We start from the raw sequence: 103,883 nt of genomic DNA on the forward strand, positions 1-103,883 counted from the left end.
GATTCTTTCCTGTTATTTCCTAAATCTCCCTATGTTATCTGTCTAGGATGTATGGACAAATCACTCTCTCCATGTTAACTTTGCACTCCTTCTCAGTTGTTCTTAATATTGCATCGATCCTTAAGCCTGGGCCTGTGGTGTGGGCACTGGGGAAGAAAAGGCAGATGTATCTTTCACCAAAGTTCTCTGATTCAGTCTTGTTGAGGTCATTTGGAGACAAAGTTTGCCTTTAGACATGAAGTAGTAGGTGTGGAGGAAGTAGGAAAATAGTTTTATTGAAAATGGTTTTTATCATCTTTTCCAGCTTCTCAGTTACTCCAAAATCTTGGTTTCTGAAAACACTAAAGGCCCTGCACATTTTTTTTTTTGTGAAGAAGATCAGCCCTGAGCTAACATCTGTTGCCAATCCTCCTCTTTTTGCTGAGGAAGACTGGACCTGGGCTAACATCTGTGCCCATCTTCCTCTACTTTATATGGGACTCCGCCAGAGCATGGCTTTACAAGCAGTGCGTCAGTGTTCGCCCGGGATCCGACCCTGTGAACCCTTGGCCGCCGAAGCGGAGCACGTGCACTTAACCACTATGCCACTGGGCGGCCCCCTAAAGGCCCTGCACTTTGATATTCAACTTGTTTTCTCAAATTCTGAGAGTTAAAGGTATGAATCATCAACATTCCCATATCCTTGTGCCTGGTATCAACCTCCACAAAGTTTTTTGTTTCCAGGGGAGTATCTGCTGAATTAAACAGATCCAAGTCAGAAAATCATATATCTTATGTCTTATTCTCTCATGAAGTGTGAACATAAAAATATTCTGTAATAAAAATGCCTTTGTCTAGGGCAAATTAGTTACCTTCAGTTGTATAGAAATCCATGTAATGCACAATAGTTAGTGCAGAGTGTTTTCAGCTACCTATAATTACAGCTTAGAGATGACACTATTTACACTTAATTCTTATCAAAACCTTAGTTCTTGAAACAGAGCTCATAACAGAGGCCAATATCTTCTGATTCACTAAGGGAGAAACAAGACACTCACCACATGTTTATTATCTGGTATATTTTGCTTTGTATGCCCAATGGATCACTGTACATGCCACAGACAACTCCAACCATGTGAATAGGAGCAAATATTCTGAAAGCATTCTACCGCTTCTCTGTTTCCAAAAAGAAAATGTACATTCCTTATAGATCTTTATATGTTAACACTTTACAAATAATAAATGTATCAGAAAATTGCAGAAAGATGAAAAATGGAAGAGAAAAACTATCCAATACATCCCTCACCTTCAATAACTATGGTTAGTTATATATATTTTTCTTGATCATATTGATAACTGATAATTATTGAGGATGATTATAGACTGATAAATTTATGCCAAATGGATAATGAGAATCATTGATTGTGTTTTCCTGTTTGTTACTGTGGATAAGGTCAGCAAATTTTCATTGAGGTCAATGAAACTCTGGAGAAGATGGAATTGGGACGCTCTTGAGGTTCAGTGTTACAGAACTTATATAATAGAGAGACGTTTAAAATTAGGCCTGTTGTTAGGAAAGGGCCCTAAAGAAGAACTCACAGTGAAGGAAGAGGAGGTTTGGATTTGTGACCTAGGCTCAACACAAGGGCTTATGTGTCCTGGGGATAGGTGGTTTCCTCCTGAGACTGTGCCTCTGACTCTAAGCCCTGATAGACCCATATCCTTGCAGGATAGTTGAGTTGGGGACAAGAATACAGAATCTGTCACGTTGGAAATCCAAGACTGAAGGACCCAAAGCACTTTTGTGACAAGGCCACCATGGGCTATTGGGGTCAGTTTTCAATCTTGACACTGTTTCATAGTAACTGAAGCCATGGCAGTGGAAATTGTGAGCACGTTGGTGGGCTGCTGCGATGCTCTAGGATCCTATCAACTGGAGGTTTGGTGTCAATATTGAACCTTTGGTTCTCAGTGTTCTTGAATAATTTGAGAGCGTCAACATGAAAGGGGCCTCAAGAGGAAGATCTTGGATTTCTTGCTAATATGAACATTGGTGGTTCAAGAAAATGAATTGGAAAAATGAAAGTGTTCAGATTATCATTGCACTCCAATCCAGTACAATGAGACATTCTTGTTATGCAAATATAATCTTAAACAATATCTGGAGGTTTATATTTCTTTATTATTTCACTTTAAGGTATCCTTCAGGGTATGTGTCACAAAATATTAGTATCCCCTATGGCAATAAGATGGTCTTTTGGTGTGTCAATCAATTAAATCAACCAATTTAATTGATTTCTGTTAGGGCTTAATTTTATGTAGTGAAATAACTTGAAATTTAGACCATTCTCGATTAGAATAAATGTTCTGCAAGTGAATAGCCCTGTGACCCTGAGCAAGTAGTTTAACATTTCTAAGCTTGTTTCTTTAATTGAATCAGAGACATAAATCATTTCGTGAGGAAGTTTGCAATCCCACTTGCTGTAAAATCACTTTCAAAGCTATGTAGAAATAAGAAAAATTCAGCAAAACGCAAACCAACATATGATTTGGAACTAGCTAATTAACCTAGAGTTTGGGATGTTGAAGTAAGGAGATCTTCCTGAATTAGGCTAGGAATTTAAAAACAGGCAACATCCAATGGGGTCAATTCAGAAAAGTTGGTTTCTAGGTCTTGGTTAAAGTCCCAGCTAATTTGACCTCTGTCAAGCCCTGGGCAAATGGGATAGAGCAGAAGGACAGGAATCCATACAGAAGGCTTTGGAACCTATGACTTTCATTCTTACCCAACTTGCTCAGCCCTCTTATTTCCTTCTCCTCTCCACACCAACAAACCTATACAGATAAGTGCACATATGTCCACAGTCCCATGTACACTGAAACACAAATGCAGACACACACAGACTCACATAGACCTGGTGACAGGCAGACTGACAGACACAAAGCAGGCAGTGCAAAAATGTCCACACAGTCATGTGTATGTGGAACTGAGTACACATGCACTCTAAATTACATGCATGCACAGAGTTCAGCTTTATTCTGTCTGTAGACTACAGCCCTGACATTTAACATAAATCCCTGGGTATCTCTAGTACATAAGGACGCTATTTCCTTTTTTGAAGATCAAATGTGGCTATAATAAGCGTGATCTTTTCAGGCCTGGGAAAACTGGCCTCAGAGATGCAGGTACCTAGAAAGAACTGAGCTGCCTATCATAAAAATCTCTTGGCTACTAGGCGGGGCCAGAATTGAATATAATGCTAAATCACTCAAAATACATCTATTAATATAACAATATATTCCATTTGGTTACTTGAGGTTTTGAGTGATCCTAGGTTTAGGAATATAAGCTGTAGTTTGAACCACATTTGTAGTAGGTGCATGTGCCAAAGAGTAAACTAATGATGAAGGTCACTGTCATATCTTGCATAATACTTAAATACTTTGATCACTTACTAAAGAATTTAAAATGTAATTCTGAATTTGTGCTGAAATTCTCATAGAAACCTGGCACTTACCTGTGACCAAATAGGACTTCTTGATCTTGAACTAAATAGTAGTAACTCAATTGATATTAAAAGCACACCAATCACTGCAGCACAGGCACTTATGATGTTCATTACTATAGTGTAAGACACCTGGAATAGATAAAAAGAATCACCTGGTCATTGGAAGTTATCCATATGCATCACTGGCAAGTATATTCAAGCAGAAGATTTAAATAAATTCTCATCTTTCCAGAATAGTAACATCATTAGAAGGACCGTCAGAACTGTAGATTTGTCAGAATCCCAATAGGACCAAACAATTTTGGAGAAAATAAAACTTTTGATATAGCATGCATGATTTACTCTTTCAGTGACAAATAATTATTGAATATGTATTCTTTACCATGCAAACTATGCCCTGTGTTAGTAGATAAAGCGGCAGAAGAGAAGTGGTCTCTGAAGTCAAGGAGTTTTCGCACTATTGAGGAAGACAAACGAGTGCATATTAAATGTGAGTAGAATGTAAAAAAAAAAATGTTAACAGTATAGGCAAATTCATAGTGCCATACAGGGTCAGATTGCCAGAGCGTGAATATTCTAGGAGTTTGCTCTAGTTCATTTTAGAGTGCAAGAAGGGGAGTTGTAGGGAATTTTGTCCAACAAATTCCTGTCTCCCCAAGAGACAGGTGCTATATAGACATTGAGAATTTTATCTTGAAGATAGTGGGGAATTACACTGCTGGAGGTGCCTATTCTCTTTTCAGGCCACACTCTTGTCAGGTTTTGTAATCCAGACAATGCATATGTATAATGTTTCTGCATAATTACACTTTGTCTATATATGAGGTCAGAGAGGTGATAAGCCATGTGAGATCGCTGTTGGGGAAATCCTTATTTCCTTGTTCTCATTTGCACCAGTAGAATTCTTTCTATTTTATGTGAATTAGATAATAAATATGAAAACAAACTACTGGATTCTGAAATCTATTTCGCTGGATAAATCATATGTTTATCTAAATTGCCGTTCACTGTTGTACAGTAATCTCTATTCTTTTGGAACAAATCTCTCTTAAAGAAAGACAATCACTTTAAAATAAAATGTTCAGTAATTCACTTTTATAACCTAAACATCCAACATTATTGTTTAGTAAACTGTAGTACATAAATGTCATTAAATCTTTAAAATGAAGGATTTGATGAATTTTCAAATATATGAACAGATGATTATGCCACAATAAAAAGTTTTTATTTACAAAAAAAGCCACCTTTTTGAGGAAATGCATCGATAAGGCCATTTGGAGCAGATGTTCTGTGCGACATGGAGTCTTACTGGCAAAGGCATGTCTGAATCAGATAAGCAGAGCACTTGTTTTGGTTCCTGGTCTAGGTTGGGTGGTGGTGGAGTGCACGGTGAGAAGAGAGTAAAGGTGTGGAGGAACTGGACCAGTCATAGCCTATGGGTGGTGGGAATGTAATATGGTATAACCGCTTTGGAAAACAGTTTGGCAGGTTCTTAAAAAGTTAAACATACATATACCATATGATTCAGGTATTTACCCAAGAGAAATGAAAGCATATGTCTATACAAAGACTTGTATGTGAATGTTCATAGTAGCTTTATTTGTAAGAGCACAAAATGGAAACAATGCAAATACCATCAACAGGTGAATGGATAAACAAATTGTGGTGTGTCCATACCATGGTATATGACTCAGAATTAAGCAGGAATTAATTACTGGTATAGACGGATGAATCTCAGAATAATTATGCTATGTAAAATAAGCCAGACAAGAAAGAGAACATACTGTATGAAGACATTTATATAAAACTCTAGAAAATATATGATCACATTTATATAAAATTCTAGAAAATGCAAACTAATCCACAGTGACAAGAAGCAGATCGGTGGTTGCTTGGAGGGCAGGAAATGTGGGGAGGAACTGGAAGGAGAGATTACAAAGAGTACAAGGAAACTTTTGAGGGTGACACTTATGTTCACTATTGGTGATGGTTATGTTCACTTGATTGTATTAATGATTTATCAATTGTATACTTTAAATATGTGCAGTTTGTTGTTTATTGTATATCAATTATACCTCAATAAGGCTGTTAAAAAACAAAAAGAGAAAAGCGTGAAGGAGCACCATGTGAAAGCCAGAAATGGTGGTAAAAAAAGTGTAAGGCATGGGACCAGCTACTCCCTGTGACCCCGGCATCTATGACAAAGTTTTTTCTTTTCAGTAATATTTAAAAATAGAGAATGTATAAATAATATTTTAAGAAACGCTTTTATACTTTTATTCCATCTACTGAAAATTATTAACTATTAATCTTCATTAAAACATTCCAGCCTATTTTCTCAAAGAACTAAAACATTTCAGATAAGGTTTCCTAACATCTAGTCCAATTTCAGATTTTGGCTCTTATGAATAAAACTGCTGTAAACATTTGTGTGCAAGTGTTTGTTTTTGACACATGTTTTCCTTCCTCTGCAGTAATTACCTGGGAATGGATTGTTGGTTCACATGGCAGGTGTGTATTTAAATTTACAAGGAACGACTGCATATTGTTACAGGGTGGTTGTGTAATTTTACACTTCAAACAGCAATATGAAGGGCCTAGTTGCTCCACATACTTGTCCACATTTGGTGTGTACAGGCTTTTTCATTTTCCTACAGTTTTAGTTTTCGTTTCCTTGGTTACTAATGATGTCGAGCAAGTTTTATTTTGTTTATTGATTATTCTTATATCTTCTTTGTGAAGAGTCTGCTCAAACCTTTGCAATTGGGTTGTTCACCCTCTTGTTACTGAGCTATAAGGATTTCTTTGATATATTTTGGGTACAAGTCCTTTGTCAGTACATAAATTTCATATATTTCCTCCCAGTCTGCGGCATGTCTTTTAAACAGCAGAAGGTTTTAAATTTAATGTCCAATTTATCAACTTTTTCTTTCATGTGTTATGCTTTTTAGGTCCTTTCTAAGAATTTTTTGCCTATCCCAATGGATAAGGGGTCATATCCTCTGATCTCTACCCCAAGGTCACAGAGAATTTCTTCTAGAAATTTTATAATTTTAGTTTTAATGTTTAGATTTATGATCCATTTCAAATTAATTTTTGACGATGGTATGAGGTAGAAGTCAAAGGTCATCTTATTCCATATTTACATTCAGTTGTTCCAGTGCTATTTGTCTAAATGACCATTCGTTCCCTACTGAATTACATTGGTGCCTTTGTCAAATATCAGTTGACCAAATGTGTGTGACAAGATTAGGAATGAATATATACAGGATTAGATATATATATTTATATATATATATATATATACACATAAATTTATATATTACATATATTTGTATATCATATACACACACACAGGATTATACACACACACACTAATATTGTCTTGATTGTGGTAGTTATATAGTAAGTCTTGAAATCTAGTATTAGTACTATGGTTTTTTTCTTTTTGGGTATTTCCATGGAGATTTTGAAATCAACTTATCAATATCTAGAAAAATTTTTTTAACATTTTTATTGGGATTGCATTGAGTCTATAAAATGATTTGAGAGAAAACTGACATCTTAAAAATGTTTATGTCTTTCCATCTGTGAACGTATCTCTTAGATTTTGTTCACTTTTTCTTTGCAATGTTTTATAGTTTTCTATATAAAGGCCTTGAAAATATTTCATTACCACTTAGGGGAAATATTTTCTAAGTGTTTCATTTTTTGTGTATGATTGTAATTGGTGTTTCTAAAAATTTCATCTCCAATACATAGCAATACAATTGATTATTTTACATGGTGAACTTGTATTCTGCAATGTTGATAAATTCTTATTAGTTGAAGTGTTTTTTAGTAGATTTCTTAGGGTGTTTCAGGAAGTCTTTGGATGTCTGTGAATAAAGCAAGTATTATTTCTAACTTTTCAAACTTTATGCCTTTTATTTCCTCTTCTTGACTTATGTCACTGGACAAGAACTCCTGTACAATATTAAATAAATTTGGTGAAATGGTACTTACTTGCAATATTTCTGATCTTAGGAGAAAACATTCAGTCTTTCTCTGTTACGTATAATATTAGTTATAGGTTTTTGTAGGTGCCCTTTAGCAGGTTGAGAAAGTTCCCTTCTATTACTAGTTTAATGAGAGGTTTTTTAAAAAAATAATTTCAAGTGCTTTTTCTTCATCTGTTTATTTACCCTACTATATTGAATTGCACTGACTGATGTTTGAGCATTGAACCAAGCTTTACATTCCTGGAATAAATTCCATGTCATTATGATTTTTTAAATACATCACTGAACATGATTTATGATATTTTAAGCTTTTTGGCATCAGCATTCATTATGGATATTGGTCTCCTTTTTTTCTTTTCTTTTAAGGTTGTTGCCAAATTTTGGTGTCAGGAATTGGGAAATGTTCTTTCTCCTATGTTTCCTGAAATATTTTGTGTACCATGTGATATTATTTGTTCATTAAATCTTTGATGAATTTACCATTTAAATCATGTGTGCCTTGAGTTTTCTTCATGGAAGGATTTTTAATAATTAATACAATTCCTTTTACAGATACAGAGATATTCAGTTTTCTATTTCTTCCTGTTTCTGCTTTGGTAAATTGTGTTGTTCACAATTTATTGGCATAATGTTCTTCATAGCGTTTCCTTTTTATTCCTTTACTGTCTCTAATACCTGTAGTGATGTTTCTTCTTTCATTTCTGATAAAGGTAATTTGTGTTTTCTCTTATTGTTTTCTTGATCAGTCTTACCAGCGGTTTATCAATTTTATTAATATTTTCAAAGAACAGGTTTGCAGCTTTGCTAGTTTTCTTTATTGTTTATCTATATTTTTTGTTTTATTGACATCTGCTCTGAATCTTTATTATTTCTTACCTTCAATTTGTGTTAAATTTACTCATTTTTCTAGCATTTTAAGTTGGAAATTTATATAATTGGACTTCAAATCTTTCATTTTTTCTAATATATACATTTTTTCAATTATTTTATTGAGGTCATAATGGTTTATAATATTGTGAAATTTCAGGTTTACATTATTATCAGTTTCTATATAGACTGCATCGTGCTTACCACCAATAGTCTAGTTTTCATCCATCACCATACACATGTGCCCCTTTACTCCTTTCACACACCCCCTCACCCCCTTGCCTCTGGTAACCACTAATCTGTTCTCTCTATCCATGTGTTTGTTTATCTTCCACATATGAGTAAAATCATGCAGTGTTTGTCTTTCTCTGTCTGGCTTATTTCCCTTAACATAATACCCTCAAGGTCCATCCATGTTGTTGCAAATGGGATAATTTTGTCTTTTTTATGGCTGAGTAGTATTCCATTATATATATATGTATATACCACATCTTCTTTATCCATTCATCAGTTGATGGGCACTTTGCTTGCTTCCAAGTCTTGGCTATTGTGAATAATACTGCAATGAACATAGCAGTGCATACATCTCTTTGAATTGTTGATTTCAAGTTCTTTGGATAAATACCCAGTAATGGCATAGCTGGAGTATATGGTATTTCTGTTTTTAATTTTTTTATAAATTTCCATACTGTTTTCCAGGTGGCTGCACCAGTTTGCATTCCCACCAGCAGTGCATGAGGGTTCCCCTTCCTCCACATCATCTCTCACATTTGTTATTTTTTCTCTTGTTAATCATAGCCATTCTGACAGGTGTAAGGTGATATCTCATTATAGTTTTGACTTCCATTTCCCTAATAATTAGTGATGTCGAACATGTTTTCATGTGCCTGTTGGCTATCTGTATATGTTCTTTGGAAAAATGTCTGTTCATATCCTCTGCCCATTTTTTGATTGAGTTGTTTGTTTTTTTGTTGTTGAGTTGTATGAGATATTTATATATTTTGGAAATTAACCCCTTGTCAGATATATGATTTGCAAATATTTTCTTCCATTTGGTGGGTTGTCTTTTCGTTTTGTTCATGGTTTCCTTTGCCTTACAGAAGCTTTTTAGTCTGATGTAGTTCCATTTGTTTATTTTAATATATACTTTTAAAATCATAAATTTCCCTCAAATATTGTTTTATCTGTCTCAAAAATTGATATGTAGTGTTTTCATCATTCAGTTCAAAATGTTTTCTAATTTCTCTTGCGATTTCTTTTTTTCCATGGGTTATCTTATTAAGTATGCTGTGTAATTTCCAAATATTTCTTGGACATAATTAATATTTCTTTTTTTTTGAGGAAGATTAGCCCTGAACTAACATCTGTTGCCAATCCTCCTCTTTTTGCTGAGGAAGATTGGCCCTGGGCTAACCTCCATGCCCATCTTCCTCTACTTTATATGTGGGATGCCTGCCACAGCAGGGTTTGATAAGCAGTGTGTACGCCCATGCCTGGGATCTGAACCTGCGAACCCTGGGCTGCCAAAGCGGAGTGCACGAACCCAACCACTATGCCACCGGGCCGGCCCCTGGGCATAATCGGTTTTTAATTTAATTCTATTTCCTTCAGTAACCTATTCTGTAATATTTCAATCTTGTGAAATTTGTTGTTACTTTTTTCTGATTCAACATATGCTGTATCTTGCTGAATATTCTATGTGCAGTTTAAAAGACTATGTACTTTGTAGTTTTTGTGTGTAGTGTTCTATAAAGGTCAACTATGTCAAAATTTTCTACTCCTATTTTTTGTCTACTTGTTTTATCAATTACTTAGAGATGTCAAAATCTATTATGATTGTGGATTTTTCTATTTCTCCTTTTATTTCTTCAGTTTTTGTTTCATTTATCTTAAAGCTCTAATATTATATACATACACGTTATCGGCAGTTATGTATTCCTGATGAATGAACATTATTTACATTGAAATGTCTTTATTTCTAGTCACGTGTCATGTCTTGAAGTTTATGTCTGATATTAATATAACCACACCAGCTTCCTTGTGCTTATGCATATGCATTCTTTCATGTATATTTTTTGCTATTCTATTACTTACAATCTTTGTTTGTCTTTATATTGAAAATGAGCTTCTTAAAGGCAGCACATAGTTGGGCATTACTTTTTTATCCAGTCTGAGAATATTGGACTTTTAATAGGAGTGTTTGTTTACGTGTGATATGGTTATTGATATGTTTGGGTTGTCCCGTTTTTTTCTTGTTGTTGTTCTTCTTTTGTTCTTTCTTTTCTGCCTTTTTTTGGGTTAATGAATTATTTTTTAAACTTTTATTTTCTCTGTGGGCTAAGTGCATATATTCGTATTATTGTATAGGCTAGGGTCTACTATATGCATTTTTAATTTATCACATTCTACTCAGAATTAATATTGTACCATTTCATTTAAAATGTAACAAAGTTACAGTATTATAAGTCTATTTACCTTTGTGCTATTTTTGTAAAATATTTTACTTATATATGTTATAAAATTGAAAATATGATTTTAATTTTTTAAATTGAGGTAAAATTGACATATAATATTATATGGGTTTCTGGTGTACAACATAATGATATGATATTTGTATATATTGCAAAATGATCACCACAATAAGTCTAGTTAATATCTGTCTCCATACATAGTTACAAAATTTTTTCTTGTGATGAGAACTTTTAAGATTTACTCTCAGCAACTTTCAAATATGCAACATAGTATTAATAATTATAGTCACGCTGTATATTATAGCCTCATGAATTGTTTATTTTACAACTGGAAGTTGTACCTTTGGACTCCCTTCACCCATTTCACTCATCACCCCCCTGCCTCCAGCAACCGCCAATTTTTTCTCTGTATCTATGATTTTTTTTTTAATATTCCACATATAAGTAAGATCATACAGTATTTGTCTTTCTCTGTCTGACTTATTTCAATTAGCATAATGCCCTCAAGGTCCATCCATGTTGTTGCAAATGGCAATATTTAATTCTTTTTTAAGGCTGAATAATATTCCATTGAGTATATGTGTGTGTGTGTGTGCGCGCGCGCGCGCGCATGTGTATCACATTTTCTTAATCCATTCATCCCTCAATGGACATTTAGGTTATTTTAATATCTTGGCTATTGTAAATAATGCTGCAATGAACACGGGGGGGTGCATGTATATTTTCAAGTTAGTGTTTTCATTTTCTTTGCATAAATACCCAGAAATAGAATTGCTGGATCATATGGTAGTTCTATTTTTAATTTTTTGAGGAACTTCCATACTGTTTTCCATAGTAGTTGCACCAATTTACATTCCCACCAACAGTGCACAGGGCTTCCCTTTTATCCATTTCCTGGCCAACATTTGTTATTTCTTGTCTTTTTGATAACAGCCATTCTAACAGGTATGAGGTGATATCTCATTGTGGTTTTGATTTGCATTTCCCTGATGGTTAGTGATGTTGAGCACCTTTTCATGTACCAGTTGGCCCTCTGTATGTCTTCTTGGAAAAATGTCTATTCAGATCCTCTGCCCATTTTTAATTGGATTGTTTATTTTCTTGCTATTGAGTTGTATGAGTTCTTTATGTAATTTGAATATTACCCCTTCTCTGATGTATGAATTGCAAATATTTTCTCCCATTCACTAGATTGCCTTTTCTTTTGTGCCTTTCATTTTATTTTGCTGTGTAGAAGTTTTTTAGTTTGATATAGTCCCACTTGTTTATTTTTGCTTTTGCTGCCTTTGCTTTTGGTATCAAATCCAAAAAATCATCACCAAGACTGATGTCAAGGTGCTTACTGCCTTGTTTTCTTCTAGGAATTTTATGGTTTCAGGTCTCATGTTCAACTCTTTAATCCATTTTGAGTTAATTTTTGTGTATGGTGTAAGATAGTGGTCCAGTTTCATTGTTTTGCATGTGGCTACCCAATTTTCCCATTACCATTTATTGAAGAGACTGTCCTTTCCCCTTTGTATATGCCTGGCTCATTTGTTGTAAATTAATTGACCATATATGTGTGGGTTTATTTCTGGGCTCTCTGTTCTCTTCCATTGATCTATGTGTCTGTTTTTACACTGATACCATACTGTTTTGATTATTATGGCTTTGTAATATAGAGAGAGCATGATGCCTCCAGCTTTGTTCTTCCTTCTCAAGACTTTTAGACAGCTCTTCGGGGGTTAGTTTTTTGCTTTTAATAGTCAGTAAAGAAATTAAGAAAAGAAAAACACAATATTTTATCTTTACCCATATGTGGTGGGCTGAGTAATGGTTCTCTCAAAGATGTCCATGTCCTAATCCCCAGAAACTGTGAATATGTAAATATATGGCCAGAGGGACTTTGCAGATGTGATTAAGTTAAAGATCCTAAGATGGGGAGGTTATCCTATGTTATCTAGTTTGGCCTAATGTAATTGCAAGGGTCCTTGTAAGAGGGAGGAAGGAGGATAATGCGCTGATGGAAGCAGAGGGGAGGAGACTAGAGGGATGTGGCTCCAGCCAAGGCAGCCTGTAGAAGCTGAAAAGGGCAAGTAACAGGTTCTTTCCAGTAGCCTCCAGAAGGAAAGCAGTTTTGTCAACAACTTGATTTTGAGACTTCTGGTCTCCAGAACTGTAAGATAATAAATTCATATTGTTTTAAGCCAATAAGCTTGTGGTAATTTATTACAGCAGCAATAGTGAACTAACATACCACATATGTATCATTTCTGGTGTTCTTTATCTCTTCTTGTATGTCTAAGTTTTCATTTGTTATCATTTCCCTTCAGCCTGAAGAACCTTAACTTTTGTTTTCGGTAGTGCGGGTCTGATAGAAATTTTTCTCAGCTTTTATGTATATGAAAATGAACTTACTTCATCATTGATATTGAAGGATAGTTTCACTGGATATGGACTTCTAGTAGACAGTTTTTTCCCAGTGCTTTAAGGATGCCATTACATTGTTTTCTTGTGTCATTTTCAGAGTAGAAGTCTTGCACATATTTTGTTATATTTTTTCTAGGAGTCTTTCTAGGAGTCTAGGAGTAAATGGTATTTTAACCTTTATTTATCCATTGGTTTCTGTGAGCTTATAAATAGATAACTGATTTTTTTTTATATATTGATAACATTGCTAACTTTGCTTATTTCTTAAAGTTTATTATCTGAAAATGTTTTTTCTTCTTTTCCAAGCTAAATATCGTATACTTCCTTTTCTTTGACTTATTGCAATGGATAGGACACCTTAACTAAAATGCTGAAGAGAAGTGATGATAGCTAACATGCTTATCCTGTTCTTGACTTCAGGGGTAAGTGTCAAAATTTTCACCATGAAGCCTGGTGTTATTTCTCTCTCTCTCTTTTGATAGATACTTCTTATTGATTTTATCATTCCTTTTTTTTTTTTTTTTTTTTGCATTCGTTGAGTTGATCACTTGGTTTTTATGTTTTTAATGTGGTGGATCACATTGATTTATTTTCAAATGTTAATCTAATTTTGCATTTCTGGAATTAGTCATATTGTATCATCCTTTCTATTTCTATTTCTCACTATATTCTATATTTTATTTGATAATACTTTGTTTAGGATTTTTACATCTATAGTCATGAGAGATTTTTGTCTGTAATTTTCTTTTCTTGTAAGATCCTGGTAGAGTTTTAGAATCAATGATATACTATCCTCATAATAAGTTGGAAGGTATTACCTTCTTTTTCTATTCTCTAGTAGAGACTTGTGTAACTTCTCCAAATATATTGTAGATTTCTCTTTTTCTCCTTTTATTTTTGTCGATTTTTTTTTTTTTTTTTTTTTTTTTTTTTTTTTGTGAGGAGATCAGCCCTGAGCTAACATCCGCCAATTCTCCTCTTTTTTTGCTGAGGAAGACGGCCCTGGGCTAACATCTGTGCCTATCTTCCTCCACTTTATATGGGACGCCGCCACAGCATGGCTTACCAAGCAGTGCGTCGGTGCGCGCCCGGGATCCGAACCAGCGAACCCCGGGCCGCCGCAGCGGAGCGCGCGCACTTAACCGCTTGCGCCACCGGGCCGGCCCCTATTTTTGTCGATTTTTATTTGTATATTTTGAAGCTGTGTTAATAGGTGCATAGATATTTAGGATCATTATACATTCTGTTGAAGTAAACCTTTTATTATTATGAAGTGTTCATTTTTAATAAAAATCTCTGATAATTTTTGCTTTAAAGCCTACCTTGTATAATACTAATATAGCCTTCTTTTGGTTGGTGTTCACAATAAATATCTTTTTTCCAAATTCTAATTAGATCTATCTGTCCACATTAAAAGTGTGTTTTAAAAATAAATAATAGTGATGTAAGATAGGGGTCCAATTTTATTGTTCTGCGTATTGTTTATCCAGTTTTCCCAGCACCATTTATTGAAGAGACTATCCTTTCCCCACTGAGTGTTCTTGACTCCCTTGTCGAATATTAGTTGAACATATATGCAGGGGTTTAATTTTGGGCTCTCAATTCTGCTCCATTGGTCTATGTGTCTCTTTTTATGCCCGTGCTATACGGTTTTAATCACCATTGCTTTGTGGTATTGTTTGCAATCAGGAAGTGTGAGGCCTCCAGCTTTGTTTTTTCTCAAGATTGCTTTGGCTACTTGTGTTTTTTTGTTGTTCCGTTCAAATGTTAGGATTGTTTTTTCTATTTCTGTGAAGAATGCCATTGGAATTTTGATAGAGATTGCATTGAATGTATAGATGACTTTGGGTAATATGGAAATTTTAACAATATTAATTATTGCAATCAATGAATATGGGATATCTTTCCATTTATTTGTGTCTTCAATTTCTTTCATCAATGTCTGAAAGTTTTCAGTATACAGATCTTTCATCTCCTTGTTTAAATTTATTCCTAGGAATTTTATTCTTTTTGATGCTATTATAAATGAGATTCTTTTCTTTATTTCTTTTTCAGATAATGTGTTGTTAGTGGATAGAAATACAACTGATTTTTGTATGTTGATTTTGTATCCTGCAAATTTACTGTATATGTTTATTCATCTAACATTTTTGGTCGTCTTTAGGGTTTTCTATATGTAAGATCATATCACCTGCAAACAGACAATTTTATGTTTTCCTTTCTGAAGATGATCATTAATTCTATTAATGTGGTGTATCACATTTATTAATTCGTGTGTGTTGAACCACTTGCATTCCAGGGATAAATCCCACTTTATCATGATGTATGATCCGTTTAATGTGTTGTTAAATTTGGTTTGTTGAAAATTTTTACATCTATATTCATCAAGGATATTGGTCTATAGTTTTCTTTTCTTATAGTGTCCTTATCTGGTTTTGATTATCAGGGTAATGCTGGCCTCGTAAAATGAGTTTGGGAGTGTTCCCTCCTCTTCAATTTTGGAAGATTTTGAGAAGAATTGGTGTTAATTATTCTTTAAATGTTTGGTAGAATTAATCAGTAAATCTATCTGGGCCTGGGCTTTTCAGTGTTGGGAGGTTTTGGATTACTGATTCAATCTCCTTACTCATTATTGTTCTGTTCAGATTTTTATTTCTTCACGATTCAATCTTGGTAAGTTGTATGTTTCTAAGAATTTAACCATTTCTTCTAGGTTATCCAATGTTTTTGCATATAATTGTTCATAGCAGTCTGCTTTGATCTTATGTATTTCTCTGGTATCAGTTGTAATGTCACATATTTTGTTTCTGATTTATTTAACTGAGTCCTCTCTCTTTTTCTTAGTCTAGCTAAAGGTTTGTCAATTTTGTTTATCTTTTCAAAAAACCAGCTCTTAGTTTCATTGATCTTTTCTATTCTTTTTCTGGTCTCCATTTCATTTATTTCTGTCTTGATCTTTGTTGTTTCCTCCTTTCTGCTAACTTTGGGCTTAGTTTGTTCTTTTTTTTTTTTTTATAATTTTATTTATTTATTTACTTTTCCCCCCAAAAGCCCCAGTAGATAGTTGTATATCATAGCTGCACATCCTTCTAGTTGCTGTATGTGGGACGCGGCCTCAGCGTGGCAGGAGAAGCGGTGCCTCGGTGCACACCCAGGATCCGAACCCGGGCCGCCAGTAGCGGAGCGCACACACTTAACCGCTGAGCCACGGGGCCGGCCCATGTTCTTCTTTTTCTTGTAGTTCCTTGATGTGTAAAGTTAGGTTGTTTATTTGAGATCTTTCTTTTTCTTAACATAGACATTTATCACTATAAACTTCTAATAACTGCTTTGGTTGCAGTGCATAGATTTTGGTGTGTTGTTTTTCCATTTTCACTTCTTTGAGCTACATTTTGATTTCCCTTTTGATTTCTTCTTTGAACCATTGGTTGTTCAGGAATGTGTTGTTTAGTTTCCACACATTTGTGAATTTTCCAGCTTTCCTCTTGTTGTTGTTTTCCAGTTTCACATCATTGTTGTTGGAAAAGATACTTGGCATGATTTCAGTCTTCTCAAATTTGCTAAGACTTGTTTTGTGGCCTGTCATATGATCTGTCCTCAAGAATGTTCTTTGTGCACTTGAGAAGAAAGTGTATTCTGCTATTGGATGGAATATATTCTATATATGTCTGTTAGGTCCATTTGGTCTAAAGTATGGTTCAAGTCCAATGTTTTCTTGTTGATTTTTTTGCCTGGATTATCTATTCATTGCTGAAAGTGGGGTATTGAAGTCTCCTACTATTATGGTATTGTTGTCTATTTCTCCTGCCAAATCTGTTAGTATTTGCTTAATATGTTTTACTCTTCCTATGTTGGGTGCATGATATGATTGTTATATCTTGATGAGTTGACCCCTTGATCATTATATAATTACCTTTTTTTCTTTTGTTACCATTTTTGGCATGAAGTATATTTTGTCTGATGTAAGTACACTTACCCCCACTTTCCTTTGGTTTGCACTTGGAAAGTGAAAGATATGCACTTGGAATATCTTTTTCCATTCTTTTACTTTGAGCATAGGTGTGTTCTTAAAGCTGAATTCTCTTGCTGGCAGGATATAATTGGGTCTTTTTTTTGTTTTAATCTATCCAGCCACTCTGTGCCTTTTGATTGCAGAATTCAATCCATTTATATTTGGAGTAATTATTGATATGTAAGAACTTATTAATGCCATCTTATTAATGCTTTGTGGATGTTTTGTTTTGTTTTGTTTTTGTGAGGAAGATTAGCCCTGGGATAACATCTGTGCCCATCTCCCTCTACTTTATATGGGATGCCACCACAGCATGACTTGACAAGTAGTGTGTTGGTGCAAGCCTGGCATCTGAACCTGCAAACCCCGGGCCGCCGAAGTGGAGTGCACACACTTAACTGCTATGCCACTGGGCCGGACCCTCCTTTCTGGCTGTTTTGTAGTTCCATCATTCCTTTTTCCCTTTCTTTCTGCCTACCTTTGTGAATTGGTGATTTTTCTTGGTGCTATGCTCGGATTTCCTTCTCTTTTATCTTTTGTGAATCTACTATAGGTTTTTGCTTTGTGGTTACCATGAGGCTAACATAAAATATCTTATAGATAAAATAGTCCATTTTAAGCTGATAGCAACTTAACTTCAATCACATCCAAAAGCTCTACCTTTTTACTCTTCTTTTTTGTTTTGTTTTTTTAAATTTTTTGCTGAGGAAGACTCACTCTGCGCTAACATCTGTGCCAATCTTCCTCTATTTTGCATGCCGGTCGCCGCCAAAGCATGGCCGCCAACGAGTGGTGTAGGTCTGTGCCTGGGAACTGAGCCTGGGCTGCCAAAGCAGAGTGCACTGAACTTAACCACTAGGCCATGGGGCCAGCCCCCTTTTATGTTTTTGATGTCACAATTTACCTCTTTTTATATTGTGTATTTGTTAACAAATTATAGTAGCTATAGTTATTTTTAATATTCTTTTCCTTTAACCTTTATACTATAGTTAAGTGGTTAAACGCCATCATATCACAGAACTAGGGTTTTCCAAATCTGACTGCATATTTACCTTTACCAGCATGTTGTAATTTTTCATTAATTTCATGTTACTTATTAGGGTCTTTTCATTTCAGCCTGACGATCTTCTTTCAGCACTTCTTGCAAGGCAAGTCCATTGATGATGAACTCCCTCAGTTTTTGTTTGTCTGGGAAAGTCTTTATTTCTCCTTCATTTCTGAAGGATAACTTTGCTGGATAGAGTATTATGGCTGGCAATTTTTTCTTTCAATATTGTGAATATATCATACCATTCTCTCCTGGCCTGTAAGGTTGTTGCTGAGAAATCTGCTGAGAGTCTAAAGGGGCTTCCTTTGTAAGTTACAATTTTTTTTTCTTGCTGCTTGTAGGATTCTCACTTTGTCTTTGATTTTTGACAGTTTCATTATTATGTGTCTTGGAGCAGCTCATTTCAAAATGAGAAAATGTATTAGCTTTGTGAACTTGGATGTCCAAGTCCTTCTCCAAGTTTGGGAAGTTGTCAGCTATTATTTTTTTAAATAAACTTTCTGCATCTTTCTACCTCTGGAACTCCAGTAATTCTGATATTGTTCTTTTGATGGCGTCCCATTGATCATGTAGGCTTTCTTGCTTCTTTTTAATCCTTTTTTCTTTGTTCTCCTATGACTGGGGCATTTAAAAGTTCCTATCCTCTAACTGACTGGTTCTATTTTCTGTTTGGTCTATTCTGCTGTTGATGCTTTCTATTGCATTTTTCATTTCATTCATTGAATTCTTCTGCTTCAGATTTTCTTTTTGATTCTTTTTTATGATTTCTATCTCTTTGTTAAATTTATAATTTTGTTCATGTATTATTTTCCTGATTTTGTTGAATTGTCTTTCTGTATTTTCTTTTTTTTTTTAATTTTTTGTTTATTGCAGTAACATTGCTTTATGACATTGTAAAAATTTCAGGTGTACATCATTGTACTTCTATTTCTGCATAGATTACATCATGTTCACCACCAAAATACTAATTACAACCCATCACCACACACATGTACCAAATTATCCCTTTCACCCTCCTCCCTCCCCCCTTCCCCTCTGGTAACCACCAATCCAATCTCTGTCCCTATGTGTTTGTTTATTGTTGTTATTATCTACTACTTAATGAAGGAAATCATACGGTATTTGACCTTCTCCCTCTGACTTATTTCACTTTGCATTATACCCTCAATGTCCATCCATGTTGTCACAAATGGCTGGATTTCATCATTTCTTATGGCTGAGTAGTATTCCATTGTGTATATATACCACAGCTTCTTTATCCATTCGTCCCTTGATGGACAATTAGGTTGCTTCCAAGTCTTGGCTATTGTGAATAACGCTGCAATGAACACAGGGGTGCATGTACCTTTACAAATTGGTGTTTTCAAGTTCTTTGGATAAATACCCAACAGTGGAATAGCTGGATCATATGGTAGTTCTATCCTTGACTTTTTGAGGAATCTCCATACTGTTTTCCATAGTGGCTGCACCAGTTTGCACTCCCACCAGCAGTGTATGAGAGTTCCCTTCTCTCCACATCCTCTCCAACACGTTGTCTCCTGTCTTGTTAATTATGGCCATTCTGACAGGCGGGAGGTGATATCTCATTGTAGTTTTGATTTGCATTTCCCTGATAGTTAGTGATTTTGAACATCTTTTCATGTGTCTGTTGGCCATCTGTATATCTTCTTTGGAGAAATGTCTGTTCAGGTCTTTTGCCCATTTTTTAATTGGGTTGTTAGTTTTTTTGTTGTTGAGATGCATGAGTTCTTTATATATTTTGGAGATTAAGCCCTTATCAGATTATGGTTTGCAAATATCTTCTCCCAATTGTTAGGTTGTCTTTTCGTTTTGTTGATGGTTTCCTTTGCTGTGCAGAAGCTTTTTAGTTTGATGTAGTCCCATTTGTTTATTTTTTCTATTGTTTCTCTTGCCCGGTCAGACGTGGTGTTTGAAAAGATGTTGCTAAGACTGATGTCGAAGAGCGTACTGCCTATGTTTTCTTCTAGAAGTTTCACAGTTTCAGGTCTTACATTCAAGTCTTTAATCCATTTGGAGTTAATTTTTGTGTATAGTGTAAGGTAAGGGTCTACTTTCATTTTTTTGCATATGGCTATCCAGTTTTCCCAACACCATTTGTTGAAGAGACTTTCTTTTCCCCATTGTATGTTCTTGGCTCCTTTGTCAAAGATTAGCTGTCCATAGATGTGTGGGTTTATTTCTGGGCTTTCGATTCTATTCCATTGATCTGTGTGTCTGTTTTTGTGCCAGTACCATGCTGTTTGGGTTACTATAGCTTTGTAGTATATTTTGAAATCAGGGAGTGTGATACCTCCAGCTTTGTTCTTTTTTCTCAGGATTCCTTTAGCTATTCGGGGTCTTTTGTTGTTCCATATAAATTTTAGGATTCTTTGTTCTATTTCTGTGAAAAATGTTGTTGGAACTTTGATAGGGATTGCATTGACTCTATAGATGGCTTTAGGAAGTATGGACATCTTAATTATGTTAATTCTTCCAATCCAAGAGCATGGAATATCTTTCCATTTCTTTGTGTCTTCTTCACTTTCTTTCAGAAATGTTTTATAGTTTTCGGTGTACAGATCTTTCACCTCTTTGGTTAAGTTTATTCCTAGGTATTTTATTCTTTTTGTTGCAATTGTAAATGGGATGGTATTCTTAATTTCTCTTTCTGCTACTTCGTTGTTAGTGTACAGAAATACAACTGATTTTTGTATGTTGATTTTGTATCCTGCAACTTTACCATATTCGTTTATTACTTCTAAAAGTTTTCTGGTGGATTCTTTAGGGTTTTCTATATATAAAATCATGTCATCTGCAAATAGTGACAGTTTCACTTCTTCCTTTCCAATTTGGATCCCTTTTATTTCTTTCTCTTGCCTGATTGCTTGGGCTAGGACTTCCAGTACTATGTTAAATAGGAGTGGTGAGAGTGGGCATCCTTGTCTGGTTCCTGTTCTTAGAGGGATGGCTTTCAGTTTTTCACCATTGAGGATGATATTAGCTGTGGGTTTCTCATATATGGTCTTTATTATGTTGAGATACTTTCCTTCTATCCCCATTTTATTCAGAGTTTTTATCATAAATGGATGCTGTATCTTGTCAAATGCTTTCTCTGCATCTATTGAGATGATCATGTGATTTTTATTCTTCCTTTTATTAATGTGGTGTATTACGTTGATTGATTTGCAAATGTTAAACCATTCCTGCATACCTGGAATAAATCCCACTTGATCATGGTGTATAATCTTTTTAACATATTGTTGTATGCGATTTGCTAGTATTTTGTTGAGGATTTTTGCATCGATGTTCATCAGTGATATTGGCCTGTAATTTTCTTTTTTTTGTGTTGTCCTTGTCTGGTTTTGGTATCAGGGTAATGTCAGCTTCGTAGAATGAGTTAGGGAGCTTCCCCCCCTCCTCAATTTTTTGGAAGAGTTTGAGAAGGATAGGTATTAAGTCTTCTTTGAATGTTTGGTAGAATTCCCCAGGGAAGCCATCTGGTCCTGGACTTTTATTTTTGGGGAGGTTTGTGATTACTGTTTCGATCTCCTTACTGGTGATTGGTCTATTTAAATTCTCTACTTCTTGATCCAGTTTTGGAAGGTTGTATGATTCTAAGAATTTATCCATTTCTTCCAGATTGTCGAATTGGTTGGTATATAGCTTTTCATAGTATTCTCTTATAATCTTTTGTATTTCCGAAGTGTCTGTTGTAACCTCTCCTCTTTCATTTCTGATTTTACGTATTTGTGCCTTCTCTCTTTTTTTCTTGGTGAGTCTAGCTAAAGATTTGTCAATTTTGTTGGTCTTTTCAAAGAACCAGCTCTTGGTTTTATTAATTTTTTTCTATTGTCTTTTGTTCTCTATTTCATTTATTTCTGCTCTGATTTTTATTATTTCCCTTCTTCTGCTGATTTTGGGCTTGGTTTGTTCTTCTTTTTCCAGTTCCTTTAGGTGCATTGTTAGATTGTTTATTTGAGATTTTTCTTGTTTGTTGAGATAGGCCTGTATCGCTATAAACTTCCCTCTTAGAACTGCTTTTGCTGTATCCCATAAATTCTGGCATGTCGTATTTTCATTTTCATTTGTCTCCAGGTATTTTTTGATTTCTTCTTTGATTTCTTCGTTAACCCAGTCGTTGTTAAGTAGCATTTTGTTTAATCTCCATGTATTTGTGGCTTTTCTGATTTTCTTCCTATAGTTGATTTCTAGTTTCATACCGTTGTGGTCAGAAAAGATGCTTGGTATTATTTCAATCTTCTTAAATTTATGGAGACTTGTTTTGTGGCCTAATATGTGATCAATCCTGGAGAATGTTCCATGTGCATTTGAAAAGTACATGTATTCTTCGGTTTTTGGATGGAATGCTCTGTATATATCTACTAGGTCCATCTGTTCTAGTGTGTCGTTTAAGGCCAATGTTTCCTTATTGATCTTCTGTTTGGATGATCTATCCGTTGGTGTAAGTGGAGTGTTAAAGTCCCCTACTATTATTGTGTTACTGTCTATTTCTATGTCTGTTAATAATTGCTTTATATATTTAGGTGCACCTACATTGGGTGCGTAGATATTTACAAGTGTTATATCCTCTTGTTGGATTGTTCCCTTGATCATTATGTAATGCCCTTCTTTGTCTCTTTTTACAGTTTTTGTTTTAAAGTCTATTTTGTCTGATATGAGTACTGTTATCCCAGCTTTCTTTTCATTGCCATTTGCATGGAATATCTTTTTCCATCCTTTCACTTTCAGTTTGTGAGTGTCTTTAGGTCTGAAGTGTGTCTCTTGTATGCAGCATATATATGGGTCTTGTTTTTTTATCCAGTCAGCCACCCTATGCCTTTTAATTGGAGCATTTAGTCCATTGACGTTTAAAGTAGCTATTGATAAGCATGTACTTACTACCGTTTTTTAACTTTTTTTTTTTCTCAGTGTTTTAGTAGTCCTTCTCTGTTCCTTTCTTCTTCTATACAGAATTGATGGTCACTTTAGTTTGACCTCTGTCTGAAAGCTGTACTCTTAACTCCCCTCCTCCCTCCTTTTATGTTTTTGATATCATATCTAACCTCTTTTTTGTGTATTTGTATCCATTACGTTCTAATCATGGAAATAGATAATTTTTCCTATTTGTGGTCTTCTCTTTTCCCCTTAAATCAGTCCCTTTAACATTTCTTGTAGCACTGGTTTCTTGGTGACAAACTCCTTTAATTTTTGCTTATCTGGGAAAATTTTGATCTCTCCTTCCATTTTGAATGATAACCTTGCTGGGTAGAGTATTCTTGTCTGTAAGTTTTTTCCTTTTAGTACTTTAAATATATCATGCCATTCTCTTCTAGCCTGTAAGGTTTCTGCTGAGAAGTCAGCTGATAGCCTTATGGGGTTTCCTTTGTATGTAACTTGACATTCTCTTACGGCTTTTAGGATTCTCTCTTTATCTTTAATTCTGGACATTTTGATTATGATGTGTCTTGGTGTGGGCCTCTTTGGGTTTATCTTGTTTGGGGCTCTCTGTGATTCCTGTACCTGAATGTCTGTTTCCTTCCTTAGGTTAGGGAAGTTTCCATCTATTATTTCTTGAAATAGATTCGCTGCCCCCTTGTCTCGCTCTTCTTCCGGGACACCTATAACATGGATGTTAGTGCACTTGATGTTGTCCCAGAGGTCCCTTAGACTGTCCTCACTCTTTTTAATTCTTTTCTCTTTTACCTGTTCACCTTGGGTAATTTCTTCTAGTCTTTCGTCCAGCTCACATATCCATTCTTCTGTATCCTCTACTCTTCTTTTGAGTCCGTCTAATGAATTTTTCATTTGTAGTATTGTATTCTTCATTTCTGATTGGTTCTTTTTTATATCTTCCATTTCTTTGTTGACATTCTCACTGAGTTCATCTATTCTTCTGCCCAGATCAGTGAGCATCCTTAACACTCTTAGTTTGAACTCTCTGTCGGGTAGGTTGCTCATTTCTGTTTCACTTAGTTCCTTTTCTGGGGTTTTGTCCTGTTCCCTTACTTGGAATGTATTCTTTTGCCTCCTCATTTTGCCTCTTTCCCTGTGCTTGTGTCTACGTATTAGGTAGGTCAGCTACGTCTCCTGCTCTTGTATAGGTGACCTTATGTAAGTGATGCCTTACGAGGCTTCCAGTCTGCTTCCCTCAGTTCTCAATGTTCCAGGGGTGACCCCTATGTGTGCTACGTGTGTCCTTCTGTTGTGGCCTGTTTGCTCTCCCTGTAGGCGCCCAGGGAGGCTGAGTTATGCTCCTGGCCAGCTGTTGTAATGCTCAGTTGCTTGTAGTTGTTGTGGGCCCTTCAGTCTCTTTATCAGGTGTGGGGAGCCCCAGCACAGTTGGCTGCAAGTTCTAATACCACATTTGTGTTGCAGTATTTCTTTTAAGTGAGTAGGCCCCCAGCATGGCAGGTTGTTAGGCTCAGGGCCTTACAATTGCTGTAAGCCTCTAGCCTATTAGGTCTCTTGCCAGCTCTCTGAGGATTGCAGCTGGGTGGGGCTGGCCTCAGGCATAGGAGCACCCAATCGTTTCAGGCTTTGGAAGGTGGGGCAAACCTCCTATGTGGGTCTTTGAGAAGCACAAGTCTTCTGCAGCTGACAAACCCTGCCGCCCACAGGTCCAAACACACAGTCAACACAGTCCTGCCCCGTGTGAGCGCCCCGACCTCCCCAAGCGGACCCAGTCTCTCCACGGCGGGAGCCCCACACACTCCGCCACCGCCCCACACTCTCCACCCGCTCCTTGTGCACACCCTGCCCCGCTCAAGTCGGCTCAGTTGCCAGGCTGCAGAGAATCCAGTCACCAATCTATGCAGGCCCACAAGTTGCCTGAGGGCTTGTTGTTGGGTGGGGCCAGTCTCTAGGGTGGGCTGCCTGCCCTGGCTGAGCTGGATTAAATCGGTGCTCTAGTGGGTGGGGCAGACCCTGGGCTAGCAGGCCTCAGGGAGAACTCCAATGGCGTCTGTGTCAGCGTGCCCACACCGGGCCACAACAATGGCCGCCGCCAATCTCCCAGTCCCTGGAGAGGTCTCACCTCTCACTGAGATGCACTCAGGGCCTATTAGGTGAGTCTCTTTTCACCACAGCACTGTGCACCTTTCTTTCTGGTGATTTTAGGATGCTTTCTGAAATGGGTGAGTTTGTGCGTGGGCCCTTTAAGAGCCGGTTTTAATTTCTTTGTGAACCGGGTTTTCTGGGGGTACTCCCCAGTGTTTTAGTAGCAGGCAAAGTCAGATATTATGCCGCTGGTCTCGATTGTGCTGGGTCCACAAAATGCCCGCAGCGGGGGCGCTCCTGGCTCAGGACCCCACGCCTCCAGGGAGGCTGCGTACCTGTGAGCTGGTCCCGGTGGCCGTGAAGCTGGCGGCTTGTGAAGGCGGCGTTTTTCCTCTCCAGAATGGAGTCTCTGCCTCTTCTACCTCAGTTAGGATTGTCCGTTGTTGCAGGAGTTCCTCTTATGCAGTTTTCAGTTCTGTCTCAGGGGTAATTTTTCCACGAGTAGTTGTAAATTGGCTGTGTCCTCGGGAGGGGTTGAGTTCTGAGTCTGCCTATGCCGCCTTCTTGACCTGCCTCTGTATTTTCTTGTAGCTCATTGAGTTTCCTCAAAATAGCTATTTTGAATTCTTTATTGGGTAAATCACAGAATTCCATGTCTTTTGGTTTGGTTACCGGAGGATAATTGTGATCTTTTAGTGATGTCATGTTTCCTTGAGTCTTCATGTTCTTTAGAGTTTTGTGTTGATGTTTTCACATTTGAAATAACAGTCACCTCCTCCAATCTTCACTAGTTGTCTTCAGGTGGGAGATCCTTTTCATTGGTCCTGCTTATATCTGGGGTTTCTCCTACCTTGTGTGGGTACATCTGTTTCATGCTTCTTTCTCCCTCTTGTGGCACAATTCTTTAGCTTGTATGTTTTCTCTTGATCTTACAACTCACCAAGCCAGCTGCTGGAAACCCTTTTTGTTTTCCCAAAAGTGTTGCTACATCTCAAGTTTGTGGTTTCTCCTTTGCTGTAGATCCTGGTCTGTTTTCTGTTGACACTCCCTGTCTACTGGAGCTCAATTTCTCACCACCCTTGGGTGGACAATGAGCCAGCCTCAGGGTGGGGGGAGGTGTGGGTTTGGCACTTGGGGCATTGGAGGTGCCTGTGGGCCAGGTTGGGGGATCCTCAGGTGAAGTTTTCCCAGCAGCTCATGGCAGGCTTCTCACTGGAGTCCAGAGTGTGGTCAGCAGGAACCACATCCATTTAATGCCCCCTGATACTCTTCTCTGCCTCTTTATCAATCTCTTCCCTCTCCCAGTCACATAGGTCCAGCTTCAATACTTGGTGGTGAAGGAGAGAAACAAGTTTCTCAGAAGCATCCAGCACTGCTGAAGAAGCTGAACACTCACCAACTGTTCTCCCTTTCCCCCACAGGAGAAGTTGCCAGTGGCTAATTTGGCCTCATGCTGTACCACTCTGAGGAAGAGGTGTAGTTCCTCTTATCCCCTCCAGTGCAACCAAACTCATATTGCTTTTTCTCTAATGGAGTGCTCGGATCTCTCCTCAGGAAACTTGAACTTCTACAAAGACTCTCTTGTCCAGGGGTGTCTGCCCAAGTCAGTGCTCTACAGGTGTTACCCAACCACAGTGGAGAGGGGTCAAGGCCAGGTCACAGGTTCCTGCTGGTTCCACAGCCCACACTGAGGTCTATCTGCTTGTTACTAGATGCACGGGTGGATGAGACTGCTCCCAGGTCACTTAGTGTATCGGGTTGAATCCCACACCTCCCACAGAGGCACTTTTGTTCATGGAGGGATGCCAAATTTTAGTTGTTAAAGGGGACATGAAAAGGAGGGATGTCCAATCCTTTTATTTATTGAGACATGAGGCTTGTTTTATGGCCTATCATATGATTTATCCTAAAGAGTGTCCCATGTGCACTTGGAAAAACTGTATTTTTCTGTTATTGGGTGGAGTGTTATATTGATGTTTCTGAAGTCTAATTGGTTTATGGTGTTGTTTAATTCTTCTATATCCTTGTTGATCTTCTGCCTACTTTTTCTATCCATTATTGATAGCAGGTTATTTAAGTTTACAACTATTATTGATGAATTGTTCATTTCTCACTTAAATTCTGTCAGTTTTCTTCATTTATTTTAGGGCATTTTTGTCAGGTGCATATCCTCTTGATGGATTGACCCTCCTATTGTTATACAATGTTCTTTCCTTTAGTAACAATTTTTGTCTTATGGTGTATTTTTTCTAATATTAATATAGACAATCCAGCTGTCTTGGTTAGTTTACGTGGCATACTTTTCTATACTTCCACTTTAAACATATTTGCATCTTTGAATCTAAAATGTATCTCTTTTAGACAGCATATAGTTGGATAATATTTTTGTTTGTCAATTCTGCCAATCTGCTTTTTTATTGAAGTATTTAATCCATTTGCATTTAAAGTAATTACTGATAGGGTAGGATTTATGTCTGGCATTTTGCTCTTAGTGTCATATATGTCTTATATCTGTTTTTTTCCTCTATTCTTCCATTACTGCCTTCATTTTTTATTAAATATATATTTCCTAGTGTGCCGTACCAGTTCATTTGTTTCCTTTACTATATATTTTTAGTCATTTTTTAGTGGTCTCCTTGGGGATTCCAATTAGCATGTTAATTTAAAATGATCTATTTAGATTAATACTAACTTAATTTGTATAGTATATCAAATTTTGCTCAGATATAATTCTGCTTCCTCCCCCTATTTTCTACTATTATTGTTATGCAAATTACATCTTTATACATTATGAGCTCATCAACACAGCTTATAATTACTGCTTTATTCAATTTTTTCTTAAATCAGGTAAGAGAAGAAAAGAGTTATAAACAAAATGCATTTATACTGTCTTTTATATTTAATTATGTAGTTCCTTTTGCCAATATTCCTTATTTCTGCATGTAAATTCAAGAACTATCTAGGGTCCTATCATTTTAGCCTGAAGGACTCTCTTTAATTTTTTCTGTAGTGCAGGTATGCTAGTGACAAATTCTCTCAGTTTAAAAAAGAAATCTGGTAATGCCTTAATTTCTCCTTTAGTATTTCAAGAATAGTTTGGCTGTCTAAAGAATTTTTGAGGGGCTGGCCTGGTGGCGTAGTGGTTAAGTTCACATGCTCTGCTTTGGTGACCTGGGGTTCGCTGGTTTGGATTCTGGGCGTGGACCTACTCACTGCTCCTCAAGCCATGCTGAGGCGGCGTCCCACATAGAGCAACTAGAAGGACATACAACCATGACATGCAACTATCTACTGTGGCTTTGGGGAGAAAAAAGGAAAAAAGGAGGAAGATTGGCAACAGATGTTAGCTCAGGGCCAATCTTCCTCAAAAAAAAAAAATTCACCTCTAAAAAAAAAATGAATTTTTGAAATGTTTCTTCAAAACATTGAAAATGTCATCCCACTGCCTCAACCCTCTGATTTCTGATGAGAAGTCAGCTATTAATCTTATTGAGAATCCCTTGTGTGTTATAAATCATTTTTATTTTGCTCCTTTCAAGATTTTCTCTTTATTTTTGAATTTCATCAGTTCGACTATGATAAGTCTATGTGGATTTTCTTGAGTTTATTCCACTTGGAGTTTATTGAGCATCTTTAACATTTAGAATATTATTTTCCATCAAGTTGGAAAATTTTCTGCCAATACTTCTTCAATATTTCTGTTCCCCTTTTTTTCTCTTCTCTTTTGGGGACCTCCGTTATACGTACATTGGTATGCTTGGTGTCCCACACGTCTCTGAGCTCATGTTCATTTTTCTTTATTTTTTATCTTTCTGCCCCTCATATTAGATAATGTCTATTGACCTATCTTCAAGTTTTCTAATTCTTTCTTCTGTCAGCTCTAGTCTGTTGTTTATCTCCTCTAGTGAATTCTTCACTTAGTGTTTGTCCTTTTCAACTCCAGAATATTTAATTGGTTCTTTTAAAAATAATTTCTATCTCATTATTGATATTATCTATTTGGTGAGACATAATGCTTATACTTTCTTTTAATTCTTTAAATATTGTTTTCTTTAGTTCTTTGCATATATTTATAACAGAGGATTTAATGTCATTGACTATTAAGCCTAAAATCTGTGTCCCATTAGGGCCATTTGCTGTCAATTGCTTTTTTTCCTGCTTATTTGAAATATGTTTCAATGTCTTTGCATGTTTCCTTTTCTTAAATGGACATTTTTATATAATTTATTGTAACAAATTTGGTATTAGATTGTTCCCTTCCCTCCAGAATTCTTTAGTTTTGCTGTATTTTTTGTTGTTGTTTTTCTTGTTCCTGCTTATTTGTTTAGTGACTTTCCTGGATTCATTCTGTAAGTATTGTATTTCTTCATGTGGAGTCCCTGAGTTCTCTGCTATCTTTTTTAAAAGTTCTTTTTTTTAAAAAACCTGGCTTCCTAGGGGTTACCCCTGGGTCAGTATAATTTAATGCCAGTCAATAATCCTTTGCCAAGGGGAATTTGTGTGAGAATATACACCTTAAAACTTCAATCAGTTTACAAGACAGAATTAGCTTTCACTTCTTGTTTACTCACAGCCTCACAGTCAGCCAGAGGTGAATGAATGGGTCCCTCTCCTTTCCCAGGTCTATCCTGGGCATGCATACAGCCTTCCACATGTAAATAGCATTTTTGATCTCTAAGAATATGCTGGAGCTTCTCAATGCTCCCCATGGTTTTCTAGTTATCCAGAATTTTCTTTTAAATTTCTGGCCAGGCCTTTGTTCACCTCAACTGAAATCACAGCTTTATGCAGCTGCACTGTTGCCAGAAGATTGATATTGTTTCAGAATTCCCTGGTGGTAGTGACTTTCCTTTGTTTTCACTGAGATGAGGTCTGTCTCCAAAGAAATAGCCACACCACCCTGGGAATAGAGGTTTTTCAGGTTGCTGCAAGTTCAAACAAAATATTGACTGTGCTCAGAGGATGGTGATTTTAAGAGAGCATGAAAGGATGTCAATCCTCTCAATCGTCTCCAAGACTACAGGCTTTCCATGTTATCACACCAATGAGCAGGAGATTGAGGGGGAATGGGAATAGCTCCAAGTTGAAACATTATAGAACCCTCTATTTTTTGAGTATCTATAATAGTATCTATTGGATAGACAATTTTGAGTTTTTATTGTGACTCTGGTTAATTTCCAGTGTTCTGAAATCACTAATTTTAGTTGTTTTCCTTGTTTTTGTGGAAGAATGAGCTCATGGAGTTTCTTATTCTGCCATTCAAGAAGTTAGTCTACTAGCACTAACGTTCATAATTACTCTAATTTCTCATTCTTCCATTTAACTACCTGTCAACATAAAACTCAGCACTCTCTAAGAGAATCAACATAATCCAGACTCTTTACAATATCTCACACCATACAACCATTGTCCACCATATAATCAAAAGTTCCTAGACATGCGAAGAAGCAAAAAAAAAGTAAGCTAATAACAGATACTGGGTTATCTCACAGTATCCAAATTTACATGTCATAACCAACATTTTAATTTGCATTAAACGATTTATCACATAGAAATTTAACTCCATGATTAACTTCATACACCCTGAATTATTTTTATGGCTAATGAAATATAACAGTTTTTAATAATTAGAGTGTTTCCTTTTTTTTGTGATAAAAATGCCATAAAAATCTAACTGCTGCCTCCTTACTGACTCTCCTTCTTTTGGAAAATAGAACTGTTATCTCTAGAGTTGCTACAAACATTCTGACTTACCAAGAACATTGAACGCCTCATCTCTAACCACATTGTCAAGGTTCCTGAGAGGACAAACTGGAAACAAAACACACATTTATTGATACTCAGTCATATGTTTATATACAAGTAAGAGAATTCTGAAATGCTGTAACATGAAGAATATCATCTTAATTCTTTAGTAGGACCATTGAGAAAGTCATCCATGAAATAATTCAAGGTTTCTCTATTACAGAGAGGTGAGAGAGCATGAAGTCTCTTGTCACTAACGTAACACGTGTGTTGGATATGGGGCAATGGACTTTATGGGGCAAAAGGAGTGTCAAATTTTACTTAGTCTTTGTCAATCTTATGTATTGAGCCCACAAGGGAATTAAAAGAAAATATATCCAATTAATGAATTTACTACTAGACAATGTTATATCTTGGTGATTTCACATGCAAGTACTTTTAATATAATGTTAAAAATATTTCATTAATAGAAAAATCATTCAGAAAACATTTAAGCTTCATGTTATATATTTAAATATAAGAATCACATAATGTCTTCCATGAGTAGCTTGTTCTGAGACTTTTCATCATTTCCTAAAACTAGTTAGAAAGATGGCAGTTATGGTGTATCAGAAATTTATTTTTTTCATTGGTGCAACTTTTATGCATGCATGGAAACTTCCCACAGCGTTAAAAAATTACCTGTTCAGTTAGTAGTAGAGGAGAGGAATGTTCTTTCCCCAGGAAAATGGGGCCACTAATATGTCAATACTAAATAGCGTTTTTGGGTCAGAAGGATCTGAATTTGAATTCTTTTCACTTTCTTTCTATGTGACTCAAGAGAAATTACTTAAGCTAACAAGTTTTGCTTTTTTCCTTGGTAAAGTGGGGATTAATATTTTTTACCTTGTTGTGTTACTGTGTTGTTGTTGTAATAGTTACATATAAAGCAATTTGCTGAATTGTTTATAGTAAACTTGGTCCTACAGCTTCCACCTAAGGCTCAGGACTACATTTCAGAATTGCTTTCCTTGTACGGTTCCCAGTTACAGTTGGCCAAGAGAGAATATCAAGCAGTATTTGGAAGGGAAAAGGGAAGCAGAAACAATTACTCTCAGAACGTCAGAGTGATCAGACACGGCAACTGTCGCCTCCGTTTTTTCTCTCCTTTGTTATATTTCCATTTTGTCTTCTAGAAGCAGCAGTTCCCTGACTTCTCCATGACCTTCCCTTTGCAACCCTATTCTAGTGGCCAGGACCCTCTAGCTTCTTAGATTTAATTACAACTTCAATTTGTCTACTCATACTCCTTAGGCAGGAGTAATTAGTGACTCTCTTCATGATTCTCCAATTCTCCTTTTCACATCTCATCTCTAGGAACTCCTACATTTATGAAGGCTCCAATTATCATAGTAGTTTCTATATTCCCATAAATCTTGAAGTGGCCATGTTTTCTTTACAAAACCCTGCACTGAAATAAGCACTTTACTACAGGATCCCATGTTTGGGGCAAACAGCAAATATTATTGATTTTTATTACTTTCTATTTTCTACTTCCACATATCTTACTTGGGATTTTTCCTAGACCTTTGAAATGAGTGCTTCTTTTGTCTTCCAGCTACTTATCTTAGACATTTTACATAAAGCAAGAGAAGACTCTATTCCTCCTCAGCATCCTGGACTTCCTCCATTTGAGGTTCTCATTCTAGAAAAGCCTCCCAGAAAATCAAAACATAAAACAAAGTCATCAAAAAGAAAAATACCACAAGGACAATGTTTTCTCTTTTAATCTCAGGCAAAATCACAGTCATAAATAAAATTACTCTAGTTATTTATCACATGTTGCAGAGGCTTCTTTGCAAAGTACACAGGCTGAGGCTCATACGTTCATTCTTGCTTGTAGCTCTATTTCTGACTAATAATCCATTAAACACATCAAAGGGGTATATGAGCAACAGTGAATTCTAAGCGATTTACAGTTAGATCATCAACCTTTTCAAAGGTATTAATTCCCAATTTATGTAGGGCTTTGAAGGAGGGCTTTGGACATGGAGATTAGTCAATGGGATGTGGCATGGCAACAAGAAAACCTTGATTTTGTGGGTAAAACTGATTTAGGATATTTCCATTTTCTCAATTAGTGCATTCATATTTGTGATCCTAGGGCTGGTGATATAAAAGAGAATACTTGGGGGGCCACTTTAAATAGGTAAATCAAAGAAGGCCTCTTGAGAGAGTAATATGTAAGCTGAGATCATATGATAAAATTGACCTGAAGTCTTGAAGCCTGGAGGAAGGAGTTTTCCAGGGAGAGGAAATGTAAGCACTTACAGAGAAGAAATCTTTATTTTTTTTAAGGAATAGAACAAAGACCAATGTGCCTAGAACAGAATGAATGAGGGATCATCACCCCATATGAGATTGCCCTCGGATCAATTGCTTTCCTTTAGAAGAGTATGCGGTTTATTTTTTTCATAACACTTACAATTAGAAATTTTTAAATATTTGCTTGCTTGTTTACTCTCTACCTCCTCAACTAAGAAAGTGAGGTCTATGAAAGTAGAGGCATTACTTACTTAAACTTAATGTATGTCTTGTTCATTGTTTTATTCCAGTCCTTAGAGCAATTCTTGCAAATAGTGGCTGTCCAATATATTTCTTAACCGAATGAATGAAAATATAATTTAAACAACATAATTCACTTTAGAAATGAAGTTAAACAAATGTGTGAATAGCCCTTTCAATAGATTCCATGTTTTCTGATTTACTAGAGTTCATTTTCAACCAGGTCCCAGATGATAGAGACCATAAAAGAGAGCATCTCGTGAAATCCCAATCAAGACCCCTTCAGGTTTGTTTGGTATGTATGTGTGTATGCAAATTACAAACTGATTCCAAAATTTACATGGCAAGGTGATGCAAAAATAGCCAAGATAATCTTGAAGAAAAACAAAATGGTAGGAACTCACTATACCACATTAAAATTTACTTAAAGCCATAATAGTACCAGTACAATTGTAATACCAGTATAATTACAGAAAAACAGAGAGTTCAGAAGTGTATTCAAACCTATGTCGACACTTGATTTATAGAGGCAAAAAAATCTTCTTTCTAATAAATGGTGCTTTTGAAATATCCATATTATAAAAACATGAAATTTGACCCCTAATTCATATCATAAAAAAAATAAATTCCAAGTACATTGGAAAACTAAATGCAAAAGGTAAAACAATTCAGCTTCTAGAATATAATATAAAAATATCTTCTTGACCTTAAAGCAGGAAAAGATTCATTAAATTGGGTATAAAAATACTACCAATGCAGGAAAAAATTGCTATATTGGGCTATACCAAGATTAAGAACTTTTTAATCAAAAAACACCCTTAAGGGAGAGAAAAGGCAAGCCAGAGAGTAGAAAAGATGTCTAGGATACATATACTGACAAAAGGTTTGTATCCAGAATATATAAAGAACTATAGCAAATTAGTACTAAAAAGGAGAGACAATCCAATTAAAAAATGTGACGAAATTTGTATAAGTACTTTAAAAAATAGGATGTCAAAGTAGCCAATAAACAAATGAGAAGGTTCTCCACCTCGTTAATCATCAAGGCAATGCAACCTAAAACCACAAATTAAAAGCACTAACCAGAATGGTTAAAATTAAGAAAACTGACAACACAAAGTACTGCTGAGGATACAGAACAACAGTAATTCTCATAACCTGCTAATGGATGTGTATATTGGTAAAACTACTTGAGAAATTTTGGCATTATATACTAATGTTGACCATATGCATTACCAAAGAACTAGCAATTTTATTTTTGTATATAAACCTAAAAGATTTTTCCATACGTGTGCAACTAAAGGCATGTACATGAAAGTTACTAATAGCCCAAACTGGAAGTATTGTAATACTCAAAACTGGAAGCAACCCAAATGTCCTTCCATTAGATTAAATAAATAAACTATAGTAGATTAATACAATGGAATATTAATCAGCAATAATCTGAATGAACCACAGCTATATCAATAAGAAGGGTGGATCTCACAATTATAAGTTGAGCAAAGAAGCCAGATACAAAATAATACATACTGTATGATTCTAATTATATAAAGTTTAAAAACACATAAGAGTAATATATGATATTAGAAGTCAGGTTAATGGTTAGGATAGGAGGGAGAGGTTATCGATTAGAAGGGACCTGAGAGGGACTTCTGAGGTTCTAGATGTTTTTTTTTTTTTTTTTGATCTTGGTGTTGTTACACTGATATATTCACTTAGTGATAATTAATTGAGATGTAAAATTATAGTTTTTGGGCTTCTTTTTATTGAGGTCATAATAGTTTATAACATTGTGAAATTTCAGTTGTACATTATTATTTGTCAGTCAGCATGTAAATGTGCCCCTTCACCCCTTATGCCTAGCCCCCCACCCCCTTCCCCCTGGTAACCACCAAACTGTTCTGTCTGTGTGTTAGTTTATCTTCCAAATATGAGTGAAATCATATGGTGTTTTTCTCTGTCTGGCATATTTTGCTTAACATAATACCCTCAAGGTCCATCCATATTGTTGTGAATGGGATGATTTTGTCTTTTTTTATGGCTGAATAGTATTCCAGTGTATATATATACCACATGCTCTTTATCCATTCATCAGTCAATGGACATTTGGGTTGCATCCATGTCTTGGCTATAGTGAATAATGCTGCAATGAACATAGGGGTGCATAAGTCTCTTTGGATTGTTGATTTCAAGTTCTTTGGGTAAATACCCAGTAGTGGGATAGCTGGGTCATATGGTATTTCTATTTTTAATTTTTTGAGGAATCTCCATACTGTTTTCCATAGAGGCTGTACCAGTTTGCATTCCCACCAGCAGTGTATGAGGGTTCTCTTTTGTCCACAATCTCTCCAACATTTGTTATTTTTTGTGTTGGTGATTATAGCTATTCTAATGGGTGTAAGGTGATACCGTAGCGTAGTTTTGCATTTCCCTGATGATTAGTGATGTTGAACATGTTTTCATGTGCCTGTTGGCCATCTGTATATCTTCTTTGGAAAAATGTCTGTTCATATCCTCCACCCATTTTTTGATCAGGTTGTTTGCTTTTGTTGTTCAGTTGTGTGAGTTCCTTACATATAAGGGAGATTAACTTCATGTTGGATATATGATTTGCAAATATTTTCTCCCAGTTCGTGGGTTTTTTTTTCATTTTGATCCTGGTTTCCTTTGCCTTGCAGAAGCTCTTTAGTCTTACGAAGTCCCACTTGTTTATTTTTTCTTTTGTTTCTCTTGTCCAAGTAGACATGAAATTCGAAAGAGTCCTCTAAGACCAGTGTCAAAGAGCGTACTGCCTCTATTTTCTTCTAGGAGTTTTATGGTTTCAAGTCTTACCTTCAAGTCTTTGATCCATTTTGAGTTAATTTTTGTGTATGGTGTAAGATAATGGTCTACTTTCATTCTTTTGAATGTGGCTGTCCAGTTTTCCCAGCACCATTTATTGAAGAGAATTTCCTTTTTCCATTGTATGTTCTTAGCTCCTTTGTTGAAGAATAGCTGTCCATAGATGTGTGGTCTTATTTCTGGGCTTTCAATTCTGTTCCACTGATCTGTGTGTCTGTTTTTGTACAATACCATGCTGTTTTGATTACTACAGCTTTGTAGTATATTTTGAAGTCAGGGGTTGTGATGCCTCCAGCTTTGTTCTTTATTCTCAGGATTGCTTTAGCTATTCAGGGTCTTTTGTTGCCCCATATGAATTTTAGAATTCTTTGTTCTAGTTCCATGAAGAATGCCTTTGGGATTCTAATTGGGATTGCATTGAATCTGTAGATCGCTTTAGGTAGTATGGACCTTTTAACTATGTTTATTCTTCCAATCCATGTGCATAAGATATCTTTCCATTTCTTTATGTCATCATCAATTCCTTTCAATAATGTCTTATAGTTTTCATTGTATAGGTCTTTCATCTCCTTGGTTAAATTTATTCCTAGATATTTTATTTTATTTTTTTTTGTTGCACTTGTAAATGGGATTGTGTTCTTGAGTTCTCTTTCTGTTAGTTCATTATTAGAGTATAGAAATGCAACTGATTTTTGTAAGTTGATTTTGTACCCTGCAACTTAGCTGTAGTTTTTGATTATTTCTAATAGTTTTCCAATGGATTCTTTAGGGTTTTCTATATATAAAATCATGTCATCTGCAAACAGTGAGAGTTTCACTTCTTCATTGCCTATTTGGATTCCTTTTATTACTTTTCCTTGCCTAATTGCTGTATCCAAAATCTCCAGTACTATGTTGAATAAGAGTGATGAGAGTGGACACCCTTGTCTCGTTCCTGTTCTCAGAGGAATGGCTTTCAGTTTTTCCCCATTGAGTATGATGTTGGCTGTGGGTTTGTCATATATAGCCTTTATTATGTTGAGGTACTTTCCTTCTATATCCATTTTATTGAGAGATTTTATCATAAATGAATGTTGGATCTTGTCAACGCTTTCTCTGCATCTATTGAGAGGATCATGTGGTTTTTATTCCTCGTTTTGTTAATGTGGTGTATCACGCTCATTGATTTGCAGATGTTGAACCATACTTGTGTCCCTGTTATAAATCCCACTTGATCATGGTGTATGATATTTTTAATGTATTGCTGTATTGGGTTTGCCAATATTTTGTTTAGTATTTTTGCATCTATGTTATCAGTGATATTGGCCTGTAATTTTCTTTCTTTGTATTGTCTTTGTCTGCCTTTGGTATCAGGGTGATGTTGGCCTCGTAGAATGTGTTGGGAAGTGTTCTATCTTCCTCTAATTTTTCCAATAGTTTGAGAAGGATAGGTTAAATCTTCTTTGACTGTTTGGTAGAATTCTCCAGAGAAGCCATCTGGTCTTGGACTTTTTTTGGGGGAGGTTTTTGATTACTGTCTCAATCTCTTTACTAGTGATCAATCTATTCAGATTCTCTATTTATTCTTGATTCATTTTTGGGAGGTTGTAGGAGTCTAAGAATTTATCCATTTCTTCTAGATTGTCCAATTTGTTGGCATCTATTTTTCATAGTACTCTCTTATAATCCTTTGTATTTCTGTGGTATCTGTTGTAATTTCTCCTCTTTCATTTCTAATTTTATTTATTTGAGGCTTCTCTTTCTTCTTAGTGAGTCTGGCTAAGGGTTTGTCAATTTTGTTTATCTTCTCAAAGAACCAGCTCTTTGTTTCATTGATCCTTTCCACTGTTTTTTCATTTGTTTGTTTCAATTTCATTTATTTTTGCTCTAATTTTTATTATTTCCCTCCCTCTTCTGACTTTGGGCTTTGTTTGTTCTTCTTTTTCTAATTCTGTTAGGTGTAGTTTACGATTGTTTATTTGAGATTTTTCTTGTTTGTTAAGGTGGGACTGTATTGCTATGACTTTCCCTCTTAGCATTGCTTTTGCTGAATCCCATATGAGACGGTATGCTGTATTTTCATTTTCATTTGTCTCCAGATATTTTTTCATTTCTCCTTTAATTTCTTCAATGATCCATTCAGTAGCATGTTGTTTAGTCCACATCTTGGTCACTTTCCCAGTTTTTTCCTTGTAGTTGATTTCTAGTTTCACAGCATTATGGTCAGAAAAGATGCTTGTTATGATTTCAATCTTCTTAAATTTACTGAGGCTTGCCTTGTTTCCCAACATATGGTCTATCCTTGAGAATGTTCCATGTGCACTTGAGAAGAATTGTGTTATCTGCTTTGTTTGGATGGAGTGCTCTCTACATATCTGTTAAGTCCATCTGGTCTACTTTTTCATTTAAGCCCACTATTTCCTTGTTGATTTTCTGTGTGGATGATCTATCCATTGATGTAAGTGGGGGTGTTAAGATCCCCTACTATTATTGTGTTGTTGTTAATATCTCCTTTTAGGTTTGTTAATAGTTCCTTTAAGTACTTTGGTGCTCCTGTGTTGGGTGCATATATAAGTGTTGTGTCTTCTTGGTGGAGTGTGCCTTTTATCAATATATACTGCCCCTCTTTGTCTCTCATTACCTGTTTATCTTGAAGTCTACTTTGTCTGATATAAGTATGGCAACATCTGCTTTCTTTTGTTTGCCATTAGCTTGGAGTATCGTCTTACATCCCTTCACTCTGAGCCTGTGTTTGTCTTTAGAGCTGAGATGTGTTTCCTGGAGGCAGCATATTGTTGAATCTTGTTTTTTAATCCATACTGCCACTGTGTGTCTTTTGATTGGAGAACTCAATCCATTAACATTTAGAATGAATATTGATATATGAGGGCTTAATGCTGCCATTTTATTACTCATTTTCCAGTTCTTCCACATTTCCTTTTTTTCTTGTCCCATGTGTTTCGGACTACCAATTCAGTCTGGTAGTTCTCTCTGATGGTTTTCTTAGTTTTTTCTTTATTTATCATTTGTGTCTCTATTCTGATTATTTGTTTAGTGGTTACCAGGAGGTTTGTATAAAAAATCTCATAGATGAGATAGTCCATTTTCTGATAGCTTCTTATTTCCTTAGACTAAGTTGATTCCATCCCCTCCCTCTTCTTCTTCTAAGTTATTATTTTCACAACATATTCCATCTTGTATTGTGAGTTCGTGGTTAAAATGATGAAATTATATTTATTTTTGGGGTTTTCCTTCCCTTTATCTTTGATGTTATAATTAAGTGATTGCTAGCCTATTCTGATAGAGAGCTGCAATTTTTCTGATTTTGTGTACCTATTTTTCTCCTTGCTCAAGGCTTTGTATCCCCTTTCTTTTTCTTTTTTTTTTTTCAGGTATGAGGGTCTTCTTGAGCATTCCTTGTAGTTGTTATCTTGTGGTGATGAACTCCCTTAACTTTTCTTTATCTGGAAAAGTTTTTATTTCTCCATCATATCTGACGGATATTTTTACTGGACAGAGTATTCTTGGCTGAAAGTTTTTGTCTTCCAGAATTTTGAATATATCATTCCACTCTATCCAAGCCTGTAAGGTATCTGCTGAGAAATCCACTGAAAGTCAGATAGGGTATCCTTTGTTAAGTTATTTTCTTCTGCCTTCCTGCCCTTAATATGTTTTCTTTGCCATTTATTTTTTCCAGCTTTACTACTATATGCCTTGGAAATGATCTTTTCACATTAATATAGCTAGGAGATCTATTGGCTTCATTCACTTGTATTTCCAGCTCTTTCACCAGGTTTGCGAAGTTCTCAGCTATTATTTCTTTGAATAAGCTCTCTGCTCCTTTTCCCCTCTCTTCTCTTGCTGGAATACCCATAATCCTTATGTTGTGTTTCCTAATTGAGTCGGATATTTCTTGGAGAATTTCTTCATTTCTTCTTAGTCTTAGTTCTGTCTTCTCCTCCATCTGAAGCATTTCTGTATTCCTATCATCTAGATTGCTAATTCTGTCCTCCATATTGTCAGCTCTGTTATTTAAAGACTCCAGATTTTTCTTTATCTCCTCCATTGTGTTTTTCATCTCCAACATTTCTGATTGATTGGGTTTTTCTTTATAGTTTCAATCTCTTCTGTGAAGAAGTTCCTGATTTCATTGAACTGTCTATCTGTATTATCTTGTTACTTGTTGAGCTTTTTAATAATAGCTATTTTGAATTCTCTTTCATTTAGATTACAGATTTCTGTGCCTTCAGGATTGATTTCTGAGTGCTTGTCATTTTCCTTCTGGTCTGGAGATTTAATATATTTTTGCATACTGTTTAATGGCATGGATTTGTACCTCTGCATAGCAATATTATGTGGTTGCAGCTTCCACCTGCCACCACTGGGTGGGGGTCAAAAACTGTGTATTCTGGGCACGCCACAAGCCCTGGCCTCTAGCTGCTCCTTTTCTGTGGAGTGCATGGGCGCTCTTGCTGACTGGCTGAGCTGGAGCACAGGGCTAGGGTGGGGCACTTTTGCCTGCCCAATCCTGGGGGCTTCTTGCTCTTCCCTCGCTATCTGCTCTTCTGGGGTGCTAGCTTGATGAAGACACCCCTGCAACAGTTCAGTCACCTCCATGTGGGGGTTTCCCATGGGCTGTGAGGGAACTTGGAGAGTGACTGTTTTCCTGTGGAATGCCACCTCTCCCTTCTCCCCTCTCAGAGACACGTGGTCCCAGGGTCGCTGCCATTCGGGAGGGAGAGGAGCTCTCTTTACCATCTTCCACTTCCTCTGGGGGGGCCCAGTACCTCCACTTTCAGACGTAGGGCTGTGTGGGTCTCTCAGACATCTTTTGTGTTGTATGAATGTCCTCTCTTGGTATATGAATGTCCTTTTTGTTGTATCTTAGGGGGGAGAGTCTAAGGGGAGAGCTCATTCTGCCATGATGCTTGGACATTTTTAATGTATGTTTTATTTAAACATTAAAAAAATAAAAAATAGAATGACAATAGCACCTAACTCACAAAACTTCTCTCCAATAGACTTAGTTAATTCAGAGAATTAATATAGAAGCCAATGCATATCCAATTCACTGTCAGCAATTTTCTTCTGGAATTGTCTTATATTGAGTGGCTAAACTTAGAATTTTTCTCTCATTAAAATTTTGAATCAATGTTTTAATAACCCCATACAAGTATTAGTGGTTATAATGTCTTCCTGTTCATGTTGAAATAGGTACATGGAAAATGCTAGCAACATCCTATAAGAGCCAGAGCTAACATCCCCATGAAGATCTCATAAAAATAATTGAAAATAAAGAAGGTATTTTGAAGGGATGGGAGATGAACTCATAACAATCAAAACATTCTTGATTGTGAACAACATCCATGTTATTCCCTCAACCAGAAATACCTTCAAAGGCCCTTTCTCCCATTTCCCCACAATCAGTGTGGTACTTAATGGACTCAAAACAATTTTTTTAAATAATAAAAGAATGTCTCCTAGTCTGAAGTGTAAGTTTGTTGAGATTAAGTAACATATTATTTATTTTTCTTTTAATTCTCACATCTAGCAAAATGCCAAACACAAATTAAATGGTAAATAAATGTTTGAATAAACCCAAAATATTTATTAACAGAGGAAATAATAGTTTCAGAAAAATTGTTTGAGTTAAACAAATAAACAAAAAATCCCAAATAATTTTAAATACTTTTATATCATAAATATGGATATATGTGACAATTTTTACAATGGCAACCTGATTTTTAACCAGAATATTATTTGAAATATTAATACAATTGACTCATCTGTTCTTCACTTAGAACCTATATATTTGGCACCTCTAAATTGAATTAAGGCCCTCATTTTTCTTGTCCAAACTGTGGTGACCTCCTCGCTTTCTAAGATCTAATGTCTTACTACTCATAGAGTGACAGTGCTAAAACATTCTATTTATCGCACTGTCTTCAGTCAGAATACTATTGTCCAGGGCTGTCCAATAGAAATATATTACAAAGAATATATGTAATTTTAAGTTTTCCTGTACCACATTAGGAAAAGGAAAAAATATGTGTAATTGACTTTATTATATTTTATGTAACCCTATATATCCAAAATGCTATCATTTCAACATTGTTGTTAGGTACCATCAAGTTGGCTCTAACTCCTGGTGACCCTGTGAATGAGTGATGTCCACAACGTCCTGTCCTCAACAGCCCTACTCAGCTTCTATAGACTCATGCCTATGGTTTTTTTTATGGATTCAATCCATGTCCTATTTGGCCTTCCTCTTTTCCTGCTGCCTTCTACTTTTCCCAGCATTATTGTCTTTTCCAAAGAATCCTGCTCTCTCATGACGTACCCAAAGTAGGACAGCCTCAGTTTTATCATTTTTGCCTCCAGCAATAGTTCAAACTTAATTTGCTCTAGGACCCACTTTTGTTCATTTTTTTCAACATAGAATCAATATAAAATTATGACATATTTTACTTTTTTTTTTTTTTTTTTTTTTTTTTTTTTGTGAGGAGATCAGCCCTGAGCTAACATCCGCCAATCCTCCTCTTCTTTTGCTGAGGAAGACGGCCCTGGGCTAACATCGGTGCCTATCTTCCTCCACTTTATATGGGACGCCGCCACAGCATGGCTTACCAAGCAGTACTTCGGTGCGCGCCCGGGATCCGAACCAGCGAACCCCGGGCCGCCGCAGCGGAGCACGCGCACCCAACCGCTTGCGCCACCAGGCCGGCCCCTACATTTTTTATTACATATTTTTGTTTATTTACTTTACATTTTATACTTTTATATTAAGGTTTTGAAATCTGGTATGTATTTCACATTCACAACACTTCTCAATGTGGGTTAGCCACATTGTGAATGCTGAAAAGCTACATGTTAGTAGTGGCTAGTGTACTGGACAGTGCAGCTCTAGTACTTGGTCATCGTCTCTTTTTCTTCTTCTTCAATTCCTTGGTGATCTCATCCAGTCTCACGGTTTTCAAATATCTACCTGCTAGTGAATTCTAAACTTATATCTTAAGCCTAACTCTCTCATCTAAACTCTAGATTCCATATCCAACAGGCTGCTCAACATCTCCAGTTGAATATAAAATAGATATCTCAAACTCAATGTGTTCAAAATAAACTCATTATCTTCTCTGAAAACCAGCTCTACCCACAGTCTTCCCTGTATTAGTTGATGGCAATTCATTCCTTCTATTAGCCTAAACCAAAATCCTGGCATTATCCTTCACTTCTCTCTTTCTCTTACATTCCACACCCAATCCATTAAGATATTCAATTAGCTCTACCTCAACAATATATTTAAAATCACGTTACTTTTTACCCCCTTCACTACTACGAAATTTGTTTGGGTCTACCTGGATTTATTCAGTAGCTTTCTAAAAGATCTCCTTGGCCCCCTTCATTATATTTTCAACACAGCATCCAAAGTGATCTTTTTAAAACTTATGCCATATTATTTAACTCTATTCATGAAACACTATAATAACTCCAATTTCACTTACAATAAAAGCCAAAGTCCTTGCAATGACTTATAAAGTCCTATATTATCTTTTCCCTCATTATTTTTTCTGACGTCTTTTCTGATGCTTTTGCTCTTTCTCACTTTGCTTCAGCAATACTGGCCATATTTTTCTAGGAACACTGCAGTCATACTAGACATTGAAGACTTTGTTCTGGCTGTTTCCTATCTTAGAATGTTCTTCCTCCACATTTGGCCACAAGTCTCACTTTTTCAAGTCTTTGCTCAAATGCCACCATGATAGCTTGAATTATTGGTCACAATTATTTACTTCCAGGTAATAACATTATATTTCCATACTCTTGCCATGGTTTCATGGTGGTTGAACTATGCTTCTCTGTCCCTCAATTTAAGACTTGGCCATTTTATTTGCTTTGACTGGGATGTTAGCAGACATGAGCCAAGTCAAGGCTTGAAATGTTCTTGTGTGATTACGCCTGCCCTTTTGTGTTCCTGCCTTTCACTGTGAAAAGAACATGCTTTTAGTAGCCACTAGTCTAAGGAGGATAAGATCTGTACCTAACCTGTAGCTTGAAGCCAAGCCTGGTTAGTCCCGGCCTAGATCAGCTGAATCTCTGCCTATTTACAGATGCATGAGTAAGAAATAAATACTCACAGTTGTATGCCACTGGGTTTTGTGGTGGTTTGTTGTATAACAATAGATTACTAATAGTAACTTTTTCAAGTAGGCCTACCTTGAACATCCAATTTAAAACCATAACTCATACCCCTCTGCTACTTTCCCAGAAATTCCATTCCCCCTTACCCTACTCTACTTTTTCTTTTTTACTTCTATAGCCTTATCATCTTATAACATACTGCCCCCTGCTAGAATAAAGCTCCATAGGGCTGGGATTTTTGTTTTGTTTGTTGATATATTTTAGGCACCTAGAACAGGCACCTGACACATAGTGGGTACTCAATAAGTGTTGGTTGAATGACCAAATCTCAAATGTATTATTATTATTATTTCACTCAGGATTTTGTGTAGACAATGGCACATCACCTACCATACTGTCAGACACAAAAAAATTTACCTTAGAAATCTCTGTAAATTCTACCAAATTCTTCTTGGAGCAATAGAACAAAAAAGATTTCATTTTTTCTTTTCCTACACAAGTTCTGTATATCCCACTACTTCCGTAGTAATCATGTTTTCCCTTGCTTGCCCCACTGGCAAAATAAATGCCTGATGGATGGTAGAATGGTCACCAATCATTTTCTGTTTTCCCAAAATGCCCATTGTGCATCTTACTGTTGTTCCCCATATCCAAGAGCATGCAGAAAGTGACCCTTTAACAAAATAGACTCTTATTATGAAAGAATATTACTGACAAGAATAGAAGTTTTTTCATATTGATATATTCCTTTTCAACTAGATATAAGAATGAGTTCCTTGAGAGCAGGGATCGTGCATTTTTAGTGTTCTGTCTCTGGCACAATGCTAAGCTCAGAGACAGCCACTGCATGTAATGAAAAAATTAATGAATACCAATCAGGGAGTAGATAATTTACTCACAAACAGAGCTGACCAAAATGCGTATCCTGTTATTGCTACGAGAGGAAGATATGATTTTCCAAATGTATAAATTTGTGAGACTACCAAATAAGACCAGATCTCTCCCAGGCCGTGATGAATCACACCAGTCATTACTTGTATGGCCTATGAGAAAAGAACACCATTAATTACTTATTACTATTCCAGTCTAACCTTTGAAAAGAACACACATCAAGAAAAAGCCAAGATGGAGAAGGAAGGTGACAATCTAACAGAATTTCAGGATTCTCAACATTCAACTCAGATGAGGAGGGTTTTTTTTATTATTTCAGAGCAGTTTGCAGATACAAGTACTATTTAAATAAACAATGAAATTGTACTAGGAGCCTGTTTATATACTTGGTTCAAGAGGTTATATGATATGAGCCCTGGAGCCCTGAAAAAATTGATCTCCTTCAATACTCATCAGTCCCCATGTGTCAACAATCTGTAGCTGCAGCTATAGCACTTATGTTTTACAGAGTAATACCAAGTTTATAGACTTTTGTATTTAGGACTTTACCTGCACTTTTCTTATCCTCCTAAACCTGGGACTTGGACTTTAATTCCTTGTGTTCTGCCCACCCTCATGCCCATCTGTAACCATGGTTTGTATCAGAGTCCTGGGCCCTTTATAAACAAGAGTTAAAGAAAGATAGTGAACTCTTGAGTCCTGGTTTTCTATAACTCTTCCTAGGGACTGTTATCTGGTGTGGGGATTGTGAATTATTTCTGTCCACTGAAGCCAGGCCAGTTATGATAGTTTCTGAGCCAAAGGAGAAGGAAAATTCTAAGCTTGCTACATAGAGCCCTCTAACATCTCATTGTAGGGCTTTTCAGTTGGTTTTCAGATAGATGTTTCTCAGGTGTAACTCCTTCTGCCACAGCTGAATGAACTACTCTTCCCTGCTCTCCCTCCCCACCCCCAAACACAGGAGTTAAGCCTGAAAAAACTGAAGGAGTTATTTGGAGTTCAGAACCTAGCATCTCTTGCCTTGCTGCAACTTATATTTCCACAATGCCTGGGGACACTCACATTTCTTTCCTCACATATCCTCTTAAACAGGATACCTTCAATTTGAAGTTTGCAGTAGGATTCAGTTCTGATATGTTATCATGAAGAGACCCAAAGAGTGGCTAGTTGGTGGGGATGCTTCCCTCACTTGGAGAGTATTCTGACCTCTAGTCAACACAAAACCATGCACTTAGTGGCAGTTCTGCCAGGCTGCAGAGAGGGAGGAGGCAAGGGGACATTGGGATAAATAGGACTTTTCCCACTACTGCAATGGTGTAGAGTTTCAGCTCCTTGCTGGACTGGTAATATACTGACTTTCCGTGAAGTCTGAGTTTAGCGAAGGATGCAGGATTTTTAAAAACTTCTTATTTTTAAATAATTACAGATTCATAATAATTTACAAAAATAGTACAGAGAGGTCCTGTGTACCCTGAACCTGGATTCTCCCAATGGTTACATTTTACATAACTGTAGCACAATATCAGAATGAGGAAATCAACCTTGGTATAATGTGTGCTTGTAGTTCTGTGCCATTTTGTCACGTGTGTATTTGTGTACCCATCACCATGATCAAGATACAGAACTATTCCATCACCACAAAGATACACCTCATGTTATACCTTTATAGTCACTCTCCCTCCAACTTCCTTAACCCCTGGCAGTCACTAAAGTTTTCCATCTCTACACTTTTGTCATTTTGTGAATGTTATATAAATTAAATAATTCAGCATGTACCTTTTGAGATTGGCTTTTTTTCATTCTGCTTAATGCTCTTGCAATCCATCCATGTTGTTGTGTGTATCAATGTAGTTTGTTCCTTTTTATTTCTGAGCAGTATTCCATGGTATGGATGACCATAGTTTGTTTAACTATATACCTATTGAGGGACATTTTGAAAGCTTTCAGCTTTGGGGCTATTACAAATAAAGCTGCTATGAACACTCATGTATAAGTTGTGCAGACAGCAGCTTTCAGTTCTCCAGGATAGACACCTAGGAGTACACTTCCTGGGTTTAATGGAAAGTGTAAGTTTAGTATTTAAAGAAACTGTCAAACTATTTTCCAGAATGGCTGTACCATTTTATATTTCTACTAGCAGTGTAACAGAGATCCAATTTCTTTGCGTTTTCACCAGCATTTGGTATTGTCACTATTTATTTTAGTTCTTTCAATAGGTGTGTAGTGATTATCTCATTGTGGATTTAGTTTGCATTTCTCTAATGGCTAATATGTTGAATATCTTTCCATGTACTTATTGCCATCTGTATATCCTCTTCAGTGAGATGCGTCTTTATGTTTGCCCATTTCAAAACTGGATCATTTGGTTTTTTCACTGCTGCATTTTGAGAATTTTTTATATATTCTAGATAGAAATCTTTTGTCAGATATGTGGTTTGTAAGTGTTTTCTTCCTCTCTGTAGCTTGTCATTTCATCTTCTTAACAGGGTCTTTCACAGAACAAAGTTTTAAATTTTGATGAAGTCTAACATTGATTTTTTTTCTTTTATGGATCATGCTTTTGGTGTCATGTCTAAGAACTCCTCAATGAGTCCTAGGTACCAAAGATTTTCTCCTATGCTTTCTTCTAAAAGTGTTTATATTAAAATCTGTGATCCGTTTTGAATTAATTTTTGTATAAGGTGAGAGACTTAGGTTGAGGTTCTTTTATTTTTGTGTAGCATATGTCTATCCAATTGTTTCAGCAACAGTTGTTGAGGAGACTCTCCTTCCGCCACTGAATTACCTTTACCAAAAAATCAATTGGCTGTACTTGTGTGGATCTGTTTCTGAATTGTGTGTTCTAATCCAATGATCTATGTACCTGTTACTATGCCAATACCACACAGTCCTCATTAGTGTATCTATATAATGTCTTAGGGTCAGGTAGTGTGTTTCTTCCCACTTTATTCATCTTTTTCAAATTTTTTTTTGATCTATTCTAGTTCCTTTGCCTTTCCATATAAATTTTAAAATAATTTATCTGTATCTACAAAAAATATTGCTAAGATTTTGATTGAAATTGTGTTAAACCTGTAGGTCAATTTGGGGAGAATTAACATCTTTACTACATTGAGTTCTCCAATCCACATACACAGTATGTCTTTTCATTTATGTATCCTACTTTAAATTCTTTCATCAATACTTGGTAGTTTTCAAAATACAAGTCCTGTACATGTTAGATTTATATTTAAGTATTTAATTTTTTGAGCACTTGTAAATAGTACTGCATTTAGAATTTTGGTTTCAACATATTCATTGCTATTATATAGAAATACAATTCATTTTTGTGTATTGATCTTGTATTCTGTGACATTGCTGAACTCAACTTACTAGTTCTAGGAGTTCTTTTTTTTTTTTTTGATTGCTTGGGGATTTTCTACATAGATCATCATGTCATCTGTAAATAGGAACATTCTTATTTCTTCCTTTCCAATCTGTATGCTTCCATTTACTTTTCTGTCTTATTGTTCTGGCTAGGACTTCCAGTACTATGCTAGTAAGTGTAGTGAGAACAGACATTCTTGTATTGGTCCTGATCTTAGGGGGAAAGAATTCCATTTTTCATGATTCAGTGTGATGTTAGCCATAAATTTTTTGTAGGTTCTCTTTATCAAGTTGAGGACATTCCCTAAATTCCTATTTTTCTGAGAGTTTTTATTATGAATGGGTCTTGGGTTTTGTCAAATGCCTTTTTTTTTTTTTGCACCAATTAATAAGATCACGTGATTTTTCTTCTTTAGCCTATTAATATGATGGATTACATTGATTGATTCTTGACTATTGACCAGCCATGTGTCTCTGGAATAAATCACATTTGGAATGGTGTAAAATTATTTTTATATATTGATGAAGTATATTTGCTAATATTTTGTAAATAGTTTTTATGTATACAGTCATGAAAGATATTGATCTGTGTTTTTCTTCTTTTGTACTGTCTTTGTCTGAATAATATTGGCCTATTCAAACGAGTTGGGAAATGCTTCTTCCTCTTCATTTTCTGAAAAAGATTATGAAGAACTGGTGTTAAGTATTTTTAAAATACTAGGTAGAATCCTCCAGTGAAATCTTCCAGGCCTGGAGATGTCTTTTTTAGGAGTTTTAAAAGTACAAATTCAATTTCTTTAATAGTTATAGAGCTTTCAGAGGATAGAAGCAGAGGGAATACTTCTTAACTTATTCTATGAGGTCAGTATTACTCTAAAAAGTCAGACAAAGATATTACATGAAAACTACAGACCAATATCTCTCATGAACATAGATGTGAAAATCCTCAACAAAATATTATGGAATCAAATCCAACAATGCATTAAAAGAATTATATACCACAACCAAGTATGATTTATCCCAAGTATGCAATGCTGGTTCAACATTCAAAAATCATTTAATGTAATCCATCACATCAACAAGATAAAAAGAAAAATCACATGATCATATCAATAGATACAGAAAAAGAATTTGACAAAAATCCAACACGCATTCATGATAAAAACTCTCCGTTAACTAGCAATAGAGGCAACTTCTTCAACTTGATAAAGAATATCTACAAGAAAACATACAGATAATATTATACTTAATTGTGAGAAACTCAAAGCTTTCTCATTAAGATCAGGTACAAGGCAGGGATATTCCATCTACCACTCCATTTCAGTACTGTAATGGAAGTTATTGCTAATGCAATAAGACAAGAAAAGTAAATAAAAGATGTATATTGGGAAGGAAGAAATAAAACTGTCTTTCTTTGCTGATGACATGATCATTTATGTAGAAAATCCAAAAGAATCAACAAAAAAACTCCTGGAACTAATAAGTGATAATAGCAAGGTTGCAGAATACAAGGTTAATATACAACAATCACTTTTCTATATATGAGCAATGAAAAAGTGGAATTTGAAATTAAAAACACAATACCATTTACATTAGCACTCAAGAAAATGTAATACTTAGGTATAAACTTAACAAAATATATACAAGATCTATATGAGGAAAACTACACAACTCTGATGAAGGAAATAAAATAAGAACTAAATAGAGAGATATTCCATGACTCAATATTGTCAAGATGTCAGTTCTTCCCAACTTTATCTATAGATTCAAGGCAATTCCAATCAAAATCCCAGCAAGTTACATTGTGAGTATCAACAAATTCATTCTAACGTTTATAGGGAAAGGCTAATAACTCAGAATCCTCAATATGATATTGAAGAAGTAGAATAAATTCAGAGGACTGGCACTACTCAACTTCAAGACTCACTACAAAGCTACAGTAATAAAGACAGTGTGGTATTGTCAAAAGAATAGACAAATAAATCAATGAAACAGAATAGAGAGCCCAGAAATAGACCCGCACAAATAAGTCAACTGATCTTTGACAAAGGAGCAAAGGCAAGTCGATGGAGCAAAGACAGTCTTTTAACAAATGGTGCTGGAATAACTGGACATTCACATTCCAAAAAATGAATCTAAACACAGAACTTACGCCTTTCACAAAAATTAACTTAAAATGGATCACAGACCTAAACGCAAAACATAAAATTATAAAACTCCTAGAAGATAACATAGGCAAACCTAGATGATTTAGATATGGTGATGACTTTTTAGATACAACATCAAAGGTATGATCCATGAAGAAATAATTGATAAGCTGGACTTCATTAAAATTAAAAACTTCTTCTCTACAAAAGACAATGTCAAGAGAATGAGAAGACAAGCCAGAGACTGGGAGTAAATATTTGCAAAAGACACATTTGATAAATGACTGTTATCCAAAATATACAAAGAACTCTTAAAACTCAACAATAAAAAAACAAACAACCCAATTAAAAAATGGGCAAAAGATCTGAACAGACACCTCCCCAAAGAAGATAAACAGATGGCAAATAAACATATGAAAAGATGCTCCACATCATATGTCAAAAGGAAATGAAAATTAAAACAACTGTGAGATATAACTGCACACCTATTAGAATGGCCAAACTCCAGAACACTGACAACACCAAATGCTGGTGAGGATGTAAGGCAATAGGAACTCTCATTCATTGCTGGTGGGAATGCAAAATGGTACAGCCAGTTTGGAAGACAGTTTGGCAGTTTCTTTTAAAACTAAACATACTCTTACCTTAATGCCTAGCAATTGCACTCCTTGGTATTTACCCAAAGGAGTTCAAAACTTATGTCCATGCAAAAACCTGCACACAGATGTTTACAGCAGCTTTATTCATAACTGCCAAAACTTGGAAGCAACCAAGATGTCCTTCAGTAGGTGAATGGATAAATAAACTGAGGTACATTCAGATAATGGAATATTATTCAGCACTACAAAGAAATGAGCTGCCATGAAAAGACCTAGAGGAACCATAAATGCATATTACTAAGTGAAAGAAGCCAATGTGAAAAGGCTACATACTGTTTGATTCCAAGTATATGATATTCTGGAAAAGGCAAAACTATGGAGACCATAAAAAGATCAGTGGTGGGCCGGCCCCGTGGCTTAGCGGTTAAGTGTGCACACTCTGCTACTGGCGGCCCGGGTTCGGAGCCCGGACACGCACCAACACACCGCTTCTCCCACCATGCTGAGGCCGCGTCCCACATACAGCAACTAGAAGGATATGCAACTATGACGTACAACTATCTACTGGGGCTTTGGGGAAAAAAAAAATGAGGAGGATTGGCAATAGATGTTAGCTCAGAGCTGGTCTTCCTCAGCAAAAAGAGGAGGGTTATCATGGATGTTAGCTCAGGGCTGATCTTCCTCACAAAAAAAAAAAAAACATCAGTGGTTGCCAGCGGTTAGGCGGGGAGTGGAGAGGAGTGGGTGGGATGACTAGGTGATGCACAGAAGACTTTCAGATCAGTGAAAAATACTCTGTGTGATATCATAATGATGGATACATGTCCTTATACATTTGTCAAAACCTATAGAATGTACAACACCAAGAGTAAATCATAACATAAACTATGGACTTCAGGTGATTATAATGTCAATGTAGGTTCATCAGTTATAACAAATGTCCCACTCTGGTGAGGGAAGTTGATAACAGGGGAGACTATTCATGTGTGGGGGCAGGGGTATATGGGAAATATTTGTACCTTCTCCTCAATTTTGCTGTGCACCTAAAAATGCTCTAAAAAAATAAAATCTTGGGGCTGGCCTAGTGGTATAGTGGTTAACTTCGTGTGCTCCGCTTCCGCACCCTGGGGTTCACAGGTTTGGATCCCGGGTGCGGACCTATGCCCTGCTTATCAAGCCATGCTGTGGCAGGCATCCTACATATAAAGTAGAGGAAAATGGGCACGGATGTTAGCCCAGGATCAGTTTTCCTCAGCAAAAAGAGGAGGATTGGCAACAGATGTTAGCTCAGGGCTAATCTTCCTCAGAAAAAAAAAATCTTAATAACAAACAAACAAACAAACCAAAACAAACAAAAAAGCCCAGTGTGATACTGGCATAAAGACAGACCAATGGAACAGAATATAGAGACCAGAAATAAACTCTCACGTATATGGTCAAATGGTTTTTTGGTGAGTGTGCCAAGATCATTCAGCGGAGAAAGACAATAGTGTTGGGAAAGCTGTATATCCACATACGAAAGAATGAAGTCAGACCCTTACCCTACACCGTATACAAATTTAACTCAAAATGGATCCAAGACCTAAATGTAAGACCTAAAACTATAAAACTCTGCAGTGTCAGTGCCTGACATTAAGCTTTTTGAATGTAATGTGGGTGCTTGACATTAGGCTTTTGCTTGTTGAGGCATCCATTTCAAAGACATTCCTCTCGAATAAACATATTGCCAGCTGTACAACACAGCTACTAGCAAAACAACCAGACTAGAAACCAGGCCACCCCCACCCATGAATTTCTCCTCTAGAAAGCCCTGGGTAGCCTAGAAAACTAACAGTGAGTAACTCGTCTTCTTCTTTTCCATGCCCTAATTCCCACTGTAATGCTTCAAATTCACCAATAAAGAGTAAACCTGTGAAATCCTAGACACCTCACCCTTGGGCCTGAAATAAAGGCAGAGGCTCAGGTCCATAATCCTTCCTTCTCTCTCCATCTACATCCTTACTGTGTGGCCCTCAGGCATGCTATGTATCCTCCATCACCTGTGAGTAATAAATCTTGTTCTTAAAAGTTCTCTGATGGTTTCTTGCTGAAGTGCATTCTATGATCATAATAAGAGCCATAAGGGCTGGCCCAGCCACAAGATGGGCTCTGGTCGGGGTGGGGTGGGGTGGGGAATGTGTGGGGCTCACTATGAATAAATACAGGCTGGGCAAGTGCCTCAGGCATTCCTAGCTGAGAACATTACTATCAATAGGCTGGGACAACATAACAAACTCTTAGTAGAAAATACAGGAGAAAAGTTTCATGACATTGGATTTGGCAATGATTTTTTGGATATGAGACTAAAAGCACAGACAACAAAAGAAAAAATAGAGAAACCGAACTACTTCAAAATTTAAAACTTCTGTGCGTTAAAGGACACAATCAAGAGAGTGAAAAGGCAATCCACAGACTGGCAGAAAAAATTTGTGAATCATATATCTGATAAGGAGTAAATATGCAGAAAATATAAAGAACTCCTACCACTCAACAACAACAAAACATACTGTATAACCCAATTAAGAAATGGGTAAATGACTTGACATTTCTCTAAAGAAGATATACAAATGGCTAATAAGCACATGAAATGATGCTCAACACTGCTAATAATTAGGGAAATGCTAATAAAAACCACAATAAGAGACCTCTTTACATCCACTAAGATGGCTACCATCAAAAAACCAGAATACAACAAGTGTTGGAGAGGATGTGGAGAAATTGGACCCCTTGTGCACTAGTGGTGAGAGTGTAAAATGCTGCTGCTGCTATGGAAACAGTTTGGCAGTTTCTCAAAGGTTAAACATAGAACTACCATGTGACCCAGCAATTCCATTCCTAGGGCTGTGTGTGTGTAAGAATTGAAAGCAGGGACTCGAAGAGATATTTGTACACCTATGTTCATAGCAGCAGTATTTGCAATAGCCAAAAAGTGGAAGCAACCCAAAAGCCCATTGATGGATGAATGGATAAACAAAATGTGGTTATACATACAATGGAATATTATTCAGCTTGAAAAGGAAGGAAATTCTGACATATACTGTACCATGGATGAACCTTGAAGACATTATGCTAAGTGAAATAAGCTAATCACAAAAGGACATGTGCTGCATGATTCCACTTATCTGAGTACTAGAGTAGTCAAATTCATAAAGACAGAAAATTGGATGGTTATTGCTAGGGGCTGCGAGGAGGGAGGACGTGGGGGAGTTATTGTTTAATAGGTGTGGAGTCTTAGTTTTGCAAGATGCAAAGAGTTCTGTGGGTGGATGGTGGTGATGGTAGCACAACACTGTGGATATACTTAACGCCCTTGAGCTGTACACTTAAAAAGGGTTTTGATGTTAAATTTTATTTTGTGTATTTTAGTACAATTAAAAAAACATATTACTTAAATCTTCTGTTTTAGCACATCTTGTCTGATATGCTACTGGCAAGGGCATGGGGGCACAGCCTTGTTACTGCTAGGTGGGAATCAGATTCCCTAGTCAGCCTCCACTGACACTGGTGGGGAGAAGGGTACCTTAGGGCTCCCCACTAGGCCTCTGCTGACACCATTATGGCTGGTGGGAGTAGGGTCAACACATTACTGCTTCCCCATGTGGCCTCTATGGACACTAGGGAGGCTGGGGTAGGGGGCTCATTCTTGCTGAGAGATGATGAAGGTCTCAGCTTCCCATTTAGCTGCCTCTGACGCCACCGTGGAGAAGGGAAGGGGTACTTTGTTATAGCCAGTGATGGTGGGAGTCTAGGTTCCCACATGGCCTTTGTTTATGGAGTTGGGGGTGGAACCATAGGTTTTCCTAACGTGTTTGGCTACAGTAGGGCAGTTATTTTCTAAAAGTTTTCTGCCTTGCTAGGCTGTCCCTTACCCGGCTCTCTGGCTGGAGAAAATAGGTTTTTCTTGGTGTTTTTTTGTTTTGGTCTGTGCTTATTAGTGTTTTTGGGTCACAGGCTTCTTGAGCACCCAGTTTCGGATAATTGAAGCAAAAAGAAAACCAAGGAAACTCACTACCACATCATTCCTTGGGTTCCAAGGTCTCTAGCTCTTTTGCCTCCTCTGTACTTTTCAGAGTCTTCTTATATTTGTCCAAAGTTTTAGCTGTAATTAGTGGTAGGAATACAGAGAAGTGTATCCACTCCCTCTTGTCCAGAACTGGAAGTTGGGATGTTTTAATGAATGAAATGAGACCTGAAATGAGACCTTGGATTATGGTAGATCTCATTAGAAGGACAGAAATGTGGCCAGTAACAGACCAGTTTATTCTCAGACACCTTAACTATTCCTTCCCAATACCCAGACCAGATAAGTGGACAAGGGGGTTAGGAATCCAGATCTTTAACATCATAACATAGGGGATGAGAAGAGGAAACTTTGGATTCATTGCTTGCTTTATGTAACGTTATTAGCACAATTCTGGCAGAAGATCAGGTAGATCTTAAATAAGTGAAGGCAATAATAGACTTGAGAGGCTGGCCTCATGGCTTAGCGGTTAAGTGCGCGCGCTCCACTACTGGCGGCCTGGGTTTGGATCCCGGGCGCGCACCGACGCACCGCTTCTCCGGCCATGCTGAGGCCACATCCCACATACAGCAACTAGAAGGATGTCCATCTATGACATACAACTATCTACTAGGGCTTTCGGGGGGAAAAAAAAGGAGGAGGATTGGCAATAGATGTTAGCTCAGAGCCGGTCTTCCTCAGCAAAAAGAGGAGGATTAGCATGGCTGTTAGCTCAGGGCTGATCTTCCTCACAAAACAAAACAAAACAAAACAAAAAAACACAATAAAAAAAATAATAGACTTGAGATATTGGGAGTATTCCTGGACCAAGTTTTAATCTTGCTGGTTTGATTCCTAATCTGGCTCCATCATCCAACAATATGGTGGATACTGCAAAAGAATATAATCTGCTAGATTTGGTGGGAGTTGAGTGGGAAAACAGTGGCATTTGGGGGATGATATCAAGAGCATAGTGCCATTATGGCAACTGTCCACAAAGCTCCATGGTCTGCAGCTTCTCCTCAATATTGTTCCCGCAATCTGACCATCTCATATAGGACCATGTCATCATCAGCTTGGCTTGACATAATTTATAGATGCCAAAAAGGGATTTTATACCCTTTTCCAGTCTCAGAGTGTGTTTTCTGGGAGTATGACTAGGTTGTAATGGTTTGGGGTTATTTAAATGTAGTTGATAGATTCATAATTTCTGCTTTATTTAACTTGAGCCTGATATACAGCTTATATGTTCAGGCTGCATGTGGAAAAATGCAGATATTACATAGTCATTTCAGGACATTTTCACTAACTCTCCTCTATTTGGGGAATTTGTAATAGAGGTGGTTAAAATCTTTTTATATTTAGAAATTGCAACACTAGAGTCATTTATTTGCTCAAGCAGCATTCAGCTCTTACCCCCAACATTCTTGTTTCCTGTCTCACCCACACGTGACTTCGATTTCGATTTCTATTTCGTGGCATTTTTCACTAAGATACAATAGAGAAATGAGAGGATAATTGTGTTTCTTTTCTGTAGGAAAATATGGAGACAAATTAATATTAATTATTTTCTGGGATAAGATACTTAAAATTGAGAGGGAAATTTAATCCTAGAGCTGCTAATTTTTCACTGCTTTATAGTCCCCTTGCAGATATTTTTCATCAAACCACCAATATTACCAGCTTGAAAATATCACCAATAATTATTTCTCCAACTTTTGTTCATTTGCCAGCCTTAAATTGGACTGTATAAATAGTATGTGGCGGCTGCCCCAATCCATCAATCCCTCTAGAAATTATCCATATCCTCCCCCATTTACAGGGTCAGGAATCGGACTTTTGCTTGCTGTGGTTTATTCGCTTACTCTGTGTTGTTTCCTTCCACATTAAAGTCTGGCGCAGGGGCGCCTGACTGGTAGAACCCATATCACATGTCTACGTCAGCTGCACTGGAGGCTGAGAAATAAAGTGCTATAATTCTACTTTGGAAAGGTGAGCTTCATAAGGTAGGGACCTATGAAAATGTGGGGAAGGTGTTCAATAGATAAGACAATTAAAACTCACAGATAATGATCATTAAAATTAAGGATAACCTTTGGGATTTCTGTATAACATACCAGTTCTCCCTAGCCTCCATGTTTAATATGCATGAGAATTTTTTCTGATCCTAGCTGTTTGGGCCAAAGGTGAAAATCTAACTCAAGCTGGGTCCATAATATCCTCTTTCCCAGGTTCTTTGGGCTGGTCTCTTGATGGGAAGATGTAAAACCTTAGGAGCAGTGGCATTGCCATGTTCTACCCTAATGAACAGCTGTAGAGAAAGTGAGTTTTGAGAGTGAGAAGAATAGAGACATCCAGAGAAAAACAGCGATGGAGAAGGAGCAGAACTTCCTGAGTTAATGAGGCTTTCAATTTTCCAGTTCCAGTTTCTTTAGGAAACCTGGCTAACTTCCTGCCCTTACATTATGTAAATATATCTGTTCATATAGTACAATAAACATATCTTCATTTTGCTAAAACTAGTAAGAGTTTCTGTTTCTTGCAAGCAAAAAGTCTTTTTTTTTTTAATAACCTTGTCTTCTAACTTGTCTCACATGGCTTTGACAATCTACTCTCTTGAATCTCCACTGTCCGATGGCTCTTTTGTTCAACCTCTTATCTATGGCCTTACCTGAAGTCTAAGACCTTGTCTTCAAATTCTCCACTTATAAACTGTTCCTTCCATTTACATAAACCACAAACTCTTTGAGTTGCCCCAACGATGGCCTATTGACACTTGAAACAGAAAACGTAGGTTTAGTGGGAAAAGTCAAACGAGTTCAAATCCTGTCCTTACCAGTTATTATGTGACCTTGCCCATATCATTTATTCTTTCAGAGGCTGTTTCCTCAGCAGCAAACCCCTCTGGATTGTATTGTGGAGCAAATAAGAGAGAACTGGTACAAAATTGGAACTCAAAGAACTAGCGTTGGGAACGCCTGCCCTCGGCTTGTCTGCACTGACCGCAGATCCCTACATTCTCTTGATGACACCGCTAGAGGGCCGTGATATCTCTCCCAGGTGGCCCCCTTAGTCCAGGACCTTTCTGCTCCGGGGATCCGGGCGGCGCTCGCCGAGTGGGCGCTGCTTCCTCGGTGGTGCCCCCCATCCCCCCTCGCGCGCTTCCAACGCTGCGGTTGTGGTCAAGAGCGCGGCTTCGGGGCCGCTGCACGAGGAGCCTCTCGAGGACACTTGCGCGGTGGGAGCCTGGAAGCTGCTAAGATTGCAGGCTCCAAGGACACGGATGGGGAATGAGATGTGGGGGAGGGAGTGACACAGAGGAACCCTTTCCTGCCTGTGTTAGCATCACACTCTGCCGTCGGATCTGGGCCAAGCCTGATTCCCGGGCTGCCTCTGCAGAGACACTTCCATTGAACAAATGCCCTCCTCTCCACTTTTCTGCTAGATTAGGTTCAGCAAGTCTTTCTACCTTTAATCTCCACCAGGTGTAGAGGGAAGCGTACTGGTCAGCAAACCTGAACTCTAGTCCTTAACTCTCCTTTTTATTAGATACTTGAGTGCTTGAGCAAAATATCTATCTTGCCTGTTCTTTAGATTGTTTTCCTGTACAGTGATATATGTTCTGTGTACCTCCCACGTTCACACTAACGTACTCTGAAAACCGAAATCGAGTTATACAAGTTTAAAATCCGCTATAATCAGGTCCCAACAACTAATATATTAGAATCCTAACTTGAGGCCACCTCTCCATGAGGTGCTATATAAAACTTTTTTTTTTTTAAGCCACTGAACACTCAGTGTAAGGGCACTCTGTCTGGCACAAAGTAGAAAGAATAAACGGATCAAAGGTCATCTATTTGGTTCTAGATAGTTTCGCCCTAAGCATATTTGCCGCAGACATTTTCAACGCCAGCATTTTCCCAGCAGAACTAACTGGGCGCAAGGCCATTTTGCTGTTAAAGACACAATCACAAAAAATAAAAGAGGGACATTAAAAAGCTCAATGAAACATGAAAAATGAATAACAAAATTAAAAATTTATTGCAAAATATAAAATATTTGAATATATTTAAAATGTGTGTAGATTCATGGCAATACTGCGCCATCAATTTTCTAGTACAGTATGCAATCTGGCTGTTGAGAACAAGCTATTGTATCTACATTGGCTAAAGAATCAATAAGTAATGCTCTAGAAGACTGTTGTGAATTACTAGGCGCCTCTTTTATATTTGCCATAGCTTGGTAAACTTTTGGTTTTGATGAGTGGGAGGGACGACTGTGTTCCCCAAGGGATTTGCAAACTGATATGTTATCATTCTCTAGTATAGTATGGAATCTGGCTTTACACTTTCTCGTTTCACACTTCCAGTAAGTTTTATCACTGTATTTTCTATCAAGTCCACATATGTAGTTATCTTAGGCAGTTGATTCGTCAATGGAGAAATGAAACTAAACTGTCAACCAGTTCTTTTACCTTTTATGGCAAAATTGCCTTGCAGCCAATTCGTTTGGTGGCAAAAATGCTCGCAGCAAAAATGTCTACAGCAAAGATGCTTACAGGGAAACTACTTAGAAACATCTCTTCAAACTCCCTCAGTTTATACTGCATCCCTGCTTAAGAGTATAAATGATTTGTCTTGATTGCTAACTAGAGGCAACGCTGTTGTTGTTGAGGCTTTAGGTGTCAGGTGTTTTGCTTATTGTATAATTTATTGAAAAAATTATCTGTTAGGCATCAATATGTTTAGGTACTGTTCTACATTTTGGGGATAAAGCAGTGGAGAAAATACATATCATGGAGCTTACCTTGTGGAGAGGGTCGGGGTGAAGGGAAGTGATAAGTGTTAGTGTTAGGAGGCCAGGGAGATGAATAGTTTCCAGCATAGGAAGTGACGAGCAGCCAGAAAGTTACCTGAAGAGTCCTGGAATTTAAGGAAAGAAAACGTTAAATTATGGTAAAAGCCTCCCGGATGGTCAGTTAAGATGAGGACCAAGCATTGGTCATTAGATTTTGCAATATGGAAGTCACTGTTGTCATTTCAAGAATAGTTTTAGGGGAGAGGTGGAGGCCGAACCCTAATTGGAGTGGATTCAAGACAGAATGAGAGGAGATAATTAGGGGATAGTCAATACAGACAGTTCTTTTGAATTTTGTTTTTAAGGAAAGGAAAGAAATGGAGTCATAGGTAGAGGGAGAAGTCTTCAAGTTTTTTCTTTTTTTTTTAAACAGGAGAAATAATAACACATTTCTATGCTGATGGGACTAATCCAGAGGAGAGGGAAAAACTGCAGTCATCAGCTGGGATGAGGATAGGCTGGGAAGTCTTTTGTCTGTGTCCCCTGGAATCTACCTTCTACTGTGCACAGACCCCTGAACATCCTCAACCTCTTCATAGGAAACTTTCTGCACCTCCTTGGCCTAAAACCTAGCATTTAAAAAAATTTTTTTTTGTGAGGAAGATCAGCCCTGAGCTAACATCTGCCAATCCTCCTCTTTTTTTGCTGAGGAAGACTGGCCCTGGGCTAACATCCATGCCCATCTTCCTCTACTTTATATGGGACGCCGCCACTGCATGGCTTGACAAGCGGTGCATCGGTGCGCGCCCAGTCTCTGAACCGGCGAACCCGGGCCGCCCCAGCAGAGTGCTCACACTTAACCACTTGCGCCACCAGGCCGGCCCCAAACCTAGCTTCTTTTGATGCCGATACTTTTCTAAGTGCTTGCTTACTCTCTGGAACCACAAGTCCTTGGTTGAAGAGAATGAGGAATACGTTTTCTGTGAATTCTGCTAAAACTCTGAGACCCACACTGTCCAATACAGTAACCACTAGCCACATGTGGCAACTAAGCATTTGACATGTAATTAGTCTGAACTGACATGTGTTTTAAGTGTAAAATGCACACCAAATGTTGAAGACTTGATATGATAAAAAGAACATAAAGTATCTAAATATTTTTGACATATTGGGTCAATGAAATCTATTATTAAAATTAATTTCACCTGTTTGTGTGTACTTTCTTAGTGTAGCTACTAGAAAATTTAAAATTACACAAGTGGCTCATATTATATTTCCATTGGATAGTACTGTTCCAGATCTTTTCACTGTCTTATAAACCTCTTTCCTCTTTTAGCTCTTCTTCTCATCTTCCTAATGTCTTTTCTCTGCGTTTACATAAAATCCTAACAATTTAAGAAGGGCAAAAAGGCACTATGTGAGCTGGCTCTATCTTTCCAACTTGGTCCTTAATCACCTTCCTTTTTGCTCAATGAGTTCTAGCCACACCATCCTCTCAAACCAGCCAATCCTTTTCCCTTCTCAGGATTTTGTTCTTCTATTTCCTCTGCCTGGAGCACCTGTCTTATGACTTTGAAAATGGCCAGCTCCATTTCTTCCTGTTAGTTTCAACCTAAATGTCACCTTCTTAGCAAAGCATTTATTTCCTTTCTAAAATAGTGCAAACTATCTGCCCTACCTCTCTTTCCATCACTCTGTTTATTTCTTAAAAAGCATTTGCTAATTCCATATTTCCTAAAATTCTCTTGCTAACTCATTTTTTAAAAAACGTATGTATTATTTATCTTTTTCTTCAGCTCCCTTAGAGTAGGGGTCTTGTCTGTCTTGTTTACACCCATAGTCTAAAACAAGGGTAGATGCCTAAATATATGCTAAATGAGCACAAGCAATAAAGATTGATTATATATATGATAACATAGGAATATTTAATTTTTTAGTCAAATAGTACAAGTGTGGTTGGGTAGTATTAGAAACCATGTTTAAATGTTACTAAAAATTGTAGGAATTAGAAATAAATGAATAACAGTTAATGTAAGTAATTATGGTTAAAACAACTTTTTTTTCACCACTGTCTGTCTCTTCCTTTAGTTTCCAACATTTGCCTCTCTCCTAGTTCTCTGTGGACTCCTTTCCATGGCCTTATATTTTGGTCTTAAATGATATTATTCCCTCAGGTCCTTTCTGTTTTTCGTCTCTTCAGAAATCACAATTAGAAAGACCTTTGGGCTAAACTTAACAATTTAGTTTACAAACTTTAAGGGGTTTTTGTTTGTTTGACTAATTCTGTGATTTGGTTTTTTAACTGTGATTTTGAGGGCCTTTAGATGGGGCCTGGTTCTCTAAGACACCATCCAGCCACTACTCTGTAAAGTTTTATACCTGGTTTCTTGTGGACATTTGGATTCTTGGATCTGAGCTTTCTCGATGGGAATTGTTCCTTTGGCAAGTTTTTTCATATTTCAGTAACTATAATCTTTATTGATGAATATTCCCCATTATCTGACACATTTGTTATGAATAAACACCCAAAAGCCTTAGGCCTAATTTGGTAAATGAGTGTGTTTATTAATTTCTTATTCTCCCAGCCTAAAACTCATACCTAAAAGTCCCTGGTAATTCTATTTCCTCACAAAACTTGAACCTTTGCTTTTATCCCCTGTCTTCTATCAATCATTTGTACTTTAATATAAATGAATTGCAAAGTTGGAGTTGCTGTTAGTCTATTCCCATGAGAACCAAGGATTAGAAAAAAAGGATTATCTGGGCATCTCAGATTTTACCCAGACATAAATGCAGTATCTGAAAATAGGACCTGTTACCGTCTGGTTCCTAATCCCTTCCTGCCTCCCACAGTCCCAACCCTCAGAACTCCCCCTACCCCAAATCAGTTCCAATGCTCCTACATGCAAGAGTCTGTTCTCCAAATTCTTGATTCCCCATACTCTTTGGGAGCAAGAGTATAGACAAGGGCTATCCTTATTGGAACCTAGTATGGCTTTGGATTTTTCATTAAGTCTGGGCCTATGACATGAGTTTTAAAAATAGTTGGCATGGAAGTGGAAGAGGTAGATATGCCTTTGACAAGAGTTTTCTGAATCGGTGATGGATGAAATAAGTTAAAGATAAATTTTGCCTTCCAGATTTGGAATGGCAAATGCAGAGAGGGTAGAGCTATATATAGCTTTACTGAATACCTTCTGCAACAACTTTTCTTGGGATAATACCTAATGTTTCAACACTCTAGCTCTAAAACATTTGATTATTGAAGACATTAGAATATGCTGCATTTTTGTATACAGCAAATTATAAAACATAATGACCACAGATTTTAATGTGCCTTTAATCCTGTGCCTGGTGCCTGCCAAATGTCCTTGGTCCCAGGGATATATACATTGAATAAAACAGATCTGAGACAGAAAGTCATACCTATCGACCTCTATTGTCCTAGGAGGGTGGAGATATAGAAAACAAACTTCTAATTTATTCACAGTTTTGTATAAGAGGGTTTTTTTAACACTCAATTATAAGCCAAATAAGCAAAAAAAAAAACAACAAAAAAAACCCAAGTACACATTTACCCCAGAATTTTTCAGCTTCCCAGGAAAACTCTTTAGAGGGACCATATTCAATTTTCCAATTCTGTCAATATATTAGCCCTTCAAAGTGGGTTTATGTCCTGATTTACCAGACAGAAATGAAATACTGACTCTAGCAGTAATAAATTATTAAAATGTTACTTTTTATGTCCAGTGAGACTCTGTGCTCACTCCAAGATGCTGACTATGAATAAAATATCTTTCCACAGCCTGAAAAGAAAATGTAAAATATATATATATTATATATTTTAAGTATACAACAGTAGAAAATTACAATAAGTTTATAAAAGAGAAAAAGCACCCGTTAATAGCATGATGATGTTATGAATTATTCATATAACTATCTTTACTCAGTTAAAATTTATTATTAATAGGTACTATATATTATGTGAATTTTAAACTTAAAGATATGTCACAAGGTGTTTGGTGTATCAGAACTGAAAATACTTTTCAGCAGTGTGAGCTGTTTGCCATTTCTCTGTGTAAGTGGATATAAAACATTATTTTGGAGTGTAATCTTTTTGGATTCTTCTCTGACCACATATGTGGTTATACAGATTTAAGGAGATTGGCATCTAATGTACAAAGGGAAAACTGTAACAGAACTTTTTTGCGGGGTACATGGTGGGGACTTGACACAGGATGCCTTTCCTAGTACTTGTATATAGACGTGGTTGTTGAGGATAAGGTGAGAGACTTTGTATAGAGGGCAAGAAGCATCTGAGGACAAAGGAAATGAGATGGTGACACATTCTCTTTGAGTTACAGTTTTTAGAACTTCCTTGATGGACTGACATGGTCTCAAATTAGGTGTCCTTTCAGGAAAGGGCATTAGAGGGGAACTCATCAGGAAGGAAGAGATCTGGATGGTGTCTTTGGGCTCAACAGAAAAGTGTAAGGGTTCTTGGAGGCCTCCCTGTGCTGTGTGGGACTAGTTTTTCATATTTGCCAATTGATTCCATAGGTTAACATTTGCCATTTTCAATCAGAGAGACTGAAATAAAAAATTAACATTAAAAATGTATTATTAAAAACTCACAAAACTAAGTAAATGTAAAATAAATTTAAATAACTAAACTATAAAAGTGAGTTGTTTTGTGAGTTTGTACTTCTGAAGTTATCAAAGCGTAAAACTGCTCTAAGTGTTTTAGGACACTCTATAAGTTGAAATAACTTCTCCTAGTCTGTGGCTTGCCTTTCCACTTTTTAAATAGTGTCCTTTGATGAACAGATATTCCTAATTTTAATGTATACCATTTTATCAATATTTTTCCAATGGTAAGTGTTTTATGTATCTATTTAAGAAATCTTTATCTGCCCCAAGATCATGAAGGTATTCATCTATGTTAAAATCTAGAAGCTTATTGTGTTATCTTTTTTTAATTGTGGTAAAATATATACAACTTAATATTTATTATTTAAACTATTTGTAAATGTACAATTCACTAGCATTAAATACATTCACAATATTGTGTACCCATCACCACTACCTATAGCCAAAACTTTTCCATCATCCTCAACATAACTCTGTATCCGTTAACAATAAATTCCCCTCTCTCTTCCTTCTAGTACCTAGTAAACTCTAGTCTCTTTTCTGTCTTTATGAATTTGACTATTCTAGGTACCTTATGTAAGTGGAATCACACAATACTTATCCTTCTGTGTCGGCTTATCTAACTACGCATAATGTTCTCAATGTTCATTCATGTTTGTAGCATGCATCAGAATTTCATTCTTTTGTAAGACTAAATAATATTTAATTGTACGTATAAATCACATTTTGTTTATCCATTCATCTGTTGATGGACATTTGGGTTGTTTCCACCTTTTGCCTATTGTGAATAATGCTGCTATGAACATTGTATCTGAGTCCCTGCTTTCAATTCCTTGGGGTATACACCTAGAAGTAGAATTGCTGGAACATATTGTAATGCTATGTTTAACTTTTTGAGGAACTGCTTTACTGTTTTCTACAGAGGCTACAACATTTTACATTCCCACCAGCAATGCACAAGTGTTCCAATTTCTCTACATCCTCACCGACACTTGTTGTTTTCTGTACTTTTAAAAAAATAATAGCCATCCTAATGGGTGTAAAGTGGTATCTCATTGTGGTTTTGATTTGCATTTTCCTAATGATTAGCGATGTTAATCATATTTTCATACTCTTATTGGCCATTTGTACATCTTCTTTGGAGAAATGTTTATTCAAGTTCTTTGCCTACCTTTCTATTTTCTATGGTGGTTGTTATTGTTGAGTTGTAGGAGTTTTTGATACATTCTGGATATTAATCCCTGCCATATATACGATTTGCAAATCTTTTCTCTCATTTTGTAGGTTGTCGTTTAACTTTCTTGGTAGTGTTCTTTGGTGCACTCAAGTTCTTAATTTTGATGAAGTCCAATTTATCTACTTTTTCTTTTGTTGCCTGTGCTTTTGGTGCCATATCCATGAAATCATTGCAAAAGCCAATGTCATGAAGAGTTTCCCCAATGCTTTCATCTAAGAATTTTACAGTTTTAGCTCTTAAACTTAGGTCGTTGGTCTATCTTGACTTAATTTTTGTATATAGTGTAAGGTAAGAGTCCAACTTCATTCTTTTGCATGTGGATATCCAGTTTCCCCAGCCTCATTTGAAAAAACTCTTCTTTCCCCCATTGAATGGTCTTGGCACCCTTGTTAAAAAGCGATTGACCATATATATGAGCATTTATTCCTGATCTTTCTATTCTAGTCCATCAGTCTGTATGTCTGTCTTTATGCCTGTACCACACTGTTTTAATTACTGTAGCTTTGCAATAATTTTCAAAAAGTTGAGAAATGTGTGTCCTCCAACTTTATTTTTCTGTTTCAAGATTGTTTTGACCATTAAAGGCCACATTCCATATGGATTTGAGGATGAATTTCATATTCCATGGGAATTTGAAGATCTGCTTTTCCATTTCTGCCAAAACGGCTATTGGAATTTTGATAGAGATTGAGTTGAATCTGTAGATTACTTTGGGTCGTATCAACATCTTAACAACATTAAGTGTTCCCATCCATGAACACAAATGTTTTTATGTTTATTTAGTCCTTCTTTAACTTCTTTCAGTAATAGTTTTCAGTTTTTAGCATACAAGTCTTTCACCTCCTTCATTAGATTTATTCCTAAGTAATTCTTTTAGATGTTATTGTAAATAGAATTACTTTTTAAATTTCCTTTTCAGATTGTTCATTGGGTATATAGAAATATAACTGATTTTTGTGTGTTGATCTTGTATCTTGCAAATTTGCTGAATTCATTTATTAGCTTTGGTAGCTTTCTTGTGGATTTTTTGATCTTTTCTATTTAGAGGATCATGTTATCTGTGAACAGAGAGAGTTTTACCACTTTCTTTCCAATTTGGGTGTCTTTTATCTCTTTTCTTTTTTTTTTTTGGCTAATGGCTCCAGCTAGAACTTCCGGTACTATATGGAATAGCAGAGGTGAAAGTGGGAATCTTGCCTTCATCCTGATCTTAGGGGGAAAGTTTTCTGTCTTTCACCATTAAGTACGACGTTATCTGTGTTTTTTCATAAATACCCTTTATCATGTTAAAGAATTTTTCCTCTATTCCTAGTTTTCTGAAAGTTTTTTCCTTCACTTTATCGAGGAATAGTTGATAAATGTAATTGTATATATTTAAAGTGTACAACGTGATGATTTAATATGTGTATACATTGTGGAATAATTACCAAGATGAAGACAGTTAACACATCCATCACTTCACATAATTTTTTTGTGTGTGTGGTGAGAATGCTTAAGATTTACTCTTAGCAACTTTCAAGTATACAATGCTATATTATCAACATATATACATCAAGTCACCATGCTGTACATTAGATCCTCAGAACTGATTCTTCTTACAACGGAAAGTTTGTACACTTTGACCTACATCTCCCCATTTCCTACTCCTCTCAGTCCTCGGCAACCACCATTGTATTCTCTGTTTCTATGAAATTGACTTTTTTTTTTTAAGATTCTCTATATAAGTGAGATCATACAATATTTGTCTTTTTTTGTGTGGCTTATTTCACTTAGAATAATGCCCTCCACGTTTATCTATGTTGTCACAAATAGCAGGATTTCTTTCTTTTTTATGGCTAAATAATATTCCATTGTATACCTATACACCACATTTTCGTTATCCATTCATCTGTCAAAGGACGTTTAGGTTGTTTCCATATCTTGGCTGTTGTGAATAATACTGCAATGAACATGGGTGTACAGATAGCTCTTCGAGGTATTGATTTTGTTTCCTTTGGATATATACCCAGGAATGAGATTGCTAGCTCATATGGCAGTTCTATTTTTAAGTTTTTGAAGAACTATCATACTGTTTTCCACAATGGCTATACCAATTTACATTCCCACCAACCATGTACAAGGGTCCCTTTTCTCAACATCCTCACCAACTTTGTCATCTCGTCTTTTTGATAATAGTCATTCTAACAGGTGTGAGGTGACATATAATTGTGGTTTTGATTTGCATTTCTCTGATGATTAGTGATATAGAGCACCAGTTCATATGCATATTGGACATCTGAACGTATTCTTTGGAAAAATGTCTTTTCAGGTCCTTTGCCCATTTTTTAATCCAATTGTTTGTTTTTTTGCTTTGAGTTGTATGAGTTCTTTATATATTTTGGATATTAACCCCTAATCAGATATATGGTTTGCAAATATTTTCTCCCATTCTGTAGGTTGCCTTTTCATTTTATTGATGGTTTTCTTTCCTATGCAGAAGCTCTTTAGTTTGATGTAGTCCCACTTATTTTAGTTTTTGTTGCCTGTGCTTTTGGTGTCTTATTCGAGAAATCATTGCCAAGACCAATGTCAAGGATCTTTTCCCCTATGTTTTCTCCTAGGAGTTTTACAGTTTCATGTCTTTAAGTCTTTGATCCATTTTGAGTTAATTTTTGTGAGTGGTGTAAGAGAGAGATCCAGTTTCATTCTTTTGCATGCGGCTATCCAGTTTTCCCAACACCACTTTCTGAACAGACTGTCCTTTTTCCATTGTGTGTTCTTGGTGCCCTTGTCAAAAATTATTTGACCATATATACATAGGTTTATGTTTGGGCTCTCTATTCTAATCCATTGGTCTATGTGCATGTTTTAATGCCAATATCATATTGTTTTGATGACTATAGCTTCGTAATATAATTTAAAATCAGGAAGTGTGATGACTCCATCTTTGTTCTTTCTCAAGATTCCTTTGGCTATTTGGGGTCTTTTGTGATTCCATACAAAATTTTAGGATAGTTGTTTCTATTTCTTAGAAAAATCTCATCGGAATTTTGATAGATTGCATTGAATCTGTAGGTCACTTTGGGTAGTATGGATATCTTAACACTATTAATTCTTCCCATCCAGGAACATGGGGTATCCTTTCATTTATTTGTGTCTTCTTCAATTTCTTTCATCAGTGTGCTAAAGTTTTCAGTGTAGAGACCTTTCACCACCTTTGTTAAATTTAGTCCTAAGTATTTTATTGTTTTTGATGCTATTGTAAGCGAGATTCTTTTATTTCTCTTTCAGTTAGTTCATTGTTAATGTATAGAAGTGCAATGATTTTTGTATGTTGATTTTGTATCCTACAGCTTTAGTGAATTCATTTATTAGTTCTAACAGTTTTTGTGAATTCTTTAGGGTTTTTTATATATAAGATCACGTCATATGTAAGCAAATAATTTTACTTCTTTTCTCATTTGGATGCCTTTTATTTCTTTTTCTTGCCTAATAACTCAGGCTAGCACTTCCAGTACTATACTGACTAGAAACGGCAAGAGTGGGCATACTTGTCTTATTCCTGATTTTAGAGGAAAAGCTTTTCAGTTTTTCAACATTGAGTATGATGTTAACTGTGGGTTTGTCATATATGGCCTTTATTATGTTGAGGTACATTCTATTTTTAATTTTTGAGAGTTTTTATCATGAAACAATGTTAAATTTTGTCAAATGCTTTTTATGCATCTATTGAAATTATCATATGATTTTTAACCTTTCTTATGTCAATGTGGTGTATCACATTTATTTATTTGTGTACATTGACCCATCCTTGCATCCCCTGGATAATCTCACTTGATCATGGTATATTATCTGTTTTAATGTGCTGTTGAATTCAGTTGGATAACATTTGGTTGAGGATTTTTGCATCTATGTTCATCAGGCATATTGGCCTGTAATTTCTTTTCTTGTAGTGTACTTGTCTGGCTTTTGTATAGGGTAATGCTGGCCTTGTAAAATGAGTTTGGAATTGTTCCTTCCTCTTTAGTGTTTTGGAAGAGTTTGAGAAGGACTGGTGCTAATTATTCTTTAAATGTTTGGTAGAATTCACCAGTGAAGCCATCTAGTCCCAGGCATCTGTTTGTTGGGAGATTTTTGATTACTGATTCAATATCTTTGCTTGTTATTGGTGTGTTCAGATTTTTTATTATTTCCTGATTCAGTCTTAGTAAGTTGTAGGTTTCTAGGAATTTATCAATTTCTTTTAAGTTATCTGAATTTGTCGGCATATAATTGTTCATAGTAGTCTCTTATGATCCTTCATATTTGTTTGGTATCAGTTGTAATGCATCCTCTTTCTTTTATAATTTTGATTAGAGTCATCTCTTAGTTTCTTCGTCTAGCTAAAGGTTTGTTAATTTTGTTTATCTTTTCAAAAATCCAATTCTTAGTTTCGTTGATCTTTTCTATTGTCTTTCTGTCTCTATTTCATTTATTTCTGCTCTAATCTTTATTATAGCCTTCCTTATACTAACTTTGGGCTTAGTATGTTAATTCTTTTCTAGTTCCTTGAGGTGTAAGGTTAGGTTGTTTGAGATCTTTCTTGTTTCTTAATCTAGGCATTTATTGCTATAAACTTCTTTCTTAGAACTGCTTTTACTGCACCCCACAAGTTTTGGTATGTTGTGTTTCCATTTTTGTTTGTCTGAAGATATTTTTTTATTTCTTTTTTGAGTTCTTCTTTGGTCCATTGGTTGTTCAGAAATGTGTTGTTTAATTTTCACATTTTTGTGAATTTTTCAGCTTTCCTCATGTTAGTGATTTGTAGTTTCATACAATTGTGGTTGGAAAAGACACTTGGTATGATTTCAATCATCGTAAATTTGTGAAGATTTGTTTTGTGATCTAGTATATGATCTATCCTGGAAAATGTTCCATGTGCCCCTGAGAAGAATGTGTATTTTGCTGCTTTTAGATGGAATGTTCTGTATATGTCTGTGAGGTCCATTTTTTCTAAAGTACAATTCAAGTCCACTATTTCCTTATTGACTTTCTGTCTGGATGATCTATCCATTATTATTATCAATATTATTGCATTGCTATCTATTTTTGCCTTAATATCTGTTAATAATTGTTTAATATATTTAGGAACTTCAAAGTCACATTTCAAAAGAGCATGAGTATGGGGATGTAAAGAATTTGTGACCCTTTGTGCAATCTACCAGTTATCAATTCTCTATACCCTCTCCTTTCTCTTGGCTATATGCAAGCTCAAGTTTCTTCTAACCTTCTTGAAAGTATAAATAGTATAAATTAGTTTACCTCTTATTTCTAATTTTTCATATCCTGTTAAATCCTTTTCACTTCCTGCAATTTGGCCCAGATATAAGTACCAACAATTTTTTATTTGCCATTTCAAATACTTGATACACTTGAATCCCTACGTTGGAATTCACTTCTCCTTTGGCTTTCATGATACTATAACTCCCTAATTTTCTTTTCTTTCTATGACCGTTGCCTAGATTCTGTTGCATCTTCTTTCTTGTCATGAATCTCAAAATTAGTTTTCTTCAGTGTCCTCCCCTCAGTACTCTTTACTACTTATTCAATACTTTCATCCTGGCTGGTTCTCATATTAAAAATATCATTCTCATATTAAAAAAAAGATTGGGTTGAATTAAATGTACAGAAGGCTGAACACATCAAGTATACAGCTAGATGAATTAACCAAAGTGAAAAGCCACGTAACCCCCATCTGATTTAAGTAAGAAAACATTACCATCTGTTGAGAAGCTTCCCTCCAGCCTGTGATACCTTTTATTTAACTTTTTTTTGTAATAATTTTAGATTCACAAAGCTTACAAAGATAGTACAGAGAGATTCCCATGTTGCCTTCACCCAGTGTCCCCAATGGTTACACCTTACATAGTTATAGTACAATATCCAAACTGGGAATTTGATATTGGTATTATGTGTGTGTATAGTTCCATGTCATTTTACTATATGTAAAATGTAACCTCTACCACAATCAAGATACAAAACTATTCCAGTACCACAAAGATCTCCTTTAGGGTACCTCTTTGTAATCAAATTCATCCCCGTCCTCCTCACAATCCTTAAGGCCTGGAAATAAGTAATCTGTTTTCCATCTATATATGTTTGTCATTCAAGAATGTTTATATAAATAGAATTATACAGTATGTAACCTTTTTGAGATTAGCTTTTTTTCACTCTTGAGAAAGCTTTTTTTCACTCTTTCATTAAAGTTGTATTTGTTAATATTTTAAGAATTTTTGCATTTGTATTCATGAGGGATATGGTCTGTGGTTTTCTTTTTTGTACTGCCTTTGTATTGCGTTGCCATCAGAGTGATACTGGCATCCCAGAATGAGATGGGAAGTATTTCCTCCTCTTCTATTTTCAGAAAGAGATTGTGTAGAATTGGTGTTAATTTTTCTTAAAACATTTTATAGAATTCTCCAGTGAAACCACGTAGGCTTAGAAATTTCTTTTGCAGGAGGTTTTAAATTATCAATTCAATTTTTAAAGTAGTTATAGGGCTATTCAAATGATCTATTTCATATTAGGGAGTTGTGGTAGCTTGTACTTTTCAAGGAACCGGTCCATTTCATGTAACTTGACAAATTTATGCATATAGAGTTGTTTGTAGTATTCCCTTATTGTCCTTTTGATGTCTGCGGGATCTATAGTGATATCTCTTGTTTCATACTTTATGTTAGTAATGTGTTTCTTCTCTTTGTCAGTCTTGTCAAAGTTTTGTCAATCATTTCAAGAACCAGCTTTTTGTTTCATTTTTGCTATTTTTATGTTTTCAGTTTCGTTGATTTCTTTATATTTTTTCCTTCCTTCTGCTTGCTGTGGGTTCATTTTGCTGTTTTTCTAGTTTCTTGAGTTGAGAGCTTAGATTATTGATTTAAGGCTTTTTCTATTTTCTAATGTAAACATTAAATGCTAGGAATGTCACTGTTTTAGCTGTATCACACAAACTTTGATATGCTGCATTTTCATTAACATGTAGTTCACTCATTTTTAAAAATTCCCCCTGAGACTTCCTGTGGATTATTTAGAAATGTGTTGTTTAATTTCTACCTTTTCTTCTGAAAAGTTACCACTATGTTAGCTTCCAACAGGTATTTTACTTGTTTTTGATCTTTAGGCAAATTGAATCTAGAAGTATGTACTACTTTGTGTTTGACAACGTTTTGCTCAACATTAAATTTGTGAAATCCATTCTACTACTGATGAGCGTTTGGATTTGGAATTTTAGATTTTTCCTAGTTGGGGTTCGGAATACTGATTCTGTGATTATTCTATAAATATTCTTGTCTTTTGTTGAATATATGTACTAATTTTTAGGCTATAAACCTAGGAATGGTGTTTCCAGTATTAGATAGTCTTAAACTGTTATCCAAAGTGGTTTTAACAATTTATATATTTCTACCACCAGGATATGTAAGTTACAGGTTCTCCACATCATCCCAAAGAGTTGATATTATCACTCTTTTTCATTTTTTTGCCATTCACGTGGGTGAGTAGTGTTATATTTTATTCAGATCTTCTATCTCTTATTGATTTTTTGTGTGTCTGCCGGTTCCATCAATTATTGAGAAAAAGTTGCTAAAATTTTCCCTGTATAATCCTGGATGGTCTATTCCTCATTTTAGTTCTTTCAACTTTTGCTTTATGTATTTTAATGATATGTCATTATTTACATACAAACATAGAATTATATCTTCCTAGTGGATTGACACTTATTTGATGAAATTTACTCTTCATCCCAAGAATTTTTCCTGCTTTAATATTTACTCTAATATTAGCTTATCTACCTTTGTTCTCTTTCTTATCTTTCCTTTCTTGTCTTCTTTTGGATTTCTCATATATTTTTATTTCATTTTTAGGAACTATTAGGTTGCTATGCAGTCTTTTATTATTCTTTTAGAGATTACAACATGCAACCTCAATTTATTAAGGGCTGTTTTAAATTAGTTCTTTACTGCTTTCCAGATAAGGCAAGGATCCTAGAACACTTTAACACCATTTATCGCCTGCCTTGTGTTATTTCAGTTCTCTTTTAAATATATTTTAGTGTGCCTAGAAATTATTGTTTATATGGTCACTATTCATTTATATTTACTTAGATATTTATCCTTTTTTAATTTTACTTTTTTCTTTCTTGCTTCTTTAAGTTTCCATCTGGGATCATTTCCCTTTTGCCTAAAGAACACTTGCTAAAATTTCAATTCAATGCTGATGACTTTGGTTTTTATTGTTTTTGTTAACAAGTCAGCCGCCATTCTTTTTATTGCTGTTTTTTGAAGGTAAAATGTCTTTTCTCCTTGTCTACTTTTAAGACTTTTCTCTTTGTGGCTGGTTTTATGCAGTTTTACTATGATGTACTTAGATGTGGATTTCTTTGTATTTACTTAGTTTAGGATTGTAACCTTCCTTGAATCAATGATTTGTCATTTTTTTTAATTAACCTGGGAACATTTTCAGATGTAATATTTTCAGATATTACTTATTTGCTTTTATTTCTACTCTCTGAAATTCTGAATACAGGATATTGAAACTTTTTATCATTACCATCTGTCTCTTACTCTCTCCACATCCCGCATTGCATTTTCTATCATTTTGTCAATGCTTCAGTCTGATTTTTCCTTCTGCTCTTTCTTTCAGCTCATTGATTTTCTTGTCAGTTACGTCTAATCGCTGTTACACTCATATATTTAGATTTTAATTTAAATTATGATGTTATTCTCATTTCCACGTGATTCATTTTTATAATTTTCATTTTTCTGCTGAAATCTTGTCATTTAAGATTTTATAATTCTGTTATTTTAATCCATTGTGGGCCTGTGTTTTTTGTTGGATTTCAGTTAATTCTTGTTTTACTTTGATTGAATCCTAGACATTGTGTATGAAAAATTGAAGTGATGATTTGATGCTCTGGATAATGTTATCTTCCTCTTCAAATGATTTATCTTTGCTTTGGTAGAATGTTAGATGTGGGGAAGCTTACTTTGATGCAATCTGTAAGTGAGCTGATTTGGGTCTGAGCATCAGTCTTTGAGAGGGATGACCCATTTTTGCTCACCTTTACTGTTAAGATATAGCCCTTCTAGGGATCACAATAGAAAGCCCTGGGTGTTTATGAGCTTCTCACTTTGGTGAGCCTGAGCTCCAATTATTGTCTTCACAACCCTACAAGAATAACGGGAAGTTCTTCTCAGCTTCTTAACCTCTCACCTGCTGTCTGTGACTCAGAAAGTGCATCTGGGGGAAAAGCTATGCCAAAAGCCTGGATCGTCTCTTAGTTTCCACTCTGGAATCTTGGCTCTTTAAATCCAGCTCCCTTAAATCCTATATCTCCAATACCTTCAAACAGATGATGTTTTAAAATTGTGGCTTGGTTTTGTTGCATTTTTTGTAGGAAGCTTGGGCTGCAAGCATCTAGTCCTTAATTGCTGGCAATGGAAAACTCTCCATTTCCATATTTTTAATTACCATCAAAATCAACCTCTCTCTACATAGCTAAACTTTCTCCAACCTCCAGAGATGTATTTTCAACTGCTGATTAGACATCTCTACTTTATTTTTTTTTTTTTTGTGAAGAAGATCAGCCCTGAGCTAACATCTGCCAATCCTCCTCTTTTTGCTGAGGAAGACTGGCCCTGGGCTAACATCCATGCCCATCTTCCTCCACTTTATATGGGACGCAGCCACAGCATGGCTTGCCAAGTGGTGCATCAGTACACAACCAGGATCCGAACCGGTGAACCCCGGGCTGCTGCAGCAGAGCACGCGCACTTAACCGCTTGCGGCCAGGCCGTCCCCTAGACATCTCTACTTTAATGTCTCATAGTTATCTCAAACTCAACTTATCTAAAACAGAATTTGTCAATTTATCCAATCCTGCTGTCTTCTACATTCTGTATCACTGCAGGTGTCACCCAATCCAGAACAAAGGGTTATTTCAGGTTCTTTTTTCCCTTCATACCTTATGCTTAATCAGTCAACAAAGTTAAAAATTACCCTCTCTTTGTCATTGCTTGTCTGAATCATTGCACTACTTATCCATTACTCTCTCCCACATTCTAGTTGTTCTTATCAAATTTATCCTTTCTAAAGCATTTCTCCCTATTTAATGCTTTTTATCTAATTTATTTTTTATTTAATACCTATTTAATACCTTAATATCTATTTAATTAGATATTAGTACCTATTTAATATTTTTACCTAAGTAGGTAAACGTTCCCTACTTAAAAACTTTTCAATGGCTTCCCACTGTCTGCAAGTTCAATACTTTAGTCACCAATCTTTGATGATTTGACTTCTTTATCATCTGGCCTCTTTCTACTTCTCCAACTTTCACTCTTGACCTACTCCTCCCTGTCATTATGTTTTAGTGATATTTATTCATTTTAGCTACTGGAATATACTTTGATCTTTTTCACATTTCTGTTTTTGCATGAGGTAACCCTTCTATTTGAAATGTCTTTCCACCCTTCAATCTGCTTGGTAAACTATGATTAATCCCCTGCTCAGAGGCCATATCCTTCATAAAGCTTTATTCCCTCTTATTTCCCAACAGAAGGATCATCATCTTTTCTGCACTATTTCAATTTTTTCATACTTCTGTTAATACATTTGTAACACTGCATAGTCTTGATTTGTTACCTGTTTGTTTCCTCCTCTAAAATAAAAATTCTTTGTGGTAAGGTACCTTATTAATCTTTGATACTCCAGAGTTAAATATATTCATTAGCACACAGCAGACAATTAATATGTATTGAACTGACAGATATGAGCTAAGCACTGAAATTCTTAGAACCATGAAATCTTAATTTATAGTATTAGATAACAATTGATGAAACCTCTTGAGAGACAAGGCAGAAAATAAAAAACAGCAGCACATTTAAAAGAGAGCTCCATGTAATCACTGGCATGATTAATATTGCTGAGCAAGGCTTTCTGAAGGTCTGTTCCATATTAGAAGATAGGGTGAATCTGAATTCAGAACAGATCCATGGGAAATTCTCCTTATTGTGGAAAAGCAGCCTGCTGGCTCTAAAAAGCAACTGCTAGGATGACCCAAACAATGATAAGAAATAAGAAGCAAGGGGAATGAAAGGGAAGAAAAACAGCAGAGACTTTCAGGGCAGAGAGGAACTTTAATGAGGAGAGGAGCAGTCAAAGAAGAACAATGAAGGGACTATGAGTCAGATGCCTTTTGACTCATACTTTGTTCAGGTAGAATCCAGCTCAGGTAGAAGAACTCAGGCTGAAATGTATTCTTTACTTGTAGGGGCATAAATTATTTAACCTTTTCCTGAGAATTATACAATATTATGCTCCAAGTCTTTATAGCCTGAACTCTAGAGACAATCACAAATCTTTTTTATGGTCTCTTACAAAAGCTCCATTAGGGAGAATTGACAGCTATTCAGAGTACCCAGAACACAAATTCTTCCTTGTAGTAATGTTGTATTTAAGTAGGGAAAATCTTTCCACTTGGAGCCTACAAAACTATGTGCAGAGAAATTTCTTGAATACTGAGAAGGAAAAACCAATTTGTGTTTTCTTTTGCACAAAATCTGTGGGCTTTGTAGCAGCTTTGTTATACAGAAATATCATTAGTGCCCACATCAGGTATGAGCACCAGGAAAAATATCACATTTCTAAGGTTTTTAAAAAGTGGTCTCAGCTTCTTCTGTAACAGTTGAAAGAGTATCTTCATTACCACGACTCTGAAAAATAAATTGACCTCTTATAAATCATATCATGTTTCCTAAAATCATACATGTAATAAATACTTAGTTTTTAAAAATGTAAGCAATATTGATGTTTATAGAATAAAATGTTTAAGTGCCATTTTTTCCGCTTTCTGTCCCAACTCTACCTCAACCCACTCTCTTAATTCCTGTTAGACCACTTTTAACTTAAAGTATACTTCCAGACTTTTATAATAAAAATATCCATGGTCTCCTTGAACATGAACAGATGCCAGCCAGTACCCCAGGAGTCACTTTGTCATGACATTTTCCAATTCTTACCTATTCCTTCCCTCCAAAAGTAACTGTCATTTTGACTTTTAGGTAATCAATCCCTTCTTATCTTTCTAGTTTTACTAACTAGCTGGCATTCTTCCCTAAACACTATAGTTTAGCTTTAGTTTGACCTGGTTTCAAACTTCATATGAATGGAATCATAAAGTATGCATTATTTTGAGTCTGCCTTTCTATACTCAACCTTATATATATGAGATTCATCCATGTTGTTAAGTGTAGGTATAGTTCATTTTAATTACTAGGTAAAATTTTATTACAGTAATATACTTCAATATATTCACCATTCATCCATTTGCATTGTTTCCACTTTGGGACTATTATGAATAACACTGACATGTATATTTCCCTGGAAGTATATCTTGGTACATATGTGCACACCTTTCTGTTGGGTATATACTAAAGACTGAAATTACTGATAGGGTATGCATATCTTTACTTTCAATAAATAATTCCCAAAAGGTTTTCAAAGTTGCTGCAGTAATTTATATTCCAACTAGCAGCGTTAAAAGACTTCTTTTATCCGTAGTCATTACCATCACTTAGGATTGTCAGTATTTTGAATTTTAGTCATTTTATTAGGTATTCAATATCTTATTGTAGTTTTATTTTAATGTTATGATTGAAATGGTTGGATATATGTCTAACACCTTGCTATTTGTTTTCTATATGTCTCATGTCTTTTATGTTCCTCCTTTACCTGTTTTTTTTTAATTAAATACTTTCTGTGTATGATCTTAATTTCTTCATTGATTTTACTACATTTTTTTTAGTTTTCTTAGTCATTTGTCTAGGGATTACAATGTGCATCTCAATTTATCACAATCTGCTTTAGCTGAACGCTAATTTAATTACAGTAAAATGTGGAAACTTTGTTCTCATGTAGCTCTATTCCTTTCCCCTTCCTTTGTGCTATTAGTCATAAATATTACACATATATATGTTATATACACAAACATATAGTGTTATAATTATTGCTTTGTAATCTTATCTTTTAAAATTTCAGAGAAAAAAGGAGAAAATATATATCTATAGAATAGGAGTTGGCAAACTATGGTATATGGGCCAAATCTAGCCTACTCTCTGCTTTATAAAGTTTTATAGGAACAAAACCATATTCATTCATTTATGTATTGTCAATGACTGCGTTCATGAGTTGAGTAGTTTGACAGATGGAATTAAGGTTGATAATAACATGACCTTAAAATAAGGAGATTATCTTGGATTATCTGGGTGGGCCCAGTGTAATTTATGCAATTGTCTTTTAAATCCTTTCAGAGAAGAAAGCAGAAAAGATTTATTTATACTGCTTTTCATAGTCATCTACCTAATTACCTTTACCAATGCTCTTTATTTCTTCATGTGTATTTGAGTTTCATCTGATATCACTTTCTTTCAGTCTAAAGAATTTCCTTTAGTGTTTCTTGTACGGCAGTTCTGATAGACACACATTCTCTGTCTTTGTTCATCTGCGTAAGTCTTTATTTCACCTTCAATTTTGAAGGATAATTTTAAAAACTATAGAATTCATGCTTGACTGTTTTTTTCTTCAACACCTTAATATGTCATCTCACTACCTTCAGGCCTCCATTATTTCTGATGAGAAGTCAACTGTTAATCTTATTGTGGTTACACTGTACATGAAGAGTCATTTTTCCCTTGCTGCTTTCAAGATTTTCTTTTTTTTATTCATTTGGCCCTGAGGTGTCTAAGAGTGGATCTCTTTGTGTTTATGCTAATTGAAGATCATTGAGCTTCTTAGATGTATAGAATAATATTTTTCATCAAATTTGGGAAATTTTTGACCATTATTTCTTCAAGTCTTTTTTCCTGTTCTCTCATTTTCTGGGATTTTCATATGCATATATTGCTGCACTAGATCGTGCCTCAAAGATCTCTGAGACTCTGTTCATTTTCTTCTTTTTTTTTTCTGTTCTTTCAGACTGGATGGTTTATCTTGGTCTATCATATTTGCTGATTTTCTGCCACCATGTCTTCAGCTCCAATCTGCTTTTGAGTCCCTCTACTGAGTTTTTCATTTTAGTAACTGTATTTTTAAACTCCAGAATTTCCATTTGGTTCTTTTTAATAATTTCTATTTCTTTTATTGATATTATTATTTAAAAAAATTTAACAGCATTACTGAGGTATACTCGATATACAAAGAATTGCACATATTTAATGTGTACAATTTGATGAATTTAGACATATGCAAACACCATGATACCATAACCACAATGAAGGTATCAGACATTGATACTCTTATTTGATAAGTTATTATTAGCATCCATTAATTCTTTAAACTTATTTTCCTTTAGTACTTTGAAGTCTTTCTTTGTGAAGTCCAACATTTGTTTTCCCCTCCTTCCAGCAGACTATATCTATTGACTGCTTTTTTCAGATGTATGGGTCACTATTTCCTGTTCTTTGTATGTTATATTTTGTTGCTGTTGAAAAATGGATATTTCAGATAATATATTGTAGTGACTTTGGATTCTGATTGCCTCATCTTCTCCCAGGAGTGTCTGTTATTGCTGTCTTTTGTGACTTGCCTGTACTAATTTTGTGGAGTCTGTGTCCCTTGCAAGGTGTGGCATCTGATAGATCTACTTACTTTTTCCATTTTTTACTTTTAAGACTGGTTTCCTAGGGTTCTTCTCCCGGTCAGCATAAGTGGTCAGTCAATGATTGGTTAGCTTAAACATCTTGTTACGAGCTGAATTATGTCCCCCTAATGTTCATATGTTAAAGTCCTAACCCCTAGTGCCTCAGAATGTGACTGTATTTGGAGATAATGTCTTTAAAGCAGTAATGAAGTTATAATGAAGTCATTAGGGTGAGCCTTAATCCAGTACGATGGATGTCCTTATAAGAAGAGGAGATTATGACACAGACACACTCAGAGGGAAGACCATGTGAAGACATAGGGAGAAGACGGCCACCAGAAAGCCAAGGCAAGAGGCCTCAGAAGAAACCAACCCTGCCAACACCTTGATCTTGGACTTTTAGCTTCCAGAATTGTGAGAAAATAAATTTCTGCTATTTAAACCATCCAGTCTCTTGTAGGTTGTTATGGTAGCCCTAGCCAAGTAATATGCTATTGTTTTAATAACACCCCTGGTCATAGAACTTTCTGTGCTCTGCTCCAAATAAAATCAGCCCTCTCCAGCAGTGAGGCTACTAGTCCTCACAGTCAGACCTGCCCAGGTAAACTTCTGCAAAATGGCACCAGAGGAGAGGAGGGGATGGGAGGCACTGGAGCAGCCTCAAGCTAAAATGTCACAAGCATCCACTATTCTTACTGAAGTTCAGCAAATTTTCTAAAAGAAACACTTTTCAATTTGTTGTATGCTTTGGTAAATTTCCAGAATCTTTAAAAGGTTTATTGACAATTTTGTCCCGTTTTATCATTTCATTTTAGGGAGATTTGCCATATCCTCACTCAGCCATTCTGGAAGCCCCACCCATTCCCTATTCTTGGAAAACTCTTTTTCCATGCAGTCTAGTAGTTACTTCTGCACTTCAGTTAGTCCTTGCTCAGTGATCTTCCCTTACCATCCTATGTAAAATAATCTTTGCCTTATCTCCTTACTTTATTTTACTCCATAACCTTTTTCCACTTCTTGAAATTATATATATGTGTGTGTGTGCGTCTTTGTTTATTGTCTTTCTCTCCCACTAAAATGCAAGCTCCCCCATGGTAGGGATGTTGTCTTGTTAATCATTGCATCCTTAGTGCCTATTACAATGCCTAGTAAATAATAATCCCTCCATAAATATTTGTAAAAGAACAAATGAATGTTAGATATCTAGTTTTTTTAAGATTGTGAGAAAATGAACAGTCTCATAAACTTTTGTAGTATTGTGAATTATTATAGCATTTTGGGATGTTATTAAACTTGCAATTACACTTCTAAGAATCAACTACCTACAGGAATACTAGTCTTGTATGCAAAGATATATGTATTGGGATGTTCACTGCATCATTGTTTATAATTTTACAACAATTAGAAAAAAAACTAAATATGCAGCAATAAAGGACTGATAAATACTAAGGAAAAGTATGAAGCTATTTAAAGGCACTGTTTAGATATATTTTATAATGAGGAGATGTTTATAATGGTTGAGAAAAATACATGTGACACAACAGTATGATCACACAATTAGTAAAAAGGAAAACTGTGTGTGTGTGTGTGTTTGTGTCTTTTAGTGTAGATTTAGATGTGTGGGTATGATGAGGAATACATTAAGAGGACAGTAACTTTATAATTTTTTAACTTTTTACTATACGGTTTCATGTATTACCTTTGTAATTTTATTAAAAAAACAATAAAAATAAAGAAAAAATTAAAAAGTAAAGGAAATATGATCACATATTCCATTTTTATTAGTTCTAAACAAATTGTATCAGTGCACTTCAACTCCTTATAGTGTTCTTACTAGAAATCAACATCTCTTGATTTGCCAGATAGTAGATAAACACTTACCAAACCAATACAGCCATAGATGGAGTATGTAAGTGCAATAGCAAATTCCAAGGGGTAGGTGGACAGTAAGATACGTGAAACTTCCCTCCCGAGTTTCTGAAACCAGAAAATAGGCAGAAATCTTGCATTACTATCTCAATTAAGTGCAAATATGTTCATGGAAGGAGCTCCCAATATAACAGTCAAAGAAAAGAAGAAAAATAGGAAGGATAAGTAAGCCTCCTTCACCAGTTGATTTCCCCAGGCATTTCTACTCCTTTGCCTTCTGTTCAACTTTTCCTAGCTTTCATTCCCCCAATTCAGTGTCTACAACTTCCATTCTTGATCTTCATCACTCAGCATTCTTGCCTCACTTCTCACAACTCTTATTCTCATAATTCTCTTCAGCACAGAGTCCTTGGCACAGCTCGCTACCCAAACTCTTCAATCGATAAGATTTGACCCTTCCGTCTCCAATGATAAGAATGGCTACCAAGAGATTTTATCAAGCAATCGTCATGTATTAAAACAGCTATTATTAATTACAAACTTACTCAAATTTACATGTGTAGTGATGAAAATCTCACATAGAAATTGCTGTAATATCATATGGAAGGATGAGTAAATTCAAAAAGAGTTCAAAGAGCATTTCACTTGGGAGTATAAGGTGATTGTGATTTCTGGGATAAATAAAGCAGACCCCTTTTGTTACTATCAGAAAGATATTTTCAACTATATATCAGGATGAATGATACTGGTAATAATTCTGAAATAAATGTAGTTTTTGTGTAGGCTGTGGAAAGACAAGAATGATATTCAGACCTAGAAAGAATAACTATAATTCTCTCTCCTTCAATTTCTTCTCTTCCTCCTTCTCCTTTTTTGTTGGGTTATTTAATATTTTGTAAAAGCAAGACATTATTAGGTGGTAGAGATTAGATGGTAAGAATGAAATGACAAAAAAATTCCTGCTTTCTCAAAGTTTACAATCAAGTAGAAAAGACAGAAAGATAATATAAGGTAATGTACCATAAGGTTGAACATGTCAAAATGAATAAAAACTTGCTCAATAATTAAAGGGGACAGGAGGTTCACCCTAAGCCATTCATATCTAGGAAGGCTCCAAAAGAGGTAGGACTTTTGAAATAAGAGTAGGAGTGAGAAAAATGAAGGGGGTAAGCAACTTTATAGGCAGTTTTAAATTTTTATTTACTTTTTCTTTGTAATCTATCTTGTTCCAGAAAGAATTTAATAGCATAAATTAAAAGTATGACAAAATAATTAGGAAATAGTGAGGTAAAACAGAACAAATAATAAAGCTAAAAATACATATCACATGACCTATGGTTTGATAATGTGAGCAAAAAACTGAATGCAAGAATGAATATAACATGTTCTGAGAAGATGATAAACAAGTTTTACTCAGGTATAGTGTTTATTCATGTATGGTATTAACAGGAGGACAAAGAAAAGACTACAGGGTTGGAAATGGCAAGGTAAAGAATTCTGATTTGATTTTGTTGGCAGAAACACAATCATAGCATTTTGGCTGGAAAGTACTTGTGACCTCTTAGCTGGAAAGACTATAAAAAGTCATTTTGCCCACATTCCTTAATTTATATGTGTTAGTGTTATTCTCAGACAAACTCTCCCCCGAAAGTGGCAAGATGCCTGCCAGAGAAGTTCAAATAGGAAAACAACAGAGAGAGTGACTGAGTTCTCGACACATGACTTAAACCTCTGAATCCAGCTGAAGTCAGTAAGTGCCCTTTTTTGGTTTAAGTCAATTTGGGTTGTATTTCCTGTCACTTACAACCAAGAGAGCTGTAATTAATAAAAATCTAAGTAGGGTCTGGCCTGGTGGCATAGCAGTTAAGTGTGCGTGCTCCACTTCTGGAGGCCCGGGTTTGGATCCCGGGCACGCACTGAGGCACCGTTTGTCAAGCCGTGCTCTGGCGGTGTCCCAAATAAAGTGGAGGAAGATGGGCACAGATGTTAGCCCAAGGCCAGTCTTCCTCAGCAAAAAGAGGAGGATTGGCATGGATGTTAGCTCAGGGCTGATCTTCCTCACACACACACAAAAAATCTAAGTAAATAATAAACAATTTTTGGTAATTGGGAAGACAGTGGAAAGAGAAGGGGGAAAGATTACATCAAGGTTTTGAGCCTAGGAGATTGAAATAAGGGAGTCTTGCAGTACAGTACTTTTGAGGAGGTAAATATTTTCCGTTTTATATCTGTGGAGTTTGAGACGATGATAGAAGCATATCCAAGTAGAAAAGTCAAGCTGGCCATTAGAACAATAGGCTTGGAGTTTGGGAGCCAGACAAAGCAGTTAACTAATAGGTATGTGTTAGCATTTTCCCCATTTACACATGAAGAAACTAAGAAACAGGGAAGTTAAAGAATTGTCCAAGGGGTCACACACAGTTAGTGAGTACTGAAGATAGTGTTTGAATAAAGACAGTCTGGTTCTGGATTTATACTATTAACCATTTTGCTATATGAGGAGTACAGTTCAGAAGCAGACACTTTTGGGGATAGCTGAACCTGCCTGGGAACACTGATAATTTGATGAGTTTGTGGATTTAGCCAAGCCAATGGCATATGGAAAATCTTGTATTGTAGTAAATTAAATTAAATTAAATGTAGTAAATTAAATCTTGTAAATGTAGTAAATAGGTAAATATAGTAAATGTAGGTCTATAATTCTACAATGCCTCTAGGAAAAGACGGTCGGTTAGAGATGTGGGTCTAATAATACAGGTTCATTTTGTGTAACTAATCACAGCAAACAAAGCTGAAATTTGTGTGTTTGGAGACTGTGAAACTGATCATTAATACTGAGTTCAGGCCAAATAAATAGTCTACAATGGTTTGTAATATTGTTTGCAAAAGGTGGGTCTTGGAAATTATGTCATATTATCTTAAACTGATGATTATAAGCTTATGAATACAAGTGGTAAGCTAAAATAACCTGAAATAATTCTACAGTTAATAACTTAATTCCCCCCTCCCTATCTCTGCCCCCAAAATTAGAATTGAAGATTTCTAGATTGAATTTTCAGGGCAAATGGAGAATTTTATAATTTACAGGGAAAATCTGGTGCATGTTTGTTTAAATCAATACATCATTCATTACACACAATCTATTTTGGGGTATTATTGCATCTTCTCTCACCATCTCATTGTCCTTTAGGCTTCTGTTCTCCATGCTTGGATTTCTTCCACTGATGGTTCCCTTTATAATACTGTATAATATAATATAATATAATATACTGCAGGTAGGGAGAGGGGGTGTATAGGGAGGAAGCAGGAAGTTTATCCCTCACCTACAAAGACTCTCCTACTCATTAGCATTATTTTTGAGTTAAAACTTTCAAATTATTACTTGTTTTGCTTTGTTGTTCAATAACAAAGAGGATCTCCACTCTAATCTGTTCTCATTTTAAATGGATGATTTTTGTAAGTATTGCTAAAGTCTTCTGCAGCACTAATATTCTGTATTCTGAATTTAAAGCCAAAACAATTGAAATAAATCTATTGCGGTATTAGTAAAGATACTCACATTTACTGGAGAACATTACTATCTTAAGAAGAAATACAGTTATTTCTGTGGTACAAAGTGTGTGATTAGATATTCAATTAAATGAAAGCAAGACAGATTCATGTATATTTAGCATCTGTGGACTTAAAGCAAAATTCATGTGAGACACAAAAATAGGCTGTGTATGAAAAGCTCTGTTAAACCAGAAATTACTAGGTGTCTACAATTCTGACTATATGCATTAATAGCAGAATTCTTTTGTTGATTTTGGGAATGGTTTCTAGGATTATACTTTTCTTTCATTAGCAGAATCATCAGTGACCCCTAGCCTAATGCATATGCAATCATCACTGAAGCCTTCAAAGTTTTTACTTGCTTTACTTTAATTGGGCATGTGAAGATTTCAAACATCCTTTTAATATTTACAAAAAAATCACATTAGAATTATTTTTGAATTAAAACTTTCATTCACGAGCTTACTAAATCAAAGAACTTTGTGAGGACCAATAAAGGCCTTATTTTACCTCCTAAGGCTTCAAAACCTCTGAAAAGAATAATTTTGAAATTAAGATGTTCCTATAGAATTGGTCACTTACCGCTTGTCCGTAATTCCTATATGACACAGAATCAAACTTAGACAACTCCACTATTGTTAGAGCTGCTGCAATAACTGCAGTAATTATGCAGAAGATGTTCATGACCAAAGCACATGTAACCTGAAAAGAAGACAGAGGGTAAATTTGTTATATTCAGAATAAACACTTTGGTTAAACAGTTTGTACTGCTGAAAAAAAAAACCATCTAGGTAACATTTTGATCTAGTTTCTGAAGCTTTAGAAGTGTTGGTATGCTTGCCATTAGAGTAAAATATTTTTTCTGGTTTGCATGAAACTCAGTTAATCTGGAGGAAACACTGAAATATCATCACATCAATAAACATCCATCTTCCATTTGGGTTTAAAAATATTGTATTTTACAATTTTCTGGGTCAGTTGGAAGAAAGACTTTTAAGATATGAAGTGAACGAAAGGAGTTCCACCGTAAAAAGAAAAAAGAAAAAAAAAAGATGGAAAATGACTGCCTGTAGAAATAAGCCAAATAAGATTCAATGATTTTTAATCCTGGGTTTTCATTCTCTAGGGAAATCCATCAGTATCTTTGGATATCAGTTTTTTATCTGTACAATTATGAGATCAGATACCTTAATTTCTAAGATATCTTTTAGCTCTAAGATTCTAGGATGTTTTTCTTCCCAATCTTCCCACCTATACCATAGACGGATCTTTATTCTGGACAGATCCTCTATTTTGTTACAAGATACAATCCTGTTCCCAAACTGGATAGTTAGAAAAATGAAGTTTTACAGTGTTACATTTATATATAAAGGCATTAGGTCCTATTAAATTTTTTCTAATAGTAAAGTTCACACAATGTTTAAAGAAGGTAGAATACCAACCAAAAAAAATTATATTTAGATTTAGAAACCTTTACACAATCATGATTCTAACTAATATGGCATGTTTGTCTACATTAAATTATGTACTGCTGGATTTTCACTTAAATTCCTTTATTTATTTTATGTAGGGTAGATTCCTTCATTGTTTAGCCACCCACTATTGTCTCGTTAAAACCTATTTAGCTTTGTGACAAGTGATTTCTAGGATACCCTAAACATTTCAACTTACCGGGCCTTGATTTGGATGCCATGCTGCTCTTATTATGGAGACTCCTGCAATGATAAACTGGATATAAAAACATCTATTTATAAATACTCATTGATAAGGCTCATCACCTTAAAATGTATTTTTAACAACTCCCTCTTCTAAGACAATTATTTTTAGAATACTAAGAGTAACAAAATATAAACAAGTTTTAGTAGAAGGGGTCAGGACAAGTTTCCATCATATAGTAATGAACTGAAAGGCAATAGTAGGGTCACTAATAACAGAAATATATAGGGGACAGTGGGCAGAATTCAGGTTGTGGTATATGCCAAAGATGACTTAAGCAGTCCTGAATCAGGGACCAAGTTTGTATATCTGCGCATGCTTTCTGAAATTATTCGATTATTACTTCTAATGCTATCCTTCCTAATGAGAAGATGCCACTGAGTGTAATTACTGTGTACATATCCAGATGTGAAAAAAGTGGTCCATGAGTCTATTCCAAATTGTATTTTTACAAAATATCTCTCTTAACTGAGACTGTAGCCATTATTAAGGTAATAGCTGCTATTTATGTTTTTGCCTTTGTTTTTTAAAAATAGTTTCCATTATTTTATACTAGGCTGCTTTGTCTATTTCCCAGAAGCGTAAAGCTATGCCATATTGTTTGAAGGTGGACTGAACAATTCCCTTGAAATATTCCTTTTGTCTTATCTGTTTTAGTGGCTTTGACAAAGATCCAAGTCAAAGGCTAATTTGTGGAGAAATAGCATTCATGCTATATACAATATATAGAAAGGCCAAACTTGAAGCTTACTAACTCCTCAAGGATAACTTAAATTTACACACTCAGCACTTCATTCTGTAACAAAGGCTGAGATTTCGAAGGAGGTACACAGTGAAGGTAAGAACTAGTTCAGCATATAAAGTGAAAATATCTTGTGAATTTTAAACTAGAGTTCTCTCTAACTAGATTACCAAACCATGCGCTTTACAAAATGCTTTTCAAAGTTTATGATCTAAATGAGAAGTTTTGCATTAGATTAAACTTAATTGAAATTGTAGATAATTTATTCTAGGAGCTAAACATGCTATTTTTATAACATGAACAATTAAACACTGAGGGACATGAATCATTTATCTGGATTTTGTCTGCCAATTCACTATTTTTCTCCTATTGTTTTCCAAGGCAATACTTTGACACTTATGAGCCAATGTATAAAGGCAGGGAATCTCCTAGAGGCCACTGCTTCCTCTATAGCCCTATCAAGTGGTGGCCATCTTATCTCCTACAGTCCTTATACCATTGGTTCTAAGCATGGGGTAAGTGGTCTCCTTGTTCCTTACTGTTACTTCCAACCATGCTCTCTCCTCCAGCTCTGAATCAAATGTTATTGGATTCTACAACCCACTATCCCTCTTGGTTGATGTCATCTATTGACCCCTTGGTCCTCTTCTCTTTCTAGGTGATTTTAATTCTTGTCTCTCTAACTCTCTCTCTAACGTCTCTTTAAGTCTTGGTAATTTCAGTATATACACTTCTATGATCCTTCTAATACCCTGGACTTGTGGTTCTTTGAATTTCTCACCTCCAATCCTTTGACTCCATCCTATCCCAGTCACTCACTCCCATATTCATTCTCTTGTCCTTGTTTCTGCCAGTAAGTGTAACACCTGTCAAATATCAGTTTCAAGCACGCCATTCTGACCACCACCTTCTATCTTTCTAGCTCATGCCCTGTAGTATTACAACTCTAACGATCCTTTGACCCCCATCTAGATCTATAATCTGAGCCCCTCACCTCCCTGTTATATTCTTTCCATCATCATCTTAAATTCCACGGTCAACTATTACAAACACTCACTTATATACACTCTCAACTCCTTTGCACCTTTTTTGTTTGATCACAGTTGCATAATTAAACCAAAATCCTGATTAAACGCAGTTCTCTTGCTTACTGCATGCCTGCACCCATGCAGCCAAACATGGCCTGAGAAGGACACACGACCACCTTGACCCATCTCACTATACAATCATGTTCCTAAAACTTAAGTGAGCCCTTCATGTTACATGAAACTCAAACTTTTTCACAATCCCTGCACTCTCTCACTTTTCCTAGATGACTATTTTATATCCTCTCCTCTCTCCTCAAGCAACCAATCCATCCTCGCATTCTCACTCTCAGCTCAACCATGCTTATTAATTCACTAAGATATTTGAAGCCATCAGAGAAAAGTTCCACAAGCTCCCAACATCCCATCTACCTACCTATCAAAATTTGTCCTTTCTCTCTGTTCCTCTGCCTTTCCCTCTTGTTACCTACTTTGACACTATTTATATTAAAGGTGGATAATCCTTTGTTGTGGGGGCTGTCCTATGCATTGTAGGATGTTTAGCAGCATCCTTGGCCTCTGTCTACTAGATGCACATCCCCAGCTGTGAAAACCAAAAATGTCTCCAGACATTAACAAATGTCCTCTGAGGGGCAAAATCACCTCTAGCTGAGAACCACTGCTAGAGATGAACTGTCCATGTTCCTAGCTATTTGTGTATTAAAATTCATCATCTCTTGCATACACAAGTACATGATTCTAATAATTTTTCTCTTCCCCATTTATCTCATATCATCAATTTTCTCTATTCTGGTTCACTCCCCTCAACAAAAGACGTGATACTTCCAACTTACTAAAACAAAATTTCCTCTCTCTTGACCCAAATTTCCCCTAGCTACCACCTCATTTCTCTATACCACATTACACCAAAGTCCCTAAAGGAGTTGTCTGTATTTGCTGTCTCTTAATTCCTCTCCTCCCTTTATTTCTTTTTTTTTTAAATTTTTATTTATTTATTTATTTTTCCCCCAAATCCCCAGTAGATAGTTGTATGTTATAGTTGCACATCCTTCTATATTCCTTAAACCAACTCTAATGAGGTTTTTGTACCCTACCCCATTCCAGTGAAACTACTTGTCAGGTTTACTGCTGGCATCCATATTGCTAAATCCAATGCTCAATTCTCAGCCCTTGTCTTATTTGACAAAATAACAGAATTTAATATAGTTGATCTTTCCCTACTTCCTTGTTCACTTGGCTTCTAGGATACCACACTCTCCAGATTTTCCTACTACCTTATGGCTGTCTAGAAACCACAGAAGGGTGTAGGTTATGGAATATTTACAAAATGTGTGAGTGTAGACTTGTTGTGTGAGGAAGCTAAAGTAAAGACCCTAAATATGAAAATTAACAATGCTAAGATTCTTGGTCTTTCACATATCTAAGGAGAATCTAACCTATGGTTGTTGTGGCGTATTCAGTCTTGTATCCACTCTGTTGTAACAGCACTGGTAAATTAAAGGTACTCAAAAAATATTTCTTGAAAAAAAGAATTTGATTTTGAATAAAATACCAACATGGGATTTAGTTACAGAATTCTCCTGAAAACTTTGTTTAGAAACTGTTCCCTGTTTTCTGCAAGCGGCATTAACATTATTTACTGAATGATTAAATCATATAAATGTATTCTACTCACAATAATTCCCCATAAAGAACATCCTGTTTTGTAAGTTATAGGTTCATATTTTCCAAATACTCCTTTAATTTGTCCCATATACAAAATCAATAGGAAATACCACATGAAAACATGAAAGATGCCAAGCATAATCTGGATAGCCTGTGAGAAGAGAATGGTATTAGTACTGAAACCATGTAATTTATAACATAATTCCAATAAGTGTTAATTATAAGAAACATTCAACACTTTTACAAAAGATAAAAGTAAAATAGCAATGCACTTAACCACGTATTTCCTGGATTGGTTAGCCCCAAAAGAATGCCCTAACCAGAAAGTACTGAGGTTGACCAAGTAGGAATCAGCCACACTTGGAACATCAGACTGTTCCATAATAATTGTGACCAATAATTCTGGCCTTCTCCCATAAGAAGGTTGACAGTCTGCCCCTACTACTGCCTATCCTCCCTACCTATCAAATAATGGCATGAGAGGAGAATACTGAAGGTGCTTAAGAGAATATGTGCTTACTAATCTATTTGGATGCAGGAAGCCATGTATCCAATATTTTCTTGTACATTAGTAATTTATTAAGGATAAGTCACTTTTTGAATCTTATAAAGGTTTGATTTATCTTTTCCTTCAAGGCATACTTAGTATGGGTCTTTTTCACAAGCATGCTGGGGTGAGGTACAGTCCAATAGAAAGATACAAAAAATACCCAAAGTAGATTTGCTTGTGCAAGGTCATCCTATTGGACAGGGGATGGATTAGGGTAGGGGAGAATTATTACTCAACTTCAATTTGTAGGAAGATAATTATAATCCCACTAAATGTGTCCCAGTAAATTTATTTTTTAATTTATATATGAACTGATATTTCATATACTGAATCACATTTTTAACTACTTTTGAAAAATTTCAGAGGGTATGTTATTTTCATTTTCATATAAACTTTAATAGGAAGCTATTTAATGTTTTGACTTTCGTAAAGCAAGTAAAGCAAGTAGTCTATGAAATACATAAATGCAATTGGCTAATACTAAAGATATATTTTAGAGAAGTTTTTTTTTTTTGTATGGAAAGAGCACTTTTTGGGTAACAATCATACATTTTTACAGATTTAGACTTTAAGATTTCCTCTGCATCAAATTTAGAAGAATGGCATTTTTTTCAGAGGTTCTTTGGATTTGACTGGGAGAAAATCCTCTACTAGATTGCAAAATCCTCAAGGGTCTGGACTTTAGTTGTCTCATTCTTGTCACTAGCCTCTAATATGGTCCCCAGCATAGGGCAGGGACCCAGTAAATAGCTCTTGTATAAGCACATCAGTATCAAGAACATTAATCCTACATGACTGTCCCAACTGTTAAAAGTAGGCTTGAAAAATAGTGTCTCCTTTTACATGATTGGCAGTTGTTCTATATAAAACCGTGAAATTTCTTATTTAAAAATGGTTCTTAACCTAGAGCCAATGAATGAGTTCCAGGAGGTCATAGGCCTCCCTGCACCCCCCCCACACACAAAATGAGTGTAGAAGATTATGATATGTACATGAGTCTGGGGAGAAGATTCAGAGCTTTCTTTCTATGTCCAAAGGGGTCTGTGACTCCAAAGAGGTTAAGAACCTCTGCTGAACAGTCAGGTAGGAGACAGACAATTGGTCTACACATCAGCCAAATCCAAAGGAAAATTTCACATCCAGTGGAAAAGGTTTTTCCCCTTCAGATGTGAAAGAGCAGGATCTTCATAATTCCTTGGTGTTTATTAAGAGAGCTAGGTAAACTCTCTGTTTATAACTTAATAGAAGACACAAATTAATAACGATCCTACTGCATAGACATCAATAAAGTAATTAAAAGAGATCAGCAATGGATCTCTCTCACAGTTAAAAAAACACTTCTTTTCTTCTTTTATTACTTTTTTGGATTTAGCTATTACCTTGCGTATGTTGGTTTAGACAGTATGCTTATATCTAAGCACATATTTGTTTATGAACAGACATGAGATCAGTCAAAATTTGTAGAAGACAACCAACATTTAAAAAAAAACAATTTTTACCCTTTTGACTTAACCAAATCTTTCCCTCTCCAGATCCAAGATTATTCCTTATTAAATTGAAATAATGCATGATCCTGAATTTAGTCAAAGTGAAGTGTTACTTACCCCTAAAACAAGACCATCTGCTGTAGAGATTTTTGCACACGCACATCCAGCCATACTCCCAGCATTTCCTCTAAATGATTATGTCTCTAATCTTTGGTGATATCTTTATAAGTAAGCTTCTACAAAACAATACAAAACACATATACACGCTTTGCTCAAAAGAAAATACTTAAGTTTGATTCTTATTGTTTCGCAACCACCTCCCCAAACTCAGAAGCAATCACTTTCTTCTTTCCATCCTTAATTCTTAACAGGCATCAACTTGTATCCACTTGTTCTGAATAACAGCCTCCGTAACTGAAAAGCCTCTCTCCATGGCTAAAAAAATACGAGTGTATTACAGATATCTTTTCTGAGTAGTGAAGTGTCTCTGGTTGATAAAATATAAAGAACACCTAAGGAACAGTGTTAGGAATCTTCAGTAAAGCTTTTAACAGTTCATTTGCAATTCATAATCAATTCAATGCAATTCATAATGCCGTGTCTGCATTTTCAAAACGAAATTCTTTTACTTAAATTCATCATTGGCTTGTGATTTTTTTCTGACTCATATCTGAAAACTAATTCTTCTTTCTATGTGAAAGAACTTTTTCTTCCATCAGACAACTTACCAAAGTTGCTTCCAGAATCCTAAAGGCTTCTCCTATTCTTTTTTGTTTTTTTCCTGTTATCACTGCATTTCTCCCTGGTGTTTAGATCATCTTCTTATTTATATTAAGATGAAACCCTGGCTAATAATTGTATCCCCTTGTGGATCTGAAATTACATTGTTCTACAGCTTCTAACATCTCATACTTAGGTCAATAACATGAGTCATGTCATTTAGCGGGGTGATCATCTAATGGAGAATCTTAAAACTTGAGCTTTGATTCTTTCAGAAAGGAGGGAGTTTGACTAAATAACCTCTCATTCCCTGTACCCTTAAAATCTCATGACTTGATTATTTCAATGAGACTTTGGTTTCTAAAATTGATTTTCTGAATGTCTCTTAATTCTATAAAGTCTGTTACAGAGACAGAACAAGGTAGATAAGAATACAAGAGCTAATGATAGCAAATAGAGAAAACAATATGTTAATAACTTAAGTATAAAGAGGAAGCTTTATATATTCAAACACCACCTTTGAGAAATACCAAAGAAAGGGTATAGGCCTACAGGTAACCAACATTAATCACTCTGTCATACTTGAATAAAAGTCATAGAATTACAGAATTCATATATAGAGAGTAACGAGGAAAAGTCATAACTAGATTGTTATTATTTGTCACTTTTTAGATAAAAGGAAAAGAGTAAAAGTAATAAGCCCTTTTGTGTACGTAGAAAAATTCTTTTCACATTTGTAGTTGATAGTGAAAGCATCATGAGTGACTTGGGGAGTAGAATATTTAGCATTACTATAATTTCCACCAAAGCCACCCCAAATGAAGTATTCATTAAAATACTAAGGAAAAAAAAGGGTGTATGTGTGTATTTAAAATCCTCAGCTTAAAGTGATGGAAGGAAGAAACTAAGAAATACTACAATATATTCCTGGAATAAATGATGGTTATAATTTTTTAAAAAACATTCTACATTCGGTTACTCTACAACCCAGTTAAGTATCCATGTTTGTAAAAAAAAAAAAAAAAAAAGATGAAATAAAAAAATAAAATCAGTCATTGAGTTGATTTTCTGGTGATCCCATCACTTACTCCAAAAAGCAACTGCAGGACATACCCCTAGCCCTTATTGCCCACCCTATCCGCATCCCCTAAACTCGCCCGACATAGAAATTCAGGAACAGCCGCACAGAGAGCTCATGTCTAGAAACCACTTCTCCACCTTGAGCATCTTGAGCAGGGATGCGGCTCCTGCCTTCAGAATAAAGTTCAAATTCTCGGGCAGGGCATATAAAGCCCTTCATGAACTGCATCTTGTAGTGATGCTCCCTGCCACCGTCGCAGCCTCAGCCGGGCCACTCCTTCACTTTCAGCCCCAACAGTTCCCACAGCAGCCTTCTCGGGGGAGCTCCTCTGCCTCCCGAGCCTGGTAGACACCCCTCTCCCTAACATTCTGTGCACACTGCCTCTCATGGGGTAGTCTAACTTTTGATTTTCAGGACTGGCTCCCAAGTCAGCGTCAACTCCCATAAGTCAAGGAGTTCATGTCTGTAGACGGTGACCACCGAGAGGCTCATACTTGAGGAAATAAAGCCTGTAATAAAGGCGGGTGGGTGAGGCCCAGCCTCCGCAGAGGGAAGGAGGGGACGGGAGGAGGAGGGTGGGGGACACCGAATTCTGTCTCCATGCCCCCTGACGGCTTTTAACCCTTCAGAGACATCATTACCCTGCATCGTACTTGTTCAGGGTCCCAAGGATCGAGTTCTGTCCTCTCACGGCCAAGCCCAGGCAAAGGGGGTCCCCGCGTGGGCCGGTCACCCTGCCCCGGAGTGCTCGTCCAGCACCCTGTCCGAGTCCTCCTGCCAGTGCCCAGCCCAGGCTGAAGAGGCAGATCTCGGCTGGCGGTGCCCTCAGGGCCAGGTCCCCAGACTCTGCCCTGTGATCATCACTGAGGTAGCAAGGCGCCCAGGACCCGGCCGGCCCTCAGGCTCCTCAGGCTCCTCAGGTTCTTCAGGCTCCTCAGGCCGAGCGGGTCTCCAACGGCAGCGGCGTGGTCCTCATGCGCATGCGCCCTACTCCAGCTACCGAGGGAGGGGGCGCGAGGGAGGGCGTGTGCGCAGACTCATTAGGGCCCGCGGGCCACGTGGTGAGACCCGCGCCAACCGCCTCTTGGTGTCTCTAGAAATGGCTTCTCCAAACGTCCTTCTCTGATATTGGCCTTTTTGGTCCTAGTCTTCCATACACATGCATTAGAACGACCAGGACTGATGAAAAGTCAGTCCTCCACCTTCTCTGTCCTCAAAGAAAAATTTTGGCCACGAATGCACTTTAGAAGGTGTAAATATTGAAAAAGGCAAGTAATGATGGAAAAAGGCTGAGTCAATGACTCACTTTTCTTTTTTTTAATATAAGTAGCTAAAGAAGGAAGTTAATGAAAAAAAAAAAGAGAATATTTAGCAAGACACCAGAATGACTTTTTGATCCACCGGCTGAGGTGAGTTTATCTTTCAGGTTATACCTGGCATCAGTTTTCTATTTGATGTGGACAGTAGTTAAAACAATATTTATGAAGAGATGTGTAAAGAAGTACAGGTGCAGCTAGAAGACATAGAAGAGTCAGGTCTGGGAAAGTGGATGAGGAAATGGAAAAAAACCCGAACAAATTCAAGCAAACGATGTAATCTTAAATTAACTGATAAGTACAGATCGTCCTGTCATGTAACTATCATGACTTACTGGGGCATTCAAGTACCTGGAATGCAGCTACTGAATGCTAGGAACTCTCATTTATTCCAGGAAAATTTATATTGGTATTTTGGAAAAGTTAAAATTCAGGCTTGTGTTGTGAATATCTAGTGAATGACAGCTCATGAGCCAAACTTGCAGAAACAGAGACTGATTGTTTTATAAAGAAATTGGCTAAGTGCCACCAACACCCTTGTTTGCCAAAGAAATTACAAGTATGTCTTAAAGCTGCCAAGATCTTTTATGATCATTTTGGAGCCTGAAAATCAATTATAAACTCAATAACTTAATCTTGAGCCCCACAGCTAACTTCCTTACATTGTGACTTTAAAGTCCCTTGAATTAAAAGAAAAAAAAATGCCCAGACTTTTCTAAAGCCTTTACATTTTGTATTGGTCAGTTTATCATTGAAGGTATTAGTTTTATTCTTAAGTAATAAAGCACTTTAGTTTCTAATGTTAGTATTATTCTTTTGTGCTGTACCTGTCTGTGAGCAGAGAGAGATCTGACAATATTAAACATTCTGTGTGCTATAGAAAGAGGAAATCACCTGAATATGTCTTCAACCTCAAGATTATGGATTTAAAAGAAATGAGTCAGTTCTGATGAGATGGAGCCCTATTGTAACTTGCTGCCATGATGGACTGATTGTGAAGGAAGTGATGTATCTTTTCCTTTCATTTAAGGTTTAGTCAACAGTCTCTGGAAATTGTCTTGGATTTGATTATTTTCTTGGATGAGGGTCCAAATGTATATTCATATTTGTTCAATGAATACGGATACATATGTATTCAATATGAACATGGGCAAGACTAGATGAGCAAGTCATGTTGTGAGACAGGCAGAATTCCTTGGCACTTCTTAATTCCTCTGATAATATCACAGATCAGTAAACCAACCTTGCTTTTCTCTGTCCCCATAACCTGGATTTGGAAATTCAGAATTCATATCTTTTTAATTTTTATCCTTTGGTCTTCAAATCTCTGCATCCTTCAACAATGAAGAGGTAACTAGTCGTGGTTTGGCATCCAATATGACTTACTTTTTGTCGTCTTAAATATTTATCTATGTAGATTATGTTGTTAATTTCCCTTGAATTGGTTCCCAGAATACAAAAGACATTAGGAAGAAATGTGCTGAGGCCACCATGCCTGATATAGTCTTGTTAAAACCATTGTTGAGGATCATTATAAGGACTGTTGGCTGCAAGCCTTGATGAAATAATCTTGTCCAAGTTGCTATGAGGAATGTCATTTTACTTATACACAGGAGAAAACAGATGCTTCCTTGTGTAAACATCAACCTGTTCTAGTAAGAAAAATGGAAATAAATCTGTGTAATACTGGGAAAACTAAGTAATTAAGTTTATTTTAGAAGAGCAATATGTATATAGGTATATTTATTCAAGTATAATGTATATGTATATATGTGTACCCATACATGCACACATATATACATATGTAGTAGATTTCTGTTTTCATATAGTTTTCATTATTACTTAAATATGGTTCTTTAATAAAATTCTAAATAATAGTTTAAAAATTATTTTGCTTTTTTCTTCAGTTACTATGTCCAGGCAGGCAGTTTATTATGTGCCTTTCATGTGTTTAAAGCTAAACTAAGGTACATTAAAATTTTGAAGAGTTTGTTTTAAGCAAATATTGATTCGAATCGGGCAGTGCCAAACTGAATGTGGTTAGCAGCACTCCGCCGACAGGAGCTAGGAATACGTTTTTATAGAGAAAACTTGGAAACAAAGCAAGGAAGTTATTTGATTGGTTATAGTTTGAATGGTTGCCTTATTTGGGAAAGCCTAGTTGGCCATTTGTGGTTAGTTGTTCTTAAGTTTTGTTTTCTCAGATTTGAATGTGTTGACTCTGGCTTAGGTTTTGGTTTGCTTACCTCAGATACCAAGGTATTAGAGCCACCCCAGTCCAGTGGCCTCCTTATTCAACTACCTTAACACACTGGCTTATCTTACTTAAACTTCACAGTGTGCCTATGATATACATACCATTGTTATTCCTGTTTTAACAGATGAGAGTACTGCGGCTTGGGGAGGTTAAGAGTCTTGTTCATGGTCACCCAGTTTATAAATTTGAGAGTTGTGATTCTGACTCCAGCAGTCTAGCTCCAGAATCTGCCCCCCTTGGCCTCCTTCGGGAAGAGCTCTGCCTTATGACTGCCATGAAATTGCGTAAAGAATACAGTTGGCACAATCACCAGGTCTAGGGATGGTTCTCAGCTCCAGTTCTGGCTGCGTGTACTCCACTGTAGTACTCTTGGACTTTGTTTTCTCCTCTGTAAAATGAGGGTCTTGTAGTGCAAGTACCTCACATTAAGCTTTTGCCCGCTGATGCATCCATTTCAAAGACGTCCGTCTCGAATAAACATAATGCCAGCTGTATGACATAGCTACTACCAAAACAGCCAGATTAGAAACCAGGCCAACCCGCCTATGAAGTTCCCCTTTAGAAAGCCCTGAGTGACCTAGATAACTGACTGCTTGAGTGACCCCACTTTTCCCTTCCCAACCCTAATTTCTGCTCTTATGTTTTAAATTCGCCCATAAAGTGTGAGCCCAAGAAACTGTAGATAACCCCTTCTCTCTCTCTCTGCCGGCAATCTCACTGTGTGGCCCCTGGGCCTGCTGTGTACCTTCTGGGACCTGTGAGTAGTAAATCTTGTTTTTCAGAGTTCCTTGATGGTGTTTTGTTGAGGTGCATCTTGCACATTGCAAGATGTGGTTATAAGAACCACAATGGCTGGTCCAGCCACAATGTTGGCTCTGGTCAGGGAAATGTCGCTGGGCGTTCTCCATGAGTAGTGAGGGCCCAGGTGAGTGCCTTGGATATTTCTATCTGATAGCATCACTATCAGTACTCTGAGACTAAGAGAACAGGTCTTGAAGTAGACATTGTAGCTAGCATCATATGAATATATGAAGTGATGTTTGACCTAAAAGTCCATACTGTATTTTAAGGTGTTGCTAAATACTTGGGGGAGTGGGAGGAGTTGTGAAAAATAAAATGGAATTGTGAGTGAGGCTTAAACTGGGGAGAGGCCACATGTGGAGAAAGAGATTGAATGAAGCCAGCTGAGCTGGTGGAACTGAGTAAACAGCTGTCCATTTTTAGAGTGAAGTCAGGCGGCTGAAGCGTGGAGCAGAGGTGGGTTTGGGAAGAAGAGTGAACACTTCAAAATTATAAATTGTCTTGTCGAGAGTAGTCTGGAGAGAGGAAGGCTTTGTTTGTTTTAATTACAAAATGAAGAGAGAAGGGAAAAAATTAGCCAGTGTTAGGGAAATGCTGATGTCTGAGGCCTCTCCAGCCTGTGGGAATTAGGACACACTGGCAATGTGGCTGCATTGGTCTGGCACACCTCAGTTCTCTGCAAACCCCCACTTCCACAGTCTTTCTGGGAGCCCCCAGAATTTTCACATTTGTTCTCTAGCACAGCAGGCTCCTGCTGAGCCTTTGTGGCGTGTGTGTGACAACAACTTTCAGTCTACATTTTAGTTTTCTCAGGCTTTGCAGCTGCTTCTCTGGAAGAAGGCTGCTTTGCCTCAGGTGCTGTCTCCTAGTGCTCCCCAAACTCCAGAGCCCTGGGGGTCTTCAAACAGCCTTACATTTTCTTCAGTCCTCCTTATAGAGCAGGAGCCTGGTTACAATCCATGCACAAATGAGGAGAACATCCCTTTCTCCATAGGGATCAAACCTAGTCATGTAGGCCAGGCTAGGAACTGGACTTTCGGCGTGAGCTTCAGATACCTGAACTCAAAACTTCCTGCAGGATCTTTTCCCTGATTCAGATCACTCCTGCAAACAGATGCCTAGGAATTCTCTGCACCCCCTCTCCCAGTTACTCACATTCAGAATAGGTTTGGCCAGCATCTGCTCCATGGGAACAGGGAACAATTGCGACTGATTGATTTTCAGAGGGATATGAGAAATGCAAAGCATGCTCTGGGAAAAAGAGCTTTCAGAAATGTGTAGGCTTGGCAGGAATCAGTGATTTGTATGTATCTAAGATACATTTATGGATTCTGGAAAGATAACTCTTGAACCCAGGTATTTCATGATGAATTATCGACCTTTTCTAAAGCCTTGGAACCTAAAATTGGGAGACACTCTAGAGCTCTAGACATCTAATAATAGCCTGTGTTCTTCTGAGGAGGGAAGAGACTAAATATAGGATCACTTGAATTTTCCTTATATAGCTTGAGTTATATTTCTTGGGCGAAGTCTTTGTCCTCAAACCCAACATTTATTACTTGTGCATGAAAAAAGCATATGTCCACTGGCATTTAGATAAAGCTGGCTTCACACACCCCCCCCCCTTTTTTTTTGCTGAGGAAGATTGGCTCTGAGCTAACATCTCTTGCCAATCTTCCTCTTCTTTTGCTTCAGGAACATTAGCCCTGAGCTAACGTCTGTGCCAATCTTTCTCCACTTTATATGTGAGACGCTGCCACGGCATGGCTGGCGAGTGGTGTAGGTCTGTGCCTAGGATCCGAATCTGTGAATCTGTGCCACCGACACGGAGCGTGCCTAACTTAACAACTATGCCATGGGGCTGGCCCCCTACTCCATCGCATTTTATATTACCCTAAATATACATACATAAAAGCTAAATTTTGTGTAATAACACACAAATTTTATGTGTTTGGTCAGAAAGTAGTAGTGTAATAACATTTTTGGGGGCAAATGAATGAATAAGTTTTTAGATATTCCAGAATGAAAATACCATGAGGCCTTTAAATAGTATCACGTTAGTAATAGGCATATGGCCTTGATGCTGGGATATAATTTTTCTACTCCAGTCACTTTCTCAAGTCTCAGATCACAGGTACATTTTTAGAAAACTTAGGAGATTTAAACCTTAAAATTAAACTTATTTGATTTTATTTTTCACAAGAACTCTAACACTTAGATAATTTAAGCTTCCAAGGAACCGAATCTTTGTCTATTTTCTCCAGCACACAGAACAAAGCTCCGTACAGGGTAGGCACTCAATAAATATTTGATGAGTGAATGAATGAATATTTTCCCCAGTTTCATAAAAAGAGGATTGCACTGTTTAAGATGAATCCACTATATAAGAATTTTATGCTTGCAGCGTTGTTAAAGTTGCTGAAATGGGCAGTCTTGTTTTTCATGTTCTAAAAAGCCTCAGCTTAAGTGCAAATTTTAGATGGTTGAAACTCAACTCTATTAGCATCTTTTGACTATCCAGCAAAAAGAGGAGTTAGAGGGTGAGTCAAGTGACATTCTAGATATTGAGTTAGGGGACTCTCAGGTGTGATTAAAAGGTAACAGAATAACTCTCAGGAGGCAAGTGTTGGAAGTAGTAGTATTATATTACTAAATCCCCCTCTGCCATCAGAGAGTCAGATGGTCCCTTCCAAATGTATAAAAATTTACTATAGAGAAAATTTTTGTTTGCTTGTTTTGGAGTTACAAATCTCTGATTTATCTGAGATAATAATAAGAGTGGGAATAGTGGTTAGGAACACTTCCTGGACTAGGGAGCCAGACTGCCTGGGTTCAAATCCGTGCTTCCCTATTTGCTAGCTACATGTCTTAATGGCAAGTTTTTAACCTCTCTGCCACAGTTTTCTCATCTGAAAATGATGCTAATTATAGTACCTACCTCACAGGGTTGTTGTGAGCATGAAATGCATTAATTTATGTAAGTGTTTGAGATGTGACTGGCACATAGAGTAGGCTAAATATTTGGTGTTATCATTATTGCTATTACTAAAGTCAAATGAAAAATAAAATATATTCAATGGAAATTTATTTAAAATATCAACTTTGCTGGAAATGCTTCTTTTCCCTAAAGCAAGTCTTACTTTTAAAGTTGTTTATATGGATATATAGTATACCACCCCTCCAGACATTTTGGGGGCAGTATTTAGTTCCTAGACCCTCAGACCACGAAGGACATGTCTTTACTTTTGCTTAGCTTCTGAGCTTCATGGTGAAGGACACAGCATTACTGATCACCCAGATTGCTAAATAGTTGGGACCCAGGCAGGCCCAGAAATCTGAAACCATGTGACTCTCACCTGATATAATACACCTGCTTTCCCAGATGCAAAAATTCTATTCTTCTTGTCTCACTCTTACCTAATTTTGATTTCTCTGCCTAGTCTTTGCCTACATATTTTGTCTCCTCTGTCTTTTAAAATAATTTTAAAGCTTCAAAAATGGGTATACTTTGCTGTTTCCAAACCATTTTCACATAACATTATCTCATTTGATCTTCACAACTCTACTGGAGAAGGGCAGATATCTTCATTTTTGATCAATTTATCTGTCCTTTTCTTCACTTCCCTCCTTGTCCGGTTTAGATTCCACAGTCTATTGTTTTAATAATACTTTGACAATATCCTAAGCTTTTTTGCCTTTTTGGTATTTTATCATCCTCTCTAGAAAAACCCTAACCCTGGATGAAATCAAATAGGCACCTTATGTGGATCCACATCTGAGCAACCAAGCCTTGCTGAAGCAGTTTGTGCTCTACATGTGTGATTACCCCCTCAAATGTGCCCTCACTATAGCCTGGCAGTCTGCCTCTGTTTCTCTGATCAGTTTCTTCTCTATTTCCATGATTTTTTCAGAATTACCCTTTCTGTGCAGTATTCTGACTTTATCCATGGCCCCCACCTTGGGCATGACCTCACTTCTACTTTGAGAGGGATAACACGAGCTATCACGTGGGAACCTCCTGGGTACTCAGTGCCATCACTGCAAACCTATTCATATCTGTGCTAATGACCTCTTCCTTTCTTTTTGTTAACGTAGATAAACCACCCTGCCTCGTGACTTAGGCCATGACCTCCATATACACTTTTGATCTCTTGGAACTTACTCT

General features: G+C 36.3%; 1 protein-coding gene across 5 annotated transcripts; it reads right to left on the reverse strand.

The window, feature by feature from the left end:
• Positions 1–3,505: 3,505 nt before the first annotated feature.
• Positions 3,506–96,253, reverse strand: MS4A13 (membrane spanning 4-domains A13). Of its 5 annotated transcripts, none has more exons than XR_009216255.1 (9): positions 95,998–96,253; positions 93,661–93,779; positions 91,517–91,657; positions 88,009–88,065; positions 86,920–87,039; positions 82,798–82,893; positions 60,389–60,504; positions 31,047–31,103; positions 3,506–3,617 (listed from the first exon to the last, which is right to left on the reverse strand). XR_009216255.1 is itself a non-coding variant. In XM_058526755.1 (8 exons), exons 2-7 carry the CDS (start codon positions 93,712–93,714, stop codon positions 60,433–60,435), a joined length of 540 nt encoding a protein of 179 aa, XP_058382738.1. In that variant the 5' UTR covers positions 93,715–93,779; positions 95,986–96,253; the 3' UTR covers positions 57,051–57,070; positions 60,389–60,432. The 5 variants fall into 5 exon arrangements, 3 of the variants coding, with proteins under 3 accessions (XP_058382738.1, XP_058382740.1, XP_058382739.1); XR_009216254.1 differs by having other exon boundaries at positions 95,986–96,253; XM_058526755.1 differs by lacking the exons at positions 3,506–3,617; positions 31,047–31,103 and adding an exon at positions 57,051–57,070 and having other exon boundaries at positions 95,986–96,253.
• Positions 96,254–103,883: the final 7,630 nt, after the last annotated feature.

The sequence above is a fragment of the Diceros bicornis genome, chromosome 31 (assembly GCF_020826845.1).
Source record: "Diceros bicornis minor isolate mBicDic1 chromosome 31, mDicBic1.mat.cur, whole genome shotgun sequence".
Classification (NCBI taxonomy): Eukaryota; Metazoa; Chordata; class Mammalia; order Perissodactyla; family Rhinocerotidae; genus Diceros; species Diceros bicornis.

Excerpts from the sequence above, each read along its gene's own strand:
- MS4A13 (XM_058526755.1), bottom strand. The coding sequence starts at position 93,714 with ATGGCTGGATGTGCGTGTGCAAAAATCTCTACAGCAGATGGTCTTGTT. Across the intron at positions 82,894-86,919 it reads ATAGGAATTACGGACAAGCG|AAACTCGGGAGGGAAGTTTC; the intron begins GTAAGTGACCAA and ends TTCTGGTTTCAG. Across the intron at positions 60,505-82,797 it reads TCTATGGCTGTATTGGTTTG|GACTCTTCAGGTAACTTTCT; the intron begins GTAAGTGTTTAT and ends CTTAAATTCCAG.